This window comes from Coloeus monedula, assembly GCF_965178545.1.
Source record: "Coloeus monedula genome assembly, chromosome: 40".
NCBI lineage: Eukaryota > Metazoa > Chordata > Aves > Passeriformes > Corvidae > Coloeus > Coloeus monedula.
The window spans coordinates 1,293,869-1,395,253 of NC_138820.1; the positions used below are offsets into that span (position 1 = coordinate 1,293,869).

At 55.5% G+C, this 101,385-nt stretch overlaps 5 protein-coding genes and 1 long non-coding RNA gene across 10 annotated transcripts in view; 2 read left to right on the forward strand and 4 right to left on the reverse strand.

Annotated features, from left to right (window-relative positions):
• The window catches only part of MCM7 (minichromosome maintenance complex component 7), a 49,540-nt gene extending 45,984 nt beyond the window's left edge, over nucleotides 1–3,556 (forward strand). The window contains exon 22 of the mRNA XM_082300582.1: nucleotides 1,184–3,556. Coding sequence (XP_082156708.1) covers nucleotides 1,184–1,388 — 205 coding nt within the window. The 3' untranslated portion in view covers nucleotides 1,389–3,556. The remainder of the gene's footprint in view (nucleotides 1–1,183) is intronic.
• A 9,042-nt stretch (nucleotides 3,557–12,598) lies between these two features.
• On the reverse strand, nucleotides 12,599–33,977 carry COPS6 (COP9 signalosome subunit 6). Its single transcript, XM_082300543.1, has 10 exons — nucleotides 33,844–33,977; nucleotides 32,073–32,198; nucleotides 29,764–29,895; nucleotides 27,834–27,922; nucleotides 26,679–26,741; nucleotides 26,496–26,543; nucleotides 23,287–23,401; nucleotides 18,301–18,393; nucleotides 16,317–16,417; nucleotides 12,599–12,925 (listed from the first exon to the last, which is right to left on the reverse strand). Exons 1-10 carry the CDS (start codon nucleotides 33,971–33,973, stop codon nucleotides 12,785–12,787), a joined length of 1,038 nt encoding a protein of 345 aa, XP_082156669.1. The 5' UTR covers nucleotides 33,974–33,977; the 3' UTR covers nucleotides 12,599–12,784.
• A 5,702-nt stretch (nucleotides 33,978–39,679) lies between these two features.
• SNAPC2 (small nuclear RNA activating complex polypeptide 2) lies at nucleotides 39,680–52,142 on the reverse strand. Of its 2 annotated transcripts, XM_082300537.1 has the most exons (5): nucleotides 51,861–52,142; nucleotides 47,905–48,012; nucleotides 42,684–42,752; nucleotides 41,549–41,738; nucleotides 39,680–40,003 (listed from the first exon to the last, which is right to left on the reverse strand). In XM_082300537.1, exons 1-5 carry the CDS (start codon nucleotides 52,065–52,067, stop codon nucleotides 39,747–39,749), a joined length of 831 nt encoding a protein of 276 aa, XP_082156663.1. In that variant the 5' UTR covers nucleotides 52,068–52,142; the 3' UTR covers nucleotides 39,680–39,746. The 2 variants fall into 2 exon arrangements, with proteins under 2 accessions (XP_082156663.1, XP_082156664.1); XM_082300538.1 differs by lacking the exon at nucleotides 42,684–42,752.
• Nucleotides 52,143–52,255: 113 nt separating this feature from the next.
• Nucleotides 52,256–96,290, reverse strand: PELP1 (proline, glutamate and leucine rich protein 1). Of its 4 annotated transcripts, none has more exons than XM_082300512.1 (17): nucleotides 96,144–96,290; nucleotides 93,997–94,055; nucleotides 93,048–93,153; nucleotides 91,075–91,224; nucleotides 85,979–86,050; nucleotides 83,898–83,957; nucleotides 79,164–79,314; nucleotides 76,943–77,072; nucleotides 74,700–74,787; nucleotides 67,890–67,978; nucleotides 66,678–66,791; nucleotides 64,646–64,796; nucleotides 64,281–64,407; nucleotides 61,872–61,927; nucleotides 58,259–58,474; nucleotides 54,612–56,036; nucleotides 52,256–52,398 (listed from the first exon to the last, which is right to left on the reverse strand). In XM_082300512.1, exons 1-17 carry the CDS (start codon nucleotides 96,279–96,281, stop codon nucleotides 52,315–52,317), a joined length of 3,216 nt encoding a protein of 1,071 aa, XP_082156638.1. In that variant the 5' UTR covers nucleotides 96,282–96,290; the 3' UTR covers nucleotides 52,256–52,314. The 4 variants fall into 4 exon arrangements, with proteins under 4 accessions (XP_082156638.1, XP_082156637.1, XP_082156639.1 ...); XM_082300511.1 differs by having other exon boundaries at nucleotides 85,979–86,065; XM_082300513.1 differs by lacking the exon at nucleotides 85,979–86,050.
• Nucleotides 96,291–96,527: 237 nt separating this feature from the next.
• Nucleotides 96,528–99,663, forward strand: MED11 (mediator complex subunit 11). The gene is made up of 3 exons (XM_082300517.1): nucleotides 96,528–96,955; nucleotides 98,091–98,221; nucleotides 99,307–99,663. Exons 1-3 carry the CDS (start codon nucleotides 96,871–96,873, stop codon nucleotides 99,442–99,444), a joined length of 354 nt encoding a protein of 117 aa, XP_082156643.1. The 5' UTR covers nucleotides 96,528–96,870; the 3' UTR covers nucleotides 99,445–99,663.
• On the reverse strand, nucleotides 99,338–100,903 carry LOC309584482. The gene is made up of 3 exons (XR_014227237.1): nucleotides 99,791–100,903; nucleotides 99,692–99,730; nucleotides 99,338–99,459 (listed from the first exon to the last, which is right to left on the reverse strand). It is a non-coding gene; the product is annotated as an uncharacterized lncRNA (long non-coding RNA).
• Between the last annotated feature and the right edge of the window lie 482 nt (nucleotides 100,904–101,385).

A 101,385-nucleotide genomic window follows, 5' to 3' on the forward strand; every position in this document is an offset into this window, starting at 1 on the left:
CAAAAAAATTTGGAAAAAACAAAAAAAATCAGGAAAAGAACCCCAAAAAATTGGGAAAAAATCAGGAAAAAACCCCAAAAATCGGGAAAAAAACTCCAAAAAAATTGGGAAAAAATCAGGAAAAAACCCCAAAAATCAGGAAAAAAACTCCAAAAAAATTGGGAAAAAATCAGGAAAAAAACCCAAAAATCAGGAAAAAAACCTCAAAAAACATCAGGAAAACAACTCCAAAAAAATTGGGAAAAAATCCGAAAAAATCAGGAAAAAACCCCGAAAATCGGGGAAAAAAAAAAATCGGGAAAAAACCCAAAAAAAATCGGGAAAAATCCCCTAAAAATCAGAAAAAAACCCCAAAAAATCAGGAAAAATCCCCTAAAAATCAGGAAAAAATCAGGAAAAAACCCCAAAAATCAGGAAAAAACTCCAAAAAATTGGGAAAAAATCCGAAAAAATCAGGAAAAACCCCCAAAAAAATCGGGAAAAATCCCCTAAAAATCAGGAAAAAAAACTCCCAAAAAATTGGGAAAAAATCAGGAAAAAACCCCAAAAATCAGGAAAAAAACCTCAAAAAAATCGGGAAAAAAACCCAAAAAAATCGGAAAAAAACCCCAAAAACCGGGAAAAAAAAAAATCGGGAAAAAACCCCAAAAAAATCGGGAAAAATCCCAAAAAAATCAGGAAAAAACCCAAAAAATCAGGAAAAATCCCCTAAAAATCAGGAAAAAATCAGGAAAAAACCCCCAAAATCAGGAAAAAAACTCCAAAAAAATTGGGAAAAAATCAGGAAAAAACCCAAAAAAAATCGGGAAAAATCCCCTAAAAATCAGGAAAAAAAACTCCCAAAAAATTGGGAAAAAATCAGGAAAAAACCCCAAAAATCAGGAAAAAAACCTCAAAAAAATCGGGAAAAAAAACCAAAAAAATCGGGAAAAAAACCCAAAAACCGGGGAAAAAAAAAATCGGGAAAAAACCCCCAAAAAATCAGGAAAAATCCCCAAAAAATCAGAAAAAACCCCCAAAAAATCAGCAAAAATCCCCTAAAAATCAGGAAAAAATCCCCCAAAAATCGGGAAAAAACCCGGGAATTTCCGGGGCTGCTGGGCTGGAATTTTGGGGTGGAATGGTGGGAATTGGGGGATTTTTGGGGCGGATTCCCATGCCCTGCCCTCCCCTCCCCCGCCAGGTGCCCGCGGCCGTCGGAGGCGATTTTTGGGATTCTCCGGGATTTGGGGGGGCCCGGGGGGCGCTCGGTGCCCCTCCCCCACGCCCTGGAGGTGCTGGGGGCCCGCGGCTTCACCCCCGCCCAGGTGGGGGCGGCCCTGGACGAGTACGAGGGGCTCAACGTGCTCCAGGTGAACCCTGCCAGGACCCGAGTCACCTTCGTGTGAGAAAGCCCCCAAAAAATTGGGGCAAAATCCGGGCATTTTGGGCAAAACGGCGAAAATCCCGCAAAAATGGTGAAAATTCCCCAAAAAACGCCCCCAAAACCCCCCAGGAAGAGCCAGAAATTGAATTTTGGGGCTCAACGTGCTCCAGGTGAACCCTGCCAGGACCCGAGTCACCTTCGTGTGAGAAAGCCCCCAAAAAATTGGGGCAAAATCCGGGGATTTTGGGCAAAACGGCGAAAATCCCGCAAAAATGGTGAAAATCCCCCAAAAAACGCCCCCAAAACCCCCCAGGAAGAGCCAGAACTTGAATTTTGGGGCTCAACGTGCTCCAGGTGAACCCTGCCAGGACTCGAGTCACCTTCGTGTGAGAGATCCCCCAAAAAATTGGGGCAAAATCCGGGGATTTTGGGCAAAACGGCGAAAATCCCGCAAAAATGGTGAAAATCCCCCAAAAAACGCCCCCAAAACCCCCCAGGAAGAGCCAGAAATTGAATTTTGGGGGCTCAACGTGCTCCAGGTGAACCCTGCCAGGACCCGAGTCACCTTCGTGTGAGAAAGCCCCCAAAAAATTGGGGCAAAATCCGGGCATTTTGGGCAAAACGGCGAAAATCCCGCAAAAATGGTGAAAATTCCCCAAAAAACGCCCCCAAAACCCCCCAGGAAGAGCCAGAAATTGAATTTTGGGGCTCAACGTGCTCCAGGTGAACCCTGCCAGGACCCGAGTCACCTTCGTGTGAGAAAGCCGCCAAAAAATTGGGGCAAAATCCGGGGATTTTGGGCAAAACGGCGAAAATCCCGCAAAAATGGTGAAAATTCCCCAAAAAACGCCCCCAAAACCCCCCAGGAAGAGCCAGAAATTGAATTTTGGGGGCTCAACGTGCTCCAGGTGAACCCTGCCAGGACCCGAGTCACCTTCGTGTGAGAAAGCCGCCAAAAAATTGGGGCAAAATCCGGGGATTTTGGGCAAAACGGCGAAAATCCCGCAAAAATGGTGAAAATCCCCCAAAAAACGCCCCCAAAACCCCCCAGGAAGAGCCAGAAATTGAATTTTGGGGGCTCAACGTGCTCCAGGTGAACCCTGCCAGGACCCGAGTCACCTTCGTGTGAGAAAGCCCCCAAAAAATTGGGGCAAAATCCGGGGATTTTGGGCAAAACGGCGAAAATCCCGCAAAAATGGTGAAAATCCCCCAAAAAACGCCCCCAAAACCCCCCAGGAAGAGCCAGAACTTGAATTTTGGGGCTCAACGTGCTCCAGGTGAACCCTGCCAGGACCCGAGTCACCTTCGTGTGAGAAAGCCGCCAAAAAATTGGGGCAAAATCCGGGGATTTTGGGCAAAACGGCGAAAATCCCGCAAAAATGGTGAAAATCCCCCAAAAAACGCCCCCAAAACCCCCCAGGAAGAGCCAGAAATTGAATTTTGGGGCTCAACGTGCTCCAGGTGAACCCTGCCAGGACCCGAGTCACCTTCGTGTGAGAAAGCCCCCAAAAAATTGGGGCAAAATCCGGGCATTTTGGGCAAAACGGCGAAAATCCCGCAAAAATGGCGAAAATCCCCCAAAAAACGGCCCTGAAACCTCCCCAAAATCCCCCAGGAAGACCCAGAAGTTGAATTTTGGGGGCTCAACGTGCTCCAGGTGAACCCTGCCAGGACCCGAGTCACCTTCGTGTGAGAAAGCCCCCAAAAAATTGGGGCAAAATCCGGGCATTTTGGGCAAAACGGCGAAAATCCTGCAAAAATGGTGAAAATCCCCCAAAAAACGCCCCCAAAATCCCCCAGGAAGAGCCAGAAATTGAATTTTGGGGGCTCAGCGTGCTCCAGGTGAACCCTGCCAGGACCCGAGTCACCTTCGTGTGAGAAAGCCCCCCAAAAATTGGGGCAAAATCCAGGGATTTTGGGCAAAACGGCGAAAATCCCGCAAAAATGGTGAAAATTCCCCAAAAAACGCCCCCAAAATCCCCCAGGAAGAGCCAGAAATTGAATTTTGGGGCTCAACGTGCTCCAGGTGAACCCTGCCAGGACTCGAGTCACCTTCGTGTGAGAAAGCCCCCAAAAAATTGGGGCAAAATCCGGGGATTTTGGGCAAAACGGCGAAAATCCCGCAAAAAAAAACACCCAAAAAATGCCCCAAAACTGCCCCAAAACCCCCCAGGAAGAGCCAGAAATTGAATTTTGGGGCTCAACGTGCTCCAGGTGAACCCTGCCAGGACCCGAGTCACCTTCGTGTGAGAAAGCCCCCCAAAAATTGGGGCAAAATCCGGGGATTTTGGGCAAAACGGCGAAAATCCCGCAAAAATGGTGAAAATCGCCCAAAAAACCCCCAAAAAAAGGGGTCTTGAGGGGGTGAAAGCGCTGCAGGTGACCCCAAATCTCACTTGGATCCCCTCGGATTGAGGGGGAGCCCAAAAATTGGGGGAAAATCCGGGAAATTTGGCCAAAACTGGAAAAATGGCGAAATTCGTGTCAAAATCCCCAAAAAAACCCCAACCCAGGGACCCCAAAATTCCCTCAGAGACCCCAAAATCCCCCCCGGGACCCCAAATTCCCCCCCAGGTTTTTCCCGGTGCTTTTTTTTGGAGCAAAAGGAGAATTTTGAGCAATAAAATGGATTTTTTACCATTTTCGGGCATTCGTTTGTTCTTTTCCCTCCCAGCCCCAAATTCCCCGGTTTTTCCCGCAAAAAAATCCCATTTTTCCCCAAAAAAATCCCATTTTTCCCCCAAAAACTCCATTTTCCACCCAAATTTCCATTTTTCCCCAAAAATCCCATTTTTCTGCCAAAAAACTCCATTTTTCCCCCCCAAAATCCCCCAAAAATGGGGAAAAAATCCCCAATTCTGCCTTTTCCAGCCACTTCATTGAACCCAAACTCCCCCAAATTTGGGCTCCCCAAATTCCCGGGAATGTTCCCAAATTCCTGTGGTTTCTCCCCAATTTTTGGGTGTTCCAAGCCCCCTTTTTAACCCTTTTCTCCCCAAAATTCCACCCTAAACTCAACTTTCTTGACCAAACCCACCCCAAACTCCCCCAAATTTGGGCTCCCCAAATTCCCAGGAATGTTCCCAAATTCCTGCGGTTTCTCCCCAATTTTTGGGTGTCCCAAGCCCCCTTTTTAACCCTTTTCTCCCCAAATTTCCGCCCTAAACTCAACTTTATTGCCCAAACCCACCCCAAAACCCCCCAAATTTGGGCTCCACAAATTCCTGGGATTGTTCCCAAATTCCTGCCGTTTCTCCCCAATTTTTGGGGATTCTCCCCAATTTTTGGGTGTTCCAAGCCCCTTTTTTAACCCTTTTCTCCCCAAAATCCACCACAATTTCCACCGAAACTCAACTTTATTGCCCAAACCCACCCCAAACTCCCCCAAATTTGGGCTCCCCAAATTCCTGGGATTGTTCCCAATTTCCTGTGGTTTCTCCCCAATTTTTGGGTGTTCCAAGCCCCCTTTTTAACCCTTTTCTCCCCAAAATCCACCACAATTTCCACCGAAACTCAACTTTATTGCCCAAACCCACCCCGAAACCCCCCAAATTTGGGCTCCCCAAATTCCCAGGATGAATCCCCAAACCCCAGGGCTTCTCCCCAATTTTGGGGCTGTCCCAAACCCCCCTTTTTTCACCCCAAAACCCCCCAATTTCTCCTTTCCCCACCGCTTCTCTTGGCCCCCAAGGCCCCGAGCCCGAGCTGCCGAGCTTCCCGCGGCTCCTGGGCTGAATTCCCGGGATTTTGGGGCGGCTTTTGGGCGGATTTGGGGGGATTTTGGGGCTCCCTAGAAGAAGAGCCCCCGCATGCGGCGCCCGATGCCCTGGCGGTCGTAGAGGAGCCAAAAACGGGCCCAAAAATGGGGGAAAAATCCCCAATTCTGCCTTTTCCAGCCACTTCATTGAACCCAAACTCCCCCAAATTTGGGCTCCCCAAATTCCCGGGAATGTTCCCAAATTCCTGTGGTTTCTCCCCAATTTTTGGGTGTTCCAAGCCCCTTTTTTAACCCTTTTCTCCCCAAAATTCCACCCTAAACTCAACTTTATTGCCCAAACCCACCCCAAACTCCCCCAAATTTGGGCTCCCCAAATTCCCGGGAATGTTCCCAAATTCCTGTGGTTTCTCCCCAATTTTTGGGGTGTTCCAAGCCCCCTTTTTAACCCTTTTCTCCCCAAAATTCCACCCTAAACTCAACTTTATTGCCCGAACCCACCCCAAACTCCCCCAAATTTGGGCTCCCCAAATTCCCGGGAATGTTCCCAAATTCCTGCGGATTCTCCCCAATTTTTGGGTGTTCCAAGCCCCCTTTTTAACCCTTTTCTCCCCAAAATCCACCACAATTTCCACCGAAACTCAACTTTATTGCCCAAACCCACCCCAAACTCCCCAAATTTGGGCTCCCCAAATTCCTGGGAATGTTCCCAAATTCCTGTGGTTTCTCCCCAATTTTTGGGTGTCCCAAGCCCCTTTTTTATCCCTTTTCTCCCCAAATTTCCGCCCTAAACTCAACTTTCTTGACCAAACCCACCCCAAACTCCCCAAATTTGGGCTCCCCAAATTCCTGGGAATGTTCCCAAATTCCTGCCGTTTCTCCCCAATTTTTGGGTGTCCCAAGCCCCTTTTTAACCCTTTTCTCCCCAAAATTCCGCCCTAAACTCAACTTTATTGCCCAAACCCACCCCAAAACCCCCCAAATTTGGGCTCCCCAAATTCCTGGGATTGTTCCCAAATTCCTGTGGTTTCTCCCCAATTTTTGGGCGTTCCAAACCCCTTTTTTAACCCTTTTCTCCCCAAAATCCACCACAATTTCCACCGAAACTCAACTTTATTGCCCAAACCCACCCCAAACTCCCCCAAATTTGGGCTCCCCAAATTCCTGGGAATGTTCCCAATTTCCTGCCGTTTCTCCCCAATTTTTGGGTGTCCCAAACCCCTTTTTAACCCTTTTCTCCCCAAAATCCACCACAATTTCCACCGAAACTCAACTTTATTGCCCAAACCCACCCCAAACTCCCCCAAATTTGGGCTCCCCAAATTCCCGGGAATGTTCCCAAATTCCTGCCGATTCTCCCCAATTTTTGGGGTGTTCCAAGCCCCCTTTTTTAACCCTTTTCTCCCCAAAATCCACCACAATTTCCACCAAAACTCAACTTTATTGCCCAAACCCACCCCAAACTCCCCCAAATTTGGGCTCCCCAAATTCCCAGGATGAATCCCCAAGCCCCAGGGATTCTCCCCAATTTTTGGGGCTTCTCCCCAATTTTTGGGGCTTCTCCCCAATTTTTGGGGGTGTCCGAAACCCCCCTTTTTTCACCCCAAAACCCCCCAATTTCTCCTTTCCCCACCGCTTCTCTTGGCCCCCAAGGCCCCGAGCCCGAGCTGCCGAGCTTCCCGCGGCTCCTGGGCTGAATTCCCGGGATTTTGGGGCGGCTTTTGGGCGGATTTGGGGGGATTTTGGGGCTCCCTAGAAGAAGAGCCCCCGCATGCGGCGCCCGATGCCCTGGCGGTCGTAGAGGAGCCAAAAACGGGCCCAAAAATGGGGGAAAAATCCCCAATTCTGCCTTTTCCAGCCACTTCATTGAACCCAAACTCCCCCAAATTTGGGCTCCCCAAATGCCCGGGAATGTTCCCAAATTCCTGAGGTTTCTCCCCAATTTTTGGGTGTTCCAAGCCCCTTTTTTAACCCTTTTCTCCCCAAAATCCACCCCAATTTCCACCGAAACTCAACTTTATTGCCCAAACCCACCCCAAACTCCCCCAAATTTGGGCTCCCCAAATTCCCGGGAATGTTCCCAAATTCCTGCCGTTTCTCCCCAATTTTTGGGGATTCTCCCCAATTTTTTGGGTGTCCCAAACCCCTTTTTTAACCCTTTTCTCCCCAAAATCCACCACAATTTCCACCGAAACTCAACTTTCTTGCCCAAACCCACCCCAAACTCCCCCAAATTTGGGCTCCCCAAATTCCCAGGATGAATCCCCAAACCCCAGGGCTTCTCCCCAATTTTGGGGGTGTCCCAAACCCCCCTTTTTTCACCCCAAAACCCCCCAATTTCTCCTTTCCCCACCGCTTCTCTTGGCCCCCAAGGCCCCGAGCCCGAGCTGCCGAGCTTCCCGCGGCTCCTGGGCTGAATTCCCGGGATTTTGGGGCGGCTTTTGGGCGGATTTGGGGGGATTTTGGGGCTCCCTAGAAGAAGAGCCCCCGCATGCGGCGCCCGATGCCCTGGCGGTCGTAGAGGAGCCAAAAACGGGCCCAAAAATGGGGGAAAAATCCCCAATTCTGCCTTTTCCAGCCACTTCATTGAACCCAAACTCCCCCAGATTTGGGCTCCCCAAATTCCCGGGAATGTTCCCAAATTCCTGCGGATTCTCCCCAATTTTTGGGGTGTTCCCAGCCCCTTTTTTAACCCTTTTCTCCCCAAAATCCACCACAATCTCCACCAAAACTCAACTTTATTGCCCAAACCCACCCCAAAACCCCCCAAATTTGGGCTCCCCAAATTCCCGGGAATATTCCCAAATTCCTGTGGTTTCTCCCCAATTTTTGGGTGTCCCAAGCCCCTTTTTAACCCTTTTTCTCCCCAAAATTCCGCCCTAAACTCAACTTTATTGCCCGAACCCACCCCAAAACCCCCCAAATTTGGGCTCCACAAATTCCTGGGATTGTTCCCAAATTCCTGCCGTTTCTCCCCAATTTTTGGGGATTCTCCCCAATTTTTGGGTGTTCCAAGCCCCCTTTTTAACCCTTTCCTCCCCAAAATCCACCACAATTTCCACCGAAACTCAACTTTATTGCCCAAACCCACCCCAAACTCCCCCAAATTTGGGCTCCCCAAATTCCCAGGATGAATCCCCAAACCCCAGGGCTTCTCCCCAATTTTGGGGGTGTCCCAAACCCCCCTTTTTTCACCCCAAAACCCCCCAATTTCTCCTTTCCCCACCGCTTCTCTTGGCCCCCAAGGCCCCGAGCCCGAGCTGCCGAGCTTCCCGCGGCTCCTGGGCTGAATTCCCGGGATTTTGGGGCGGCTTTTGGGCGGATTTGGGGGGATTTTGGGGCTCCCTAGAAGAAGAGCCCCCGCATGCGGCGCCCGATGCCCTGGCGGTCGTAGAGGAGCCAAAAACGGGCCCAAAAATGGGGGAAAAATCCCCAATTCTGCCTTTTCCAGCCACTTCATTGAACCCAAACTCCCCCAAATTTGGGCTCCCCAAATTCCCGGGAATGTTCCCAAATTCCTGCCGTTTCTCCCCAATTTTTGGGTGTTCCAAGCCCCCTTTTTAACCCTTTTCTCCCCAAATTTCCGCCCTAAACTCAACTTTATTGCCCGAACCCACCCCAAACTCCCCCAAATTTGGGCTCCCCAAATTCCCGGGAATGTTCCCAAATTCCTGCCGATTCTCCCCAATTTTTGGGTGTCCCAAGCCCCTTTTTAACCCTTTTTCTCCCCAAAATTCCGCCCTAAACTCAACTTTATTGCCCAAACCCACCCCAAACTCCCCCAAATTTGGGCTCCCCAAATTCCCAGGATGAATCCCCAAACCCCAGGGATTCTCCCCAATTTTGGGGGCTTCTCCCCAATTTTTGGGGCTTCTCCCCAATTTTTGGGGGTGTCCCAAACCCCCCTTTTTTCACCCCAAAACCCCCCAATTTCTCCTTTCCCCACCGCTTCTCTTGGCCCCCAAGGCCCCGAGCCCGAGCTGCCGAGCTTCCCGCGGCTCCTGGGCTGAATTCCCGGGATTTTGGGGCGGCTTTTGGGCGGATTTGGGGGGATTTTGGGGCTCCCTAGAAGAAGAGCCCCCGCATGCGGCGCCCGATGCCCTGGCGGTCGTAGAGGAGCCAAAAACGGGCCCAAAAATGGGGAAAAAAACCCCCAATTCTGCCTTTTCCAGCCACTTCATTGAACCCAAACTCCCCCAAATTTGGGCTCCCCAAATTCCCGGGAATGTTCCCAATTTCCTGCCGTTTCTCCCCAATTTTTGGGTGTTCCAAGCCCCTTTTTTATCCCTTTTCTCCCCAAATTTCCGCCCTAAACTCAACTTTCTTGACCAAACCCACCCCAAACTCCCCCAAATTTGGGCTCCCCAAATTCCTGGGAATGTTCCCAAATTCCTGCCGTTTCTCCCCAATTTTTGGGGATTCTCCCCAATTTTTGGGTGTTCCAAACCCCTTTTTTAACCCTTTTCTCCCCAAAATCCACCACAATTTCCACCGAAACTCAACTTTCTTGCCCAAACCCACCCCAAACTCCCCCAAATTTGGGCTCCCCAAATTCCCGGGAATGTTCCCAAATTCCTGTGGTTTCTCCCCAATTTTTGGGTGTCCCAAGCCCCTTTTTTAACCCTTTTCTCCCCAAAATTCCACCCTAAACTCAACTTTATTGCCCAAACCCACCCCAAAACCCCCCAAATTTGGGCTCCCCAAATTCCCGGGAATGTTCCCAAATTCCTGCGGTTTCTCCCCAATTTTTGGGGTGTTCCAAACCCCTTTTTAACCCTTTTCTCCCCAAAATCCACCACAATTTCCACCGAAACTCAACTTTATTGCCCAAACCCACCCCAAACTCCCCCAAATTTGGGCTCCCCAAATTCCCAGGAATGTTCTCAATTTCCTGTGGTTTCTCCCCAATTTTTGGGTGTTCCAAGCCCCTTTTTAACCCTTTTCTCCCCAAAATCCACCACAATTTCCACCGAAACTCAACTTTATTGCCCAAACCCACCCCAAACTCCCCCAAATTTGGGCTCCCCAAATTCCCAGGATGAATCCCCAAACCCCAGGGCTTCTCCCCAATTTTGGGGGTGTCCCAAACCCCCCTTTTTTCACCCCAAAACCCCCCAATTTCTCCTTTCCCCACCGCTTCTCTTGGCCCCCAAGGCCCCGAGCCCGAGCTGCCGAGCTTCCCGCGGCTCCTGGGCTGAATTCCCGGGATTTTGGGGCGGCTTTTGGGCGGATTTGGGGGGATTTTGGGGCTCCCTAGAAGAAGAGCCCCCGCATGCGGCGCCCGATGCCCTGGCGGTCGTAGAGGAGCCAAAAACGGGCCCAAAAATGGGGGAAAAATCCCCAATTCTGCCTTTTCCAGCCACTTCATTGAACCCAAACTCCCCCAAATTTGGGCTCCCCAAATGCCCGGGAATGTTCCCAAATTCCTGCGGTTTCTCCCCAAATTTTTGGGGTGTCCCAAACCCCCTTTTTAACCCTTTTCTCCCCAAAATCCACCACAATTTCCACCCTAAACTCAACTTTCTTGACCAAACCCACCCCAAACTCCCCCAAATTTGGGCTCCCCAAATTCCCGGGAATGTTCCCAAATTCCTGCCGTTTCTCCCCAAATTTTTGGGTGTCCCAAGCCCCTTTTTAACCCTTTTCTCCCCAAAATCCACCACAATTTCCACCGAAACTCAACTTTATTGCCCAAACCCACCCCAAACTCCCCCAAATTTGGGCTCCCCAAATTCCCAGGATGAATCCCCAAACCCCAGGGATTCTCCCCAATTTTGGGGCTGTCCCAAACCCCCCTTTTTTCACCCCAAAACCCCCCAATTTCTCCTTTCCCCACCGCTTCTCTTGGCCCCCAAGGCCCCGAGCCCGAGCTGCCGAGCTTCCCGCGGCTCCTGGGCTGAATTCCCGGGATTTTGGGGCGGCTTTTGGGCGGATTTGGGGGGATTTTGGGGCTCCCTAGAAGAAGAGCCCCCGCATGCGGCGCCCGATGCCCTGGCGGTCGTAGAGGAGCCAAAAACGGGCCCAAAAATGGGGGAAAAATCCCCAATTCTGCCTTTTCCAGCCACTTCATTGAACCCAAACTCCCCCAAATTTGGGCTCCCCAAATTCCTGGGAATGTTCCCAAATTCCTGCGGTTTCTCCCCAATTTTTGGGTGTTCCCAGCCCCTTTTTTAACCCTTTTCTCCCCAAAATTCCACCCTAAACTCAACTTTATTGCCCGAACCCACCCCAAAACCCCCCAAATTTGGGCTCCCCAAATTCCTGGGAATGTTCCCAAATTCCTGCCGTTTCTCCCCAAATTTTTGGGGTGTCCCAAACCCCCTTTTTAACCCTTTTCTCCCCAAAATCCACCACAATTTCCACCGAAACTCAACTTTATTGCCCAAACCAACCCCAAACTCCCCCAAATTTGGGCTCCCCAAATTCCCGGGAATGTTCCCAAATTCCTGCCGTTTCTCCCCAATTTTTGGGGATTCTCCCCAATTTTTGGGTGTTCCAAACCCCCTTTTTAACCCTTTTCTCCCCAAAATCCACCACAATTTCCACCGAAACTCAACTTTATTGCCCAAACCCACCCCAAACTCCCCCAAATTTGGGCTCCCCAAATTCCCAGGATGAATCCCCAAACCCCAGGGATTCTCCCCAATTTTGGGGGTGTCCCAAACCCCCCTTTTTTCACCCCAAAACCCCCCAATTTCTCCTTTCCCCACCGCTTCTCTTGGCCCCCAAGGCCCCGAGCCCGAGCTGCCGAGCTTCCCGCGGCTCCTGGGCTGAATTCCCGGGATTTTGGGGCGGCTTTTGGGCGGATTTGGGGGGATTTTGGGGCTCCCTAGAAGAAGAGCCCCCGCATGCGGCGCCCGATGCCCTGGCGGTCGTAGAGGAGCCAAAAACGGGCCCAAAAATGGGGGAAAAATCCCCAATTCTGCCTTTTCCAGCCACTTCATTGAACCCAAACTCCCCCAAATTTGGGCTCCCCAAATTCCTGGGAATGTTCCCAAATTCCTGCGGTTTCTCCCCAATTTTTGGGTGTTCCCAGCCCCTTTTTTAACCCTTTTCTCCCCAAAATTCCACCCTAAACTCAACTTTATTGCCCGAACCCACCCCAAAACCCCCCAAATTTGGGCTCCCCAAATTCCTGGGAATGTTCCCAAATTCCTGCCGTTTCTCCCCAAATTTTTGGGGTGTCCCAAACCCCCTTTTTAACCCTTTTCTCCCCAAAATCCACCACAATTTCCACCGAAACTCAACTTTATTGCCCAAACCAACCCCAAACTCCCCCAAATTTGGGCTCCCCAAATTCCCGGGAATGTTCCCAAATTCCTGCCGTTTCTCCCCAATTTTTGGGGATTCTCCCCAATTTTTGGGTGTTCCAAACCCCCTTTTTAACCCTTTTCTCCCCAAAATCCACCACAATTTCCACCGAAACTCAACTTTATTGCCCAAACCCACCCCAAACTCCCCCAAATTTGGGCTCCCCAAATTCCCAGGATGAATCCCCAAACCCCAGGGATTCTCCCCAATTTTGGGGGTGTCCCAAACCCCCCTTTTTTCACCCCAAAACCCCCCAATTTCTCCTTTCCCCACCGCTTCTCTTGGCCCCCAAGGCCCCGAGCCCGAGCTGCCGAGCTTCCCGCGGCTCCTGGGCTGAATTCCCGGGATTTTGGGGCGGCTTTTGGGCGGATTTGGGGGGATTTTGGGGCTCCCTAGAAGAAGAGCCCCCGCATGCGGCGCCCGATGCCCTGGCGGTCGTAGAGGACGTTGAATTTGTTCACGAACTGGTTCATGGTGTTGCAGGTCTTGGTGATGGTGCCCAGGTAGGCCATGAGCCCCACGTCGTTGCATTGCTGGCAGGGCAAAAAAAAAACGGGGAAATTGGGCAATTTTGGGCAGGTTTCGGAAAAGTTGGGGAGGTTTTGGGTGCCCCCGGGGGAGTTTTGGGAGTCGCCCATGGGAAATTTGGGGAGTTTTTGGGGAGTTTCCTGAAAAATCAGGGGATTTTTAGGAGCCCCAGGGAAGTTTTGGGAGCCTCCCCTGGAAAAATTTGGGAGTTTTTGGGAGTTTTCTGAAAAATTGGGGAGGTTTTGGGTGCCCCAGGGAGGTTTTGGGAGCCCCCCCCTGGGAAAATTTGGGGATTTTTGGGAGGTTCCCCAGGAAAAGTTGGGAATTTTTGGGAGTTTCCTGAAAAATCAGGGGAATTTTGAGAGTTTCTGGAAAGATTTGGGATTTTTTGGGAGCCCCAGGGAAGTTTTGGGAGGTTCCCCATGGGAAATTTGGGGATTTTTGGGAGTTTCTGGAAAAGTTGGGAATTTTGGGGAGTTTCTGGAAAGATTTGGGATTTTTTGGGAGTCCCGGGGAGGTTTTGGGAGCCTCCCCTGGGAAAATTTGGGGAATTTTTGGGAGATTCTGGAAAGATTTGGGATTTTTTGGGAGCCCCAGGGAGGTTTTGGGAGCCCCCCCTGGGAAAATTTGGGGAATTTTTGGGAGATTCTGGAAAGATTTGGGATTTTTTGGGTGCCCCAGGGAGGTTTTGGGAGCCTCCCTTGGAAAAATTTGGGAATTTTTGGGAGTTTCTGGAAAAATCTGGGGATTTTGGGGAGATTCAGGAAAGATTGGGGAGGTTTTGGGTGCCCCCGGGGGAGTTTTGGGAGGTTCCCCATGGGAAATTTGGGGATTTTTGGGAGTTTCTGGAAAAGTTGGGAATTCTGGGGAGTTTCTGGAAAGATTTGGGATTTTTTGGGAGTCCCGGGGAGGTTTTGGGAGCCTCCCCTGGAAAAATTTGGGAGTTTTTGGGAGTTTTCTGAAAAACTGGGGAGGTTTTGGGTGCCCCAGGGAGGTTTTGGGAGCCCCCCCTGGGAAAATTTGGGGATTTTTGGGAGGTTCCCCAGGAAAAGTTGGGAATTTTTGGGAGTTTCCTGAAAAATCAGGGAATTTTGGGGAGTTTCTGGAAAGATTTGGGATTTTTTGGGAGCCCCAGGGAGGTTTTTGGAGCCCCCCCTGGGAAAATTTGGGGAATTTTTGGGAGATTCTGGAAAGATTTGGGATTTTTTGGGTGCCCCAGGGAAGTTTTGGGAGCCTCCCTTGGAAAAATTTGGGAGTTTTTGGGAGTTTCTGGAAAGATTTGGGATTTTTTGGGAGATTTTGGAAAGATTGGGGAGGTTTTGGGTGCCCCTGGGGGAGTTTTGGGAGGTTCCCCATGGGAAATTTGGGGATTTTTGGGAGTTTCTGGAAAAGTTGGGAATTCTGGGGAGTTTCTGGAAAGATTTGGGATTTTTTGGGAGTCCCGGGGAGGTTTTGGGAGCCTCCCCTGGAAAAATTTGGGAGTTTTTGGGAGTTTTCTGAAAAACTGGGGAGGTTTTGGGTGCCCCAGGGAGGTTTTGGGAGCCCCCCCTGGGAAAATTTGGGGATTTTTGGGAGGTTCCCCAGGAAAAGTTGGGAATTTTTGGGAGTTTCCTGAAAAATCAGGGAATTTTGGGGAGTTTCTGGAAAGATTTGGGATTTTTTGGGAGCCCCAGGGAAGTTTTGGGAGCCTCCCTTGGAAAAATTTGGGAGTTTTTGGGAGTTTCTGGAAAAATCTGGGGATTTTGGGGAGATTCAGGAAAGATTGGGGAGGTTTTGGGTGCCCCCGGGGGAGTTTTGGGAGGTTCCCCATGGGAAATTTGGGGATTTTTGGGAGTTTCTGGAAAAGTTGGGAATTTTGGGGAGTTTCTGGAAAGATTTGGGATTTTTTGGGAGTCCCGGGGAGGTTTTGGGAGCCTCCCCTGGAAAAATTTGGGAGTTTTTGGGAGTTTCTGGAAAAATCTGGGGATTTTGGGGAGATTTTGGAAAGATTGGGGAGGTTTTGGGTGCCCCCGGGGGAGTTTTGGGAGTCGCCCATGGGAAATTTGGGGAGTTTTTGGGAGTTTCTGGAAAAATCTGGGGATTTTGGGGAGATTCAGGAAAGATTTGGGATTTTTTGGGAGCCCCCAGGGAGGTTTTGGGAGCCTCCCCTGGAAAAATTTGGGAATTTTTGGGAGTTTTCTGAAAAACTGGGGAGGTTTTGGGAGTCCCGGGGAAGTTTTAGGAGTCCCCCATGGGAAATTTGGGGATTTTTGGGAGTTTCTGGAAAGATTTGGGATTTTTTGGGAGCCCCAGGGAGGTTTTGGGAGCCTCCCCTGGAAAAATTTGGGGAATTTTTGGGAGTTTCTGGAAAAATCTGGGGATTTTTGGGAGATTTTGGAAAGATTGGGGAGGTTTTGGGTGCCCCAGGGAGGTTTTGGGAGCCTCCCATGGGAAATTTGGGGAGTTTTTGGGGAGGTTCCTGAAAAATCAGGGGATTTTGGGGAGTTTCTGGAAAGATTGGGGAGGTTTTGGGAGCCCCAGGGAGGTTTTGGGAGCCTCCCTTGGAAAAATTTGGGAGTTTTTGGGAGTTTCTGGAAAGATTTGGGATTTTTTGGGAGCCCCAGGGAAGTTTTTGGAGCCCCCCCCTGGGAAAATTGGGGGAATTTTTGGGAGATTCTGGAAAGATTTGGGAGGTTTTGGGAGCCCTCCCAGGAAAAATTGGGAAATTTTTGGGAGTTTCCTGAAAAATGAGGGAAATTTTGGGAGATTCTGGAAAATCTGGGGATTTTTGGGAGCCCCCCCCAGGAAAATTTGGGGAATTTTTGGGAGTTTCTGGAAACATTTGGGCGATTTTTGGGAATTTCCTGCGAAATCGGAGAATTTTTGGGAGCCTGAAAGAAGCCACGAGCCCCACGTGGGAAAACGGGGAAATTTGGGAATTTTTTGGGAGATTCCTGAAAAATTCGGGAATTTTTGGGACCCCTCCCAAAATATTTGGGAATTTTTGGGGACCCCCCCCCCCCCCCCAAAATTCCCGGGAATTTCTGGAGCAGGAGAAAGGGGGAGGGGCTGGGGAATTTTGGGACCCTCAGAGGAGGCTTTGGTTCCCCCCCCAAAAAATTTGGGAACCCTCCAGAAAATTTGGGACACCCCCAAAACCTTGGACCCCCCCCCAGGGGCTCCAGGAGCCGCCCAAAATTTGGGAAAACCCCCCCAAAAAAAAATTTGGGAATTCTCCTTTTTTTTTCCCCTTTTTTCCCCCCTTTCAGGACCTTTTTTTTGGGAGTTTTTGGGAGCTCCTCGGGTTTTGGGGAGTCTGGGAATTTTGGGCCCCCCCGGGGTGGATTTTGGGGTGGATTTTGGGGTGGATTTTGGGTGGATTTTGGGGGATTTTGGGGGTTTTTGGGGTCCCCTCACGTCGTAGAAGTCGGTTTTGAACTTGTCGGTGCTGAGCACGGGCAGGCAGTGGCAGAGGGCGCAGGCCTCGCGCAGGATCTCGTGGTTGAAGGGAACTTCTCCTACAAAAACGGGGTGAAAAAGCCCAAATTTGGGGTCAGGGATGCTCTGGGGAGAATCGGGAACCCCAAAAACCCCAAAAAACCCCCCAAAATCACCCCAAAACCCCCAAAATTCCCCCCAAAATCCCCTCGGAGGTGCCCCAAGCCAAGCCGGGATCTCGTGGTTGAAGGGAACTTCTCCTACAAAAATGGGGTGAAAAAGCCCAAATTTGGGGTCAGGGATGCTCCAGGAAGAATCAGGAACCCCAAAAACCCCAAAAAACCCCCCAAAATCACCCCAAAACCCCCTAAAATCACCCCAAATCCCCCCAAAAATCCCCTCGGAGGTGCCCCAAGCCAAGCCGGGATCTCGTGGTTGAAGGGAACTTCTCCTACAAAAATGGGGTGAAAAAGCCCAAATTTGGGGTCAGGGATGCTCCGGGGAGAATCGGGAACCCCAAAAACCCCAAAAAACCCCCCAAAATCACCCCAAAACCCCCAAAATTCCCCCCAAAATCCCCTCGGAGGTGCCCCAAGCCAAGCCGGGATCTCGTGGTTGAGGGGAATTCCCCCTAAAAAATGGGGTGAAAAAGCCCAAATTTGGGGTCAGGGATGCTCTGGGGAGAATCGGGAACCCCGAATTTGGGATCCCCAAAATGACCCCAAAAATTCCGGGAAAAATCCCCCAAAAAATCAGGAAGAAACTCCAAAAAATTCAGGAAAACCCCCCAAAAATTCAGGGAAAAAACCCCAAAAATTGGGAACCCCAAAAAAAAAATTCATGAAAAAAAACCCCAAAAAAATCAGGGAAAATCCCCAAAAAATCGGGGAAAACCCCCAAAAATTCAGGGGAAAAAACCCCAAAAAATCATGAACAAAACCCCCAAAAATCAGGAAAAATCCCAAAAAAATCGGGAAAAAACCCCAAAAATTCAGGGGAAAAAAACCCCAAAAATTCAGGAACAAAACCCCAAAAATCAGGAAAAATCCCCAAAAAATCGGGGAAAAAACCCCAAAAATTCAGGGAAAAAAACCCCAAAAATCGGGGAAAAAATCCCCAAAAAAGTCATGAAAAAAACCAAAAAAATAGGGAAAAAACCCGAAAAAATCAGAAAATAACCCCAAAAAATCAGGAAAAAAAACCCAAAAAATCAGGAAAAAACCCCAAAAATTCAGGAAAAAAACCCCAAAAATCAGGAAAAAACCCCAAAAATTCAGGAAAAAAACCCCCAAAACTCAGGGGAAAAAAACCCCAAAAATTCAGGGGAAAAGACCCCAAAAAATCAGGAAAAAACCCCAAGAATTTGGGGAAAACCACAAAAAATTCGGGAAAAAAATCCCCCAAAACTGGGAAAAAAATCCCCAAAAATTCAGGGGAAAAAACCCCAAAAAATCAGGAAAAAACCCCCAAAAATCAGAAAAAATCCCCCAAAAATTCAGGAAAAAACCCAAAAAAATTGGGAAAAAACTCAAAAAATTCAGAAAAAAAACCCCAAAAAATCGGGAAAAAAACCCCAAAAAATTTGGAAAAAAACCCCAAAAATCGGGGAAAAAAAACCCAAAAAATCAGGAAAAAAACCCCCCAAAAAATCGGGAAAAAAACCTCAAAAATTCAGGAAAAGAAACCCAAAAATGTCATGACAAAAACCCAAAAAACCAGAAAAAACCACCCAGAAATTCAGAAAAAACCCCAAAAAATCGGGGAAAAAATCCCCAAAAAAGTCGTGAAAAAAACCAAAAAAATCGGGAAAAAAATCCCCAAAAATCACGAAAAAAAACCCCAAAAAATCAGGAAAAATCCCCCAAAAATCAGAGCTTCTCCAGACCCCTCCCAGCCACCCCAAACCCTCCACAAACCCATGGGAAAAGCCCCAAAATGGTGGGAATTTGCCCCAAATCCTCACCGGCCTCGGCGGCGCGGACGTACTCGAGGATGAGGCGCACACGGCTGTGCAGCATCTTGATGGCGCTGTGCTGGGCGATCAGGTGCTCCGCCACTTTTTGGGGCAAATTTGGGGGATTTTGGGAACATTTTGGAGATTTGGAAACCCCAAAAAGCCCCAAAACCACCCCAAAAAAACCCCGGGAGACCCAAAATGCCCCAAATGTCCCCAAAATGCCCCAAATCCACCTCGGTGTCACCCCCGGGGCTGTGCTGGGCGATCAGGTGCTCCGCCACTTTTTGGGGCAAATTTTGGGGATTTTGGGGACATTTTGGAGATTTGGAAACCCCAAAAAGCCCCAAAACCACCCCCAAAAAACCCCTGGGGGGCCCAAAATGCCCCAAATGTCCCCAAAATGCCCCAAATCCACCTCGGTGTCACCCCCGGGGCTGGGCTGGGCTGGGGGGGGGCTCTGATGATTTTTGGGGCCAATTTTGGGGATTTTGGGAACATTTTGGAGATTTGGAAACCTCAAAAAGCCCCAAAACCACCCCCAAAAACCCCTGGGAGACCCAAAATGCCCCAAATGTCCCCAAAATGCCCCAAATCCACCTCGGTGTCACCCCCGGGGCTGTGCTGGGCGATCAGGTGCTCCGCCACTTTTTGGGGCAAATTTTGGGGATTTTGGGAACATTTTGGAGATTTGGAAACCCCAAAAAGCCCCAAAACCCCCCCAAAAAACCCTCGGGGGACCCAAAATGCCCCAAATGTCCCCAAAATGCCCCAAATGTCCCCAAATCCCCTCCTGGTGTCACCCCCGGGGCTGGGGGGGCTCTGATGACTTTTGGGGCAAATTTTGGGGATTTTGGGAACATTTTGGAGATTTGGAAACCCCAAAAAGCCCCAAAACCACCCCCAAAAACCCCTGGGGGGCCCAAAATGCCCCAAATGTCCCCAAAATGCCCCAAATCCCCCCTGGTGTCACCCCCGGGGCTGTGCTGGGCGATCAGGTGCTCCGCCACTTTTTGGGGCAAATTTGGGGGATTTTGGGAACATTTTGGAGATTTGGAAATCCCAAAAAGCCCCAAAACCACCCCAAAAAACCCCCGGGGGACCCAAAATGCCCCAAATGTCCCCAAAATGCCCCAAATCCACCTCGGTGTCACCCCCGGGGCTGTGCTGGGCGATCAGGTGCTCCGCCACTTTTTGGGGCAAATTTTGGGGATTTTGGGAACATTTTGGAGATTTGGAAACCCCAAAAAGCCCCAAAACCACCCCCAAAAACCCCTGGGAGACCCAAAATGCCCCAAATGTCCCCAAAATGCCCCAAATCCCCCCTGGTGTCACCCCCGGGGCTGTGCTGGGCGATCAGGTGCTCCGCCACTTTTTGGGGCAAATTTGGGGGATTTTGGGAACATTTTGGAGATTTGGAAACCCCAAAAAGCCCCAAAACCACCCCCAAAAACCCCTGGGAGACCCAAAATGCCCCAAATGTCCCCAAAATGCCCCAAATGTCCCCAAATCCACCCCGGTGTCACCCCCGGGGCCGGGGGGGGGGGGCTCTGATGATTTTTGGGGCAAATTTTGGGGATTTTGGGAACATTTTAGAGATTTGGAGACCCCAAAAAGCCCCAAAACCACCCCCAAAAACCCCTGGGGGGCCCAAAATGCCCCAAATGTCCCCAAAATGCCCCAAATCCACCTCGGTGTCACCCCCGGGGCTGTGCTGGGCGATCAGGTGCTCCGCCACTTTTTGGGGCAAATTTTGGGGATTTTGGGAACATTTTGGAGATTTGGAAACCCCAAAAAGCCCCAAAACCACCCCAAAAAACCCCCGGGGGACCCAAAATGCCCCAAATGTCCCCAAAATGCCCCAAATGTCCCCAAATCCACCCCGGTGTCACCCCCGGGGCTGGGGGGGCTCTGATGACTTTTGGGGCAAATTTTGGGGATTTTGGGAACATTTTGGAGATTTGGAAACCCCAAAAAGCCCCAAAACCACCCCAAAAAACCCCTGGGGGGCCCAAAATGCCCCAAATGTCCCCAAAATGCCCCAAATGTCCCCAAATCCACCCCGGTGTCACCCCCGGGGCTGGGGGGGCTCTGATGATTTTTGGGGCAAATTTTGGGGATTTTGGGAACATTTTGGAGATTTGGAAACCCCAAAAAGCCCCAAAACCACCCCAAAAAACCCCCGGGGGACCCAAAATGCCCCAAATGTCCCCAAAATGCCCCAAATCCACCTCGGTGTCACCCCCGGGGCTGTGCTGGGCGATCAGGTGCTCCGCCACTTTTTGGGGCAAATTTTGGGGATTTTGGGAACATTTTGGAGATTTGGAAACCCCAAAAAGCCCCAAAACCCCCCCAAAAAACCCTCGGGGGACCCAAAATGCCCCAAATGTCCCCAAAATGCCCCAAATGTCCCCAAATCCACCCCGGTGTCACCCCCGGGGCTGGGGGGGCTCTGATGACTTTTGGGGCAAATTTTGGGGATTTTGGGAACATTTTGGAGATTTGGAAACCCCAAAAAGCAGGAGATTTTTGGGGTTTTTGGGGATTTTTTGCAGGAGATTTTTGGGGTTTTTGGGGTGGAATTTTAGGATTTTTGGGGTGGAATTTTGGGGGGTTTTGGGTGGATTTTGGGGATTTTTTCAGGAGATTTTTGGCGTTTTGGGGGATTTTTCGCAGGAGATTTTTGGCGTTTTTGGGGTGGATTTTGGGGATTTTTGGGGTGGATTTTGGGGATTTTTTGCAGGAGATTTTTGGCGGTTTTGGGGTGGATTTTGGGGGTTTTTGGGGTGGATTTTGGGTATTTTTGGGGTGGATTTTGGGGGTTTTTGGGGTGGATTTTGGGGGTTTTTGGGGTGGAATTTTGGGGATTTTTGGGGTGGAATTTTGGGATTTTTTGGGTGGAATTTTGGGGGGTTTTGGGTGGATTTTGGGGATTTTTTCAGGACATTTTTGGCGTTTTGGGGGATTTTTCGCAGGAGATTTTTGGCGTTTTTGGGGTGGATTTTGGGGGTTTTTGGGGTGGAATTTTGGGATTTTTGGGGTGGAATTTTGGGATTTTTGGGGTGGATTTTGGGGGTTTTTGGGGTGGAATTTTGGGATTTTTTGGGTGGAATTTTGGGGGGTTTTGGGTGGATTTTGGGGATTTTTTCAGGACATTTTTGGCGTTTTGGGGGATTTTTCGCAGGAGATTTTTGGCGTTTTTGGGGTGGATTTTGGGGGTTTTTGGGGTGGAATTTTGGGATTTTTGGGGTGGAATTTTGGGATTTTTGGGGTGGAATTTTGGGATTTTTGGGGTGGATTTTGGGGGTTTTTGGGGTGGATTTTGGGGGTTTTTGGGGTGGATTTTGGGGATTTTTTCAGGACATTTTTGGCGTTTTGGGGGATTTTTCGCAGGAGATTTTTGGCGTTTTTGGGGTGGATTTTGGGGGTTTTTGGGGTGGATTTTGGGGGTTTTTGGGGTGGATTTTGGGGATTTTTGGGGTGGAATTTTGGGGTTTCTGGGGTGGATTTGGGGGTTTTTGGGGTGGATTTTGGGGGTTTTTGGGGTGGATTTTGGGGATTTTTTCAGGAGATTTTTGGCGTTTTGGGGATTTTTCGCAGGACATTTTTTGCGTTTTTGGGGTGGATTTTGGGGGTTTTTGGGGTGGATTTTGGGGATTTTTTCAGGACATTTTTGGCGTTTTGGGGGATTTTTCGCAGGAGATTTTTGGCGTTTTTGGGGTGGATTTTGGGGGTTTTTGGGGTGGATTTTGGGGATTTTTTCAGGAGATTTTTGGCGTTTTGGGGATTTTTCGCAGGACATTTTTTGCGTTTTTGGGGTGGATTTTGGGGGTTTTTGGGGTGGATTTTGGGGATTTTTTCAGGAGATTTTTGGCGTTTTGGGGGATTTTTCGCAGGAGATTTTTGGCGTTTTTGGGGTGGATTTTGGGGATTTTTGGGGTGGATTTTGGGGATTTTTTGCAGGAGATTTTTGGCGGTTTTGGGGTGGATTTTGGGGGTTTTTGGGGTGGATTTTGGGTATTTTTGGGGTGGATTTTGGGGGTTTTTGGGGTGGATTTTGGGGGTTTTTGGGGTGGAATTTTGGGGATTTTTGGGGTGGAATTTTGGGATTTTTTGGGTGGAATTTTGGGGGGTTTTGGGTGGATTTTGGGGATTTTTTCAGGACATTTTTGGCGTTTTGGGGGATTTTTCGCAGGAGATTTTTGGCGTTTTTGGGGTGGATTTTGGGGGTTTTTGGGGTGGAATTTTGGGATTTTTGGGGTGGAATTTTAGGATTTTTGGGGTGGAATTTTGGGATTTTTGGGGTGGATTTTGGGGGTTTTTGGGGTGGATTTTGGGGGTTTTTGGGGTGGATTTTGGGGATTTTTTCAGGACATTTTTGGCGTTTTGGGGGATTTTTCGCAGGAGATTTTTGGCGTTTTTGGGGTGGATTTTGGGGGTTTTTGGGGTGGATTTTGGGGGTTTTTGGGGTGGATTTTGGGGATTTTTGGGGTGGAATTTTGGGGTTTCTGGGGTGGATTTGGGGGTTTTTGGGGTGGATTTTGGGGGTTTTTGGGGTGGATTTTGGGGATTTTTGGGTGGATTTTGGGGGTTTTTGGGGTGGATTCTGGGGATTTTTGGGGTGGATTTTGGGGATTTTTCGCAGGACATTTTGGGGGGTTTTGGGGTGGATTTTGGGGGTTTTGGGGTGGAATTTGGCGGGTTTTTGGGGTGGATTTTGGGGGGTTTGGGGTGGATTTTGGGGGTTTTTGGGGTGGATTCTGGGGGGTTTTGGGGTGGATTTTTTGGGGATTTTTCGCAGGAGATTTTGGGGGTTTTTGGGGTGGATTTTGGGGTTTTTTTCAGGAGATTTTTGGCGTTTTGGGGGATTTTTCGCAGGACATTTTTTGCGTTTTTGGGGTGGATTTTGGGGGTTTTTGGGGTGGATTTTGGGGGTTTTTGGGGTGGATTTTGGGGGTTTTTGGGGTGGATTCTGGGGGGTTTTGGGTGGCCCACCTGTGCTGTTCTCCCCTCCGCCCGTGGCCGTCATCCTGGCCACGTGGTCCACGCCGATCCTCTCGGCCTCCTCGGTGGCCAGCGTGTAGGGCAGCTCGGCAAAGAGCATCGTGGCCTTGGGGCCACCTGGGGCTCAGCAAGGGCCCCGCAGCGGCCCCAAAAGCGGCAGAGAACGGGGCCAGAAAGGCCAAAAACCGCCCCAAAATCGCCCTGAAACGGAGCCGAACCCCAACCCAAATCCCAGCCCAAATCCCACCTAAATCCCACCTAAAATGCACCCAAAACACACCTAAATCCACCTAAAATGCACCCAAATCCCAGCCCAAATCCCACCTAAATCCGACCTAAAATGCACCCAAAACACACCTAAATCCACCCAAAATGCACCCAAATCCCAGCCAAAATCCCACCCAAAATGCACCCAAATCCCACCTAAATCCACCCAAAATGCACCCAAATCCCACCTAAATCCACCCAAAATGCACCCAAATCCCACCTAAATCCCACCCAAATCCCACCTAAAATGCACCCAAAACACACCTAAATCCACCCAAAATGCACCCAAATCCCACCTAAATCCACCCAAAATGCACCCAAATCCCACCTAAATCCACCCAAAATGCACCCAAATCCCACCTAAATCCACCCAAAATGCACCCAAATCCCACCTAAATCCACCCAAAATGCACCCAAATCCCACCTAAATCCACCCAAAATGCACCCAAATCCCAGCCAAAATCCCACCTAAATCCCACCTAAAATGCACCCAAAACACACCTAAATCCACCCAAAATGCACCCAAAACACACCTAAATCCACCCAAAATGCACCCAAAACACACCTAAATCCACCCAAAATGCACCCAAAACACACCTAAATCCACCCAAAATGCACCCAAAACACACCTAAATCCACCCAAAATGCAACCAAATCCCACCTAAATCCACCCAAAATGCACCCAAATCCCACCTAAATCCCACCTAAAATGCAACCAAATCCCAGCCAAAATCCCACCTAAATCCCACCTAAAATGCACCCAAATCCCACCTAAATCCACCCAAAATGCACCCAAATCCCACCTAAATCCACCTAAAATGCACCCAAATCCCAGCCAAAATCCCACCTAAATCCCACCTAAAATGCACCCAAATCCCACCTAAATCCACCCAAAATGCACCCAAATCCCACCTAAATCCACCCAAAATGCACCCAAATCCCAGCCCAAATCCCACCTAAATCCACCCAAAATGCACCCAAATCCCAGCCCAAATCCCACCTAAATCCCACCCAAAATGCACCCAAATCCCACCTAAATCCACCTAAAATGCACCCAAATCCCACCTAAATCCACCCAAAATGCACCCAAATCCCAGCCAAAATCCCACCCAAAATGCACCCAAATCCCACCTAAATCCACCCAAAATGCACCCAAATCCCACCCAAATCCACCCAAAATGCAACCAAATCCCACCTAAATCCACCCAAAATGCACCCAAATCCCACCTAAATCCACCCAAAATGAACCCAAATCCCAGCCAAAATCCCACCTAAATCCCACCTAAAATGCACCCAAAATGCACCCAAATCCCAGCCAAAATGCACCCAAAACACACCTAAATCCACCCAAAATGCACCCAAATCCCAGCCCAAATCCCAGCCAAATACGACCTAAATTTCACCTAAAAGGCACCCAAATCTCACCCAAAATCCACCCAAATCCCACCAAAATCCCACCAAAATCCACCCAAATCCCACCCAAAACCCCACCTAAAATGCACTCAAAATGCACCCAAAATTCACCCAAAACCCACCCAAAATCCCCCAAATCTACCCAAAATCCCCCAAAAAACCCCAAATCCCCCCCAAAAACCCCCCAAAATCCACCAATAAAACACCCCAAATCCCCCCCAAAATACCCAAAATCCCCCCAAATTCCACTCTGGATCCCCAGGATCCCCAAATTCCCCCCCCCAAACCCTCCCAGGACCCCCCAAAACCCCAAAATCTCCCCCAAAACCCTCCCAGGACCCCCCAAAAAGCCCCAAAAAGCCCCAAAATCGCCCCAAATTCACCTCTGGTTCCCCAGGATCCTCAAAATCTCCCCCCAAACCCTCCCAGGACCCCCCAAAACCCCAAAATCTCCCCCAAACCCTCCCAGGACCCCCCAAAAAGCCCCAAAACCCCCCAAAATCGCCCCAAATTCACCTCTGGATCCCCAGGATCCCCAAAATCTCCCCCCAAACCCTCCCAGGACCCCCCAAAACCCCAAAATCTCCCCCAAAAACCCCAAAATCTCCCCCCAAACCCTCCCAGGACCCCTCAAAACCCCAAAATCTCCCCCAAAACCCTCCAGGACCCCCCAAAAAGCCCCAAAAAGCCCCAAAATCGCCCCAAATTCACCTCTGGATCCCCAGGATCCCCAAAATCTCCCCCCAAACCCTCCCAGGACCCCTCAAAACCCCCCCCAAAAATCCCAAATTGCCCCAAATTCCACTCTGGATCCCCAGGACCCCCAAATTCCCCCCCCCAAACCCTCCCAGCACCCCCCAAAACCCCAAAATCTCCCCCCAAAACCTCCCAGGACCCCCCAAAACACCCCAAAAAGCCCCAAAATCGCCCCAAATTCACCTCTGGATCCCCAGGATCCCCAAAATCTCCCCCCAAACCCTCCCAGGACCCCCCAAAAAGCCCCAAAACCCCCCAAAATCGCCCCAAATTCACCTCTGGATCCCCAGGATCCCCAAAATCTCCCCCCAAACCCTCCCAGGACCCCCCAAAACCCCAAAATCTCCCCCAAAAACCCCAAAATCTCCCCCAAAACCCTCCCAGGACCCCTCAAAACCCCAAAACCCCCCCCAAAATCTCCCCCAAAACCCTCCCAGGACCCCCCAAAAATCCCCCAAAACCCCCCAAAATCGCCCCAAATTCACCTCTGGTTCCCCAGGATCCCCTAAATCTCCCCCCAAACCCTCCCAGGACCCCCCAAAAAGCCCCAAAACCCCCCAAAATCGCCCCAAATTCATCTCTGGTTCCTCAGGATCCCCAAAATCTCCCCCAAAACCCTCCCAGGACCCCCCAAAATACCCCAAAAAGCCCCAAAATCACCCCAAATTCACCTCTGGATCCCCAGGATCCCCAAAATCTCCCCCAAAACCCTCCCAGGACCCCCCAAAAAGCCCCAAAAAGCCCCAAAATCGCCCCAAATTCACCTCCCCGTTGATGATGTCGATCACGGACTCGAAGACGCTCACGGGGAGCTGAGGGGGAGGGGAGGAAAGGGGGGAGGGGTCAACCCCAAATTTGGGGGTCCCCAAATGTTCCTGAAGGGGTCGAGGGGGGGTCCCCAAAACTCGGGGAGCCCCAAAAAGGAGGGATTTTGACCCAAAACTCACGTCGGTGTGTTTGGTCATGGGGTTGAGCTTGAGGAACAGGGGGCTCTCGATGATCTCACAAACCTGAGGGGAAAAGTCCCGAAATTTGGGGGTGAAACGTCCCCAAAAAACCCCAAAATGTTCCAAATCGGGGCAGGAATCCTTCAAATATCCCAAAAAACCCCAAAAGGCCCCAAAATCCCCTCTGGAAATGGGGCAAAAAAGCAGCGGGAATTGGGAAAAAAATCGATTTGGGGTGGACTCAAAAATCCCTGAGAGGCCCCAAAATCCCCTCGGGATCCCAAAGATTCCCAAAATCTGCCCCGAAAATCAGAGCAGGAGCCACGAATGGCCCCAAATGGCTGTCAGGACCCCCAAAAAAGCCCCAAATCCCCCCAAAAATCCCCCCCAGGACCCCCAAAATTGCCCCAAATCCCCTCAAAATCCCCTAAAATCCCCTCCAACGCCCCCAAATCCCCCAAAATTCCCCCCAAAAGTGCCCCAAATCCCCCTGAGGACCCCCCAAAATCCTCTTAAATTCCCCCAAACCCCCCCAAATCCCCCAAAACCCCCCAAAATTCACCCCAAAATCCCCCCCAGGAGCCCCCAAATCCCCTGAAATCCCCCCAAAATCCCCAAAATTCCCCCTAAAATCCCCCAAAACTCCCCCAAATCCCCTAAAATCCCCCAAAACTCCCCCAAATCCCCCAAAATTCACCCCCAAATCCCCCAAATCACCCCAAATCCCCCCAAAACTCCCCTTAAAATCCTCCCCAGAAGCCCCCAAATCCCCCCAAACTCCCCCAAATCCCCCAGAAGCCCCCCAAACTTCCCCCAAAACTCCCCCAAATCCCCTAAAATCCCCCAAAACTCCCCCAAATCCCCCAAAATTCACCCCAAAATCCCCCAAATCCCCCCAAAATTCCCCCTAAAATCCCCCCAAAAGCCCCCAAATCCCCCAAATTCCCCCAAACTCCCCCAAATCCCCCCCAGAAGCCCCCAAATCCCCCCCTCAAATCCCCCAAACTCCCCAAAATTGCCCCTAAAATCCCCCAAATCCCCCAAAATCCCCCCAAAACTCCCCTTAAAATCCTCCCCAGAAGCCCCCAAATCCCCCAAAATCCCCCCAAATCCCCCAAAATCCCCCCAAATCCCCCGGCCCTGCAGAGCCCAGACCTGTTTGTGCACGTGGATGTCGGCGGGCTCGGGGGGCCCCCCCGTCGTGTACCACCCCAAAAATTCCAGGTCCTTGAACACCTGCTTGACTTTTTTGGGAAAAGATCCGAAAAAAATCCGGGATCGGGACCCCCCGAACAACCGGGACCCCCCAAATTCCTCCAGGGAGCCCCAAAATCCCCCAAAAGTCACAGCAGGAGCAGCAGAATCTCCCAAAATTCCCCCAAATCCACCCCGGGACCCCCCAAATTCCTTCAGGGAGCCCCAAAATCCCCCAAAAGTCACAGCAGGAGCAGCAGAATCTCCCAAAATTCCCCCAAATCCTCTCTGGGAGCCCCAAAATTCTTCTAAATTCACCCCAAATCCACCCCAGGAACCCCCAAATTCCTCCAGGGAGCCCCAAAATCCCCCCAAAGTCACAGCAGGAGCACCAAAATCATCCAAAATTCCCCCAAATCCACCCCAAATCCACCCCGGGACCCCCCAAATTCCTCCAGGGAGCCCCAAAATCCCCCCAAAAGTCACAGCAGGAGCACCAAAATCATCCAAAATTCCCCCAAATCCACCCCAAATCCACCCCGGGACCCCCCAAATTCCTCCAGGGAGCCCCAAAATCCCCCAAAAGTCACAGCAGGAGCACCAAAATCATCCAAAATTCCCCCAAATCCACCCCAAATCCACCCCGGGAACCCCCAAATTCCTCCAGGGAGCCCCAAAATCCCCCAAAAGTCACAGCAGGAGCAGCAGAATCTCCCAAAATTCCCCCAAATCCACCCCAAATCCACCCCGGGATCCCCCCAATTCCTCCAGGGAGCCCCAAAATCCCCCAAAATTCACAGCAGGAGCAGCAGAATCTCCCAAAATTCCCCCAAATCCTCTCTGGGAGCCCCAAAATTCTTCTAAATTCACCCAAAATGCACCCCAGGAACCCCCAAATTCCTCCAGGGAGCCCCAAAATCCCCCAAAAGTCACAGCAGGAGCAGCAGAATCTCCCAAAATTCCCCCAAACCCTCTCTGGGAACCCCAAAATGTCCCCCAAGACCCCCAAACCTCCCCAAAATCCCCTCAAAATCCTCCAAGACCCCCAAAACCTCCCCCAAACCCCCTCAAACTCCTCCAAGACCCCCCAAAATCTCCCCAAAATCCCCCCAAAACTCCTCCAGGACCCCCCAAACCCCCTCAAACTCCTCCAGGACCCCCCAGAATCTCCTCAAACTCCTCCAGGACCCCCCAAAACCTCCCCAAAACCCCCCTCAAACTCCTCCAAGACCCCCCAAAACCCCCTCAAAATCCTCCAGGACCCCCCAAATTCTCCCCAAACTCCACTCAAAACCCCTCCAGAACCCCCTAAATTTTCTCCAGGAGCCCCAAAATCCCCCCAAAACCCCTCCAGGACCCCCCAGGACCCCCCAAAACCTCCTCAAACTCCTCCAGGACTCCCCAAAAACCCCCCAAAACTCCTCCAAGACCCCCCAGGACTCCCCAAAACCTCCCCAAACCCCCTCAAACTCCTCCAGGACCCCCCAAAACCTCCCCAAAATCCCCCCAAAATTCCTCCAGGACCCCCCAAAACCTCCCCAAAACCCCCCTCAAACTCCTCCAAGACCCCCCAAAACCCCCTCAAAATCCTCCAGGACCCCCCAAATTCTCCCCAAACTCCACTCAAAACCCCTCCAGAACCCCCTAAATTTTCTCCAGGAGCCCCAAAATCCCCCCAAAACCCCTCCAGGACCCCCCAAACCTCATCAGGGACCTCCCAATCCACATCCAAACCTCCCCCCTGGGACCCCCCAAAATCCCCTCAAATCTCCCCGGATTTTTTTCCGGGACTTGCCAGGACCCTCGAAATTCCCCCCAAAATTCCCAAAAAATTCCCAAAAATTCCCAAAAATCCCCCAAAATCCCCCAAAACGCCGGGAAGGGCTCTCACACTGCTCTTCCTTGGTGTAGTAATATTCCTTGTCGATGAGCACGTGGCCGCCCGAGCCGTGGGCCAGCAGCTCGAAGGAGTTCATCACCTCGATGTTCCGGCCCTCCTGGCGCCCGATCAGCGCCCCGATCACTGCAGGGGGGGTTTGGGGGGAGTTTGGGGGGTCCCAGGAGGGATTTGGGGGGTCCCAGGAGGGATTTGGGGGGAGTTTGGGGGGTCCCAGGGGAGTTTGGGGGGTCCCAGGGGAGTTTGGGGGGTCCCAGGGCCGTTCATCACCTCGATGTTCCGGCCCTCCTGGCGCCCGATCAGCGCCCCGATCACTGCAGGGGGGGTTTGGGGGGAGTTTGGGGGGTCCCAGGAGGGATTTGGGGGGTCCCAGGAGGGATTTGGGGGGAGTTTGGGGGGTCCCAGGGGAGTTTGGGGGGTCCCAGGGGAGTTTGGGGGGTCCCAGGGCCGTTCATCACCTCGATGTTCCGGCCCTCCTGGCGCCCGATCAGCGCCCCGATCACTGCAGGGGGGATTTGGGGGGTCCTGGAGGGGTTTGGGGGGTCCCAGGGGGGTTTGGGGGTTCCCAGGAGGGATTTGAGGGGAGTTTGGGGGGTCCTGGAGGGGTTTGAGGGGGGTTTGGGGGGAGTTTGGGGGTCCCAGGAGGGATTTGAGGGGAGTTTGGGGGGTCCCAGGGGAGTTTGGGGGGTCCCAGGAGGGATTTGAGGGGAGTTTGGGGGGTCCCAGGGGGGTTTGGGGGGTCCCAGGAGGGATTTGGGGGGAGTTTGGGGGGTCCCAGGGGAGTTTGGGGGGTCCCAGGAGGGATTTGAGGGGGGTTTGGGGGTCCCAGGGGAGTTTGGGGGGTCCCAGGAGGGATTTGAGGGGAGTTTGGGGGGTCCCAGGAGGGATTTGAGGGGGGTTTGGGGGGTCCCAGGGGAGTTTGGGGGGTCCCAGGAGGGATTTGAGGGGAGTTTGGGGGGTCCCAGGGGGGTTTGGGGGGTCCCAGGAGGGATTTGGGGGGAGTTTGGGGGGTCCCAGGGGAGTTTGGGGGGTCCCAGGAGGGATTTGAGGGGGGTTTGGGGGTCCCAGGGGAGTTTGGGGGGTCCCAGGAGGGATTTGAGGGGAGTTTGGGGGGTCCCAGGAGGGATTTGAGGGGGGTTTGGGGGGTCCTGGAGGGATTTGAGGGGAGTTTGGGGGGTCCCAGGGGGGTTTGGGGGGTTCCAGGGGGGATTTGAGGGGGGTTTGGGGGGTCCTGGAGGGATTTGAGGGGAGTTTGGGGGGGTCCCAGGGGGGTTTGGGGGGTCCTGGAGGGATTTGAGGGGAGTTTGGGGGGTCCCAGCGGGGTTTGGGGGGTCCCAGGAGGGATTTGAGGGGGGTTTGGGGGGTCCTGGAGGGGTTTGAGGGGAGTTTGAGGGGTCCCAGGAGGGATTTGAGGGGAGTTTGGGGGGTCCCAGGAGGGATTTGAGGGGGGTTTGGGGGGTCCCAGGGGGGTTTGGGGGGTCCCAGGAGGGATTTGGGGGGAATTTGGGGGGTCCTGGAGGGGTTTGAGGGGGGTTTGGGGGGTCCTGGAGGGGTTTGAGGGGGGTTTGGGGGGTCCCAGGAGGGATTTGGGGGGAGTTTGGGGGGTCCCAGGGGAGTTTGGGGGGTCCCAGGAGGGATTTGAGGGAGTTTGGGGGGTCCCAGGGGGGTTTGGGGGGTCCTGACAGGGTTTGGGGGGTCCCAGGGAGGAATTTGAGGGGGGTTTGGGGGGTTCCTGGGGGGGCTTGGGGGGAGTTTGAGGGGTCCTGGAGGGATTTGGGGGGTCCCAGGGGGAGTTTGGGGGGTCCCAGGGGGGATTTGGGGGGAGTTTGGGGGTCCTGGAGGGGTTTGGGGGGTCCCAGGAGGGATTTGAGGGGAGTTTGGGGGGTCCCAGGGGAGTTTGGGGGGTCCTGGAGGGGTTTGAGGGGAGTTTGGGGGGTCCCAGGGGGGTTTGGGGGGTCCCAGGAGGGATTTGGGGGGAGTTTGGGGGGTCCTGGAGGGATTTGAGGGGAGTTTGGGGGGTCCCAGGGGAGTTTGGGGGGTCCCAGGAGGGATTTGAGGGGGGTTTGGGGGGTTCCTGGGGGGGCTTCGGGGGAGTTTGAGGGGTCCTGGAGGGGTTTGGGGGGTCCCTGGAGGAGTCGGGGGGGTCCTGGGGCTGTTTGGGGCTATTCCAATGGGGTTTTTTGCAGATTTTGGGGCTATCTTGGGGTTTTTTGGTGCATTTTGGGGCTTTTTGGGGCTATTCCGATGGGGTTTTTTGCAGATTTTGGGGCTATTTTGGGTGGTTTTGGGGAACATTTCCGTACCTTGCCCGTTCCGGCCCTCCTGGGAGCGCAGGCGGATCCAGTGGTCGGAGATGTTGAGGATGACCAGGGGGTGCAGGGCCACCGAGACGCTGCCGGTGACGCCGCCGGCCATCACCTGCGGCACGCCTGGGGGCGGGGCCAAGCCTCAGGGGTGTGGCTACCCCCAAACAGGGCGTGGCTACCCCCAAACAGGGCGTGGCCACCCCAAAATCGGGCATTGAGCAGGAAAAGGGGGCGTGGCTATGGTGAAGGGGGCGTGGTTTAGCCCATGGGTACCGCCTGGGGGCGGGGCCAAGCCTCAGGGGCGTGGCTACTCCAAGAGTGGGCGTGGTCACCCCAAAATTGGGCATCGGAACGGGGGAGGGGCGTGGCCAAGGCCGGAGGGGCGTGGCCTGATCCCCTCCCCCCCCCGCCCTCGCCGCCATTCCCACTCCCGCCCCGTTATTCCCGGGGTTTTGGGGCCATTCCCGGTGGTTTTGGGGCCATTCCCCGGGGTTTTGGGGCCGTTCCCTTTATTCCCGGGGCCATTCCCGGGGTTTTGGGGCCATTCCCGGTGGTTTTGGGGCTCTCCCTGGGTTTTTTCCCCTCACGATCTGCCCCATCCCGCTGCTATTCCCGGGGCCGTTCCCGTTATTCCCGGGGCCATTCCCGGGGGTTTTGGGGCCATTCCCGGTGGTTTTGGGGCCGTTCCCGGTCCCTTCCCGACCCCCCCGCTATTCCCGGGGCCATTCCCGGTGTTCCCGGGGCTCCCCCTGGGTTTTTTCCCCTCACGATCTGCCCCATCCCGCTGCTACTCCCGTTATTCCCATCGCCGTTCCCGGTGGTTTTGGGGCCATTCCCCGGGGTTTTGGGGCCGTTCCCTTTATTCCCGGGGCCATTCCCGAGGTTTTGGGGCCATTCCCGGTGGTTTTGGGGCTCCCCCTGGGTTTTTTCCCCTCACGATCTGCCCCATCCCGCTGCTATTCCCGGGGCCGCTCCCGTTATTCCCGGGGCCATTCCCGGTGGTTTTGGGGCCGTTCCCGGTCCCTTCCCGACCCCCCCGTTATTCCCGGGGCCATTCCCGGTGTTCCCGGGGCTCCCCCTGGGTTTTTTCCCCTCACGATCTGCCCCATCCCGCTGCTACTCCCGTTATTCCCATCGCCGTTCCCGGTGGTTTTGGGGCCATTCCCCGGGGTTTTGGGGCCGTTCCCTTTATTCCCGGGGCCATTCCCGGTGGTTTTGGGGCCGTTCCCGGTCCCTTCCCGACCCCCCCGTTATTCCCGGGGCCATTCCCGATGGTTTTGAGGCCGTTCCCGGTGGTTTTGGGGCTCCCCCTGGGTTTTATCCCCTCACGATCTGCCCCATCCCGCTGCTATTCCCGGGGCCGCTCCCGTTATTCCCGGGGCCATTCCCGGTGGTTTTGGGGCCGTTCCCGGTCCCTTCCCGACCCCCCCGTTATTCCCGGGGCCATTCCCGGGGGTTTTGGGGCCATTCCCGGTGGTTTTGGGGCTCTCCCTGGGTTTTTTCCCCTCACGATCTGCCCCATCCCGCTGCTATTCCCGGGGCCGCTCCCGTTATTCCCGGGGCCATTCCCGGTGGTTTTGGGGCCGTTCCCGGTCCCTTCCCGACCCCCCCGTTATTCCCGGGGCCATTCCCGATGGTTTTGAGGCCGTTCCCGGTGGTTTTGGGGCTCCTCCCGGGTTTTTTCCCCTCAGGATCTGCCCCATCCCGCTGCTATTCCCGGTGCTCCCACCGCCGTTCCCGCGGCCCTTCCCGGGATTCCCGCCGTTACCTGCCCCATCCACCTCCATCCCGCCGTTGTTCCCGGCGCTCCCGGTGCCGTTCCCGGCGCTCCCGGGGCCCCCCCCGGCCCCCGCTCCACCCCCGCAGGAGCCGCCGCCTCCCGGCGCCGCCGCCGCCATCTTGGGGCCCTCACGGGGCATGCGCGGGGTGGGACGGGGCGGGGCTTGAAGGGAGCGGTTTTGATTGGTCGATGCTCTGAGGGGGCGGGGCTTTGGCGATGCGGAATTTTAAAGCGATGTTTTGATTGGTCGATGCTCTGAGGGGGCGGGGCTCTGGCGAGGCGGGATTTTAAAGCGATGATTTGATTGGTCGATGCTCTGAGGGGACGGGGCTCTGGCGAGGCGGGATTTTAAAGCGATGATTTGATTGGTCGATGCTCTGAGGGGGCGGGGCTTTGGCGAGGCGGGATTTTAAAGCGATGTTTTGATTGGTCGATGCTCTGAGGGGCGGGGCTTTGGCGAGGCGGGATTTTAAAGCGATGTTTTGATTGGTCGATGCTCTGAGGGGCGGGGCTTTGGAGAGGCGGGATTTTAAAGCGATGATTTGATTGGTCGATGCTCTGAGGGGCGAGGCTCTGGTGAGGCGGGATTTTAAAGCGATGTTTTGATTGGTCGATGCTCTGAGGGGCGGGGCTCTGGTGAGGCGGGATTATAAGGCGATGTTTTGATTGGTCGATGCTCTGAGGGGGCGAGGCTCTGGTGAGGCGGGATTTTAAAGCGATGATTTGATTGGTCGATGCTCTGAGGGGGCGGGGCTATGGCGAGGCGGGATTTTAAAGCGATGTTTTGATTGGTCGATGCTCTGAGGGGCGGGACTTTGGTGAGGCGGGATTTTAAAGCGATGTTTTGATTGGTGGGTGCTCTGAGGGGGCGGGGCTTTGGCGAGGCGGGATTTTAAAGCGATGTTTTGATTGGTCGATGCTCTGAGGGGGCGGGGCTCTGGTGAGGCGGGATTTTAAAGCGATGTTTTGATTGGTCGATGCTCTGAGGGGCGGGGCTCTGGTGAGGCGGGATTTTAAAGCGATGTTTTGATTGGTCGATGCTCTGAGGGGCGAGGCTCTGGTGAGGCGGGATTTTAAAGCGATGTTTTGATTGGTCGATGCTCTGAGGGGGCGGGGCTCTGGTGAGGCGGGATTTTAAAGCGATGTTTTGATTGGTCGATGCTCTGAGGGGGCGGGGCTCTGGTGAGGCGGGATTTTAAAGCGATGTTTTGATTGGTGGGTGCTCTGAGGGGCGGGGCTTTGGTGAGGCGGGATTTTAAAGCGATGCTTTGATTGGTCGATGCTCTGAGGGGGCGGGGCTTTGGAGGCGGGACTTTAAAGCGATGTTTTGATTGGTCGATGCTCTGAGGGGGCGGGGCTTTGGCGAGGCGGGATTTTAAAGCGATGTTTTGATTGGTCGATGCTCTGAGGGGGCGGGGCTCTGGTGAGGCGGGATTTTAAAGCGATGTTTTGATTGGTGGGTGCTCTGAGGGGCGGGGCTCTGGTGAGGCGGGATTTTAAAGCGATGTTTTGATTGGTCGATGCTCTGAGGGGGCGGGGCTCTGGCGAGGCGGGATTTTAAAGCGATGTTTTGATTGGTCGATGCTTTGAGGGGCGGGGCTCTGGTGAGGCGGGATTTTAAAGCGATGTTTTGATTGGTCGATGCTCTGAGGGGGCGGGGCTCTGGTGAGGCGGGATTTTAAAGCGATGTTTTGATTGGTCGGTGCTCTGAGGGGGCGGGGCTTTGGTGAGGCGGGATTTTAAAGCGATGTTTTGATTGGTCGATGCTCTGAGGGGCGGGGCTCTGGTGAGGCGGGATTTTAAAGCGATGTTTTGATTGGTGGGTGCTCTGAGGGGGCGGGGCTTTGGTGAGGCGGGATTTTAAAGCGATGTTTTGATTGGTCGATGCTCTGAGGGGGCGGGGCTTTGGCGAGGCGGGACTTTAAAGCGATGTTTTGATTGGTCGATGCTCTGAGGGGGCGGGGCTTTGGAGGCGGGATTTTAAAGCGATGTTTTGATTGGTCGATGCTCTGAGGGGCGGGGCTCTGGTGAGGCGGGACTTTAAAGCGATGATTTGATTGGTCGATGCTCTGAGGGGCGGGGCTTTGGTGAGGCGGGATTTTAAAGCGATGTTGTGATTGGTCGATGCTCTGAGGGGCGGGGCTTTGGCGAGGCGGGATTTTAAAGCGATGTTGTGATTGGTCGATGCTCTGAGGGGGCGGGGCTTTGGCGAGGCGGGATTTTAAGGCGATGTTTTGATTGGTCGATGCTCTGAGGGGCGGGGCTCTGGTGAGGCGGGACTTTAAAGCGATGTTTTGATTGGTCGATGCTCTGAGGGGCGGGGCTTTGGTGAGGCGGGATTTTAAAGCGATGTTGTGATTGGTCGATGCTCTGAGGGGCGGGGCTTTGGCGAGGCGGGATTTTAAAGCGATGTTTTGATTGGTCGATGCTCTGAGGGGGCGGGGCTTTGGTGAGGCGGGATTTTAAAGCGATGTTTTGATTGGTCGATGCTCTGAGGGGCGGGGCTTTGGTGAGGCGGGACTTTAAAGCGATGTTTTGATTGGAGGATGCTCTGAGGGGGCGGGGCTTTGGAGGCGGGATTTTAAAGCGATGTTTTGATTGGTCGATGCTCTGAGTGGGCGGGGCTTTGGCGAGGCGGGATTTTAAAGCGATGTTTTGATTGGTCGATGCTCTGAGGGGCGGGGCTCTGGTGAGGCGGGATTTTAAAGCGATGTTTTGATTGGTCGATGCTCTGAGGGGGCGGGGCTCTGGTGAGGTGGGATTTTAAAGCGATGTTTTGATTGGTGGGTGCTCTGAGGGGGCGGGGCTTTGGCGAGGCGGGATTTTAAAGCGATGTTTTGATTGGTCGATGCTCTGAGGGGGCGGGGCTTTGGCGAGGCGGGATTTTAAAGCGATGTTTTGATTGGTCGATGCTCTGAGGGGCGGGGCTTTGGTGAGGCGGGATTTTAAAGCGATGTTTTGATTGGTCGATGCTCTGAGGGGCGGGGCTTTGGTGAGGCGGGATTTTAAAGCGATGTTTTGATTGGTCGATGCTCTGAGGGGCGGGGCTCTGGCGAGGCGGGATTTTAAAGCGATGTTTTGATTGGTCGATGCTCTGAGGGGCGGGGCTCTGGCGAGGCGGGATTTTAAAGCGATGGTTTGATTGGTCGATGCTCTGAGGGGGCGGGGCTTTGGTGAGGCGGGACTTTAAAGCGATGTTTTGATTGGTCGATGCTCTGAGGGGCGGGGCTTTGGCGAGGCGGGACTTTAAAGCGTTGTTTTGATTGGTGGGTGCTCTGAGGGGGCGGGGCTTTGGCGGGGCGGGATTTTAAAGCGATGTTTTGATTGGTCGATGCTCTGAGGGGGCGGGACTTTGGCGAGGCGGGATTTTAAAGCGATGTTTTGATTGGTCGATGCTCTGAGGGGCGGGGCTTTGGTGAGGCGGGTCTTTAAAGCGATGTTTTGATTGGAGGATGCTCTGAGGGGGCGGGGCTCTGGTGAGGCGGGATTTTAAGGCGATGTTTTGATTGGTCGATGCTCTGAGGGGCGGGGCTTTTGCGAGGCGGGATTTTAAAGCGATGTTTTGATTGGTCGATGCTCTGAGGGGCGGGGCTTTGGTGAGGCGGGATTTTAAAGCGATGTTTTGATTGGTCGATGCTCTGAGGGGGCGGGGCTCTGGTGAGGCGGGACTTTAAAGCGATGTTTTGATTGGTCGATGCTTTGAGGGGCGGGGCTCTGGTGAGGCGGGATTTTAAGGCGCTGTTTTGATTGGTCGATGCTCTGAGGGGGCGGGGCTTTGGTGAGGCGGGATTTTAAAGCGATGTTTTGATTGGTCGATGCTCTGAGGGGGCGGAGCTTCAGCGCCGCGCCTGCGCAGTGAGGGGAAAGAGCTCCCAGTTGGTCCCAGTTGGTCCCAGTTGGTCCCAGTTCCTCCCCGAAACCTCCCGGTCCCTCCCAGTCCTTTCCCAGTTAATCCCAGTACACGGCTGATGTCTCCCAGTCCGTGCCAGTTCCCTCCTGACGCCTCTCAGACCTTGCCCAGTTCGTTCCAGTCCGTCCCAGTTCGTTCCAGTCCATCCCAGTTCATCCCAGTTCGTTCCAGTTCGTCCCAGTCCACCCCAGTCCCCTGCCGAGCCCTCCCAGTTCATCCCAGTTCATCCCAGTTCATCCCAGTTCATCCCAGTTCCCTCCCGACACCTCCCAGACCCTTCTCAGTTCATCCCAGTTCCATCCGAAGATCTCCCAGTCCATCCCAGTTCATTCCAGTTCCATCCGAAGGCCTCCCAGTCCGTCCCAGTCCATCCCAGTCCCTCCCAGTTCACCCCAGTTCCCTCCCGACACCTCCCAGTCCCTCCCTAGCGCCTCCCAGTCCTTCCCAGTTCATCCCAGTTCCCTCCCAGTCCCCTCCCAGTCCCTCCCAGTTCCCTCCCAGTCCCCTCCCAGTCACTCCCAGTTCCCCCCCAGTCCCTCCCAGTTCCATCCCAGTTCTCCCAGTCCCCTCCCAGTCCCTTCCCAGTTCCCTCCCAGTCCCTCCCAGTTCCCTCCCAGTTCCCTCCCAGTCCCTCCCAGTTCCATCCCAGTCCCTCCCAGTCCCCTCCCACTCCATCCCAGTTCCCCCCAGTCCCTCCCAGTTCCCTCCCAGTCCCTCCCAGTTCCCCCCAGTCCCTCCCAGTCCCTCCCAGTCCCCTCCCAGTCCATCCCAGTTCCCCCCAGTCCCTCCCAGTCCCTCCCAGTCCCCTCCAATCCCCTCCCAGTCCCTCCCAGTCCCTCCCAGTCCCTCCCAGTCTGCCCCAAGCGAGTCCCGGCCGCTGCAATTTTGGGTGAACCCAACGCTTTAATTTCCGGATTTCCCCCCAAAACCTGGGAACGGAAATTTGGGGGAATTTGGGGGAATTCTGGGCAATTTGGGGGGAATTTGGGGGGATTTGGGGGAATTTGGGGGGAATTTGGGACAATTTGGGATCACCCCAAAATTTGGGACTCCCCCAGAATTTGGGCCCCAAGGAATTTTGGGATCCCCCCCCAAAAAAATTGGGAATTTTCAGGATCCCCCCAAGAAATTGGAAATTTTGGGAGCCCCTGAGAATTTGGGGATCCCGCCCAAAATTGGGAATTTTTGGGAACCACCCAAAAATTGGAATTTTGGGATCCCCCGGGATTTTCGGGACCCCCCAGGGAATTTTGGGATCCCCCAGGAATTTTGAGACTCCCCAAAAATTGGGAATTTTGGGGACCCCCTGGGAATTTTGGAACCCCCCCCAAAATTGGGAATTTTGGGACCCCCGGGGAATTCTGGGAACCCCTGGAAATTTGGAATCCCCCCCAAAAATTGGGAATTTTGGACCCCCCCTAAAAAGTGGGAATTTTGAACCCCCCAAAATTGGGAATTTTGGATCCTCCCCAAAAAGTGGGAATTTTGAACCCCCCCAAAATTGGGAATTTTGGAACCCCTCAAAATTGGGAATTTTGGAATCCTCCCCCCCCCAAAATTGGGAATTTTGGACCCCCCTAAAAAGTGGGAATTTCGGACCCCCCCTAAAAAGTGGGAATTTTGAACCCCCCCAAAATTGGGAATTTTGGATCCTCCCCAAAATTGGGAATTTTGAACCCCCCCAAAATTGGGAATTTTGAACCTCCCCAAAATTGGGAATTTTGGATCCTCCCCAAAATTGGGAATTTTGAACCCCCCCAAAATTGGGAATTTTGGAATCCTCCCCCCCCCAAAATTGGGAATTTTGAACCCCCCCAAAATTGGGAATTTCGGATCCTCCCCAAAAAGTGAGAATTTTGGAACCCCCCAAAATTGGGAATTTTGGAATCCTCCCCCCCCCCCAAAATTGGGAATTTTGGGACCCCCCCGGGATTTTTGGGACCCCCCTCTGGAATCGTGCCCCCCCTCCGGACGGGGGCGCTCAGCCCGCCCGTCCCAGTAAGCCCAGTGGCACCAGTAAGGGGTTGAGGGGGCAGAGCCCCGCCCCCGCCCAGGGCGATTTGGGGGGGCCGCGATTTGGGGAGGGGTCCTGGGGGGCCCCCCCCGGGCCTTGGGGGGCGCTCAGGGACCCCCAGACCCCCCGCAGGTGGCGCTGCAGCGCTCCCAGTGCTCCCAGTGCTCCCAGTGCTCCCAGTTCGGCTGGCAGCGCTCCCAGTAAGGACAGAACCACGGCGGACTCTGCGCGGGGGGGGGGGAAAGGGGTCAGGGAGGCCCAGTTTGGGACTGGGATCGCCCCAGTTTGGGACTGGGATCCCCCAGTTTGGGACTGGGATCGCCCCAGTTTGGGACTGGGATCCCCCAGTTTGGGACTGGGATCGCCCCAGTTTGGGACTGGGATCCCCCAAAATGGGACTGGGATCCCCCAGTTTGGGACTGGGATCCCCCAGTTTGGGACTGGGATCACCAACATGGGACTGGGATCGCCCCAGTTTGGGACTGGGATCACCAAAATGGGACTGGGATCGCCCCGAAATGGGACTGGGATCGCCCCAAATGGGACTGGGACCTCCCAGTTTGGGACTGGGATCCCCCAAAATGGGACTGGGATCCCCAAAATGGGACTGGGATCGCCCCAGTTTGGGACTGGGATCCCCCAGTTTGGAACTGGGATCACCAACATGGGACTGGGATCCCCCAGTTTGGAACTGGGACCCCCCAAATGGGACTGGGACCCCCCCAAATGGACCCAGAACCCCCCAGTTTGGGACTGGACCCCGCAGTTTGGGACTGGGACCCCCCAGTTTGGGACTGGGACCCCCCCCAAATAGGACTGGGACCCCCCAGTTTGGACCCAGAACCCCCCAGTTTGGGACTGGGATCGCCCCAGTTTGGGGACTGGGACCCCCAATTTGGGGACTGGGACCCCCCAGTTTGGACCCAGAACCCCCCAGTTGGGGACTGGGACCCCCAAAATAGGACTGGGATTCCCCAGTTTGGGACTGGGACCCCCCAAATGGGACTGGACCCCCCAGTTTGGGATTGGGACCCCCCAGTTTGGGACTGGGACCCCCCAGTTTGGGACTGGGATTGCCCCTGTTTGGGGACTGGGACCCCCAGTTTGGACCTGGAACCCCCCAGTTGGGGACTGGTACCCCCAAAATGGGACTGGGACCCCCCAAAATGGGACTGGGATCCCCCAGTTTGGAACTGGGACCCCCCAAATGGGACTGGGACCCCCCCTCAAATGGACCCAGAACCCCCCAGTTTGGAACTGGACCCCCCAGTTTGGGACTGGGACCCCCCAGTTTGGGACTGGGACCCCCCCCAAATAGGACTGGGACCCCCCAGTTTGGACCCAGAACCCCCCAGTTTGGGACTGGGACCTCCCAGTTTGGAACTGGGACTCCCCAGTTTGGGACTGGAACCCCCAGTTTGGAACTGGACCCCCCAGTTTGGGACTGGGATCCCCAAAATGGGACTGGGACTCCCCAGTTTGGGACTGGGACCCCCCAAAATGGGACTGGGACCCCCCAGTTTGGGACTGGGACTCCCCAGTTTGGAACTGGGACCTCCCAGTTTGGAACTGGACCCCCCAGTTTGGACCTGGGACCCCCCAATTTTGGGGACCCCCCCCCCCTCCCAATTCCCCCCCCCCAAATTTTTCGGGATTTTCGGGATTTTCCCTCCCAACTTTTCAGGCTCTTCCCAAGAATTTTTTGGGGATTCTCCCCCCTCCCCCCTCCCCAATTTTTGGGGCCATTCCCGAAATTTTGGGGCTCTCACCTGAGGGGTTCAGGGGGGGCCCCTCCCCCCCCGCGCTGAGGGCACCCAAGAATTCGTAAATTTTCCCCAAATCCGCCCCAAATCCCATTTGGGGGGACCCCGAATTCGGGGGGGGCTCCGAAAGTCCCAAATTTTGGGGGGGTCGGGAGTGGTTTCGGGTCAGGGGCTCCGTGGCCGCCACCATCAGCACCTGGGGGGAGATTTGGGGATTTTGGGGGGATTTGGGGATTTTGGGGGGTTTTGGGGGGAATTTGGGGGATTTTCGGGGAATTTAAGAGGGATTTAGGGGAGATTTAAGGGGGATTTTGGGGGATTTAAGGGGTTTTAGGGGGGTTTTGGGGGGTTTTGGGGGAGATTTGGGTGGATTTGGGGGTGATTTGGGGAGGTTTTGGGGGATTTGGGGATTTTGGGGGGATTTTAGGGGGATTTTAGGAGGAATTTGGGGGATTTTGGGGGATTTTGGGGGGATTTTAGGGGGAATTTGGGGGATTTTGGGGGGATTTTGGGGGGATTTGGGGGATTTTGGGGGGATTTTGGGGGCATTTTAGGGGATTTGGGGGGATTTTAGGGGATTTTGGGGGGATTTTAGGGGGATTTGGGGGGACTTTGGGGGGACTTTGGGGGTTTGGGGAGATGTGGGGGGATTTTGGGGATTTTGGGGGCTTTTGGGGGGAGTTTGGGGGAGTTTTGGGGGGATTTTGGGAGGATTTGGGGGTTTTGGGGGGATTTTGGGGGGATTTGGGGGGTTTTGGGGGGGATTTTGGGGGAGATTTGGGGGATTTGGGGGGATTTTAGGAGATTTAGGGAATTTTTGGGGGGATTTTGGGGGTTTTGGGGGAATTTGGGGGGATTTCCCCCCAAAGTTTGGGGTGGGGGAAAAGGGGAACCCCCAAAAAACCCCTCTGGGACCCCCAAAAACCTCCCCAGAACCCCAAAATCCCTCAGGGACCCCCAAAATCCCCCCTGGGATCCCCCAAACCACCCTGGGACCCCCCAAAAAACCTCCAAAAAAACCCCCCAGGACCCCCCAAAAACCCCCCAGGACCCCCCAAAATCCCCCCGGGACCCCCCAAAATCCCCCCGGGACCCCCCAAACCCCCCCAGGACCCCCCAAAATCCCCCCAGACCCCCTGACCTGGGAGAAGGCGGCGCTGGGGGGTCCCTCCAGGGCCCCCTGCAGGGTCTGAGCCAGGTCCTGCCACATCTGGGGACCCCAAAATCCGTTAAAAGACCCCAAAAAAACCCCAAAATCTGTTAAAAGACCCCAAAATTCCATTTGGGGACCCCAAAAATCAGTTAAAATACCCCCAAATTGCATTTGGGGACCCCGAAAAACCCCAGAATCGGTTAAAATACCCCAAAATTCAGTTTGGGGACCCTGAAAAAACCCCAAAAATTGGTTAAAAGACCCCAAAATTCGGTTTGGGGACCCCAAAAAAAACCCAAAAATCGGTTAAAAGACCCCAAAATTCGGTTTGGAGACCCCGAAAAACCCCAAAAATCGGTTAAAAGACCCCAAAATCCACTCAGGACCCCCCAAAATCCCCCAAATTCCACTCAGGAGCCCCTAAATTGCAAAAAATTCCCCCAAAATCCACCCAGGACCCCCCAAATTCCACTCAGGACCCCCCAAAATCCCCCCCAGAATCCCCAAAATTCCACTCAGAACCCCCCAAAATCCCCGAAATTCCCCCAAAAACCCGGATGTGGGCGCGGAATTGCAGGAAATTCTGGAATTTCGGGCTCAGGGAGCACCCAGGACCCCCAAAATCCAATCAGGACCCCCCAAATTGCCCCAAAACGCCCCAAATTCCACTCAGAACCCCCCCAAATTCCACTCAGGACCCCCCAAATTGCCCAAAAATCCTCAAAATTCCATTCGGGATCCCCTAATTTGTCAAACAATCCCCCAAATTCCACTCAGGAGCCCCCAAAATCCCCCCAAATTCCACTCAGAACCCCCCCAAAACCCCCCAAATTCCACTCAAAATCCCCCAAATCCCCCTCAAAACCCCCCAAATTCCACTCAGGACTCCCCAAATTGCCCAAAATCGCCCAAATTCCCCCCAAGAACCTGGATGGGGGCGCGGGTCTGGCGCTGGAAGCGCAGAAGGTTCCGGAATTTCGAGGTCAGGGCAGCACCCAGGACCCCCAAAATCCCCCCAAAATCCACTCAGGACCCCCCAAAGTGCCCAAAAATTCCCCAAAATCCTCAAAATTCCATTCGGGATCCCCTAATTTGTCAAACAATCCCCCAAATTCCACTCAGAACCCCCCAAATTCCACTCAGGACACCCCAAAATCCCCCAAATCCCCCCAAATTCCACTCAGGAGCCCCCAAATTCCACTCAGGAGCCCCCAAATCCCCCCCAAAATCCACTCAGAACTCCCCCGAAACCCCCCAAATCCCACTCAAAACCCCCCAAATCCCACTCAAAACCCCCCAAATTCCACTCAGGACTCCCCAAATTGCCCAAAATCGCCCAAATTCCCCCCAAGAACCTGGATGGGGGCGCGGGTCTGGCGCTGGAAGCGCAGAAGGTTCCGGAATTTGGAGGTCAGGGCAGCGCCCAGGACCCCCAAAATCCCCCCAAAATCCACTCAGGAGCCCCCAAATTGCCCCAAAATCCCCCAAATTCCACTCAGAACCCTCCAAATTCCACTCAGGACACCCCAAAATCCCCCCCAAAATTCCCCAAATCCCCCCAAATCCCCCCAAATTCCACTCAGGAGCCCCCAAATTCCACTCAGGATCCCCCCCAAAATCCCCCCCAAAATCCACTCAGAACCCCCCCAAAACCCCCCAAATCCCACTCAAAACCCCCCAAATTCCACTCAGGACTCCCCAAATTGCCCAAAATCGCCCAAATTCCCCCCAAGAACCTGGATGGGGGCGCGGGTCTGGCGCTGGAAGCGCAGAAGGTTCCGGAATTTGGAGGTCAGGGCAGCACCCAGGACCCCCAAAATCCCCCCAAAATCCACTCAGGAGCCCCCAAATTGCCCCAAAATCCCCCAAATTCCACTCAGAACCCCCCAAATTCCACTCAGGACACCCCAAAATCCCCCAAATCCCCCCAAATTCCACTCAGGAGCCCCCAAATCCCCCCCAAAATCCCCCCCAAAATCCACTCAGAACCCCCCCAAATCCCACTCAAAACCCCCCAAATTCCACTCAGGACCCCCCAAATTGCCCAAAATCGCCCAAATTCCCCCCAAGAACCTGGATGGGGGCGCGGGTCTGGCGCTGGAAGCGCAGAAGGTTCCGGAATTTGGAGGTCAGGGCAGCGCCCAGGACCCCCAAAATCCCCCCAAAATCCCCTCAGGACCCCCCAAATTGCCCCAAAATCCCCCAAATTCCACTCAGAACCCCCCAAATTCCACTCAGGACACCCCAAAATCCCCCAAATCCCCCCAAATCCCCCCAAATTCCACTCAGGAGCCCCCAAATTCCACTCAGGAGCCCCCAAAATCCCCCCCAAAATCCACTCAGAACCCCCCCAAAACCCCCCAAATCCCACTCAAAACCCCCCAAATTCCACTCAGGACTCCCCAAATTGCCCAAAATCGCCCAAATTCCCCCCAAGAACCTGGATGGGGGCGCGGGTCTGGCGCTGGAAGCGCAGAAGGTTCCGGAATTTGGAGGTCAGGGCAGCGCCCAGGACCCCCAAAATCCCCCCAAAATCCACTCAGGACCCCCCAAATTGCCCCAAAATCCCCCAAATTCCACTCAGAACCCCCCAAATTCCACTCAGAACACCCCAAAATCCCCCAAATCCCCCCAAATTCCACTCAGGAGCCCCCAAATTCCACTCAGGATCCCCCAAATCCCCCCCAAAATCCCCCCCAAAATCCACTCAGAACCCCCCCAAAACCCCCCAAATCCCACTCAAAACCCCCCAAATCCCACTCAGGACCCCCCAAATTGCCCAAAATCGCCCAAATTCCCCCCAAGAACCTGGATGGGGGCGCGGGTCTGGCGCTGGAAGCGCAGAAGGTTCCGGAATTTGGAGGTCAGGGCAGCGCCCAGGACCCCCAAAATCCCCCCAAAATCCACTCAGGACCCCCCAAATTGCCCCAAAATCCCCCAAATTCCACTCAGAACCCCCCAAATTCCACTCAGAACACCCCAAAATCCCCCAAATCCCCCCAAATTCCACTCAGAACCCCTCAAATTCCACTCAGGACACCCCAAAATCCCCCCCAAAATTCCCCAAATCCCCCCAAAACCCCCCAAATTCCACTCAGGAGCCCCCAAATTCCACTCAGGAGCCCCCAAAATCCCCCCCAAAATCCACTCAGAACCCCCCCAAAACCCCCCAAATCCCACTCAAAACCCCCCAAATTCCACTCAGGACTCCCCAAATTGCCCAAAATCGCCCAAATTCCCCCCAAGAACCTGGATGGGGGCGCGGGTCTGGCGCTGGAAGCGCAGAAGGTTCCGGAATTTCGAGGTCAGGGCAGCGCCCAGGACCCCCAAAATCCCCTCAGGACCCCCCAAATTGCCCCAAAATCCCCCAAATTCCACTCAGGACACCCCAAAATCCCCCAAATCCCCCCCAAACCCCCCAAATTCCACTCAGGAGCCCCCAAATTCCACTCAGGAGGCCCCCAAATCCCCCCCAAAATCCACTCAGAACCCCCCCAAAACCCCCCAAATCCTCCTCAAAACCCCCCAAATTCCACTCAGGACTCCCCAAATTGCCCAAAATCGCCCAAATTCCCCCAAATTCCACTCAGGAGCCCCCAAATTCCACTCAGGAGCCCCCAAATCCCCCCCAAAATCCCCCCCAAAATCCACTCAAAACCCCCCAAATCCCACTCAAAACCCCCCAAATTCCACTCAGGACTCCCCAAATTGCCCAAAATCGCCCAAATTCCCCCCAAGAACCTGGATGGGGGCGCGGGTCTGGCGCTGGAAGCGCAGAAGGTTCCGGAATTTGGAGGTCAGGGCAGCGCCCAGGACCCCCAAAATCCCCCCAAAATCCACTCAGGACCCCCCAAATTGCCCCAAAATCCCCCAAATTCCACTCAGAACCCCCCAAATTCCACTCAGAACACCCCAAAATCCCCCAAATCCCCCCAAATTCCACTCAGGAGCCCCCAAATTCCACTCAGGATCCCCCAAATCCCCCCCAAAATCCCCCCCAAAATCCACTCAGAACCCCCCCAAAACCCCCCAAATCCCACTCAAAACCCCCCAAATCCCACTCAGGACCCCCCAAATTGCCCAAAATCGCCCAAATTCCCCCCAAGAACCTGGATGGGGGCGCGGGTCTGGCGCTGGAAGCGCAGAAGGTTCCGGAATTTGGAGGTCAGGGCAGCGCCCAGGACCCCCAAAATCCCCCCAAAATCCACTCAGGACCCCCCAAAGTGCCCAAAAATTCCCCAAAATCCTCAAAATTCCATTCGGGATCCCCTAATTTGTCAAACAATCCCCCAAATTCCACTCAGAACCCCCCAAATTCCACTCAGGACACCCCAAAATCCCCCAAATCCCCCCAAATTCCACTCAGGAGCCCCCAAATCCCCCCCAAAATCCACTCAGAACCCCCCCAAAACCCCCCAAATCCCACTCAAAACCCCCCAAATTCCACTCAGGACTCCCCAAATTGCCCAAAATCGCCCAAATTCCCCCCAAGAACCTGGATGGGGGCGCGGGTCTGGCGCTGGAAGCGCAGAAGGTTCCGGAATTTCGAGGTCAGGGCAGCGCCCAGGACCCCCAAAATCCCCTCAGGACCCCCCAAATTGCCCCAAAATCCCCCAAATTCCACTCAGGACACCCCAAAATCCCCCAAATCCCCCCAAAATCCCCCAAATTCCACTCAGGAGCCCCCAAATTCCACTCAGGAGGCCCCCAAATCCCCCCCAAAATCCCCCCCAAAATCCACTCAGAACCCCCCCAAAACCCCCCAAATCCTCCTCAAAACCCCCCCAAATTCCACTCAGGACTCCCCAAATTGCCCAAAATCGCCCAAATTCCCCCAAATTCCACTCAGGAGCCCCCAAATTCCACTCAGGAGCCCCCAAAATCCCCCCCAAAATCCACTCAGAACCCCCCCAAAACCCCCCAAATCCCACTCAAAACCCCCCAAATTCCACTCAGGACTCCCCAAATTGCCCAAAATCGCCCAAATTCCCCCCAAGAACCTGGATGGGGGTGCGGGTCTGGCGCTGGAAGCGCAGAAGGTTCCGGAATTTCGAGGTCAGGGCAGCGCCCAGGACCCCCAAAATCCCCCCAAAATCCACTCAGGAGCCCCCAAATTGCCCCAAAATCCCCCAAATTCCACTCAGAACCCCCCAAATTCCACTCAGGACTCCCCAAATTGCCCAAAATCGCCCAAATTCCCCCCAAGAACCTGGATGGGGGCGCGGGTCTGGCGCTGGAAGCGCAGAAGGTTCCGGAATTTGGAGGTCAGCGCCTCCCGGGCCGCGCGGCCCCGCAGCCGCAGCAGCAGCGCCCGGATCTGGGGAGGGGGAAAAGGGGCAAATTTGGGGAGGGGTCCCCAAAAATCTGCGGGAAAAGCTCCACACGGGGAGCGGGGAAACCCCCAAAGAGTTTGGGGACCCCCCCCCGAAATCTCCCCGTGGGGTCTCTGAGGGGATTTTGGGGGGAATTCTGGGGTCTCTGAGGGGAATTTGGGGTCTCTGAGGGGATTTTGGGGGGATTTGGGGTCCCTGAGGGGATTTTGGGGTCCCTGAGGGGAATTTTGGGGGAATTCTGGGGTTTCTGAGGGGAATTTGGGATCTCTGAGGGGATTTTGGGGTCCCTGAGGGGATTTTGGGGGGGGGATTTGGGGTCCCTGAGGGGATTTTGGGGGAATTCTGGGGATTCTGAGGGGAATTTGGGGTCTCTGAGGGGATTTTGGGGGGATTTGGGGTCCCTGAGGGGATTTTGGGGTCCCTGAGGGGAATTTTGGGGGGAATTCTGGGGTTTCTGAGGGGAATTTGGGATCTCTGAGGGGATTTTGGGGTCCCTGAGAGGGATTTTGGGGGGAGATTTGGGGTCCCTGAGGGGATTTTGGGGGAATTCTGGGGTTTCTGAGGGGAATTTGGGGTCTCTGAGGGGATTTTGGGGGGATTTGGGGTCCCTGAGGGGATTTTGGGGTCCCTGAGGGGAATTTTGGGGGGAATTCTGGGGTTTCTGAGGGGAATTTGGGATCTCTGAGGGGATTTTGGGGTCCCTGAGGGGATTTTGGGGGGGGATTTGGGGTCCCTGAGGGGATTTTGGGGGGATTTGGGGTCCCTGAGGGGATTTTGGGGTCCCTGAGGGGAATTTTGGGGGGAATTCTGGGGTTTCTGAGGGGAATTTGGGATCTCTGAGGGGATTTTGGGGTCCCTGAGGGGATTTTGGGGTCCCTGAGGGGAATTTTGGGATCTCTGAGGGGAATTTGGGATCTCTGAAGGGAATTTGGGGTCCCTGAGGGGATTTTGGGGTCCCTGAGGGGAATTTTGGGATCTCTGAGGGGAATTTGGGATCTCTGAAGGGAATTTGGGGTCCCTGAGGGGATTTTGGGGTCTCTGAGGGGAATTTGGGATCTCTGAAGGGAATTTGGGGTCTCTGAGAGGATTTTGGGGTCCCTGAGGGGAATTTTGGGATCTCTGAGGGGAATTTGGGATCTCTGAAGGGAATTTGGGGTCTCTGAGGGGAATTTTGGGGTCCCTGAGGGGAATTTTGGGATCTCTGAGGGGAATTTGGGGTCTCTGAAGGGAATTTGGGGTCCCTGAGGGGATTTTGGGGTCCCTGAGGGGAATTTTGGGATCTCTGAGGGGATTTTGGGATCTCTGAGGGGAATTTGGGGTCTCTGAGGGGAATTTTGGGGTCCCTGAGGGGAATTTTGGGATCTCTGAGGGGAATTTGGGGTCTCTGAAGGGAATTTGGGGTCCCTGAGGGGATTTTGGGGGGAGATTTGGGGTCCCTGAGGGGATTTTGGGGGGGGATTTGGGGTCCCTGAGGGGATTTTGGGGGGGGATTTGGGGTCCCTGAGGGGATTTTGGGGTCCCTGAGGGGAATTTTGGGGGGAATTCTGGGGTTTCTGAGGGGAATTTGGGATCTCTGAGGGGATTTTGGGGTCCCTGAGAGGATTTTGGGGTCCCTGAGGGGAATTTTGGGATCTCTGAGGGGAATCTGGGGTCTCTGAGGGGATTCTGGGGTCCCTGAGGGGAATTTTGGGATCTCTGAGGGGAATTTGGGATCTCTGAGGGGATTTTGGGGTCCCTGAGGGGATTTTGGGGTCCCTGAGGGGAATTTGGGATCTCTGAAGGGAATTTGGGGTCCCTGAGGGGAATTTTGGGATCTCTGAGGGGAATTTGGGATCTCTGAAGGGAATTTGGGGTCTCTGAGGGGATTTTGGGGTCCCTGAGGGGAATTTTGGGATCTCTGAGGGGAATTTGGGATCTCTGAAGGGAATTTGGGGTCTCTGAGGGGATTTTGGGGTCCCTGAGGGGAATTTTGGGATCTCTGAGGGGAATTTGGGATCTCTGAAGGGAATTTGGGGTCCCTGAGGGGATTTTGGGGTCCCTGAGGGGAATTTTGGGATCTCTGAGGGGAATTTGGGATCTCTGAGGGGAATTTGGGGTCCCTGAGGGGATTTTGGGGTCCCTGAGGGGAATTTGGGATCTCTGAGGGGAATTTGGGATCTCTGAGAGGATTTTGGGGTCCCTGAGGGGAATTTTGGGATCTCTGAGGGGAATTTGGGATCTCTGAAGGGAATTTGGGGTCTCTGAGGGGATTTTGGGGTCCCTGAGGGGAATTTTGGGATCTCTGAGGGGAATTTGGGATCTCTGAAGGGAATTTGGGGTCCCTGAGGGGATTTTGGGGTCCCTGAGGGGAATTTTGGGATCTCTGAGGGGAATTTGGGATCTCTGAGGGGATTTTGGGGTCCCTGAGGGGAATTTTGGGATCTCTGAGGGGAATTTGGGATCTCTGAAGGGAATTTGGGGTCCCTGAGGGGATTTTGGGGTCCCTGAGGGGAATTTTGGGATCTCTGAGGGGAATTTGGGATCTCTGAGAGGATTTTGGGGTCCCTGAGGGGAATTTTGGGATCTCTGAGGGGAATTTGGGATCTCTGAAGGGAATTTGGGATCTCTGAGGGGATTTTGGGGTCCCTGAGGGGAATTTTGGGATCTCTGAGGGGAATTTGGGATCTCTGAAGGGAATTTGGGGTCCCTGAGGGGATTTTGGGGTCCCTGAGGGGAATTTTGGGATCTCTGAGGGGAATTTGGGATCTCTGAGGGGATTTTGGGGTCCCTGAGGGGAATTTTGGGATCTCTGAGGGGAATTTGGGATCTCTGAAGGGAATTTGGGGTCCCTGAGGGGATTTTGGGGTCCCTGAGGGGAATTTTGGGATCTCTGAGGGGAATTTGGGATCTCTGAGAGGATTTTGGGGTCCCTGAGGGGAATTTTGGGATCTCTGAGGGGAATTTGGGATCTCTGAAGGGAATTTGGGATCTCTGAGGGGATTTTGGGGTCCCTGAGGGGAATTTTGGGATCTCTGAGGGGAATTTGGGATCTCTGAAGGGAATTTGGGGTCCCTGAGGGGATTTTGGGGTCCCTGAGGGGAATTTAGGGATCTCTAAGGGGATTTTGGGGTCCCTGAGGGGAATTTGGGGTCTCTGAGGGGATTCTGGGGTCCCTGAGGGGAATTTTGGGGTCTCTGAGGGGAATGTGGGGGTCCCTGAGGGGATTTTGTGGTCCTGGAGGGGGGTTGGGGTCTCAGAGAGCATTTTGAGGTCCTGAGAGGAATTTTGGGGTCTCTGAGGGGATTTGGGGGGAGAATCTGGGGTCTCTGAGGGGAATTTGGGGGTCCCGGGGGATTTTGGGGTCCTGGAGGGGGTTTGGGGTCTCTGAGGGGATTTTGGGGGGGAAATTTGGGGTCTCTGAGGGGAATTTGGGGTCTCTGAGGGGAATTTGGAGGTCCCGGGGGATTTTGGGGTCCCTAAGCAGAATTTTGGGATCTCTGAGGGGAATTTGGGATCCCTGAGGGGATTTGGGGATCTCTGAGGGGAATTTGGGGGGCCGTGAGGGGAATTTGGGGGGCCCTGAGGGGAATTTGGGTCCTGGGGGGGATTTGGGGTCTCTGAGGGGATTTTGGGATCTCTGAGGGGGATTTGGGGTGTCTGAGGGGATTTTGGGGTCTGTGAGGTGATTTTGGGGATCCCTGAGGGGATTCTGGGATCCCGGAGGAAATTTGGGGTCCCTGAGGGGGCGATTTTAGGGGTCCCCAGAAGGGGTTTGGGGGTTGGTTCCCGACCCTCGCAGGCGCTTCGAGGACTCCCCGAGGGGTCCCTTGGGGACGCCCCCCGCCCTCCCCACCTCCTCTTCGCTCCTGCGGGGCAGCCGCTCCCTCAGCTCCGCCAGCAGCCGCTGCTCGGATAGGCCGCGCTGGGCCCGGGCGCGGAGCTCCACCAGCAGCGCCCGCTTCTCCCGCAGCCCCCAAGGGCCGCGCTGGGGCCTCTCGGGGCTCTGCGGAGCGTCCGCGAAACGCGACGGGGCCACGCGGGGCCGCCACGGCGGCTTCATGGCGGCGGCTCCCTCATGGCGGCCGCGGCTCCCTCACGGCGCCATCATGGCGGCCGCGTCTTCTTGGCGCGCTTCGCTGACGTCACGCGGCGCGAAGGCGCCGGGGGCCAACGAGAGGGCTCCCGCCGCACAGCGCCCCCTGGCGGCGCGGAGGACCGGGCACGGCGTTTATTTGGGGAGGGGGCGGCTTTTATTAAATGCGGGAAACGCCCCCGAATTTGGGGGGTTTGGGGGGGATTTTGGGGGGTCACAGGGGGGTTTCGGGGGTCTTCTCGTCGTCGGGGGGGCAGTCGATGAAATCGGCCAACATCGTGGTGGTCTCGTCCTGCTCCTGGGGGGGGCGGGGGGTGTCAAGAGGGGTCCCAAAATTGAGCCCCCTCCTCATTTAGAGACCCCCCAATTCCCCCTGGACCCCCAAATTCCCTTCCAGGATTCCTCAATTCCCTTCCAGGACCCCAAAATCCCCCAAATTCATCCCAAATCCCCCCTAAAACCCTTCCAGGACCTCCAAAATTCCCTAAATTCACCCCAAATCCCCCCAAAACCTTCCCAGGACCCCCAAAATCCCCCAAATTCACCCCAAATCCCCCCAAAAACCCTCCCCGGACCCCCAAATCCCCCTCAAAACCCCAAAATCCCCTCTAAACCCCTTCCAGGACCCTCAAATCCCCCCCTAAAACCCTTCCAGGACCCCCAAAATCCCCCAAATTCACCCCAAATCTCCCCCAAATCCCCCCCCCAAACCCTTCCAGGACCCCCAAATCCCCCCCAAAACTCCAAAATCCCCCCCAAAAACCCTTCTAGGACCCCCCAAAATCCCCCAAATTCACCCCAAATCCCCCCCTAAAACCCTTCCAGGACCCCCAAAATCCCCCAAATTCACCCCAAATCCCCCCAAAACCCTTCCAGGACCCCCAAACTCCCCCAAAATCCCCCCCTAAAACCCTTCCAGGACCTCCAAAATTCCCTAAATTCACCCCAAATCTCCCCCAAAACCTTCCCAGGACCCCCAAAATCCCCCAAATTCACCCCAAATCTCCCCCAAAACCTTCCCAGGACCCCCGAAATTCCCTAAATTCACCCCAAATCTCCCCCAAAACCTTCCCAGGACCCCCAAAATCCCCCAAATCCCCCCTAAAACCCTTCCAGGACCTCAAAAATTCCCTAAATTCACCCCAAATCCCCCCTAAAACCCTTCCAGGACCCCCAAAATCCCCCAAATTCACCCCAAATCTCCCCCAAAACCCCAAAATCTCCCCCTAAACCCCTTCCAGGACCCCCAAAATTCCCCAAAATCCCCCCCTAAAACCCTTCCAGGACCCCCAAAATTCCCCAAATTCACCCCAAATCTCCCCCAAAACCTTCCCAGGACTCCCAAATCCCCCTAAACCCCTTCCAGGACCCCCAAACTCCCCCCAAATCCCCCCTAAAACCCTTCCAGGACCCCCAAAATCCCCCAAATTCACCCCAAATCTCCCCCAAAACCCCAAAATCCCCTCTAAACCCCTTCCAGGACCCTCAAATCCCCCCCTAAAACCCTTCCAGGACCCCCCAAATCCCCCAAATTCACCCCAAATCTCCCCCAAATCCCCCCCCAAAACCCTTCCAGGACCCCCAAATCCCCCCCAAAACTCCAAAATCCCCCCCAAAAACCCTTCCAGGACCCCCCAAAATCCCCCAAATTCACCCCAAATCCCCCCAAAACCCTTCCAGGACCCCCAAACTCCCCCAAAATCCCCCCCTAAAACCCTTCCAGGACCCCCAAAATTCCCTAAATTCACCCCAAATCTCCCCCAAAACCTTCCCAGGACCCCCAAAATCCCCCAAATTCACCCCAAATCCCCCCAAAACCCTTCCAGGACCCCCAAACTCCCCCAAAATCCCCCCCTAAAACCCTTCCAGGACCCCCAAAATTCCCTAAATTCACCCCAAATCTCCCCCAAAACCTTCCCAGGACTCCCAAATCCCCCTAAACCCCTTCCAGGACCCCCAAACTCCCCCAAATCCCCCCTCAAAACCCTTCCAGGACCCCCAAAATCCCCCAAATTCACCCCAAATCTCCCCCAAAACCCCAAAATCCCCTCTAAACCCCTTCCAGGACCCTCAAATCCCCCCCTAAAACCCTTCCAGGACCCCCCAAATCCCCCAAATTCACCCCAAATCTCCCCCAAATCCCCCTCCAAAACCCTTCCAGGACCCCCAAATCCCCCCCAAAACTCCAAAATCCCCCCCAAAAACCCTTCCAGGACCCCCCAAAATCCCCCAAATTCACCCCAAATCCCCCCCTAAAACCCTTCCAGGACCCCCAAAATCCCCCAAATTCACCCCAAATCCCCCCAAAACCCTTCCAGGACCCCCAAACTCCCCCCAAAATCCCCCCCTAAAACCCTTCCAGTACCCCCCAAAATCCCCCAAATTCACCCCAAATCCCCCCAAAACCCTTCCAGGACCCCCAAACTCCCCCCAACTCCCCCCTCAAAACCCTTCCAGGACCCCCAAAATCCCCCAAATTCACCCCAAATCCCCTCCCCCCCCCCCCGTTACCTCCTCCTTGCCCGGGGGGGGCTCGGGGGGCTCCTCCTGCAGTGGGGGAGGGGCGGTGGGGGAGGGGCTGCGCCCCGGCCCGGGGGGTTCGGGTGGGGGAGGGGAAGGGGCGGCCTCGAGGGCGGGGGGAGGGGCGGAGCCCTCGGGGTGGGGGAGGGGCTGCAGGGGCGGGGGGAGGGGGCTGGGAGGGGGGAGGGGAGGGGTGGGGTCGGGGTGGGGGAGGGGCCGCGGTTCTTCCGCCCCTCCCCCCCCCGTTTCGGGTGGGTGTGGGGGGAGGGGCTCGGGGGGCGTTTCCGGGATGGGGGGAGGGGGTGGGGGAGGGGCGGGGGAGGGCTCGTCCACTTCCATCAGCAGCACCGCCCCTCCCCCACCCGCTTCGGCTGCCCCCTCCTCTTCCTCCTCCTCCTCCTCCTCCTCCGACAGCCCCTCCCCCTCCTCTTCCTCCTCGAACTCCTCCTCCTCCTCCTCGAACTCTTCCTCCTCCTCCTCCTCCTCCTCCAGCTCCTCCTCCTCGAACTCCTCCTCTTCCTCCTCAAAGAACTCCTCCTCCTCCTCCTCCTCTTCCTCCCCGAACTCTTCCTCCTCCTCCTCCTCCTCCTCCTCCTCCTCCTCGCTGCTGTTGATGTTGATCACCGCCGGCCCCTCCCCCACCCCTCCCTCCTGCCCCTCCCCCTCCCCTCCCCTGCCCGGGCTCTGCGCTGGGGGCGGGTGGGGGAGGGGCGCTGCCCCTTCTCCTCCCTCCCCCACCCCCACCCCGCCGCCTTCCTCCTCCTCCTCCTCCTCCTCTTCCTCCTCCTCCTCCTCTTCCTCCTCCTCCTCCCCATCCCCCTCCCCACCCCCCCCATCCTCCCCCTCCCCCCTCACATCCCTCCCCTCCCCCCCCTCCTCGCGCGCCTCGGGGGGGGTCGGCGGTGGCGGTGGCGGTGGGGGAGGGGGTGGCGGTGGGGGAGGGGCGATGCCGGCTCGCTCCGGGGGGGCTTTTTTGGGCACGATCACCACGGAATCGTCCGAGTCGCTCTCGAGCGAGATCTCCACGTCCGACGCCTCCTCCTTGTCGTAGTGCACGAACACGGGGCGGCGCGGCCGAGCCCCTCCCCCACCCGGCCCCACCCCTCCCCCCCCCGGCCCCACCCCCACCCCGGCAACCGAGGGAGGGTGGGGGAGGGGCGGCGGCACCGCCTCGCCCGCCCCTTTGCAAAGGGGAGGTGGGGGAGGGGCGGGTGGGGGAGGGGTTTGGGAGCGCCCCTCCCCCACCTCGGGTGGGGGATGGGGGAGGGGTTTGGGTGGGGGTGGGGGGAGGGGGCGGAATGAGGAGGGGTCAGAGGGGGGTGCTGAGGTGGGGGGGGGAGGGGCGGTCAGGGGGGGCACCCAAGGCCGGGCCAGGGCGTTGGCGACCACCAGGGACTCGGAGCAGAGAGAGGCCACCTGGGGGGGGGGAGGGGAGAGACAGATTGGAGGGGGGGTCCTGGGGGGAGGGGGGGGAGGGATTTGGGGGGGTCTGAGGGGGATTTGAGGGGTCTGGGGGAGATTTGGGGGGGTCTGGGGGAGATTTGGGGGGCTCTGGGGAAGATCTGGAGGGATTAGGGGGGGATTTGGGGGGGTCTGAGGGGGTCCTGAGGGGGATTTGGGGGAGATTTGAGGGGTCTCAGGGGGTCTGGGGGAGATTTGGGGGGCTCTGGGGAAGATCTGGAGGGATTAGGGGGGGATTTGGGGGGGTCTGAGGGGGTCCTGGGAGGATTTGGGGGAGATTTGAGGGGTCTGAGGGGGTCCGGGGGGGGTCCTGAGGGGGATTTGAGGGGTCTGAGGGGGTCTGGGGGAGATTTGGGGGAGATTTGAGGGGTCTGAGGGGGATTTGGGAGGCTCTGGGGGGGATTTGGGGGAGATTTGGGGGTCCTGGGGGAGATTTGGGGGGGTCTGTGGGGGATTTGAGGGGTCTGAGGGGGTCTGGGGGAGATTTGGGGGGCTCTGGGGAAGATCTGGAGGGATTAGGGGGGGATTTGGGGGGGTCTGAGGGGGTCCTGAGGGGGATTTGGGGGAGATTTGAGGGGTCTCAGGGGGTCTGGGGGAGATTTGGCGGGATTAGGGGGGGATTTGGGGGGGTTTTGGGGAGATTTGAGGGGTCTGAGGGGGATTTGGGAGGCTCTGGGGGAGATTTGGGGGGATTTGGGGGAGATTTGGGGGGTCTGGGGGAGATTTGGGGGGCTCTGGGGAAGATCTGGAGGGATTAGGGGGGGATTTGGGGGGGTCTGAGGGGGTCCTGAGGGGGATTTGGGGGAGATTTGAGGGGTCTGAGGGGGTCCTGGGGGAGATTTGGGGGGATTTGGGGGAGATTTGAGGGGTCTCAGGGGGTCTGGGGGAGATTTGGGGGGGCTGAGGGGGTCCTGGGGGAGATTTGGGGGGGCTGAGAGGGATTTGGGAGGCTCTGGGGGAGATTTGGGGGGGATTAGGGGGGGATTAGGGGGGAATTTGGGGGAGATTTGGGGGGTCTCGGGTCCTGGGGGAGATTTGGGGGGGTCTGAGGGGGTCTGGGGGAGATTTGGGGGGGATTTGGGGGAGATTTGGGAGGATTTGGGGGAGATTTGAGGGGTCTGAGGGGGTCCTGGGGGGGTCCTGAGGGGGATTTGGGAGGGTCTGGGGGAGATTTGGGGGAGATTTGAAGGGTCTGAGGGGGATTTGGGAGGCTCTGGGGGAGATTTGGGGAGATTTGGGGGGGATTTGGGGGGATCTGAGGGGGATTTGGGGGGATTAGGGGGGGATTTGGGGGGGTTTGGGGGAGATTTGAGGGGTCTCAGGGGGTCTGGGGGGATTTGGGGGAGATTTGGGGGTCCTGGGGGAGATTTGGGGGGCTCTGGGGAAGATCTGGAGGGATTGGGGGGGGATTTGGGGGGGTCTGAGGGGGTCCTGGGGGGATCTGGGGGAGATTTGAGGGGTCTCAGGGGATCCTGGGGGGGATTTGGGAGGATTTGGGGGAGATTTGAGGGGTCTGAGGGGGTCCTGGGGGGGTCCTGAGGGGGATTTGGGAGGGTCTGGGGGAGATTTGAGGGGTCTCAGGGGGTCTGGGGGAGATTTGGGGGAATTTGGGGGAGATTTGGGGGGATCTGGGGGAGATTTGAGGGGTCTGGGGGGGATTTGAGGGGGGTTTGGGGTCTGCAGGGAGGTTCCGGGGGGGATTTGGGGGTTCTGAGGGGTCCTGGGGGGGATTTTGGGGTAACTCCGGGACGTTTTCGAGGATATTTCGGGGTAACTCCGGGGCGTTTTTGGGGCGATTTCGGGGTAACTGCGGGACGTTTTCGAGGATATTTCGGGGTAACTGCGGGAGGTTTTTGGGGCGATTTCGGGGTAACTCCGGGACGTTTTCGAGGATATTTCGGGGTAACTGCGGGAGGTTTTTTGGGGCAATTTCGGGGTAACTGCGGGAGGGTTTTGGGGCGATTTCGGGGTAACTGCGGGACGTTTTCGAGGATATTTCGGGGTAACTGCGGGAGGTTTTCGAGGATATTCTGGGGTAACTCCGGGAGGTTTTTTGGGGCGGTTTCGGGGTAACTGCGGGAGGTTTTCGAGGATATTCTGGGGTAACTCCAGGAGGTTTTTTGGGGCGGTTTCGGGGTAACTGCGGGAGGTTTTGGGGCTCTCTGGGGCAGGCTCACCTGCACGTCGGGGTCGCTCTGGCCGCGGGCGAAGGCGCGCAGGGCGCAGTGCAGGGGGGGCGCGGCGCCGGGGGGGGGGCTCAGCAGCAGCGCCAGCAGGACCCCGTAGAGCCCCCCCCGGCAGCGGGCGCTGGCAAACGGGGACCCCGCGGCGGCAACCGAGGGCGGCTCGGGGGGCAAGCGCAGCGCCAGCGGCACCAAGAGCTCCGTCAGGCGCTGCCGGGGGCAGACAGAGCCGGGTCAGAGACGGGGGACATGGGAAAGTGGGGGTTGGAGCCGGGAAAATGGGGGTTGGAGACGAGAAAATGGGGGTTGGGGGTGGGAAAATGGGGGTTGGGGATGGGAAATGGGGGTTGGAGCCGGGAAAATGGGGGTTGGGGGTGGGGGAGATGGGAAAGTGGGGGTTGGGGATGAGAAAATGGGGGTTGGGGGTGGGAAATGGGGGTTGGGGATGGGAAAATGGGGGTTGGGGATGGGAAAATGGGGGTTGAAAAATGGGGGTTGGGGATGGGAAAATGGGGGTTGGAGACCAAAAATGGGGGTTGGGGATGGGAAAATGGGGGTTGGGGATGGGAAATGGGGGTTGGGGGTGGGAAATGGGGGTTGAAAAATGGGGGTTGGGGATGAGAAAATGGGGGTTGAAAAATGGGGGTTGGGGATGGGAAAATGGGGGTTGGAGACCAAAAATGGGGGTTGGGGATGGGAAAATGGGGGTTGGGGATGGGAAATGGGGGTTGGGGGTGGGGGAGATGGGAAAGTGGGGGTTGGGGATTGAGAAATGGGGGTTGGGGATGGGAAATGGGGGTTGGGGATGGGAAATGGGGGTTGGGGGTGGGAAATGGGGGTTGGGGATGGGAAATGGGGGTTGGGGATGGAAAAATGGGGGTTGGGGATGAGAAAATGGGGGTTGGGGATGGGGGAGATGGGAAAGTGGGGGTTGGAGATGAGAAAATGGGGGTTGGGGGTGAGAAATGGGGGTTGGGGATGGAAAAATGGGGGTTGGAGACCAAAAATGGGGGTTGGAGATGAGAAAATGGGGGTTGGAGATTGAAAAATGGGGGTTGAAAAATGGGGGTTGGGGATGAGAAATGGGGGTTGGGGATGGGAAAATGGGGGTTGGGGATGGGAAATGGGGGTTGGGGATGGGAAAATGGGGGTTGGGGACCAAAAATGGGGGTTGGGGATGAGAAATGGGGGTTGGAGCCGGGAAAATGGGGGTTGGGGATGGGAAATGGGGGTTGGGGATGGGAAATGGGGGTTGGGGATGGGGGAGATGGGAAAGTGGGGGTTGGGGATGAGAAATGGGGGTTGGGGATGGGAAAATGGGGGTTGGGGATGAGAAATGGGGGTTGGGGATGGGAAAATGGGGGTTGGGGATGAGAAATGGGGGTTGGGGATGGGAAAATGGGGGTTGGGGATGAGAAATGGGGGTTGGGGATGGGAAATGGGGGTTGGGGATGAGAAAATGGGGGTTGGGGATTGAGAAATGGGGGTTAGAGATTGAAAAATGGGGGTTGGGGATGGGAAAATGGGGGTTGGGGATGGGAAATGGGGGTTGGGGATTGAGAAATGGGGGTTGGGGATGGGAAAATGGGGGTTGGAGACCAAAAATGGGGGTTGGGGATTGAGAAATGGGGGTTGGGGATGGGAAAATGGGGGTTGGAGACCAAAAATGGGGGTGAGAGATTGAAAAATGGGAGTTAGAGACGAGAAAATGGGGGTTGGGGATGAGAAAATGGGGGTTGGGGATTGAAAAATGGAGGTTAGAGATGAGAAATGGGGGTTGGAGACCAAAAATGGGGGTTGGGGATGAGAAATGGGGGTTGGGGATTGAAAAATGGGGGTGAGAGCCAAAAAAATGGGGGTTAGAGATGGGGGAGATGGGAAAGTGGGGATTGGAGCCAAAAAAATGGGGGTTGGAGATGAGAAAATGGGGGTTAGAGACCAAAAAATGGGGGTGAGAGCCAAAAAAATGGGTATATATAGACCAAAAAATGGGGGTTAGAGACCAAAAATGGGGGTTAGAGACGAGAAAGTGGGAATATATAGACCAAAAATGGGGGTCAGAGACCAAAAAATAGGGGTTATAGACCAAAAAATGGGAATTATAGACCAAAAAATGGGGGTTAGAGATGAAAAAATGGGAATTAGAGCCAAAAAAATGGGGGTGAGAGCCCGAAAATGGGGGTTGGAGATGGGGGAGATGGGAAAGTGGGGGTTGGAGCCAAAAAAATGAGAATTAGAGACCAAAAAACCCCCCCAAAACCCCCCCAAAATCTCCCAAATCCCCCCAAAATTGCCCAGGACCCCCCAAAATCCTTCCTAAAAATTCCTCCAGACCCCCCAAATCCCCCCCAGATCCCCCCAAAATCCCCGAATCCCCCCAAAATCCCCCCAAATCTCCCCCAAATCCCCCAAGATCCCCCCCAAATCTCCCCAAATCCCCAAATCTCTCCAAAATCCCCCCAAAATCTCCCCAAAATCTCCCCCAAATCTCCCCAAATCCCCCCAAAATCCCCCAAGATCCCCCAAATCCCCCCCAAATCTCCCAAACCTCCTCAAATCTCCCCAAATCCCCCCCAAATCCCAAAATCTCCCCAAATCTCCCCAAATCCCCCCAAAATCCCCCAAATCTCCCCCAAATCTCCCCAAATCTCCCCCAAATCCCCCCAAAATCCCTCCAAATCCCCCCCCAAATCTCCCAAAATCTCTCCCAAAATCCCCCCAAATCTCCCCCAAATCCCCCCAAAATCCCCCAAATCTCCCCCAAATCCCCAAATCTCTCCAAAATCCCTCCCAAAATCCCCCAAATCCCCCCCAAAATCCCAAAATCCCCCCAAAATCCCTCCCAAAATCCCCCAAAATCTCCCCAAATCTCCCCAAATCCCCCCAAAATCTCCCCCAAATCCCCCAAAATCCCCCCAAAATCCCCCAAATCCCCCCAAAATCCCCCCAAATCTACCCCAAATCTCCCAAAATCTCCCCAAATCTCTCCAAAATCTCCCCAAATCCCCCCCAAAATCCCCCAAATCCTTCCAAAATCCCAAAATCCCTCCCAAAATCCCCCAAAATCCCCCAAATCCCCCCCCAAATCTCCCCCAAATCTCCCAAAATCCCCAAATCTCTCCAAAATCCCTCCCAAAATCTCCCCAAATCCCCCCCAAAATCCCCCAAATCCTTCCAAAATCCCAAAATCCCCCCAAAATCCCTCCCCAAATCCCCCAAAATCCCCCCAAAATCCCCCAAATCCCCCCAAAATCCCCCCAAATCTCCCCCAAATCTCCCAAAATCTCCCCAAATCTCTCCAAAATCTCCCCAAATCCCCCCCAAAATCCCCCAAATCCTTCCAAAATCCCAAAATCCCTCCCAAAATCCCCCAAAATCCCCCAAATCCCCCCCCAAATCTCCCCCAAATCTCCCAAAATCCCCAAATCTCTCCAAAATCCCTCCCAAAATCTCCCCCAAATCCTTCCAAAATCCCAAAATCCCTCCCAAAATCCCCCAAAATCTCCCCAAATCTCCCCCCAAATCCCCCCAAATCTCCCCAAATCCCCCAAAATCCCCCCAAAATCCCAAAATCCCCCCAAATCCCCCCAAATCCCCCCCGCCTCACCCGGTGCGTCTCCTCCTTGATCAGGGGCCCCCCCGTGAGGAGGATCCTGCGCAGGGCTGGGGGGGAACCCCAAAATTGGGGGGGGGGAGGTGAATTTTGGGGACCCCTCCCCCAACCCTGACCCCTCCCTGGGGCAATTTTGGGGCTCCCAGGGGGGATTTGGGGGTTTTAGGAAGGTTTGGGGGGGATTTGGGGGGTCCCAAGGTGGATTTGGGGTGATTTTGGGGGGTCCTGGGTGAATTTTTGGGGTCCCAGGGTTGATTTTGGGGGTCCTGGGTTGATTTTGGGGTTCCCAGGTGGATTTTGGGGCATTTTGGGGGGTCCTGGGTTGATTTTGGGGTCCCAAGGTGGATTTTGGGTGATTTTGGGGGGTTCTGGGTGAATTTTTGGGGTCCCAGGGTTGATTTTGGGGTTCCCAGGTGGATTTTGGGGCATTTTGGGGGGTTCTGGGTGAATTTTTGGGGTCCCAGGGTTGATTTTGGGGGTCCCAAGGTGGATTTTGGGCTTTTTGGGGGGTCCTGGGTTAACTTTTGGGGTTCCAAGGTGGATTTGGGGTGATTTTGGGGGTCCTGGGTTGATTTGGGGGGGTCCCAAGGTGGATTTTGGGTGATTTTGGGGGGTCCTGGGTGAATTTTTGGGGTCCCAAAGTGGATTTTGGGGGTCCCAAAGTGGATTTTAGGGGGTCCTGGGTGAATTTTTGGGGTCCCAGGGTTGATTTTGGGGTTCCCAGGTGGATTTGGGGGCATTTTGGGGTTCCCAGGTGGATTTTGGGGCATTTTGGGGGGTCCTGGGTTGATTTGGGGGGGTCCCAAGGTGGATTTTGGGTGATTTTGGGGTCCTGGGTTGATTTTTGAGGTCCCAAAATGGATTTTGGGGGTCCCAAGGTGGATTTTGGGTGATTTTGGGGGGTCCTGGGTTGATTTTTGGGGTCCCAGGGTTGATTTTGGGGTTCCCAAGGTGGATTTTGGGCTTTTTGGGGGGTCCTGGGTTGAATTTTTGGGGTCCCAAAGTGGATTTTGGGGGGTCCTGGGTGAATTTTTGGGGTCCCAAAGTGGATTTTGGGGGGTCCTGGGTGAATTTTTGGGGTCCCAGGGTTGATTTTGGGGTTCCCAGGTGGATTTGGGGGCATTTTGGGGTTCCCAGGTGGATTTTGGGGCATTTTGGGGGGTCCTGGGTTGATTTGAGGGAGTCCCAAGGTGGATTTTGGGGGTCCCAAGGTGGATTTTGGGCTTTTTGGGGGGTCCTGGGTTGAATTTTTGGGGTCCCAAAGTGGATTTTGGGGGTCCCAAGGTGGATTTGGGGTGATTTTGGGGGGTCCTGGGTGAATTTTTGGGGTCCCAAAGTGGATTTTGGGGGGTCCTGGGTGAATTTTTGGGGTCCCAGGGTTGATTTTGGGGGTCCCAAGGTGGATTTGGGGTGATTTTGGGGGGTCCTGGGTGAATTTTTGGGGTCCCAGGGTTGATTTTGGGGTTCCCAGGTGGATTTGGGGGCATTTTGGGGTTCCCAGGTGGATTTTGGGGCATTTTGGGGGGTCCTGGGTTGATTTGAGGGAGTCCCAAGGTGGATTTTGGGGGTCCCAAGGTGGATTTTGGGCTTTTTGGGGGGTCCTGGGTGAATTTTTGGGGTCCCAGGGTTGATTTTGGGGGTCCCAAGGTGGATTTGGGGTGATTTTGGGGGGTCCTGGGTTGATTTTTGGGGTTCCCCGGCTGCTTTGGGGTGGTTTGGGGACATTTTGGGGTCCCAGGGTTGATTTTGGGGTTCCCAGGGGGATTTTGGGGACATTTTGGGGTCCCTGGGTTGATTTTGGGGGTCCCGAGTTGATTTTTGGAGTTCCCTAGTCCGACCTGGGGCAGTTTTTGGGGTGATTTTGGGGAATTTGGGGGGTTTTCAGCAGTCCTGAGTCGATTTTTGGGGTTCCCAGGTCATTTTTGGGGTGACTTCAGGGGGGTTTTGGGGCTCCCGAGTCGATTTTTGGGGCTCCTGGGCTGTTTTTGGGGTAATTCAAGGGGATTTTGGGGCTTTTCCAGGGCCCCGAGTTGATTTTTGGGGTTCCCAGGTCGTTTTTGGGGTGATTTGAGGTCAATTTTGGGGTAATTCGGGGCGGTTTTAGGGGTTTTCAGCGGTCCTGAGTCGATTTTTGGGGTTCTCAGATCATTTTTGGGGTGATTTCAGGGGGTTTTTGGGGTTCCCGGGTCATTTTTGGGGGTCCTGGGTCATTTTTGGGGTGACTTCAGGGGGTTTTTGGGGTTCCCGAGTCCATTTTTGGGGTTCACAGATCGTTTTTGGGGTGATTTCAGGTCGATTTTGGGGTAATTCAGGACGGTTTTCAGGGTTTTCAGGGGTCCCGAGTCCATTTTTGGGGGTCCCGGGCCGGTTTTGGGGTGACTTCAGGGGTTTTTGGGGCTGTACCTGCCAGGGCAGCCGCGCAGGTGTCGCTGTTGGCCGCGGGTTCCCCTTTGCGGTGCAGGGGGGGCCCCTCGGGACCCTCCCCCAATTTGGGCCTTTTGGGGGCGCTGGGTTTGGGCTCCGCCCGGAGCTGCGGGAAAAGGGGGGGTCAGGGGGGGTCAGGGGCGATTTTGGGGAGGAAATTTGGGGTCCAGGGAGATTTGGGGAGGAATTTGGGGGGTCTGGGGGAGAAATTTGGGGATTTGGGGGGGGGAGATTTGGGGGTTCAGGGGGAGTCGGGGGCAATTTGGGAGGGGAATTTGTGGGTCCAGGGGTATTTTGGGATCGGGGGAAGGTTTTGGGGTGAAAAAGGGCGGTTTTGGCGTCACCTTGGCCCCCTCAGAGGGGGGGGAGATGTCGCTGATCAGGTGGGCCAGGAGGACCTCGTTGGGGGTCCCGGGGCCCTGCAGGATCCCCGAGGCTGCGCCCGCCACCTGCACCCACAGCTCCAGCACCTGGTACAGGCGGCTCCGCACCGCCCTGGGGACCCCAAAAACGGATTCAGGGACCCCAAAAACCCCCCAAAACCACCCCAAAAACCCCCAAAACCACCCCAAAAACCCCCCCAGAACACAAAAATGCCAAAAAAGCCCAAAAAAAACCCCAAAACTCCACCAAACCCGGCACAGGCGGCTCCGCACCGCCCTGGGGACCCCAAAAACGGATTCAGGGACCCCAAAAACCCCCCAAAACCACCCCAAAAACCCCCAAAACCACCCCAAAAACCCCCAAAACCACCCCAGGACACAAAAATGCCAAAAAAAACCCCAAAAACCCCCAAAACTCCACCAAACCCGGCACAGGCGGCTCCGCACCGCCCTGGGGACCCCAAAAACGGATTCAGGGACCCCAAAAACCCCAAAACCACCCCAAAAACCCCCCAAAACCCCAAAAACCACCCCAGAAACCCCCAGGACACAAAACCACCAAAAAAACCAAAAAAAACCCCAAAAAACCCCAAACCTCCCCCCAAACCCGGCACAGGCGGCTCTGCACCGCCCTGGGGACCCCAAAAACGGATTCAGGGACCCCAAAAACCCCAAAACCACCCCAAAAACCCCCAAAACCCCCAAAACCACCCCAAAAACCACCCCAAAAAGCCCCAAATGAGCCCAAAATCACCCAAAACTGAATTTCCCCATTTTTGGGTCCCTTTCCCCATTTTTGGGTCCCTTTCCCCATTTTTGGGTCCCTTTCCCATTTTTGGGGTCCCTTCCCCCATTTTTGGGTCCCTTTCCCCATTTTCGAGTCCCTTTCCCCATTTTTGGGTCCTTTTCCCCATTTTTTGAGTCCCTTTCCCCATTTTCGGGCCCCTCTCCCCATTTTTTGAGTCCCTTTCCCCATTTTTGGGTCCCTCTCCCCATTTTTTGAGTCCCTTTCCCCATTTTTGGGTCCCTTTCCCCATTTTTGGGTCCCTTTCCCCATTTTTGGGTCCCTTTCCCCATTTTCGGGTCCCTTTCCCCATTTTTTGGGTCCCTTTCCCCATTTTTGGGTCCCTTTCCCCATTTTTGGGTCCCTCTCCCCATTTTTTGGGTCCCTTTCCCCATTTTTGGGTCCCTTTCCCCATTTTCGGGTCCCTTTCCCCATTTTTTGGGTCCCTTTCCCCATTTTTGAGTCCCTTTCCCCATTTTCGGGTCCCTTTCCCCATTTTTGGGTCCCTTTCCCCATTTTCGGGGTCGCTTTTCCCATTTTTGAGTCCCTTTCCCCATTTTTGGGGTCCCTTTCCCCATTTTGGGGTCCCTTTCCCCATTTTCGGGTCCCTTTCCCCATTTTTGGGTCCCTCTCCCCATTTTTGGGGTCCCTTTCCCCATTTTTGGGTCCCTTTTCCCATTTTTGGGTTCCTCTCCCCATTTTTGGGGTCCCTCTCCCCATTTTTGGGGTCCCTCTCCCCATTTTTGGGTCCCTCTCCCCATTTTCGGGTCCCTTTCCCCATTTTTGGGTCCCTTTCCCCATTTTTGGGGTCCCTCTTCCCATTTTCGGGTCCCTTTCCCCATTTTTGAGTCCCTTTCCCCATTTTTTGAGTCCCTTTCCCATTTTTGGGTCCCTTTCCCCATTTTCGGGGTCCCTCTCCCCATTTTTGGGTCCCTCTCCCCATTTTTGGGGTCCCTCTTCCCATTTTTGAGTCCCTTTCCCCATTTTTTGAGTCCCTTTCCCCATTTTCGGGGTCCCTTTCCCCATTTTCGGGTCCCTTTCCCCATTTTTGAGTCCCTTTCCCCATTTTTCGGGTCCCTTTCCCCATTTTTGAGTCCCTTTCCCCATTTTTCGGGTCCCTCTCCCCATTTTTGGGGTCCCTTTTCCCATTTTCGGGGTCCCTCTCCCCATTTTTGGGCCCCTTTTCCCGTTTTTGGGGTCCCCCCTCACCCGAAGGGTCTCTCCTGCCCGGGGGGGGGATCCCGGGGGCCGCTCCAGGAGCTCAGGACCTGCGGGAAGAGGCGGCCCAGGAGGGACCCCCAGCGCACGAGACGGGCCCCGCACCTGGGGGGGACAGAAATCCCTCCAAATCCACCCAAAATGCCCCAAAATCCCCCCCAGGAGGGACCCCCAGCGCACGAGACGGGCCCCGCACCTGGGGGGGACAGAAATCCCTCCAAATCCACCCAAAATGCCCCAAAATCCCCCCCAGGAGGGACCCCCAGCGCACGAGACGGGCCCCGCACCTGGGGGGGACAGAAATCCCTCCAAATCCACCCAAAATGCCCCAAAATCCCCCCCAGGAGGGACCCCCAGCGCACGAGACGGGCCCCGCACCTGGGGGGGACAGAAATCCCTCCAAATCCACCCAAAATGCCCCAAAATCCCCCCAAAATGCCCCAAAATCCACCCCAGGAGGGACCCCCAGCGCACGAGACGGGCCCCGCACCTGGGGGGGACAGAAATCCCTCCAAATCCACCCAAAATGCCCCAAAATCCCCCCAAAATGCCCCAAAATCCACCCCAGGAGGGACCCCCAGCGCACGAGACGGGCCCCGCACCTGGGGGGGACAGAAATCCCTCCAAATCCACCCAAAATGCCCCAAAATCCACCCAAAAGCCACCAAAATCCACCCAAAATTCACCCAAAATCTCCCAAAATCCACCCAAAATCCCCCAAAATCCACATGGAACACCCCAAAATCCACCCAAATCCACCCAAAATCCCCCAAAATTCACCCAAAATGCCCCAAAATCCCCCAAAATTCACCCAAAATGCCCCCAAATCCCCCCAAAATCGCCCAAAATTCACCCAAAATCTCCCAAAATCCACCCAAAATCCCCCAAAATTCACCCAAATCCCCCCAAAATCCCCCCAAATTCACCCGAAATGCCCCCAAATCCCCCCAAAATCGCCCAAAATTCACCTGAAATCCCCCAAAATCCCTCCCGGAACCCCCTGAGCGTCCCCAGTCCCTCCCAGTCCCTCCCAGTCCCCCCCCAGTTCCCTCCCAGTCCCTCCCAGTTCCCTCCCAGTCCCTTCCAGTCCATCCCAGTTCCCTCCCAGTCCCTCCCAGTCCCTCCCAGTTCCCTCCCAGTCCCTCCCAGTCCCTCCCAGTCCCTCCCAGTCCCTCCCAGTGCTCCCAGTGCTCCCAGTCTCACGCCAGCACCAGCGCTCCCAGCACGTCCAGCGCGTCCAGGTGCACCTGGGGCAGCAGCAGCCCCCGGAGGGGCCCCTCCCCGAACCAGCTCTGGGGGGACACCAGTACAAACCAGTATGGACCAGTACGGACCAGTATAGACCAGTATGGACCAGTACGGACCAGTACGGACCAGTATAGACCAGTATAGACCAGTACGGACCAGTATAGACCAGTATGGACCGGTACGGACCAGTATGGACCAGTACTGACCAGTATGGACCAGTACGGACCAGTATGGACCAGTATAGACCAGTATAGACCAGTATAGACCGGTACAGACCGGTACGGACCAGTACGGACCAGTACAGACTGGTACGGATCAGTACGGACCAGTATGGACCAGTACGGACCAGTATGGACCAGTATAGACCAGTGCGGACCAGTACGGACCAGTATAGACCAGTATAGACCAGTATAGAGCAGTACGGACCAGCACGGACCAGTACAGACCAGTACAGACTGGCACGGACCAGCACGGACCAGTACGGACCAGTATAGACCAGTATGGACCAGTATAGACCAGTATGGACCAGTACAGACCGGTATGGACCAGTACGGACCGGTACGGACCAGCACGGACCAGCACGGACCAGCACGGACCAGTACGGACCGGTACGGACCGGTACGGACCGGCACAGACCAGCACGGACCAGTATGGACCAGTATAGACCAGTACGGACCAGTACAGACCAGTATGGACCGGTACGGACTGGTACGGACCGGTACAGACCAGTATGGACCAGTACAGACCGGTACGGACCAATACGGACCAGTATGGACCAGTATGGACCGGTACGGACCTGTACGGACCAGTATGGACCAGTACAGACCGGTACGGACAAATACGGACCAGTACGGACCCGTATGGACCGCTACAGACCAGTATAGTCCAGTACGGACCGGCACGGACCAGTACGGACCATTACGGACCAGTATGGACCAGTACAGACCGGTACGGACCGGTATGAGCCAGTATGGACCAGTACGGACCAGTACAGACCGGTATGAGCCAGTATGGACCAGTACGGACCAGTACGGACCAGTACGGACCGGTATGAGCCAGTATGGACCAGTACGGACCAGTACGGACCAGTATGGACCGGTATGGACCAGTACGGACCAGTACGGACCGGTACGGACCAGTATGGACCAGTACAGACCAGTATGGACCAGCACGGACCGGTACAGACCAGTATGGACCAGTACAGACCAGTATAGTCCAGTACGGACCAGTACAGACCAGTATGGACCAGTACGGACCGGTACGGACCAGTACGGACCAGTATGGACCAGTATAGACCAGTATACACCAGTATAGACCAGTACGGACCGGTACGGACCACTACGGACCGGTACGGACCGGTACGGACCAGTATGGACCAGTATGGACCAGTAGGGACTGCGGATTTTGGGGTTTTTTTGGTTCGGTTTTTTTTTATTTTTGGGGGGGGTTTTTTGGGGAGGTTTTTGGGTGAATTTTGGGGGTTTTTGCGCTGATTTGGGGTTTTTTTAAGGGGTTTTGGGGAGGTTTTTTTGGCAGAATTTTGGTTTTTTGGGGGGGGGGGTTGGGTGAATTTTGGGGGTTTTTGGGCTGATTATGAGAGGATTTGGGGGTTTTTTAAGAGGTTTTGGGAATTTGGGGGTTTTTTGGGGGGGTTTAGGGGTTTTTTGGGGGGAGTTTTTGGGGGTTTTTTGGGGTTTTTTGGGGTTTTTTTTTTGTTTTTTTTTAAGGGTTTTTTGACGTTTTGGGGTTTTTTTGGGGGGTTTTTTGGGGTTTTTTTTGGGGGGGTTTTGGGGTTTTTTTGGGGTTTTTTTGGGGGCTTTTCGGGGGGGATTTTTGGGGTTTTTTTTTTTGGGAGGATTTTGGGGGTTTTGGGTGGGTTTCTTTTGGGATTTTTTGGGGTTTTTTTTGGGTTTTTTTGGGTTTTTTTCCGGGGTTTTTCGGGGGGATTTTTGGGGGGTTTTTTTTGGGAGGATTTTGGGGGTTTTTGGGGGGTTTTTTTGGGGTTTTTGGGGTTTTTTTTGGGGGGTTTTGGGGTTTTTTGGGGGGTTTTTTGGGCGGTTGTTTTTGGTTTTTTGGGGGGGAGTTGGGGTTTTTTTGAGGTTTTTTGGGGGGGTTTCTTTTGGGGTTTTTTTGGGGTTTTTTGGTTTCTTTTGGGGTTTTTTTTGAGGGGTTTTTTGGGGGTTTTTTTGGGGGTCTTTTTGGGTTTTTTTGGGGGGGTTTTTAGGTTTCTTTTTGGGGTTTTTTTGAGGGGCTTTTTTGGGGTTCTTTGGGGTTTTTTGGGGGGTTTTTTTTGGGCGGGTTTTTTTGGGGTCTTTTTGGGGTTCTTTTGGGGTTTTTTTGGGGTTCTTTGGGGTTTCTTTTGGGGGTTTTTTGGGGGTTTTTTGGGGGGGTTGGGTTTCTTTTGGGGTTCTTTTTGAGGTTTTTTGGGGGGTTTTTTTGGGGGTCTTTTTGGGTTTTTTGGGGGGTTTTTTGGGCGGTTGTTTTTGGTTTTTTGGGGAGGAGTTGGGGTTTTTTGGGGGGGTTTCTTTTGGGATTTTTTGGGGGTTTTTTGGTTTCTTTTGGGTTTTTTTTTGAGGGGTTTTTTGGGGGTTTTTTTGGGGGTCTTTTTGGGTTTTTTTGGGGGGGGGTTTTGGGTTTCTTTTTGAGGTTTTTTTGAGGGGCTTTTTTGGGGTTCTTTTGGGTTTTTTGGGGGGTTTTTTTTGGGCGGGTTTTTTTGGGGTCTTTTTGGGGTTCTTTTGGGGTTTTTTTGGGTTTTTTGGGATTTCTTTTGGGGGTTTTTTGGGGTTTTTTTGGGGGGGGGTTTGGGTTTCTTTTGAGGTTTTTTTTGAGGTTTTTTTGGGGGTTTTTTGGTTTCTTTTGGGGTTTTTTTTGAGGGGTTTTTTGGGGGTCTTTTTGGGTTTTTTTGGGGGGGGTTTTTGGGTTTCTTTTTGGGGTTTTTTTGAGGGGCTTTTTTGGGGTTCTTTGGGGTTTTTTGGGGGGTTTTTTTTGGGCGGGTTTTATTGGGGTCTTTTTGGGTTTCTTTTGGGGTTTTTTTGGGTTTTTTGGGGTTTCTTTTGGGGGTTTTTTGGGGTTTTTTTTTGGGGTCTTTTTGGGTTTCTTTTGGGGTTTTTTGGGGTTTCTTTTGGGGTTTTTTGGGTTTTTTTTGGGGGGGGGTTGGGTTTCTTTTGGGTTTTTTTTTGAGGTTTTTTTGGGGGTTTTTGTGGGGGTCTTTTTGGGTTTTTTTGGGGGGGTTTTTGGGGGGGATTTTGGGGTTTTTGGGGGTTTTTTTGGGGGGTTTTGGGGTTTTTTGGGGGTTTTTTTGGGGGGGTTTCTTTTGGGGTTTTTTTGGTTTCTTTTGGGGTTTTTTTGAGGGGTTTTTTGGGGTTTTTTTGGGGGGGTTTTTTTGGGGGTCTTTTTGGTTTTTTTTGGGGGGGGGTTTGGGTTTCTTTTTGGGGCTTTTTTGAGGGGCTTTTTTGGGGTTCTTTTGGGTTTTTTGGGGTTTTTTTTTTGGGGCGGGTTTTTTTTGGGGTCTTTTTGGGGTTCTTTTGGGGTTTTTTGGGTTTTTTGGGGTTTCTTTTGGGGGTTTTTTGGGTTTTTTTGGGGGGGGTTTTGGGTTTCTTTTGGGGGTTTTTTTGAGGTTTTTTTGGGGGTTTTTTTGGGGGTCTTTTTGGGTTTTTTGGGGGGTTTTTTGGGCGGTTGTTTTTGGTTTTTTGGGGGGGAGTTGGGGTTTTTTGGGGGGGTTTCTTTTGGGATTTTTTGGGGGTTTTTTGGTTTCTTTTGGGTTTTTTTTTTGAGGGGTTTTTTGGGGGTTTTTTTGGGGTCTTTTTGGGTTTTTTTGGGGGGGGGGTTGGGTTTCTTTTTGGGGTTTTTTTGAGGGGCTTTTTTGGGGTTCTTTGGGGTTTTTTGGGGGGTTTTTTTTGGGCGGGTTTTTTTGGGGTCTTTTTGGGGTTCTTTTGGGGTTTTTTTGGGTTTTTTGGGGTTTCTTTTGGGGGTTTTTTGGGGTTTTTTTGGGGGGGTTGGGTTTCTTTTGGGGTTCTTTTTGAGGTTTTTTTGGGGGTTTTTTTGGGGGTCTTTTTGGTTTTTTTTTGGGGGGGGTTTGGGTTTCTTTTTGGGGCTTTTTTGAGGGGCTTTTTTGGGGTTCTTTTGGGTTTTTTGGGTTTTTTTTTTTTGGGCGGGTTTTTTTGGAGTCTTTTTGGGTTTCTTTTGGGTTTTTTTTGGGTTTTTTGGGGTTTCTTTTGGGGGTTTTTGGGGTTTTTTTGGGGGGGGGTTTTGGGTTTCTTTTGGGGTTTTTTGGGTTTTTTGGGGTTTCTTTTGGGGGTTTTTTGGGGTTTTTTTTGGGGGGGGGTTGGGTTTCTTTTGGGGGTTTTTTTGAGGTTTTTTTGGGGGTTTTTGTGGGGGTCTTTTTGGGTTTTTTTGGGGGGGTTTTTAGGTTTCTTTTTGGGGTTTTTTTGAGGGGCTTTTTTGGGGTTCTTTGGGGTTTTTTGGGGGTTTTTTTTTGGGCGGGTTTTATTGGGGTCTTTTTGGGTTTCTTTTGGGGTTTTTTTGGGTTTTTTGGGGTTTCTTTTGGGGGTTTTTTGGGGTTTTTTTTTGGGGTCTTTTTGGGTTTCTTTTGGGGTTTTTTGGGGTTTCTTTTGGGGTTTTTTTGGGGTTTTTTTGGGGGGGGTTGGGTTTCTTTTGGGGTTTTTTTTGAGTTTTTTTTGGGGGTTTTTGGGGGGGTCTTTTTGGGTTTTTTTGGGGGGGGGTTTTGGGTTTCTTTTTGGGGTTTTTTTGAGGGGCTTTTTTGGGGTTCTTTTGGGTTTTTTGGGGGGTTTTTTTTGGGCGGGTTTTTTTGGGGTCTTTTTGGGTTTCTTTTGGGGTTTTTTTGGGTTTTTTGGGGTTTCTTTTGGGGGTTTTTTGGGGTTTTTTTTGGGGTCTTTTTGGGTTTCTTTTGGGGTTTTTTGGGGTTTTTTTGGGGTTTTTTTGGGGGGGGGTTGGGTTTCTTTTGGGGTTGTTTTTGAGGTTTTTTTGGGGTTTTTTTGGGGGGTCTTTTTGGGTTTTTTGGGGGGTTTTTTGGGCGGTTGTTTTTGGTTTTTTGGGGAGGAGTTGGGGTTTTTTGGGGGGGTTTCTTTTGGGATTTTTTGGGGGTTTTTTGGTTTCTTTTGGGGTTTTTTTTGAGGGGTTTTTTGGGGTTTTTTTTGGGGGTCTTTTTGGGTTTTTTTGGGGGGGGTTTTTGGGTTTCTTTTTGGGGTTTTTTTGAGGGGCTTTTTTGGGGTTCTTTGGGGTTTTTTGGGGGGTTTTTTTTGGGCGGGTTTTTTTGGGGTCTTTTTGGGGTTCTTTTGGGGTTTTTTTGGGTTTTTTGGGGTTTCTTTTGGGGGTTTTTTGGGTTTTTTTTGGGGGGGGTTTTGGGTTTCTTTTGGGGGTTTTTTTGAGGTTTTTTTGGGGGTCTTTTTGGGTTTTTTGGGGGGTTTTTTGGGCGGTTGTTTTTGGTTTTTTGGGAGGGAGTTGGGGTTTTTTGGGGGGGGTTTCTTTTGGGATTTTTTGGGGGTTTTTTGGTTTCTTTTGGGTTTTTTTTTGAGGGGTTTTTTGGGGGTTTTTTTGGGGTCTTTTTGGGTTTTTTTGGGGGGGGGTTTGGGTTTCTTTTTGGGGTTTTTTTGAGGGGCTTTTTTGGGGTTCTTTGGGGTTTTTTGGGGTTTTTTTTGGGCGGGTTTTTTTGGGGTCTTTTTGGGGTTCTTTTGGGGTTTTTTTGGGTTTTTTGGGGTTTCTTTTGGGGGTTTTTTGGGGTTTTTTTGGGGGGGTTGGGTTTCTTTTGGGGTTCTTTTTGAGGTTTTTTTGGGGGTTTTTTTGGGGGTCTTTTTGGGTTTTTTGGGGGGTTTTTTGGGCGGTTGTTTTTGGTTTTTTGGGGAGGAGTTGGGGTTTTTTGGGGGGGTTTCTTTTGGGATTTTTTGGGGGTTTTTTGGTTTCTTTTGGGTTTTTTTTTGAGGGGTTTTTTGGGGGTTTTTTTGGGGGTCTTTTTGGGTTTTTTTGGGGGGGTTTTTAGGTTTCTTTTTGGGGTTTTTTTGAGGGGCTTTTTTGGGGTTCTTTGGGGTTTTTTGGGGGGTTTTTTTTGGGCGGGTTTTTTTGGGGTCTTTTTGGGGTTCTTTTGGGGTTTTTTTGGGTTTTTTGGGGTTTCTTTTGGGGGTTTTTTGGGGTTTTTTTGGGGGGGTTGGGTTTCTTTTGGGGTTCTTTTTGAGGTTTTTTTGGGGGTTTTTTTGGGGGTCTTTTTGGTTTTTTTGGGGGGTTTTTTGGGCGGTTGTTTTTGGTTTTTTGGGAGGGAGTTGGGGTTTTTTGGGGGGGTTTCTTTTGGGGTTTTTTGGGGGTTTTTTGGTTTCTTTTGGGGTTTTTTTTGAGGGGTTTTTTGGGGGTTTTTTTGGGGGTCTTTTGGGGTTTTTTGAGGGGTTTTTTTTGGGCGGGTTTTTTTGGGGTCTTTTGGGGTTTCTTTTGGGGTTTTTTTGGGTTTTTTGGGGTTTCTTTTGGGGGATTTTGGGGTTTTTGGGGGTTTTTTTGGGGGGTTTAGGGGTTTTTTTGGGGTTTTTTTTGGGGGGGTTTCTTTTGGGGTTTTTTTGGTTTCTTTTGGGGTTTTTTTTGAGGGGTTTTTTGGGGTTTTTTTGGGGGGTTTTTTTTTGGGGTCTTTTTGGGTTTTTTTGGGGGGGGGTTTTGGGTTTCTTTTTGGGGCTTTTTTGAGGGGCTTTTTTGAGGTTTTTTCGGTTTTTTTGGGGCTTTTTTGGGGGGTTTTTGGGGTTTTTTGGGGTTTTTCGGGGTGAGACTCACGAGGTTCTTGGTGGTGACGTTGAGGGCGCGGCAAACGAGGTCCAGAATGTCCTGAACTGGGACGGTCACTGGGGCCACGAAATCCTTACTGGGAACGGGGAGAGGGTCACTGGGAGGGACTGGGAGGGACTGGGAGGGACTGGGAGGAGTTTTGGGAGATCCCAGGTGGATTTTGGGCTGAATTTGGGGGATTTTGGGGCTCCCGGGGTGGATTTTGGGCTGAATTTGGGGGATTTTGGGGCTCCTGGGGTGGATTTTGGGCTGAATTTGGGGGATTTTGGGGCTCCTGGGGTGGATTTTGGGCTGAATTTGGGGGATTCTGGGCTGAATTTGGGGGATTTCGGGGCTCCCGGGGTGGATTTTGGGCTGAATTTGGGGGATTTTGGGGCTCCCAGGTGAATTTTGGGGTGGATTTGGGGGATTTTGGGGCTCCCAGGTGAATTTTGGGGTGGATTTGGGGGATTTTGGGGCTCCCGGGGTGGATTTTGGGCTGAATTTGGGGGATTTTGGGGCTCCCTGGGTGGATTCTGGGCTGAATTTGGGGGATTTTGGGGCTCCCGGGGTGGATTTTGGGGTGGATTTGGGGGATTTTGGGGCTCCCGGGGTGGATTTTGGGGTGGATTTGGGAGATTTTGGGGCTCCCAGGTGGATTCTGGGGTGGATTTGGGGGATTTTGGGGCTCCCGGGGTGGATTCTGGGCTGAATTTGGGGGATTTTGGGGCTCCCGGGGTGGATTCTGGGCTGAATTTGGGGGATTTTGGGGCTCCCGGGGTGGATTTTGGGCTGAATTTGGGGGATTTTGGGGCTCCTGGGGTGGATTTTGGGCTGAATTTGGGGGATTTTGGGGCTCCCGGGGTGGATTTTGGGCTGAATTTGGGGGATTTTGGGGCTCCCGGGGTGGATTTTGGGCTGAATTTGGGGGATTTTGGGGCTCCCAGGTGGATGCTGGGCTGAATTTGGGGATTTTGGGGGCCCCCAGGTGAATTTTGGGGTGGATTTGGGGGATTTTGGGGCTCCCGGGGTGGATTTTGGGCTGAATTTGGGGATTTTGGGGCTCCCGGGGTGGATTCTGGGCTGAATTTGGGGGATTTTGGGGCTCCCGGGGTGGATTCTGGGCTGAATTTGGGGGATTTTGGGGCTCCCGGGGTGGATTTTGGGGTGGATTTGGGGGATTTTGGGGCTCCCAGGTGGATTTTGGGGTGGATTTGGGGGATTTTGGGGGCCCCCAGGTGAATTTTGGGGTGGATTTGGGGGATTTTGGGGCTCCCGGGGTGGATTTTGGGCTGAATTTGGGGGATTTTGGGGCTCCCGGGGTGGATTTTGGGGTGAATTTGGGGGATTCTGGGCTGAATTTGGGGGATTTTGGGGCTCCCGGGTGGATTTTGGGCTGAATTTGGGGGATTTTGGGGCCCCCAGGTGAATTTTGGGGTGGATTTGGGGGATTTTGGGGCTCCCAGGTGAATTTTGGGGTGGATTTGGGGAATTTTGGGGCTCCCGGGGTGGATTTTGGGCTGAATTTGGGGGATTTTGGGGCTCCCGGGTGGATTTTGGGCTGAATTTGGGGGATTTTGGGGCTCCCAGGTGAATTTTGGGCTGAATTTGGGGGATTTTGGGGTTCCCAGGTGGATTCTGGGCTGAATTTGGGGGATTTTGGGGTCCCTGGGTGGATTCTGGGCTGAATTTGGGGGATTTTGGGGCTCCTGGGGTGGATTTCGGGCTGAATTTGGGGGATTTGGGGCTCCCAGGTGAATTCTGGGCTGAATTTGGGGGATTTTGGGGTCCCTGGGTGGATTCTGGGCTGAATTTGGGGGATTTTGGGGCTCCCGGGGTGGATTCTGGGCTGAATTTGGGGGATTTTGGGGCTCCCAGGTGGATTCTGGGCTGAATTTGGGGATTTTGGGGCTCCCGGGTGGATTCTGGGCTGAATTTGGGGGATTTTGGGGCTCCCGGGGTGGATTTTGGGCTGAATTTGGGGGATTTTGGGGCTCCCGGGGTGGATTTTGGGCTGAATTTGGGGATTTTGGGGCTCCCGGGTGAATTCTGGGCTGAATTTGGGGGATTTTGGGGCTCTCAGGTGGATTTTGGGGTGGATTTGGGGGATTTTGGGGCTCCCAGGGTGGATTTGGGGGGGATTTTGGGGCTCCCAGGGTGGATTTCGATGGGGATTTTGGTGGTGTTGGGTTTTTCGGGGTGGAAACGCAGGTTTTTGGGGGTTTTGGGGGGGTTTGGGGGGTTTTTGGTACCTGAGGAGCAGCCTGAGGACGCGGCAGAGCCCCGAAAATCGCGAGTGCAGGGTCAGGACCCCCCCGGCGTCGCCGTCCTGGGGGGGGGGCAGCAGCAGCTCCACCCCGGGCCCCTCGTAGGGGAGGGGGTCTGGAGGGAAAGACCCCAAAATCAGCCCAAATGCACCCAAAATTCATCCTAAGCTCACCCAGACTCGCCCTCAAATTCAGGCTGAATTCACCCGAAATGAGCCCCAAAATGAACCCAAAGTCAGCCCAAAATTATCCCCAAAATCAGCTCAAACTCATCTGAAATTGGCCCCAAATTTACCCCAAAATTCACCCCAAATCCCCCCAGGATTCCCCAAATCCACCCTGAGCTACTCCAGACCCCCCCAAATCCCCCCCAAATCCCTCCTAAACCCCCCCCAAACAACCTCAAATCCCCTAAATGGCCCCAAATGGCCCCAAAACCCCTCAAACAACCCCTAATTCCCCCCTAATCCCCCCCAAACAACCCCAAATCCCCCTCAAATGACCCCAAACTCCACTGGGACCCCCCAAATCCCCCCTAAACCCCCCAAACCCTCTGCAAATCCCCCCAAATCCCCCCCAAATGACCCCAAATCCTTCAGGGACCCCCCCCTAAACCCCCCCAAACAACCCCAAATCCCCCCCAGAGCCCCCCAAGACAACCCCAAATCCCCCTGAATCATCCCAAATCCTCCCCAAATGACCCCAAATCCCCCCTAAACCCCCAAAACAACCCCAAATCCCCCCTAAACAACCCCAAATCCCCCCAAATTCTACCCAACTCCCCCCCAAATGACCCCAAATCCCCCCCAAATTCCACCCAAATCCCCCCCAAATGACCCCAAATTCCACCCAAATCCCCCCCAAATGACCCCAAATCCCCCCAAATTCCACCCAAATCCCCCCCAAACAACCCCAAATCCCCCCCAAATCCCTCCTAAACCCCCCAAACAACCTCAAATCCCCTAAATGGCCCCAAATGGCCCCAAAACCCCTCAAACAACCCCTAATTCCCCCCCAATCCCCCCCAAACAACCCCAAATCCCCCTCAAATGACCCCAAACTCCACTGGGACCCCCCAAATCCCCCCTAAACCCCCCAAACCCTCTGCAAATCCCCCCAAATCCCCCCCAAATGACCCCAAATCCTTCAGGGACCCCCCCTAAACCTCCTCAAACAACCCCAAACCCCCCTAAACTCCTCAGGGACCCCCCTAAACCCCCCCAAACAACCCCAAATCCCCCCCAGAGCCCCCCAAGACAACCCCAAATCCCCCTGAATCATCCCAAATCCTCCCCAAATGACCCCAAATCCCCCCAAATTCCACCCAAATCTCCCCCAAATGACCCCAAATCCCCCCAAATTCCACCCAAATCTCCCCCAAATGACCCCAAATCCCCCCAAATCCCCCCAAATGACCCCAAACCCCTCAGGGACCCCCCAAATCCCCCCAAATCCCCCCAAAAGGAGCCCACCTGTCTCGCAGCCCTCAAAGAGCGCCCCGAGCAGCCCGTGCAGCGTGGCCAGCACCCCCCAAATCCCCCCAAATCCCCCCAAAATGATCCCAAATCCCCCCCAAACGACCCCAAACCCCTCAGGGACCCCCCAAATCCCCCCAAATCCCCCCAAAAGGAGCCCACCTGTCTCGCAGCCCTCGAAGAGCGCCCCGAGCAGCCCGTGCAGCGTGGCCAGCACCCCCCAAATCCCCCCAAATCCCCCCAAAACGACCCCAAATCCCCCCTAAACGACCCCAAATCCCCCCTAAACAACCCTAAATCCCCCCCAGACGAACCCAAATGACCCCAAACCCCTCAGGGACCCCCCAAAACAACCCCAAATCCCCCCAAAACAACCCCAAATCCCTCCCAAACGAACCCAAATGACCCCAAACCCCTCAGGGACCCCCCAAATGACCCCAAATCCCCCCAAAACAACCCCAAATCTCCCCAAATTCTACCCAAATCCCCCCCAAACGACCCCAAATCCCCCCCAAACGACCCCAAACCCCTCAGGGACCCCCCAAATCCCCCCAAATCCCCCCAAAAGGAGCCCACCTGTCTCGCAGCCCTCGAAGAGCGCCCCGAGCAGCCCGTGCAGTGTGGCCAGCACCCCTCAAATCCCCCCAAATCCCCCCAAAATGATCCCAAATCCCCCCCAAACGACCCCAAACCCCTCAGGGACCCCCCAAATCCCCCCAAAAGGAGCCCACCTGTCTCGCAGCCCTCGAAGAGCGCCCCGAGCAGCCCGTGCAGCGTGGCCAGCACCGCCTGCAGCTGCTGGTGCCAGCACTCCGTGTGCCGCAGCCCCTGCGAGAAACCGCGGCCCAGCGCCGGCAGCAGCGCGTAGCACTCACAGGCCAGCTGGGGATGGGGAGAACGGGCTCAGGAACCCCGAAAATGGGCTCAGGAGCCTCAAAAATGGGGTCAGGACACCCAAAAACCCCCAGGAATCACCCCAGGAGCCCCAAAATCCCCCAGGAGTTGCCCCAGGAGCTGCGGCCCAGCGCCGGCAGCAGCAGAGAGCACTCACAGGCCAGCTGGGATGGGGAAAACGGGCTCAGGAACCCCGAAAACGGGCTCAGGAACCCCGAAAATGGGGTCAGGAGCCTCAAAAGTGGGGTCAGGAGCCTCAAAAATGGGGTCAGGAACCCCAAAAATCCCCAAAAATGGGGTCAGGAGCCCCAAAATCCCCCAGGAGCTGCCCCAGGAGCCATGGCCAGAGCCGGCAGCAGCAGAGAGCACTCACAGGCCAGCTGGGATGGGGAGAACGGGGTCAGGAACCCCAAAAACGGGCTCAGGAACCCCAAAATTGGGGTCAGGAGCCTCAAAAGTGGGGTCAGGAGCCTCAAAAATGGGGTCAGGAACCCCAAAAATCCCCAAAAATGGGGTCAGGAGCCCCAAAATCCCCCAGGAGTTGCCCCAGGAGCCGCGGCCCAGCGCCGGCAGCAGCAGAGAGCACTCACAGGCCAGCTGGGATGGGGAGAACGGGGTCAGGAACCCCAAAAACGGGCTTAGGAACCCCGAAAATGGGGTCAGGAACCCTGAAAATGGGCTCAGGAGCCTCGAAAAGGGGGTCAGGACACCCAAAACCCCCCAAAAATGGGGTCAGGAGCCCCAAAATCCCCCAGGAGCCGTGGCCCAGCGCCGGCAGCAGCAGAGAGCACTCACAGGCCAGCTGGGATGGGGAAAACGGGGTCAGGAACCCCGAAAACGGGCTCAGGAACCCCAAAATTGGGGTCAGGAGCCTCAAAAGTGGGGTCAGGAGCCTCAAAAATGGGGTCAGGAGCCCCAAAAACCCCCAAAAATGGGGTCAGGAGCCCCAAAATCCCCCAGGAGCTGCCCCAGGAGCCGCGGCCCAGCGCCGGCAGCAGCAGAGAGCACTCACAGGCCAGCTGGGCACGGGGAAAACGGGGTCAGGAACCCTGAAAACGGGCTCAAGAACCCTGAAAATGGGGTCAGGAACCCTGAAAATGGGCTCAGGAGCCTCGAAAATGGGGTCAGGACACCCAAAACCCCCCAAAAATGGGGTCAGGAGCCCCAAAATCCCCCAGGAGCCGCAGCCCAGCGCCGGCAGCAGCAGAGAGCACTCACAGGCCAGCTGGGATGGGGAAAACGGGCTCAGGAACCCCGAAAACGGGATCAGGAGCCCCGAAAATGACCCGAAACCCCCCAAATTCTGCTTCAGGACCCCCGAAAACCCCCAAAAATGAGGTCAGAACCCCCAAAAATGGGGTCAGGAGCCCCAAAATCCCCCAGGAGCTGCCCCAGGGGCCATGGCCAGAGCCGGCAGCAGCAGAGAGCACTCACAGTCAGCTGGGATGGGGAGAACGGGGTCAGGAACCCCGAAATTGGGCTCAGAACCCCCAAAAATGGGGTAAAGAACCCCAAAAATGGGTTCAGAACCCCCAAAAATGGGTTCAGGGCCCTGAAAAGCCCCCAGGACCCCCAGAAACGGCTGCAGGAGCCCCAAAAACGCAGCAGAGAAAGGCCCCAAACCCCACCCGAAATGCCCCGAAACCACCCCAAAATCCATCCCAAAACTCCCCTGGGACACCCAAAACTCCCCGAATCCACCCCAAAAAAGCACCCCCGAAACTCCCCGAATCCACCCCAAAAAAGCACCCCCCAAAAGCCCCCAAGAACCCCCCTGAAACCCCTCAAAAAACCCCACAAGATTCACCCCAAAAATCCCAAAAATCCACCCCAAATCCACCCTGAGCCCCTAAAAAAACCACTCAAATCCACCCCAAAAACGCCAAATCCACCCCAAAATTACCCCCAAACCCACCCCAAAAACCCCAAGTCCATCCCAAAAATCCCAAATCCACCCTGAATCCCCCAAATCCACCCAAAATCCAAAAAAAATCCCCCAAATCCACCCCAAAAACCCCAAATCCACCCTGAATCCCCCAAATCGCCCCCAAAACCCCCCAAAATCCCCTCAAAATCCTCCAAATCCCCCCAAAATTCACCAAAATCCCAAAATTCACCCCAAATGCCTCCTAAAATCCCCCAAATCCCCCCAAAAACCCCAAATCCCCCCAAAAAACCCCAAATCCACCCCAAATCCACCCCCAAATCCCCAAATCCACCCTGAACCCCCCAAATCGCCCCCAAAACCCCCCAAAATCCACTCAAAATCCCCCAAATCCCCCCAAAATTCACCAAAATCCCAAAATTCACCCCAAATGCCTCCTAAAATCACCCACATCCCCCCAAAAAACCCCAAATCCCCCCAAAATCCCCAAATCCACCCTGAAACCCCAAACTGCCCCCAAAACCCCCCAAAATCCACTCAAAATCCCCCAAATCCCCCCAAAATTCACCCCAAGTCCCCCCAAAAACCCCAAATCCACCCCAAAATCCACCCTGAACCCCCCAAATCGCCCCCAAAACCCCCCAAAATCCACTCAAAATCCCCCAAATCCCCCCAAAATTCACTCAAAATCCCAAAATTCACCCCAAATGCCTCCTAAAATCCCCCAAATCCCCCCCAAAAACCCCAAATCCCCCCAAAAAACCCCAAATCCCCCCAAAATCCCCAAATCCACCCTGAAACCCCAAACTGCCCCCAAAACCCCCCAAAATCCACTCAAAATCCCCCAAATCCCCCCAAAATTCACCCCAAGTCCCCCCAAAAACCCCAAATCCACCCCAAAATCCACCCTGAACCCCCCAAATCGCCCCCAAACCCCCCCAAAATCCACTCAAAATCCCCCAAATCCCCCCAAAATTCACCAAAATCCCAAAATTCACCCCAAATGCCTCCTAAAATCCCCCAAATCCCCCCAAAAAACCCCAAATTCCCCCAAAATCCCCCCCAAAACCCCAAATCCACCCCAAAATCCCCAAATCCACCCTGAAACCCCAAACTGCCCCCAAACCCCCCCAAAATCCACTCAAAATCCCCCAAATCCCCCCAAAATTCACCAAAATCCCAAAATTCACCCCAAATGCCTCCTAAAATCCCCCAAATCCCCCCAAAAAACCCCAAATCCCCCCAAAATCCCCCCCAAAACCCCCCTGAAACCCCAAATTGCCCCCAAAACCCCCCAAAATCCACTCAAAATCCTCCAAATCCCCCCAAAATTCACCAAAATCCCAAAATTCACCCCAAATGCCTCCTAAAATCCCCCAAATCCCCCCCAAAAACCCCAAATTCCCCCAAAATCCCCCGCAAAACCCCAAATCCACCCCAAAATCCCCAAATCCACCCTGAAACCCCAAATTGCCCCCAAAACCCCCCAAAATCCACTCAAAATCCCCCAAATCCCCCCAAAATTCACCAAAATCCCAAAATTCACCCCAAATGCCTCCTAAAATCCCCCAAATCCCCCCCAAAAACCCCAAATCCCCCCAAAAAACCCCAAATCCCCCCAAAAAACCCCAAATCCACCCCAAATCCACCCCAAAATCCCCAAATCCACCCTGAATCCCCCAAATCGCCCCCAAAACCCCCCAAAATCCCCTCAAAATCCTCCAAATCCCCCCAAAATACGCCCCAAATCCCAAAATTCACCCCAAATTCCCCCAAATGCCACCTAAAATCACCCAAATCCCCCCAAAAAACCCAAAAATCCACCCCAAATCCACCCTGAAACCCCAAACTGCCCCCAAAACCCCCCAAAATCCACTCAAAATCCCCCAAATCCCCCCAAAATTCACCAAAATCCCAAAATTCACCCCAAATGCCTCCTAAAATCCCCAAAATCCCCCCCAAAAACCCCAAATCCCCCCCAAAAACCCCAAATCCACCCCAAAATCCACCCTGAACCCCCCAAATCGCCCCCAAAACCCCCCAAAATCCACTCAAAATCCCCCAAATCCCCCCAAAATTCACCAAAATCCCAAAATTCACCCCAAATGCCTCCTAAAATCCACCCCAAATCCCCCCAAAAAACCCCAAAATCCCCCCAAAAAACCCCAAATCCACCCCAAATCCACCCTGAACCCCCCAAATCGCCCCCAAAACCCCCCAAAATCCACTCAAAATCCCCCAAATCCCCCCAAAATTCACCAAAATCCCAAAATTCACCCCAAATGCCTCCTAAAATCCCCCAAATCCCCCCAAAAAACCCCAAATCCACCCTGAACCCCCCAAATCGCCCCCAAAACCCCCCAAAATCCACTCAAAATCCCCCAAATCCCCCCCAAAAACCCCAAATCCCCCCCAAAAAACCCCAAATCCCCCCCAAAAACCCCAAATCCACCCCAAAATCCACTCAAAATCCCCCAAATCCCCCCAAAATTCACCCCAAATCCCAAAATTCACCCCAAATCCCCCCAAAATCCCCCCCCAAAAAAACCCAAATCCCCCCCAAAATCCACCCAAAATCCCCCAAAATCCCCCCAAACCTCTCCTGAGACCCCCCCAACCCCACCCCAGGCCCCCCCAGACCCCCCAAAAAGCCCCAAATCGCCCCAAATTCGGGCCCCCCCCCCACCTGCTGCAGCCGCGGGTTCTCGCTGTCGATGCGGGCCAGGAAATGCGCGGCCAACTTGCCCTGAAATTTGGGGAGAATTCGGGGGATTTGGGGATTTTGGGGGATTTGGGGAGGATTTGGGGGAGTTTGAGGGGATCCTGACGGGATTTTGGGTGGATTTGGGGGGATTTTGGGTGGATTTTGGGGAAATTTGGGGGGATTTCGGGGATTTCAGGGGGATTTGGGGGGGGGGCTTTGGGGATTTTGGGGAAATTTGGGGGATTTTGGGGGGATTTGGGGATTTTTGGGGGGAATTTGGGGGATTTTGGGGGGATTTGGGGATTTTTGGGGGAAATTTGGGGGATTTTGGGGGGATTTGGGGATTTTTGGGGGAAATTTGGGGGATTTTGGGGGGATTTGGGGATTTTTGGGGGGAATTTGGGGGATTTTGGGGGGATTTGGGGATTTTTGGGGGGAATTTGGGGGATTTTGGGGGGATTTGGGGATTTTTGGGGGGAATTTGGGGGTATTTGGGGGTTTTTGCAGTGGATTTGGAATGGATTTTGAGTGGATTTTGGGTGGATTTTGGGTGGATTTGGGGGTTTTTGGAGTGGATTTGGGGGAGACTTGGGGAGAATTTGGGGAATTTTGGGGAAATTTGGGGGGGATTTGGGGGATTTGGGGGGATTTTGGGGAGTTTGGGGGGATTTTGGGGGGATTTTGGGGGTATTTGGGGGTTTTTGCAGTGGATTTGGAATGGATTTTGAGTAGATTTTGGGTGGATTTGGGGGTTTTTGGAGTGGATTTGGGGGAGATTTGGGGAGAATTTGGGGAATTTTGGGGAAATTTGGGGGGGATTTGGGGGGATTTTGGGGGATTTTAAGGGATTTTAGGGGGATTTTAGGAGGATTTTGGGAGAATTTGGGAGAATTTTGGGGGACTTTGGGGGGATTTGGGGAGAATTTGGGAGGATTTTGAGGGATTTGGGAGGATTTTGAGGGATTTTGGGTGGATTTTGGGAGGATTTTGGGGGATTTTAGGGGGATTTTGGGAGAATTTGGGAGAATTTTGGGGGACTTTGGGGGGATTTGGGGAGAATTTGGGAGGGATTTGGGAGGATTTTGAGGGATTTTGGGTGGATTTTGAGGGATTTTGGGTGGATTTTGAGGGATTTTGGGAGATTTTAGGAGGATTTGGGGGGATTTTAGGAGAATTTTAGGGGATTTTGGGAGGATTTTGAGGGATTTGGGAGGATTTTGGGAGGATTTTAGGATTTATGGGGGATTTTGGGAGAATTTTAGGGGATTTTGGGAGGATTTTGGGGGATTTTGGGTGGATTTGGAGGATTTTAGGAGGATTTGGGGGGATTTTAGGAGAATTTTAGGGGATTTTGGGAGGATTTTGAAGGATTTTGGGTGGATTTTGGGAGATTTTGGGGGTTTTTGGAGTGGATTTCGGGGATTTTGGGAGGATTTTGAGGGATTTTGGATGGATTTGGAGGAATTTTGGGTAGATTTAAGAAGATTTTGAGGGATTTTAGGAGAATTTTAGGGGATTTTGGGAGGATTTTGGATGGATTTGGAGGGATTTTGAGGGATTTGGGAGGATTTTGGGAAGATTTTGAGGGATTTTGGGTGGATTTGGAGGGATTTTGGGTGGATTTAGGAGGATTTTGGGTGGATTTTGAGGGATTTTGGGTGGATTTGGAGGGATTTTGAGGGATTTGGGAGGATTTTGGGAGGATTTTGAGGGATTTTGGGTGGATTTGGAGGGATTTTGGGTGGATTTTGAGGGATTTTGGGTGGATTTAGGAGGATTTTGGGTGGATTTTGAGGGATTTTGGGTGGATTTGGAGGGATTTTGGGTGGATTTGGAGGGATTTTGGGTGGATTTCGAAGAATTTTGGATGGATTTGGAGAGACTTTGAGAGATTTGGGAGGATTTTGGGTGGATTTGAGGGATTTTGGGCGGATTTTAGAAGGATTTGGAGGGATTTTAGGAGAATTTTAGAGGATTTTGGGAGGATTTTGGCCGTCAGGACCCCTCCCCAAATTCCCCCCGATTTTTGGGGCCCCCCGGCGGGATTTGGGGAGGGGTCTCACCCTCATGGAGCCGCAGGCGCCGGGGTAGGAGCTGAGGCACGACTGGATCCCCTCCAGGGTGGGCACCTCGCACTGGGGGGGGAGCGGCTGCGGACCCCCGGGACCCCTCCCCAAATTCGGGGTGACCCCCGGGACCCCCCCCAAATTCCTGGGAACCCCCGGGACCCCTCCCCCAAATGGCCCAGATCCCAAAATTCCCAGAAATGCCCCAAAATCTCCTCGAGACCCCCCCCAAATTCCTGGGGACCCCCCCCCAAATTCCTGGGGACCCCCCCGAGACCCCTCCCCAAATTTGGGGCGACCCCCGGGACCCCTCCCCCAAATGGCCCAGATCCCAAAATTCCCAGAAATGCCCCAAAATCTCCTCAGGACCCCCCCCAAATTCCTGGGGACCCCCCCCCAAATTCCTGGGGACCCCCCCGAGACCCCTCCCCAAATTTGGGGCGACCCCCGGGACCCCTCCCCCAAATGGCCCAGATCCCAAAATTCCCAGAAATGCCCCAAAATCTCCTCGAGACCCCCCCCAAATTCCTGGGGACCCCCCCGGGACCCCTCCTCAAATTCCTGGGGACCCCCCCGGGACCCCTCCCCAAATTCGGGGCGACCCCCAGGACCCCTCCCCCAAATGGCCCAGATCCCAAAATTCCCAGAAATGCCCCAAAATCTCCTCAAGACCCCTCCCCAAATCCAAGGTGACCCCCGGGACCCCTCCCCAAATTCGGGGCGACCCCCAGGACCCCTCCCCAAATTCCTGGGGACCCCCGGGACCCCTCCCCCAAATGGCCCAGATCCCAAAATTCCCAGAAATGCCCCAAAATCTCCTTGGGACCCCCCCCAAATTCCTGGGGACCCCCCCCCAAATTCCTGGGGACCCCCCCGAGACCCCTCCCCAAATTTGGGGCGACCCCCGGGACCCCTCCCCAAATTCGGGGCGACCCCCAGGACCCCTCCCCCAAATGGCCCAGATCCCAAAATTCCCAGAAATGCCCCAAAATCTCCTCGAGACCCCTCCCCAAATTCCTGGGGACCCCCCCGGGACCCCTCCCCAAATTCCTGGGGACCCCCGGGACCCCTCCCCCAAATGGCCGAGATCCCAAAATTCCCAGAAATGCCCCAAAATCTCCTCAAGACCCCTCCCCAAATTCCTGGGGACCCCCCCCCAAATTCCTGGGGACCCCCCCCGAGACCCCTCCCCAAATTCGGGGCGACCCCCGAGACCCCTCCCCAAATTCCTGGGGACCCCCGGGACCCCTCCCCCAAATGGCCCAGATCCCAAAATTCCCAGAAATGCCCCAAAATCTCCTCGAGACCCCCCCCAAATCCAAGGTGACCCCCGGGACCCCTCCCCAAATTCGGGGCGACCCCCGGGACCCCTCCCCCAAATGGCCCAGATCCCAAAATTCCCAGAAATACCCCAAAATCTCCTCAAGACCCCCCCCAAATTCCTGGGGACCCCCCCCCAAATTCCTGGGGACCCCCCCGAGACCCCTCCCCAAATTCGGGGCGACCCCCGGGACCCCTCCCCAAATTCGGGGCAACCCCCGGGACCCCTCCCCCAAATGGCCGAGATCCCAAAATTCCCAGAAATGCCCCAAAATCTCCTCGAGACCCCCACCAAATTCCTGGGGACCCCTCCCCAAATTTCTGGGGACCCCCCCGAGACCCCTCCCCAAATTCCTGGGGACCCCCCCGGGACCCCTCCTCAAATTCCTGGGGACCCCCCCGAGACCCCTCCCCAAATTCGGGGCGACCCCCAGGACCCCTCCCCCAAATGGCCCAGATCCCAAAATTCCCAGAAATGCCCCAAAATCTCCTCAAGACCCCTCCCCAAATTCCTGGGGACCCCCCCCCAAATTCCTGGGGACCCCCCCCGAGACCCCTCCCCAAATTCGGGGCGACCCCCAGGACCCCTCCCCAAATGGCCCAGATCCCAAAATTCCCAGAAATGCCCCAAAATCTCCTTGAGACCCCTCCCCAAATTCCTGGGGACCCCCCCGAGACCCCTCCCCAAATTCGGGGCGACCCCCGGGACCCCTCCCCAAATGGCCCAGATCCCAAAATTCCCAGAAATGCCCCAAAATCTCCTCAGGACCCCTCCCCAAATTTCTGGGGACCCCCCCGAGACCCCTCCCCAAATTCCTGGGGACCCCCCCGGGACCCCTCCTCAAATTCCTGGGGACCCCTCCGGGACCCCTCCCCAAATTCGGGGCGACCCCCGAGACCCCTCCCCCAAATGGCCCAGATCCCAAAATTCCCAGAAATGCCCCAAAATCTCCTCAGGACCCCTCCCCAAATTGTTCTGGGGGTTCTCCCTCGACCCTTTTGAAAGACCCCAGACCCATTTCAAACCCCAAAAACGCCCCCAGACCCATTTCAACCCCCCCAAAAACGCCCCCAGACCCATTTCAAACCCCAAAAACGCCCCCAGACCCATTTCAAACCCCCCAAAAACGCCCCCAGACCCACTTTAACTCAATTTATTCCCATTTTAACTCTCTTTATTCCCATTTTCACCCATTTTCACCCCATTTTCCCCCATTTTCACCCCTTTTGTTCCCATTTCCCCCCCCTCGAAGCCCCTTTATCCCCATTCCCCCCCATTTCCCCCCCGGTCCCCCCATTTTAACCCCATTTTAACTCCATTTTTTCCCGGTTTTATCCCATTTTTTCCCATTTTAACCCCATTTCCTCCATTTTAATCCCATTTTAACTCCACTTTTACCCCTTTTAACCCCATTTCTTCCCCCTTTTTTCCCATTTTTACTCATTTTAACTCCATTTTTACCCATTTTAACCCCGGTTTTGCCCATCTTTACCCCGTTTTTTCGCATTTTAACCCCATTTTTAGCCATCTTAACTCCACTTCCTCCATTTTAACCCCATTTTAACCCATTTTAACCCCATTTTTACCCATTTTTGCCCATTTTAACCCCATTTTTGCCCGTTTTTGCCCCATTTCCCGCTCCCTGGGTACCTCAGGGCGAGCACCAAGGTGAGGATGCCGGGGATGTGCTCGGTGCCGATGGCCCGCCCCGCTTTTACCCATTTTAACCCCATTTTAACCCCGTTTTTGCCCATTTTAACCCCGTATTTTCCCCGTTTTTTCCCGTTTTTTCCCATTTTAACCCCATTTTTGCCCGTTTTTGCCCCATTCCCGCTCCCTGGGTACCTCAGGGCGAGCAGCGAGGTGAGGATGCCGGGATGTGCTCGGTGCCGATGGCCCGCCCCACTTTTACCCATTTTAACCCCGTTTTTTCCCATTTTTGCCCATTTTAACCCCGTTTTTACCCATTTTTGCCCATTTTAACCCCGTTTTTGCCCATTTTAACCCCGTTTTTTCCCCGTTTTTTCCCGTTTTTTCCCATTTTAACCCCGTTTTTTCCCATTTTTTCCCATTTTAACCCCGTTTTTTCCCATTTTTTCCCGTTTTTGCCCCATTCCCGGTCCCTGGGTACCTCAGGGCGAGCACCAAGGTGAGGATGCCAGGATGTGCTCGGTGCCGATGGCCCGCCCCATTTTTACCCATTTTAAGCCCGTTTTAACCCATTTTAACCCCATTTTTTCCCATTTTTGCCCATTTTAACCCCGTTTTTTCCCATTTTAACCCCGTTTTGACCCATTTTAACCCCGTTTTTGCCCATTTTAACCCCGTTTTTTCCCGTTTTTCCCCCATTTTGCCCCATTCCCGTTCCCTGGGTACCTCAGGGCGAGCACCAAGGTGAGGATGCCGGGATGTGCTCGGTGCCGATGGCCCGCCCCATTTTTACCCATTTTAACCCCATTTTTACCCATTTTAACCCCATTTTTACCCATTTTAACCCCGTTTTTTCCCATTTTTGCCCATTTTTGCCCATTTAAACCCCGTTTTTGCCCATTTTAACCCCGTTTCTGCCCATTTTAACCCCGTTTTTTCCCTGTTTTTTCCCGTTTTTTCCCATTTTAACCCCGTTTTTTCCCGTTTTTCCCCCATTTTGCCCCATTCCCGCTCCCTGGGTACCTCAGGGCGAGCAGCGAGGTGAGGATGCCGGGATGTGCTCGGTGCCGATGGCCCGCCCCGTTTTTACCCATTTTAACCCCATTTTAACCCATTTAAACCCCGTTTTAACCCCATTTTTACCCATTTTAACCCCATTTTTGCCCATTTTAACCCCATTTTTGCCCGTTTTTGCCCATTTTAACCCCGGTTTTGCCCATTTTTGCCCATTTTAACCCCGTTTTTTCCAGTTTTTCCCCCATTTTGCCCCATTCCCGTTCCCTGGGTACCTCAGGGCGAGCAGCGAGGTGAGGATGCCGGGATGTGCTCGGTGCCGATGGCCCGCCCCGTTTTTACCCATTTTAACCCCATTTTAACCCATTTAAACCCCGTTTTAACCCCATTTTTACCCATTTTAACCCCATTTTTGCCCATTTTAACCCCATTTTTGCCCGTTTTTGCCCATTTTAACCCCGGTTTTGCCCATTTTTGCCCATTTTAACCCCGTTTTTTCCCATTTTTGCCCGTTTTTGCCCCATTCCCGCTCCCTGGGTACCTCAGGGCGAGCACCAAGGTGAGGATGCCGGGATGTGCTCGGTGCCGATGGCCCACCCCGCTTTTACCCATTTTAACCCCATTTTAACCCATTTTTACCCATTTTAACCCCGGTTTTGCCCGTTTTTTCCCATTTTAACCCCGTTTTTTCCAGTTTTTCCCCCATTTTGCCCCATTCCCGCTCCCTGGGTACCTCAGGGCGAGCAGCGAGGTGAGGATGCCGGGATGTGCTCGGTGCCGATGGCCCGCCCCGCTTTTACCCATTTTAACCCCATTTTAACCCCGTTTTTGCCCATTTTAACCCCGTTTTTGCCCGTTTTTGCCCATTTTAACCCCGTTTTTGCCCGTTTTTGCCCGTTTTTGCCCCATTCCCGCTCGCTGGGTACCTCGGGGCGCAGGGCGAGCAGCGAGGTGAGGATGCCGGGGATGTGCTCGGTGCCGATGGCCCGCCCCGCTTTTACCCATTTTAACCCCATTTTTACCCCGGTTTTGACCCATTTTAACCCCGTTTTTGCCCATTTTAACCCCGTTTTTGCCCGTTTTTGCCCCATTCCCGCTCGCTGGGTACCTCGGGGCGCAGGGCGAGCAGCGAGGTGAGGATGCCGGGGATGTGGTTGGTGCCGATGTCCCGCGCCAGCTCCGGCAGCTGTGCCGAGAAGCGCAGCAGCTCCCGCAGCACCGACACCCCCAGCGCCACCGTGGGGGGGGGGTCCTGCGACTGGGGGGGGGCCCGGGCAGGGTCAGGACCCCTCCCCAAAATCAGAGATTCCCCTCCCCCACCCCCATCTCCAAAAAAACCCCGCTCGAAACGGCCCCGGGAGAGGCCGGAATTGGTGGAAACGGCACCAAAATCGAGGGGAAGCAGCTCGGGATGAGTGAGAATCAGCCCAAAACTCGTTAAAATCGCCCCAAAACTCGTTAAAATCAGCTCAAAATCGTTAAAATCAGCCCAAAAATCGTTAAAATAACCCCAAAAATCGTTAAAAACCACCCCACAATGAGTGAGAATCAGCCCAAAAATCGTTAAAATCACCCCAAAAATTGTTAAAAACCACCCCAGAACAAGCGAGAATCAGCCCAAAAAGCGTTAAAATCACCCCAAAAATCGTTAAAGCCACCCCAAAAATCGTTAAAAACCACCCCACAATGAGTGAGAATCAGCCCAAAAATCGTTTAAATCACCTCAAAAATCAGTAAAACCGCCCCAAAAACCGTTAAAATCACCCCAAAAATCGTTTAAAACCACCCCACAATGAATGAGAATCAGCCCAAAAATCGTTAAAACCACCCCAAAAATCCTTAAGAACCACCCCAAAAATCGTTAAAATCACCCCAAAAATCGTTTAAAACCACCCCAAAATGAACGAGAATCACCCCAAAAATCCTTAAAATCACCCCAAAAATCGTTAAAATCACCCCAAAAATCGTTAAAATCACCCCAGAATGAGTGAGAATCAGCCCAAAACCCGTTAAAATCACCCCAAAAATCATTAAAACCACCCCAGGTGTGTCCCAGCCCCCCACAGGCTCCCCCAGCTGTGCCCAGGTGTGCCCAGGTGTGCCCCCAGGTGTGCCCAGGTGTGCCCCAAGTGTGCCCAGGTGAGCCCAAGTGTGCCCAGGTACCCCCAGGTGTGCCCAGGTGTGTCCCAGGTACCCCCAGGCTCCCCCAGGTGCCCCGAGGTGCCTCCCAGGTGTGTCCCACCCCTCCCAGGTACCCCCGGGTGCCCCCAGGCTCCCCCAGGTGCCCCCCCAGGTGTGCCCAGGTACCCCCAGGTGTGCCCAGGTGTGTCCCACCCCTCCCAGGTACCCCCGGGTGCCCCCAGGCTCCCCCAGGTGCCCCCCCAGGTGTGTCCCAGGTACCCCCAGGTGTGCCCAGGTGTGCCCCAGGTGTGCCCCAGGTGTGCCCCACCCCTCCCAGGTGCCCCCAGGTGTGTTCCAGGTACCCCCAGGTGCCCCCAGGTGCCCCCCAGCTACTCCCAGGTGTGTCCCAGGTGCCCCCAGGTGTGCCCAGGTGTGTCCCAGGTACCCCCAGGTGTGCCCAGGTGTGCCCAGGTGTGTCCCAGGTGTGCCCAGGTGCCCCCAGGTACCCCCAGGCTCCCCCAGGTGCCCCGAGGTGCCTCCCAGGTGCCCCCCAGGTACCCCCAGGTGTGCCCCAGGTGTGCCCCCAGGTGCCCCAGGTGTGTCCCACCCCTCCCAGGTACCCCCAGGTGCCCCCCAGGTACCCCCAGGTACCCCCAGGCTCCCCCAGGTGCCCCGAGGTGCCTCCCAGGTGCCCCCCAGGTACCCCCAGGTGTGCCCCAGGTGTGCCCCAGGTGTGCCCCAGGTGTGCCCCAGGTGTGTCCCACCCCTCCCAGGTACCCCCAGGTGCCCCCCAGGTACCCCCAGGTGTGCCCAGGTACCCCCAGGTGTGTCCCAGGTGTGTCCCACCCCTCCCAGGTACCCCCAGGTGCCCCCCAGGTGCCCCCAGGTACCCCCAGGTACCCCCAGGTACCCCCAGGCTCCCCCAGGCTCCCCCGGGTGCCGCCGGCGCGTGGCGCTCACCTGGAGCAGGTGCTGCAGCAGGCGCAGCCAGCCCAGGCAGTGCTGCTGGAAGGCCTCGCTGGGGCTCTCGCTGACCAGCAGGGACAGCAGGCACAGCCCCTCGAACCTGCAACGCCATTGGCTGAGCCGGGACACGCCCCCCGGGCTCTGCAACGCCATTGGCTGAGCCGGGACACGCCCCCCGGGCTCTGCAACGCCATTGGCTGAGCCCGGACACGCCCCCTGCCCCGCCCCTCGAACCTGCAACGCCATTGGCTGAGCCCGGACACGCCCCCTGCCCCGCCCCTCGAACCCGCAACGCCATTGGCTGAGCCCGGACACGCCCCCTGCCCCGCCCCTCCAACCTGCAACGCCATTGGCTGAGCCGGGACACGCCCCCCAGGCTCTGCAACGCCATTGGCTGAGCCCGGACACGCCCCCTGCCCCGCCCCTCCAACGCCATTGGCTGAGCCCAGACACGCCCCCCTGCCCCACCCTGCCCCGCCCACTTTCCATATAAGGCCATCGTATGGAGGGACGTGGCTCACGGCTGGATTCTGATTGGTTGCAGTGAAGCCACGCCCACCCCACACCCAGCAGCCAATGAGAAGCAAGCCCCACCCCCAATAGTTAAACCCCCAACAACGGCAGCTTCTGATTGGCTGCTCAAAGCCCCGCCCACAACGGCTCAGCCAATCAAGGAGCGGAGATGTTACAGCAGCCACGCCCCCTCCTCCTGATTGGCTGTCCTGTCTCCAGGGCTAAACCCGCCCTGATTGGCTCCTCCCCAGCCAATGGCGGCCCAGCTGTGCCGGACGAGGCCTCTCATTGGTCGCTGAGCCGGCCACGCCCCCAAGCCCTGCGTTGATTGGCCGATCGCCCCGCCCCGCCCACCCGCAGCGGCAGCCAATGGGGAGGCAGCAGCCGGGCGGCCGCCGCGCCCTGATTGGCCGGCGCTGCTGTCACTCACCGCGTCTTCATGGAGCTCAGGCGGGCGCTGGTGATGCCGAGGAGGCCCCCGAGGGCGGCCTGGGGGACAGGGGCAGCCAGGGGTCAGCAGGGGTCACACAGGGGTCACTCAGGGGTCAGCAGGGGGCACACAGGGGTCAGCAGGGGTCACACAGGGGTCAGTAGGGGTCACACAGGGGTCACTCAGGGGTCAGTGGTCAGCACGGGTCAGTGGTCACTCAGGGGTCACACAGGGGGCACCCAGGGGTCACACAGGGGTCACTCAGGGGGCACCCAGGGGTCAGCAGGGGTCACCCAGGGGTCACTCAGGGGTCAGTGGTCAGCACGGGTCAGTGGTCAGCAGGGGGCACCCAGGGGTCACCCAGGGGTCACTCAGGGGTCACCCAGGGGGCACCCAGGGGTCAGCCAGGGGGCACCCAGGGGTCAGCAGGGGGCACCCAGGGGTCATACAGGGGTCAGCAAGGGTCACTCAGGAGTCACTCAGGGGTCACACAGGGGGCACCCAGGGGTCAGCCAGGGGTCAGCAGGGGGCACCCAGGGGTCACTCAGGGGTCACTCAGGGGTCACTCAGGGGTCAGCCAGGGGTCACTCAGGGTCAGTGGTCAGCCAAGGCTCACAGGGGACTGGGGGTCAGGGGTCAGGAGGGTCCCCAGGGGTCACTGGGGTGTCCGGGGGGGTCAGGGGTCAGTGGGGGGTCAGGAGGGCCCCATCCCTGAGGGGATCCCAGATTTTGGGGGGATCCCATTCCCTGAGGGGGGATCCTGGTTTTTGGGGGCATCCGAATCCCTGAGGGGATCCCAGATTTTGGGGGGATCCCGACCCCTGAGGGGATCCCGGATTTTGGGGGGAGTGGGGGTGTTTTGATCCCTGAGGTGGATCCCGGTTTTTTGGGGTGGTCCCAATCCCTGAGGGGGGATCCCGGTTTTTGGGGTGTCCCGGTCCCTGAGGGCATTCCCGGTTTTTTGGGGTTTCGATCCCTGAGGGAGACCCGGATTTTGGGGTCCCAGTCCCAATCCCTGAGGGGGATCCCGGTTTTTAGAGGGGCCCGGGGGTGTTTCGATCCCTGAGGGGGATCCCGGTTTTTGGGGGGCGGGATTCCATTCTCTGAGGGGGATCCTGGTTTTTGGGGGGCGGATTCCTATCCCTGAGGGGGGATCCCGGTCCCTGAGGTGGATCCCGGTTTTTAGGGGGGCCCGGGGGTGTTTCCATCCCTGAGGGGGATCCCGGATTTTGGGGAGATCCCAATCCCGGTCCCTGAGGGGGATCCCGGTTTTTGGGGAGATCCCAATCCCGGTCCCTGAGGTGGATCCCGGTTTTTAGGGAGGCCCGGGGGTGTTTCCATCCCTGAGGCGGATCCCGGTTTTTGGGGAGACCCCGATCCCAATCCCTGAGGGGAATCCCGGTTTTTAGGAGGGCCCGGGGGTGTTTCCATCCCTGAGGCGGGGTCCCTGAGGGGAATCCCGATTTTTAGGGAGGCCCGGGGGTGTTTCCATCCCTGAGGCGGGGTCCCTGAGGTGGATCCCGGTTTTTAGGGAGGCCCGGGGGTGTTTCCATCCCTGAGGCGGGGTCCCTGAGGGGAATCCCGGTTTTTAGGGGGGCCCGGGGGTGTTTCCATCCCTGAGGCGGGGTCCCTGAGGGGAATCCCGGTTTTTAGAGAGGCCCTGGGGTGTTTCCATCCCTGAGGCGGGGTCCCTGAGGGGAATCCCGGTTTTTAGAGAGGCCCTGGGGTGTTTCCATCCCTGAGGCGGGGTCCCTGAGGGGAATCCCGGTTTTTAGAGAGGCCCTGGGGTGTTTCCATCCCTGAGGCGGATCCCGGTTTTTGGGGAGACCCCGATCCCGGTCCCTGAGGGGAATCCCGGTTTTTAGAGAGGCCCGGGGGTGTTTCCATCCCTGAGGCGGGGTCCCTGAGGGGAATCCCGGTTTTTAGAGAGGCCCGGGGGTGTTTCCATCCCTGAGGCGGGGTCCCTGAGGGGAATCCCGGTTTTTAGGGAGGCCCGGGGGTGTTTCCATCCCTGAGGCGGGGTCCCTGAGGGGAATCCCGGTTTTTAGGGAGGCCCGGGGGTGTTTCCATCCCTGAGGCGGGGTCGCCATCCCTGAGGCGGCGGTGTGAGGGGGGGGGGTGGGGCGCGGTTTCCCCTCAGGCGGTACCTGGGTGCCGGCGCTGTCGCGGAGGCCGCGGACGAGCCCGGGCATCGCCCGGCGGTGCGGGGGCAGCGCCGAGAGCGCCGAGAGCGCCTCGAGCAGCGGCGCGGCCGGAGGGGCCCGCGGGGCCGCCACCGCCGCCATCGCTGCTCCTTCACCGGCGCCGAGCGATGACGTCACAGCGCGGGAAAAACGGGGGCGGGGCCAGCGTGAGGGGAGAGTGGGCGGGGCTTCGGGAGCAGCGCCATAAAAGGGAATTGGGGGCGTGGCCTGAGGGAAAGCGGCTCTGAAAAAGGAAAAAGGGGGCGTGGCTTAGCGCTGAAAGAGCCATAAAAGGGAATAAAGGGGCGGGGCCTGAAGGGAAGCGGCATAAAGAGGAGGAGAGCGCGGCCCAAATCCCCCCTCGAGGTCTCCTCCCGCCCCTCACGGCTGAGTCTGAGGGGGATCGAGGGCGCGGCGGCGGCGTTGCGGTGAATGAACTCTGATTTTGGGGTGATTCCGGGCGGTTTCGCGGTGAATTTGGGGCGATTTAAGCGGTTTCGCGACGCTCACCAACCCCGGAGGACCCGAAACCACCGAGATTTCCCAGAGCGGCCACCATCGAGTTCCGCCTAGAGCGTCCCCCCCCCCGGCGGGTGCTTCCTGTCACGTGACCAGAGCTCCGCGCTGCCATTGGCGGCGGGCACCGGAAGCGGCCCGAGGAGGAGCCGGAAGCGGCGGCGGCGCGGGAGGCATGGCGGGGTTCGGGGTGGCGAACGAGCGGCTGCGGGCGCTGGAGGAGCTGGAGCGGGAGATCGGCGCCTCCCTGCAGAACGCGGGTGCGCGGGGACGGGGCGGGACGGGCGGGAGGGGGCGGGGTCCCGGTGGTTTTTGGGGCGGGGGGGGTGCGGGGAAGCACTTCCGGTTGTGCGGTGGGCGGGGCTTCGGTTGCCGTGGTGACGAAGGGGGCGGGGTTTAAAGGGGGCGGTCGGCAGTGGGGTCAGAGGTCACGGGGAGGGGGCAGGGGGTGCCCAGGTGTGCCCCAGGTACCCCCAGGTGCCCCCAGGAGCCCCCAGGTGTGGCCCAGGTGTGCCCCAGGTACCCCCAGGAGCCCCCAGGTGTGCCCAGGTGTGCCCAGGTGTGACCCAGGTACCCACAGGTGCCCCCAGGTGTGCCCAGGTGCCCCCAGCTGTGCCCCAGGTGCCCCCAGGAGCCCCCAGGTGTGGCCCAGGTGTGCCCAGGTGCCCCCAGGTGTGCCCCAGGTGTGCCCAGGTGTGCCCCAGGTGCCCCCAGGTGTGACCCAGGTGTGGCCCAGGTGCCCCCAGGTGTGACCCAGGTGCCCCCAGGTGTGCCCCAGGTGTGCCCAGGTGTGCCCCAGGTGCCCCCAGCTGTGCCCAGGTGTGTCTGAGCTGCCCCCAGGTGTGTCCAGGTGCCCCCAGGAGCCCCCAGGTGTGCCCAGATGCCCCCCAGGTGTGGCCCAGATGTGGCCCAGGTGCCCCCAGGTGTGCCCAGGTGTGCCCCCAGGTACCCCCAGCTGTGCCCAGGTGTGACCCAGGTACCCACAGGTGTGGCCCAGGTGTGCCCAGGTGTGACCCAGCTGTGCCCAGGTGTGCCCCAGGTGCCCCCAGGTGTGGCCCAGGTGTGGCCCAGGTGTGCCCAGGTGTGACCCAGGTACCCGCAGGTACCCACAGGTACCCCCAGGTGTGCCCAGGTGCCCCCCAGGTGCCCCCCAGCTGTGACCCAGGTGTGCCCAGGTGTGTCTGAGCTGCCCCCAGGTGTGTCCAGGAGCCCCCAGGTGCCCCCCAGGTGTGCCCAGGTGCCCCCAGGTGTGCCCAGATGCCCCCCAGGTGTGCCCAGGTGTGACCCAGGTGTGGCCCAGGTGTGTCTGAGCTGCCCCCAGGTGTGCCCCAGGTGCCCACAGGTGCCCCCAGGTGTGCCCAGGTGCCCCCAGGTGTGACCCAGGTGCCCCCCCAGGGTTGGTGATCCTGGAGCTGTCCAAGGAGAAGCCCCAGGAGCGGCACCTGGACCGCCAGGCCGCCCAGTTCGGCGCCGCCGTGGCCAAGGTGGAGGCCGAGCTCTCGGCCCAGATCCGCTACCTGACCCAGGTGAGGCCTGCCCGGGCCCCGGGGGGTGCCAGGGGGGGTTTGGGGGGTCCCAGGTGGATTTTGGGGAGTCCCAGGTGGATTTTGGGGTGGTCCCAGGTGGATTTTGGGGGGTCCCAGGTGGGTTTTGGGGGGCCCAAGGTGGATTTTGGGGAGTCCCAGGTGGATTTTGGGGTGGTCCCAGGTGGATTTTGGGGAGTCCCAGGTGGATTTTGGGGGGTCCCAGGTGGATTTTGGGGAGTCCCAGGTGGGTTTTGAGGTGTCCCAGGTGGATTTTGGGGTGTCCCAGGTGGATTTTGGGGTGGTCCCAGGTGGGTTTTGGGGTGGTCCCAGGTGGATTTTGGGGGGTCCCAGGTGGGTTTTGGGGGGTCCCAGGTGGATTTTGGGGGGTCCCAGGTGGATTTTGGGGGGTCCCAGGTGGGTTTTGGGGGGGTCCCAGGTGGATTTTGGGGGTCCAAGGTGGATTTTGGGGAGTCCCAGGTGGATTTTGGGGGGTCCCAGGTGGATTTTGGGGAGTCCCAGGTGGGTTTTGGGGTGGTCCCAGGTGGGTTTTGGGGGGTCCCAGGTGGATTTTGGGGGGGTCCAAGGTGGATTTTGGGGTGGTCCCAGGTGGGTTTTGGGGAGTCCCAGGTGGATTTTGGGGGTCCCAGGTGGATTTTGGGGAGTCCCAGGTGGATTTTGGGGGGTCCCAGGTGGGTTTGGGGCAGTCCCAGCTCGGTTTGGGAGGGTTTTGGGGGGGTTTGGGGTGTCCCAGGTGGATTTTGGGGAGTCCCAGGTGGATTTTGGGGGGTCCCAGGTGGATTTTGGGGAGTCCTTGGTGGATTTTGGGGTGTCCCAGGTGGGTTTTGGGGGAGTCCCAGGTGGGTTTTGGGGGTCCCAGGTGGATTTTGGGGAGTCCCAGGTGGGTTTGAGGAGTCCCAGGTGGATTTTGGGGGGTCCCAGGTGGATTTTGGGGGTCCCAGGTGGGTTTTGGGGGGTCCCAGGTGGATTTTGGGGTGGTCCCAGGTGGATTTCGGGGGTCCCAGGTGTGTTTTGGGGGGTCCCAGGTGTGTTTTGGGGGGTCCCAGGTGTGTCCCTCCCCCGCGCAGGTGGCCACGGGCCAGCCCCACGAGGGCTCCAGCTACGCCGCCCGCAAGAGCTGCCAGCTGGCCCTGAACCGGCTGGACTACGCCCGGCGGCGCCTGGGCGAGCTGGCCCGAGCCTGCGAGCTCATGCTGGAGCAGTGACCAGCGAGGGGACACCTGGGGACACCTGGGGACAGTGGGGGACACCTGGGGACACCTGAGAGCAGCTGGGGACAGTGGGGGACACCTGGGGACACCTGGGGACACCTGGGGACATCTGAGAGCACCTGGGGACACCTGAGAGCAGCTGGGGACAGTGGGGACACCAAGGGGACACCTGGGGACACTGAGGGGACACGTGGGGGCACCTGGGGACACCTGAGAGCAGCTGGGCACAGTGAGGGGACACCTGGGGACAGTGGGGACACTTGGGGACACCTGGGGACACCTGGGGACACCTGAGAGCAGCTGGGGACAGCGGGGACACCTGGGCACAGTGAGGGAACACCTGGGGACAGTGGGGACACCTGAGAGCACCTGAGAGCAGCTGGGGACAGTGGGGGACACCTGGGGACACCTGGGGACAGTGGGGACACTGAGGGGACACGTGGGGGCACCTGGGGACACCTGAGAGCAGCTGGGGACAGTGGGGACACCAAGGGGACACCTGGGGACAGTGGGGACACCTGAGAGCACCTGGGGACAGCAGGGACACCTGGGCACAGTGAGGGGACACCTGAGAGCACCTGGGGACAGGTACTGGGTGAGCTGGGCCGAGCCTGCGAGGTCATGCTGGAGCAGTGAGCAGCGAGGGGACACCTGGGGACATCTGGGGGTACCTGAGAGCACCTGGGGACATCGGGGACACCTCGGGGACACCGTGGGACACCCCTGTGAGCCTTGGGGACATCGTGGGACACCAAGGGGACACCCCGGGGACACCGTGGGACACCTCGGGGACACTGAGGGACATCCCCATGAGTCTTGGGGACATCGTGGGCCACTTTGGGGACATCGTGGGACACCTTGGGGACACCTTGGGGACACCCCTGTGAGCCTCGGGGACACCTTGGGGACACCTCGGGGACACCGTGGGACACCCCCGTGAGCCTTGGGGACACCTGGGGACACCTCGGGGACACCGTGGGACGTCGCTGGGGTGGCCTCGGGACACCCAAAGCTGGGACAATGAGGCTTCGTTGGGGACACCTCGGGGACATCGCTGGAGACGCCCCCAGAGCTTGGGGACATCGTGGGGCACCCTGGGGACACCCTGGGGACACCCAGGACATCTTGGGGACATTGTGGGGCACCCTGGGGACACCCAGGACACCCTGGGGACATCGTGGGGACACCCTGGGGACACCCAGGACATCTTGGGGACACCCTGGGGACACCCAGGACACCCTGGGGACATCATGGAGCACCCTGGGGACACCCAGGACATCTTGGGGACACCCTGGGGACACCCCAGGACAGCCTGGGGACATCGTGGGGACACCCTGGGGACACCCCCTGGACTTTGGGGACACCCTGGGGACACCCTGGGGACACCCCCCGGACCTTGGGGACACCTCGGGGACACCCCCGGTGCCACCCCCTCCCTCGGGGACACCCCCAAATAAAGGGACACCGTGGTGGCCTTCAGAGCTTGGGGCGACTCGGAGTTTTGGGGGGTCCTGGAGGGATTTTGGGGGGTCCCAGGGGGGTTTGGGGGGTCCTGGAGGGAATTTTGGGGGGTCCTGGGGGGATTTTGGGGTCCTGAGGGGATTTTGGGGGGGTCCCGGGGAGGATTTGGGGGTCCTGGAGGGAGTTTTGGGGGGTTCTGGAGGGATTTTGAGGGGTCCCGGGGAGGATTTGGGGGTCCTGGGGGGATTTTGGGGGGTTCTGGGGAGGATTTGGGGGTTCCAGGAGGATTTTTGGGGGGTCCTGGCGGGATTTTGGGGGGTCCCGGGGAGGATTTGGGGGTCTGGGGGGATTTTGGGGGGTTCTGGGGAGATTTTGGGGGGTCTTGGAGGGATTTTGGGGGGTCCCGGGGAGGATTTGGGGGATTTTGGGGGGATTTTGGGGGGTCCTGAGGGGATTTTGGGGGATCCTGGAGGG

What these genes read in the sequence shown, in the direction of transcription:
- PELP1 (XM_082300511.1), bottom strand. Translation starts at nt 96,281, where the DNA reads ATGGCGGCGGTGGCGGCCCCGCGGGCCCCTCCGGCCGCGCCGCTGCTC. An exon ending in ACGTCACCACCAAGAACCTC is followed by an intron (nt 67,979 to 74,699) that starts GTGAGTCTCACC and finishes GTGTCCCCCCAG; the next exon opens with AGCTGGTTCGGGGAGGGGCC. An exon ending in CCCCCCCGGGCAAGGAGGAG is followed by an intron (nt 52,399 to 54,611) that starts GTAACGGGGGGG and finishes CGCCCCCCCCAG; the next exon opens with GAGCAGGACGAGACCACCAC.
- SNAPC2 (XM_082300537.1), bottom strand. Translation starts at nt 52,067, where the DNA reads ATGAAGCCGCCGTGGCGGCCCCGCGTGGCCCCGTCGCGTTTCGCGGAC. An exon ending in CCAGCGCCGCCTTCTCCCAG is followed by an intron (nt 41,739 to 42,683) that starts GTCAGGGGGTCT and finishes ATCTCCCCCCAG; the next exon opens with GTGCTGATGGTGGCGGCCAC. An exon ending in GCCCCCCCTGAACCCCTCAG is followed by an intron (nt 40,004 to 41,548) that starts GTGAGAGCCCCA and finishes CCCCCCGCGCAG; the next exon opens with AGTCCGCCGTGGTTCTGTCC.
- COPS6 (XM_082300543.1), bottom strand. Translation starts at nt 33,973, where the DNA reads ATGGCGGCGGCGGCGCCGGGAGGCGGCGGCTCCTGCGGGGGTGGAGCG. An exon ending in GATGGAGGTGGATGGGGCAG is followed by an intron (nt 32,199 to 33,843) that starts GTAACGGCGGGA and finishes CCCCGCCCCCAG; the next exon opens with GCGTGCCGCAGGTGATGGCC. An exon ending in CGGAGGGGAGAACAGCACAG is followed by an intron (nt 18,394 to 23,286) that starts GTGGGCCACCCA and finishes TGCCCCAAAAAG; the next exon opens with TGGCGGAGCACCTGATCGCC.
- MED11 (XM_082300517.1), top strand. Translation starts at nt 96,871, where the DNA reads ATGGCGGGGTTCGGGGTGGCGAACGAGCGGCTGCGGGCGCTGGAGGAG. An exon ending in CGCCTCCCTGCAGAACGCGG is followed by an intron (nt 96,956 to 98,090) that starts GTGCGCGGGGAC and finishes GTGCCCCCCCAG; the next exon opens with GGTTGGTGATCCTGGAGCTG. An exon ending in AGATCCGCTACCTGACCCAG is followed by an intron (nt 98,222 to 99,306) that starts GTGAGGCCTGCC and finishes TCCCCCGCGCAG; the next exon opens with GTGGCCACGGGCCAGCCCCA.